This window comes from Schistocerca americana, chromosome 10 (genome assembly GCF_021461395.2).
Source record: "Schistocerca americana isolate TAMUIC-IGC-003095 chromosome 10, iqSchAmer2.1, whole genome shotgun sequence".
Taxonomy (NCBI): Eukaryota; Metazoa; Arthropoda; class Insecta; order Orthoptera; family Acrididae; genus Schistocerca; species Schistocerca americana.
Window position 1 is genome coordinate 53,867,838 of NC_060128.1, and position 121,896 is coordinate 53,989,733.

General features: G+C 42.0%; 1 protein-coding gene across 1 annotated transcript; it reads left to right on the top strand.

Moving 5' to 3' along the window:
- Positions 1–36,549: 36,549 nt before the first annotated feature.
- On the top strand, positions 36,550–103,072 carry LOC124552407. The gene is made up of 7 exons (XM_047126670.1): positions 36,550–36,726; positions 51,042–51,243; positions 63,957–64,276; positions 71,138–71,323; positions 77,879–78,058; positions 82,604–82,843; positions 102,163–103,072. Exons 2-7 carry the CDS (start codon positions 51,142–51,144, stop codon positions 102,398–102,400), a joined length of 1,266 nt encoding a protein of 421 aa, XP_046982626.1. The 5' UTR covers positions 36,550–36,726; positions 51,042–51,141; the 3' UTR covers positions 102,401–103,072.
- Positions 103,073–121,896: the final 18,824 nt, after the last annotated feature.

The following is a 121,896-nucleotide window of genomic DNA, read 5'->3' on the forward strand; positions in this document are numbered from 1 at the left end:
GGCATTTCACGAATGATTTCGCCATATTGTCTTGTGCTTTTGATTCGGTGAGTTTGTACGCCACTACTGACCATTCAAAAGTTCCGCCCGGAGTTTGGCAGGAAAATGGCCGCAGTATCGTCCGGTTGGCCACTCTCTCCCTGTACAGGCTCTCTAGCAACAGGTGGCAGCTAGCGCCATCTCGTAGCGATGACGTCACCCGATCACTCGCCGCATGCCGCGCGCCCTGCTGCCGGCCGGTGGAACTATATGGGCAGGCACATTCCGCGCACGTGATTCGAGTTGCATTGCATTGTTGCGCGGAAGCACGCAGTGCCAATCCACGCGAAGCTTCTTGCGCTCGTGAAATGCATAAAACGCGGCAGAAATAGTCCTTCATATGTCACTACACACTGTAGCGTCCTGGGAAAAAGGTTCGGATAAGCACGTGTTGTGTTGTGTGATAAGTATCCCTATAGCATGAATGTAAATTGTCACTGTTTATTCACTAGAGCGTTAACAGTTCACTCGACTGAAGCTTGTCATACTGTCTTAAAATCGTCCCCGGTTTGAATAACCACAACAAAAGTGTCTCAACAGTGTTTCTTATTTAGTGCGTTTATACGCTTATTTTTAAGCATGCATTTATTAATCGTCTCTGCTAACACATTTTATTCATCGCACCGTAAAGTCTCATCGTGTGTGATTGCCCTGTATATGTGTTGTCGACAACACATCGTCCCAGCACTGTGTCTTTAGCGAAATTAGTGACAGTTTGTGCCCGAAAAGTACCATGTCACTATGGTGCACTTCACAATATTGCTTTCTGTGCGTGTGTGAATGTTTTATCACTCATTGGATTAGGCCACAAGAAGAGGCTTCCTCTCCCGTCGGCTGCTACACATCGTCAACAAACGGTGAGTTGGACCTAGCCATTGTTTATAATCTTTCTCCTAATTATATGTAAACACTTCGAAGTCCACATTTCGCATTGAGTGTCCCATGTTCTGTTGATAGTCCACTTATCCTTGTGGCACTATTTGCGACACATGTAAACAGTCGCTTTTGCAAATTTACATCTTATTTACAAGTGAGTCCCTGCTACCTGAATACCAGAAAGCGACGTACTAAATACCTAACTATTTACATAATACGTAAATATTAAACTTGTTTACATTTAAACCATGCCTGCATAGAAATATGATGCTGCTATATACTACAGCAGTCTGGTTTAACATTCCTACTGAGTGGCTCATATGTGCAAGATTACTGTCAACACATATGAGACCACGACCGTTCCATGTTGCACAGTACATGTGAAATTCCTAGTCGCAACAAAGGGAAAACGACCGCAGAGAACAAAGCACGAGAGATCCCCCCCCCCCTCCAAAAAAAAAAAAAGAGAAAGCCAAAACCCCGAAATTCGTGGTCGCGAAATTAAACCTTCCTCAAAAACCATGTGTGTCAAGCCTGTGTCTCGCCAAGCATAATCGGTTCATCTCATGGTCTTATAAAACTGTGCTTACAACCAGGCATATAAATGAGTCTTAATACTACTTTACTACAGTGTTATCTGTGTCATAAATTGTGTTCACATAAAAATGCATATAGATATATACAATAAACAAACATCAGTAAAAATGTAAATGCATAGATGCTTACTAACTATGAGTCAAAACCTTACAGATATTATTTACATAGATCTGTGGATGTTATTATTTCTGTAGCACATTTCTGGTGGGAAATATGAGAACATGGTATTGATCGACGAAAATTGTCAATAAGAAGTTTCCTAATCAAACATTCTTTAAATGACTCAGTCAGAGGTTCTTCAGAATCAGAATGTTTACTATCCCGTAACATACAAAGTCAAATCACAGACTGATGTACTGGGGACTCGTCAACATTACATTTACATTACAATTACAATTTGTATATACAGTATTACAAAAACAATATATCAACTCTCCAGTTTACATGAATTACAAAGTAATATATAACAACAGTGTTTGCATAGTGGACATATTTTTACAATCATTTATTTGACACAAAACTGCTAAGCTTAATTTACAGGTGATGTTTCCTTGCTCAGACTTCCACATCATCGTTCATAAATTCTTCTACAGAGTAATAAAATTTTTTCCGCTAATAACTTGCGCAGCTTTGATTTAAATTGCTCTAGCTCCATGCTATTTATTTGTTTCTTTTTTAGCATGTTGTAGATTTTCATGTCTATTATTCTGGGGTTTGTGCATATGACTTTAACCTGTGAGTAGGAAGCATGAAGTTTGTCTTATCCTAGTGCTGTATTGATGCTTAACATTGTTGTCTACAGATAACATACGGTTACTGTATACAAAAATAATCAGTTCAGAGATGTACAAACAGAGGGCACTTAATATCTCTAGATTTCTTAACAGTGGGCGACAAGATTTTTTTGGTCTTGCATTACACATATTTCTAACAATTGATTTTTGTAATTTTAATATTATAATGATTTTGCTTGTATTACCCCAAAAGATAATGCCACACCTTATAACAGCTTCAAAATAGCTGTGATAAACTACTTTTCTTATCTCCATGCTAGTTGAATATGGCAAAATCTTCATAGCAAAGGTCAGGCTGTTTATCTTATTTGCTTTCTATGTATGAAGACCAGGATAAATTTTGATTCCTAAAAATTTAACACAATCTGATTCTTTCAGTACTTGGTTACTGCAGGTAATATGAATTTCATTTATCTTAGAGTTTATACGAGGGTCGGTCAAAAAGTAATGCCTCCCATTTTTTTTCTACTTAAAGAAATTAAGTTAAGTGAAAAATTTGAATATGGCGCCATTCCTCAAACCTTCTTCTGCAATCCACTGCAGTAGTAACTTTCTGTGTCAACAGGTGGCAGCACAGCAGAAGTTTGTAAGATGGCCGACATCGATGTTCGTTTGAGACAGCGTTGTGTGATTGAATTCTTGAATGCAGAAGGTGAAACGCCTATACGCATTCATGAAAGACTGAAGAAGGTGTATGGTGTTGTGACAGTGGATGTCAGCACTGTTAGACGATGGGTTCGTCGTTGTAAGGAAGCTGAAGGGCAAACACCGTTGACTGACGAAAAGCGGAGCGGCAGGCCGGTGAGTGCAGTGACTCCACACAACATTCAGCAAGTTGATGACATCATTCGTGGTGACCGTCGGGTGACTGCAGATGAAGTGTGTCGCATTATTTCTCTTAGTAAAGGCAGTGTGATCACGATTATTAAACAATTGGGGTACTCAAAAGTTTGTGCACGGTGGGTTCCAAGAATGTTAACCGATCAGAATAAAGACGCAAGGAAAACAATAGCCTCCCAACACTTGCAGCGCTTCCGTTTGGAGGGAGATGAGTTTCTGAAAAAAATTGTGACCGGGGACGAAACATGGGTGCATTTTTTTGAACCCGAATCAAAGAGGCAGTCAATGGAGTGGCGTCACACAAGCTCGCCGAGGAAGAAAAAATTCAAAACTGTGCGATCGGCAGGGAAAGTTATGGCAACAGTTTTCTGGGATACAGAGGGTTTGATTCTGGTTGATTTTTTGGAGCAGGGATGCACAATAAATTCTGTTCAATACGTCACAACCCTCAACAAACTTAAAGCATGTCTTCAGCGAGTTCGCCCAACAAAATCAATGGCAGATGTTCTTCTTTTGCATGACAATGCAAGACCACACACCAGTCTTCACACCTCTGACGAGATTGTCAAAATTGGATGGGAAGTTCTGCCTCATCCCCCATACAGCCCTGACCTGGCATCATCAGACTTCCATCTGTTCTGGCCAGTAAAAGAAGCTCATCGTGGGATTCATTTTGAAGATGAGGAGGCCGTCAAAACATCCGTGCGTCAATGGCTTACGAAGCAGAGCTGTGATTTTTACCGTGCTGGGATACATGCCCTTGTTCAAAGATGGACCAAAACTGTAGAGATGGGCGGAGATTACATTGAAAAATGACAAAATGATCCTCAATGTTGTGGTTTTCAACCTATGTAATTGCATTTAAATTTCCTGACAATTAAACGTAGAAAAAAAAATAGGAGGCATTACTTTTTGACTGACCCTCGTAGTTTTGAACTGTAGTAAATGTTTTTTTCCAATATGCAATTTTAACACATTTAGTCGGAACCAGTTTTCTAAACTGTCTAATAGATTTGTGGCTGTTGAGGGAATTTGTTGTGAGTGATTGATTTTGATGAGGGCAGCCGTATCATCAGTGAATAAAACTGAGTGTGAATTTATGTTTAGTGGCAAGTCATTTATGTACAGTAAGAATAAAATTGGAACCAAAAGTCAGCCTTGTGGAACACCTTGTGAAATAATCATCCATTCAGAGAAGAAATTTCCCTTGCTTGATGATATAACTACTCTTTGTTTCCTCTTTGTGAGGTATAACCTGAACCACTCAAAACATGACCTCCAGTTCCGTATTTTTCCATTTTATACAGGAGCAATTGATGGTTTACACAATCAAATGCTTTTATGAGGTCACAGAACAATCCTGCAACTTTGCTAGACTTGTCTAAGGCAGAACAAATTTTTTTCACAAACTCATAATAATAATAATAGTATTTATTCAACATCGAATAATCAGATACAATCCGTAGAAATCATACAGTGTCAGGACATCATACAGATTATTTTCTGAATACGTCAGTTTATAAATTACAAACTAAAGATTTGTTTGTATTAATAAATTTTACGTTTTAATGCATTTTGTATTTGGTAGTATACAATCACAATATTACAAATATTGTTGTTATCAACATTATATTAGTTGTAGGTTAGTTAGAACTATGAGCTTGACATACTTATGAAGCAATTTTCATACAGGTATAATACTTGTCTAGGGAATGAAAAGGGTTTTCAATTAGAATTCTTTTTAGCTGATCTTTTGTTAGTGGTAAGGGTTGTGAGACTTTCTGGTTGGGCATTGGATAGCTTCAGCCCAGCATGAAGTTCATTTTTTCCATATAAAGCTGTTCTGTGGCTATTTACATGGTATCTGAACTTTAGCCTTGAATCGTACTGGTGCAGGTCACAGTTGAAATTTGGATTTATTGTTTCCACAAGCAGTATAACTTTCAATATGTATACACCTATAATGGTAAGCACACCTAATTTTGGGAACAGATTCCGACACGATTCTCGAGGTTTGGCACCACAAATAATTCTGATAGCTTTATTCTGTAGTATTAATAATGTGCTTAGGTTGGCTTGAGTTGTTGCACCCCGTATTTCTACAGCATGGTTTAAATTTGATGAGAATAGGGCATGATAAGCAGTTTTTAGTACACACATGCCGTTACAATATTTGCTAATCATATTTATAGGAAACACATTCTTCGACAGCTTACATGCTAAGGAATCGATATGCATGTCCCGTTTGAGGCTGTCCTGGATTGTAATTCCGAAGAACTTTGTCCATTTTTCCTTATTTACAATGTCATTTTCTATGGATAATTTCATGTCAAATTCTATTTGTTTCCGTATGTTAAATTCCATCATTGCAGTCTTTGAAGCACTTACACCTGCCTAATATCGTGTGGGGCCCCCGCGAGGACGCAGAAGTGCCGCGGCACGACGTGGGATGCACTCGACTAACTGGAGGGAGTGGACACCACGAACCCTGCACGGCTGTCCATGAATCCGTAGGAGTGCGACGAGATGGATTCTCTTCTGACAGCACGTTGCCAGACATCCCGGATATGCTCAATAATGTTCACGTCTGGGGAGTTTGGTGGGCAGCGGTAGTGTTTAAACTCAGAAGAGTGTTCCTGGAGCCACTCTGTAGCAATTCTGGACGTGTGGGGTGTCGCATGGACCCGCTGGAATTGCCCACGTCCATGGATGCAGGTGATCAGACAGGATGCTTACGTACTTGTCACCTGCGAGAACCGTATCTAGACGTATCAGGGGTCCCATATCACTCCAAGAGCTACACGCCCCTCACCACTACAGAGTCTCCACCAGCTTGAACAGTGCCCTGCTGGCGTGCAGGGTCGTTGGATTCATGAGGTTGTCTCCACACCCGTACACATCTGTCCGATCGATACAGTTTGAAACGAGACTCGTCCGACCAGGCAACACGTTTCCGGTCATCAACAGTCCAATGTCGGCGTTGAGGGGCCCAGGCGACGCATAAAGCTTTGTGTCGTGCAGTCATCGAGGGTACACGAGTGGCACTTCTGCTCCGGAAGCGCATATCGATGATGTTTCGTCGAACGGTTCGCACGCTGCCACTTGTTCGTGGCCCAGCACTGAAACCTGCAGCAATTTTCGGAAGGGTCGCACTTATGTCAGGTTGGGCGATTCTCTTCAGTCGTCGTTGGTCCCGTTCTTGTAGGATCTTTTTCTGGCCACAGCGATGTCGGGAGACCTGATGTTTTACCAGATACCTGATATTCACTGTATACTCGTGAAATGGTCGTAAGGGAAGATCCCCACTTCATCGCTACCTCGGAGATCGTGTGTCCCATCTCTCGTGCGGGGACTATAATGCCACGTTCAAACTCACGTAAATCTTGATAACCTGCCATTGTAGCAGCAGTAAACGATCTAACAACTGCGCCAGACACTCGTTGTCTTCCATAGGCGTTGCCGACCGCAGCGCCGTATTCTGGTTGTCTGTGTGTCTCTTTGAATGCGCACGCCTGTGTCAGTTTGTTTGCCGCTTCGGTGTATGTCAGGCCCGTAGTATGGGATCGGTACCACGACGCCTCTGTCCTCGGAGACGACCGCTGCACTGCCGTTTGCTATTAAAAAGACGCCGCATGCATGTCACGAAAAAGGACTTTGGCGGGTAACGTAACTTTGTCTTCAGTTATTAAAATTACCAATCAAAATTTGCGAGTATGAGATGAAGGAAAGGACGTCATGCCAGAAAAGTTAAAAACGCTGTAACTTTGTGGCACCACTTTACTTCTCTCACAACCAATTAGCGTCAGAAGCAACCACCACCTTATACGCATGTATTACGAAAATTTGCACGGCATGTGTCACGAGAGACGCCCGGGAGGCGCGGCCGTCGTAACCCCCTTCACGGACACCACCCCGTAGTTTAAGTTGCACGAACAACGTGGCCATCTGATCAACCAACCCGGATCAGGAGAGCCACCGCAGCACATTTCAGTTACCACTGTCTATACTTTTACAAATAAATTCGTAATACTTTGTCAGCATGAACAGGAAGGAATCGCGATTCACACTCGTAGCAGTGCAAGTTCAAAAACATAACAAAGTAACTTCTTTTTACATGTAAACTAAGAAAAAAATATTGAATTTCATTGATGAAAGGAGAAAATATAAAAATGCAGTAAATGAAGCAGGCAAAAGGGAATACAAACGTCTCAGAAAAGAGATCCAAAGGAAGTGCAAAATGGTTAAGCAGGGATGGCGAGCACAAATGTAAGGATGTAGAGGCTTATTTCACTAGCGGTAAGATAGATACTGCCGACAGGAAAATTAAAGAGACCTTTGGAGAAAAGAGAACCACTTGTACGAATATCAAGAGCTCATATGGAAACTCAGTTCTAAACAAAGAAGGGAAAGCAGAAAGGTGGAAGGGGTATATAGAGGGTCTACACAAGGTTGATGTACTTGAGGATAATATTATGGAAATAGAAGAGGATGTAGATGAAATAGGAGATACGATACTGCATGAAGAGTTTGACAGAGCACTGAAAGACCCGAGTCGAAACAAGGCCCCGGGAGTAGACAGCATTCCATTAGAACTACTAGCGGCCTTGGGAGAGCCAGTCCTGACAAAACTCTACTATCTGGTGAGCAACATGTATGAGACCAGCGAAATACCCTCAGGCTTCAAGAAGAATATAATAATTCCAATCCCAAAGAAAGCAGGTGTTGACAGATGTGAAAATTACCGAACTATCACTTTAATAAATTACGGCTGCAAAATACTCACGCGAATTCTATACAGACGAATGAAAAAACTAGTGGAAGCTCACCTCGGTTTCTAGCATTTGTAGACTTAGAGAAAGCTTTTGACAATCAAACTAGAATACTCTCTTTCAAATTCTAAAGATGGCAGGGGTAAAATACAGGGAGCGAAAGGCTATTTACAATTTGTACAGAAACCAAATGGCAGTTATAAGAGTCGAGGGGCATGAAAGGGAAGCAGTGGTTGGGAAGGGAGTGAGACAGGGTTGTAGCCTCTCCCCGATGTTATTCAATCTGTATATTGAGCAAGCAGTAAAGGAAACAAAATAAAAATTTGGAGTAGGTATTAAAATCCATGGAGAAGAAATAAAAACCTCGAGGTTCGCCGATGACATTGTAATTCTGTCAGAGACAGCAAAGGACTTGGAAGAGCAGTTGAACGGAATGGACAGTGTCTTGAAAGGAGAGTATAAGATGAACATCAACAAAAGCAAAACGAGGATAATGGAATGTAGTCGAATTAAGTCGAGTGATGCTGAGGGAATTAGATTAGGAAATGAGACACTTAAAGTAGTAAAGGAGTTTTGCTATTTGGGGAGCAAAATAACTGATGATGGTCGAAGTAGAGAGAATATAGAATGTAGACTGGCAATGGCAAGGAAAGCGTTTCTGAAGAAGAGAAATTTGTTAATATCGAGTATAGATTTAAGTGTCGGGAAGTTGTTTCTGAAAGTATTTGTATAGAGTGTAGCCATGTATGGAAGTGAAACGTGGACGATAAATAGTTTAGACACTAAGAGAATAGAAGCTTTCGAAATGTGGGGTTACAGAAGAATGCTGAAGATTAGATGGGTAGATCACATAACTAATGAGGAGGTATTGAATAGAATTGGAGAGAAGAGGAGTTTGTGGTACAACTTGACTAGAAGAAGGGATCGGTTGGTAGGACATGTTCTGAGGCATCAAGGGATCACCAATTTAGCATTGGAGGGCAGCGTGGAGGGTGAAAATCGTAGAGGGAGACCAAGAGATGAATACACTAAGCAGATTCAGGAGGATGTAGGCTGCAGTAGGTACTGGGATATGAAGCAGCTTGCACAGGATAGAGTAGCATGGAGAGCTGCATCAAACCAGTCTCAGGACTGAAGAGAACAACAACAGCATGTAAAATTTCATAATTTTTTCACTTACTACATTTGTTCTTACGGGTAAGAGAGATTTTGCGATGAATTCTGCACAGCATACAAATCATACTTACAGGTGTATGAAACTCTAGAATTCATCTAATTTATAAAGAATGAATGAGCTGTTACATTTTAAACTTCGTCTTTAGTCAAAACTCAAAATTTGTAGTCAACTGTCTCAGTTTTTATCAGTTTTTAATAGATTTGGAAAATTCTAGTGTTTTGCATTAAGGAATTTGTGTTTAAGAAGCAGTGCAAAATTCATCTAAGAATCTTTCTTGTGAAGAAATGTGTACCCGTAGCACAATTGCAGCCAACAGTAAGTGAAATATGATGAAATTTCGGATGAAAAAAGAAATTTTTTTGTTATGTATCTGAACTTCCACTGCTGTGGGTGTGAATCCTGAATGCTTCCTGCTCATGCTGACAAAGTTTTACGAATTTATTTGTAAAAGTATAGCCAGTGGAAATTAAAATGTCCTTTGGTGCCTCTCCTGCTCCAAGTCCGCCCGTTTGACGCCTTACGCCGACCCCCCTAAGCTTCCCTTTATTTACAGTAGGTGCTCAGAATGATGTCCGTCTGTGGTAAGAGCAGCCTGAACACATTAACAAACACTCCAGGAATTTCGGTTGCCGAAGTCTGGAAAGTACTAGCCGAAACCTGTCTTCCAACTCTTAGAGCGTGTGGGGATTGGTTGCATACATATTGTCTTTTGAAATTGTCGAAAGATAAAAGATCACGCAGATTTAGATCTGGAGGACGGGGACGCCAGTCAACTACCCCTTCATCAAAAACACTTCGTATTGCTGTCATCGAACCTTTAGCGACGTGTGTTCTCGCATTGTCCTGTATAAAGTAACCGAAAAAAAATGTAATATATTGTTTACATGCCTTTCAGAACGTATTGCCTCGTGGAAAAATATTGCACTAACTGCACACCGCACTCCACTTTTCACATCATGCAGAGATTATTTATGTAATTCACGAGGATTTTCGGAGCTCCAATGTCGACTGCTCTGAGAATTTATGTACCCCAATAAATGCAGCCAGGCTTAATCAGAAAATAAAGCACCTCAGGATGAGCTCCCCCACCGCGCACACACTGCAGCAGCCAGTCGCAGTAACGACGTCGAGTTGATGCACTGCCGTTATTTTCTACGGTTTCAATTTCGGCTCGTGTGAGCTCTGTGAGCAGATGTTCTTGACAACCAGTCTGCAGTGCCAAACGGCGCCGAGATTTTCTCGGACATCTTCCCAAGCACTCCCCGATCTCGTCTAATTTATTTTCGCTTAAAACACCAGATTGTCTAGCCCTTCGTTTGTGTAATTCGAATCCAGTGCCCTGACATTTCTTCACTAATCTGCGTGTCGTCGCATCATTGGGAACGGTGCAACACTGGGAAATTTTCGTATGAATTCGAGCCGATATTGCACATACGTTTCTGTTTTTGCATAGTTCAACACAAGAAACACTCTTTTATCCTTCGTGTATACCGTACCAAATGGAAACTGTACAGGAGAGCTGTAAACAGAACACCATTACACTCAGGCGCATAGTGTAAGGGAGTATGCGCAAAGTACTGGTGTCAGAGAACTACGAATCCGGACGTCTTTCGTGAGACACCCTGTAGCTTCTTCTTCTTCTTCTTCCGAATGGGCCAGCCAAGGACCACGACATTCAATTTTTCAGCCTGGGGAGGGACTTGATGTTTGCCCAGTAATCTGGCAGTGACACGCTGCAGCAGTTCGTCGAACATTTGAATGGTGTACATCCAAACATAAAATTTACAATGGAGGTAGAGAAGGAAGGGAAGTTACCTTTTTTAGATGTGTTGGTGGAGCGAAAAGCGGATGGACGACTGGGCCATTGTGTGTACAGGAAGCCAACCCATACAGACTTATATCTGCATAGCCACAGCTTCCATCATGCGTTTCAGAAGAGAGCTATGCTGAATACTTTAGTACACAGAGCCAGGACTATTTCCGACGAGGACCACCTTGGTCCCGAGATTAACCATTTGACGACCAAGAGGAATGGTTATTCTGCCGGTGAAATTAAATCTGTATTGCCCAAAAAAGTAAGACATGATGCCAGCCATATACAAGAAGAGGACCAACACATATCACGGCTTCCATTTTGCGGTGCTACAACAAGCAGGATAGGCAAAGTCCTAAAGAGGCAAGGAATAAAACCAGTTTTCCGACCACGAAAATTAAGGAAATGTTGAGACCAGTCAAAGATAGTCTCGGCTTAAGGGTACCGGGAATTTATAGTATTCCTTGCGAATGCGGCGAGAATTACGTGGGCGAGTCGGTAAGAACCGTTGCCGACCACTGCATCGAGCACCAGCGCCACCTGAAAACAGGTATTTGGAAAAATCAGCGGTGGCTGAGCATAGCCAGCTTAACAAGCATAAGATTTTATTTGAAGAAACCAGGGTAATAGCCCACACATCGAATTACTGGGACTCTGTGATCCGGGAAGCAGTCGAAATTAGACTTAGCGATAACAACTTTAACAGAGACAACGGTTATGCACTTAGCAACAGCCGGAAGAGTGCAGTGGATAAAGAAAAATCGCAGAGGAAAACTTCCCGCACTTTACCTCCTGATTCAAGGGATGGCGCTGCAAGCGATGCGGGATAGAAACTACAGCTATGGAAGTAGAGGGCACCACTACGCGCCATATCGCTGTTACTATGACGTATTCCAGCCAATCAGAAGCCGTCCTTTGCATATAAAAGTGGGAGCCTCGCCAGTTCACGTTTCGTAGGTCGTACCACTCGCTCCTTCCGGCTCCTCGATATCTGCCTTACCGTCTGTGCCCATCCCATCCACCTCTCCCCCACCCTCACCTACCTCGGCCTCACCATTGACCGTCACCTCACCTCGATCCCTCATCTCCGCTCCATCCAATCCAAAGCCCACAACCGCCTCCGACTCCTCAAACACCTCTCTGGCCGTCCCATCCTCTATTATGACAGTCCTGCCTGGATATCTGCTCCCCCCCCCCAAATTCTATAAGTTCCTCCAGATCCTCGAGCATCATGCACTCCGCCTCGCCTTCCGTATCTGCCTCCCATCCCCCATGTGGATTCTCTACGACATCATTCCTTTCCCCCACCTGCTCCTGTTCCTCGAACATATCCACCTCCTCTACACCTCCCGCCGCCTTGATCCCCCTCACCCCCTGGTTGCTCCTCTCCTCTCCTCTCCCATCCCCGCCCCCTGCCGCGTCCACTGTTGTGTCCCCCCTACCCTCCACCTCAACACCCTTCATCTCCTTTCCCAACGCGGCTTCCATCAACTCCCCCTCCCGGATGATGCCCTCTCTCCCTCCATCTATCCCTCCTATCAACTCTGATCCTCACCCCCCTCCTTTCCTCCGTCCTTTCCCTGGGCTCCCTCTTTCCCCCTTCCATCCCGTTTTCTCCCCACCAATCCTCTCCCTACCTCCCTTCTCCCCCCCCCCCTCGAGTACTTTTGTATTCCCATCCTCTGCCTTCCCCAGTCCCTGTCGCGTCTGTCCAGCACCTCGCACCCCTTTTATGGGTCGTCATCCTCCATTGGCTCCTTTCCCCCCTCCCCCCTTCTCTTTTCCTTTCCTTCCCCCCTTTTTTATTTTCCCATCATCTGTCCAGTCCCCCCCCCCCCCCACCTGCTCTCGGCTGTGGTATGTCACATGTGCCAAGTTTTTAGTGCAGTGTTCCAGTGAATCTTCAGTGTTGTTCGTCTTTCTAGTGTTGCGAACAGAATCCATGCTGTCGCTGTGTGTGAATTTAATGTCTTCGGTGAACAGAAACCAGACTCGCCGTGGTTTTTTTAAAATTGTCTATTATTTTACCTGTCTACTTCGTATGTATTTTATCCGCATCATCATCCCTTTGTTCTATGTTTTAAGTTCCACGATTTTTATTCTCTTCATCTTTTTAACAAAGTCTGCAGGCTGAAGAGCGGCATACTACGCTGTTGCCAGCCCGCCCCCTTCGGGAGGGATCGAAATTCAATAAAGAAAAAAAAAAAGAAAAATAAGACCGTTCACGACAGTCAGTTTTAGCCCTGAGTACGACCATGGAGGTAGTGGACGAAATCTTGGAGTTTTATCCTGAACTGACGTGGCGTGTACACCGAGAGACTTTTATTCAAGAAATACGTCGCGAAAGACTTCGTAGCCATATCCCGCATTCTGTGGCGATTTTTCTTTCTCTCCTTTGTCCATTGCGGGCTGATTGCCCTGAAACCTTTTGTTTAGTGTCCTTCTGAGAAGCGCTCGGTTTCTAATGTCACTATTCGTGGATGTCTATCAGCCACAGTGCCACGATGTTTCTGCTCTTCCAGTAGTTGAGAAGTCGGCTGGTCACTCTCGTTCGGTCCGTCCTTGCGATATGTCCGTAGAAATAGAGGCGCCTCTTCCTGGCTACATCTGTGATTTTCTCGGTATGATTGTACAGCTCCTCGTTCGATTGCCTTCTATACTCACCATCTGTTCTGATCGGTCCCAGAATTTTTCTCGGGGTCTTCCTCTCCCGAGTCTCTAGTTTATCTGCAAAGCGTTTCCTGTTCAGATTCTAGCCTTCTGAGGCGTATAGGGCTTCAGGGTGGATAACTGTTTGGTAGTGTTTTAGTTTGGAATTGGGAGATAGGCATTTATTATTATAAATGTTCTTGGTTGATCGATGTGCTAATTGTAGTTTCAATGATACACCGCACTCAGGATCTCTCCAAAACGCGTTCAGAGTATAGTTTTATTATTCTACAGTGAGAGGATGTGCGACTTTGGTGTGTAAAAGTTTACCAGTGAGGTTATGAGCACATATGGATAATTTACGTGGTGAAAGTAGATGTTTCTGTTATATGGCGCATGGATCAAAATTCGAGTGTGAATCAACAAAAATTATTTAATTAATGAAAGGTAGATTAGCGGTTTCACAGCAGCTCACTTTATGGTGAAAATAAATGCAGTACTGTCAGTATATTCAGATAAGAATCTAGTTACCTTCAATGCTCTTTTAACACTTGCCCAGTGAATATGAGGAAGAAGTACCAAAATATCTGGTGAGAGTATTATATAGATTGAGTATGTCTTTTAATAAAGAAAATCAAGAATATTACAGCATCTTTTGATGCATTTGTACGAAGCACAACTCCAAAATTCGTCGTAGAATAAATTAAAAATTTCGTAGTACCGGAATGTGTGGTGCAAGAGTGAAAATATTAGATTTTAAATTAGTGTTTAGGGCATCGTAAATAGCATCCAACATATCACACACAAACTTTGAAACTGTACTTTTCAAAACGCAGTATAAGCCTGATGAGTGGAAAGATGTAATCGCCAGATATCAAACATCAATGTGTCACGTCTAGTTTTACTAGAGCCACGACTGCATTTTAATGTGATTATCGTTTTAATTCACCTCGAATCACACCTCTCCGGGAAGGGGCCTATTCGAAATCTGTTCTGTTAAATTAATTTGAAGTTGTACAGACATACTTCACTTAACCGTAAATGACAGTCATTCAATATACATTTGGAAGACACGCATAAAGCTCAGAATATAAAATACTCTGAACACCTAAATCACCGAGGAGTCAGGGAGTATATGCTCCGAGAAATCCGGGAGAAACCCTGGAATTTATTCATCCGGGCGAAAACCGACAAAAACCGGGGAAATTTTTAGAATTCCGGGAAATTTTCATTGTTTTGGTCTTCAGTTTTAAATTTTTGTAATTTTAACTGGTAAGAACTGATAAACAGCAAATTGGTCAGAGGGTTTAGGACGAAGACTGTGGAATACTTCGTACGAATAAAATGCTGCCGATGAGCGTGACGTCACAATTGTTTACGTTTAAGTTCGTTTGAGCAGTTGCCAGCGGGCACGACGCATGCGCGGTTGAGTTGCCTATGGGCAGTACCTTTTCCTGCTTGAAGCGTGGCTGTTGGCTGTATCAGCAACAGTAACAAAATAGTTCAAAGGGGTCTAAGCACTGTGGAACTTAACATCTGAGGTCATCAGTCCCCTAGACTTAGAACTACTTAAACCTAACTAACCTTAGGACATCACACCCATCGATGCCCGAGGCAGGATTCGAACCTGCGACCGTAGCAGCAGCGCGGTTCCAGACTGAAGCGCCTAGAACCGCTCGGTCACAACGGCCAGCAACAGTAACAAGCAGCCAGATATTACCCGGAAAATTTTTTTCTGGCGCGCCCAAGCTGCCACATTCGCGCGTGGGGACGGGGTTAGTCTCCACGTGAGCCGTGTTTACGGTTAGTGATTTTGCTGTTTTCTTCTCGTTTACAGTTCTAAAGTCAAATGAAAACAAAACGGTTTTCTGTGGCTGGGACCTGCTAAGTGAATTAAAGTACACTCACATAATCACGGAGGGCTAAGATATGTTGTTTGTTTCAGTTTTCTGATTTTACTGTATTTCCACGTTTTTGGAAGTCCGGCATTGATTGCCTTGCAGAACAGTGAAGTTATTTTTGTCGGTTTGCTAAATAAATGCTGCTTTTATTAATCTTTTTCGCAGAAGCAGTCAATTTATTGGAAACGAAGTGTTTCGTTCCACACTATTGGCTTTTATCAACTGTTCACTGGTTTTAAAGTGCACATTTTCATCATCTGGCACGTATGACATTAAGCCACAACAAAGAACCAAACATAAGATAATACAGTACTGGTACTTCAAGCAAATTGCATTATGCCATAATAAAGAACCAAACATGATACTGGTATGCTAAGAAAATTTGCATCCCGAAAACCTGAATATCAGGTTCGTTCTACTTCATTGTGAATCTGGACATACGAATGTGCACTTTAAGCTGAATTGTGCATTTTAGTATGGTTTACGAAATTCCGATGCTCCAGTAACCTCCGATGTTCTATTTCTTTTATGTCGTCGTGTGATATCTCTTAAATACACGAACATACGTGCTTCCTGCGTCCCCATAGCTGCCCCAGAGCAGTAACGCCTGTTCTCCGGCGCTCTCTGGTAACTGCTGAAACGAATCTGTTTTTCACAGCTCGCAGGAAAACATTGTGGTTCAAATGGCTCTGAGCACTATGGGACTTAACATCTGAGGTCATCAGTCCCCTAGAACTTACAACTAGTTAAGCCTAACTAACCTAAGGACATCACACACCTCCATGCCCGAGGCAGGATTCGAACCTGCGACCGTAGCTGTCGCACAGTTCCAGACTGAAGCGCTTAGAACCGCTCGGCCACACAGGCCGGCGAAAATATTGTGAATGAATATTGTGAATGGTGCTTCGAAAAGCCTTACTTCAAAAATAAATTTGCTTTTACGCAAGATGAATTATGTTACGCGTGAAAATGTGCAATGAAATGCTTAAATCAGCGAGCGTTTAACTCTTATTTAAAACTTAACGCATTGGGAACCAGCCACTTAGAAGAACTTCGAGTCCAGAAGACCAGAAATTGTCATTATTTAAAATTTTACTGGTACATTTGTGTGATGTATCTTAAAGTGTAACACACGCAAAAAGACCAGTATCGTATGTGAAACCTTAGCTTTTCTTGTAGCTACAGTATGTACATTAATTTAAACCATTAACTTTTCCTATTTGTGCGATCGCGCCAGTTAACAGTGATGTTGCTATTGGCTGTCTACATCACGTGTCCTATGCTCTGAATGTCTACTGTCGTTGGCTGGCGAGATCACGTGACATGAGCTACGATTGGCTAACAAACGCGCATTTCAAACTCGATTTCAATACTTCCAAAACTAACGTACTGTATTTGGTGGAATTCGAATCTATACTTCCGTAATTCGAATAAGAAAATATGGAGCGTAAATGTTGATGCACATCAGAGAGCTTTCCAAAATTTATTTTGCCGAGTATTTTCCTTCTCTGTAGGCCCGGGGAGTTCAACGCTGGTGTATAAAACCTTTACCATTCAAAGGACTGATAGTTTTCAGCTCCGAGGTAAAACCTTTACCATTCAAAGGACTGATATTTTTACAGCACCGACGTAAAGTATACTTTCACTTATCGTGGAACAAGCGTAATTTTCACGTGGGAAAATGTGCTTTAACTGGGAAATCCAGGGAAAAATCGGGAAATTTTTTTCTTATCTCTGTACACATCCTGAAAGTGGAAATACACAGGTACACACATTTGCAAAGCACGTTATTTACCAGTGATAATAATTTGTACACAGCTAATATCCACCTACCATAGCCCAAAAAGCAGTAATAATAATTTGTAAACAGCTAATATCCATTCAAAGGACTGATATTTTTACAGCACCGACGTAAAGTATACTTTCACTTATCGTGGAACAAGCGTAATTTTCACGTGGGAAAATGTGCTTTAACTGGGAAATCCAGGGAAAAATCGGGAAATTTTTTTCTTATCTCTGTACACATCCTGAAAGTGGAAATACACAGGTACACACATTTGCAAAGCACGTTATTTACCAGTGATAATAATTTGTACACAGCTAATATCCACCTACCATAGCCCAAAAAGCAGTAATAATAATTTGTAAACAGCTAATATCCACCTACCATAAACAAAACAGATCCACCACAATAACTTAAAGCATGAGGCACACCACCCTTGTCACTGGAACGAATTATATTTTGCCTACTTTTGGTTTCCAATAAACCAGTGATTTCACTCCATAGGTTACGGTCGGCTATATCCCGATGTAACAAAACTCAGCCTTTGACTAAACACCAGTTACCTACAGTCCATGTTTCGTGTCGTGACGGCCATTACGACCGAAAAAAAAAACACGTGAATTTCACCGACGTCATCCGAAGTCTGTGCGCTCGGGCAATGACACCGTGACCGCACACGTATTGGCGTACTGATTAGGAAAGATCGGCCGTTTCCGGCTGATGTCGGTCGTCGGCGGAATGCACCGATATCGGGGCGACTGTGACCACGGCGTAAGTGAAGCCACGCAGGCCCTGAGAGTGAGTGAAAAAACCGGAAAGCTGACGTAAGGGCCCACGTAAACGACCATTTTGTTAAACATCACTGTGTTCGCATCACCTCCGTTCCCAAAACTACTGAAGGTAGAAGTTGACTGTGGATATTGTATCACAGACACAGTCCCTATGACTGAACAGAAGCCGGCCACTGTGGCCGAACGGTTCTAGGCGCTTCACTCTGGAACTGCGCGACAGCTACAGTCGCAGGTTCGAATCCTGCCTCGGGTGTGGATGTGTGTGACGTCCTTAGGTTGGTTAGGTTCAAGTAGTTCAAGGGGACTGATGAGCTGAGATGTTAAGTCTCATAGTGCTCAGAGCCGTTTGAACCATTTTTGACTGAACAGAGATGTCACTAAACCCGCCTAAAGGTGTAAACAGCCATGCATGAGCAGCGCCTATTAGACGGAGGGAGTCCGACAGCCAATTAGTTCCAGTTATTCCACCAGGAAGTAGGTACGCGGCTCGTGTTGTCTGTAGTTCAACCGTGCGTAGACGGTCAATACCGCGGTTCGATCGCTCCCGCATTGTTACTATGTCCCAGCAAGGGCTCTCAACAAGGGAAGTGTTCAGGCGTGTCGGAGTGAACCAAAGCGACGTTGTTCGGACATGGAGAAAATACAGAGAGACAGGAACTGTCGATGACATGGCTCGATCAGGCCGCCCAAGGGCTACTACTGCAGTGGATGACCGCTACCTACGGATTATGACTCTGAGGAACCCTGACAGCAACGCCACCATGTTGAATAATGCTTTTCGTGCAGCCACAGGACCTTGTCTTATGACTCAAACTGCGCGCAGTAGGCTGCACGATGCGCAATTTCACTCCCGACGTCCATGGCGAGATCCATCTTTGCAACCACGACACCGTGCAGCGTGGTACAGATGGGGCCCAACAACATGCCGAATGGACCGCTCAGGATTGGCATCACGTTCTCTCCACCGGTGAGTGTCCCATACGCCTTCAACCAGACCATCGTCGGAGACGTGTTTGGATGCAACCCCGTCAGGCTGAACGCCTTAGACACACTGTCCAGCGAGTGCAGCAAGGTGGAGGTTCCCTGCTGTTTTTGAGGTGCCATTATGTGGGGCCGACGTACGCCGCTGGTGGTCATGGAAGGCACCGGTAACGGCTGTACGATACGTGAACGCCATCCTCCGACTGATTGTGGAACCATGTCGAAGGCATATTGGCGAGGCATTTGTCTTCATGGAGGACAATTCGCGCCCTCATCTGAATGACTTTCTTCAGGATAACGACATCGCTTGACTAGAGTGGCCAGCATGTTCTCCAGACATGAATATCGAACATGCCTGGGATAGACTGAAAAGGGCTGTTTATGGACGATGTGACACGCCAACCACTCTGAGGGATCTACGGCGAATCGCCGTTGAGGACTGGGACAATCTGGATCAACAGTGCCTTGATGAACTTGTGGGTTGTATGCCACGTATAATACAGGCATGTATCAGTGCAAGAGGACATGCTAATGGGTATTAGAGATACCGGTGTGTACAGCAATGTAGACGACCACCTCTCCAAGGTCTCACTGTTTGGTGGTACAACATGCAATGTGTGGCTTTCATGAGCAATAAAATGGCGGAAATGATGATTGTGTCAATCTCCGTTCCAATTTTCTGTACAGGTCCGGAACTCTCGGTACCGAGGTGATGCAAAACTGTTTTTGATGCGTGTATTTCGCCGTGTTCCGTGATGCTTGGCATGTTTGTCAAGCTTAGATCGTGCTTAACGTGTGTGCGAGAAATTCTGATTGGCGGAAAATTTGACAAGATGGCGGACGTTGGTTGTGTCGATGATACGCAGCGCATGTTTATTGAAAATTGTTTTATTACAATTTATCTCACTGTATTGTGAGTTTCCACAACTGTGGAATATACGATCAAGGACGAAAACAAAATAGCACTGACAATGATCAAAATGGTAGAGGTATCACATCTTTCCCAGCCATATACTAGGTAGGAAAGGTTTATGAACAAAATCGATGTTTTACGTATAACATGCAAGAGTGCAATGACATAAATAAATCGAAGTCCTTCGGTTCTTCCGCGTCAGAGGACCAAGTAGAAGAGAATAATTTTGCGCGTACAATACTTGGCGCTTTCTTTTTTGTCTTTTTTTCATTTTTTTTTTTTTCGGTGTGAGGACGAAGTTACTAACGGGTCACTGTCGTTTACGGGTTTTCGTGCGTGTATTCCTCTCTCATTTTTAACCATTCCCTGTACCAGCGTATTGTTCTTTTAACATTGTTCCAGATTCCTGTTACAATTACTGTATCTGCACTTCTAGCCATTCCCGCAAGTGCCAAAATGCAGAATACACAAAAAGCGTCTGCTTCAAAAGTAAGGTTAAATTGACAATCTTTCTTGGCACGTGTATAGGCTTGTTTGGCATGTGTGTGGCTAGATAAGAGCGAATGTGACACACGAATTTCCTCTTTTACGCGGCCCGCAACGAGTTTTTGAGAGTTTTGTTGCCCATTCGAAGAAAGTTGATTATATCATCGGGTTCTGATAATAATAGGCCCGTTTAGCAGATTTTGATGTGTAAATCTCTCATTTTAAGCCATTTCCTGAACCAGTGACCTTTTTGTTCTTTCTTTCTTCTTCTTATTCTTCTTCTCCTTCTTCAAACATAGCACCAACTTCAATACCAGGGCGGCTTTGTCTGCATTTGTCGCTATTCTCATTACTGTCAAAATGGTAGAATTTTATGCGAGGGCTGTTCAAAAAGTAAGGTGACTTTTAAAATTGCGCGGACAACGTACATCCGGTTATCGATCTTTTTGTTTTGTTATGTTGGTACACATGTCCCGAACATATGTTCAGTTTCAAGTTTGTTTTTGACAGATAGAAAAGGTTAAACGTGTTTTAGTGTGCTCGACGATTTTCGATTATTATAAAAAATTGAGCAAAGAATTTGCATCATAAAATTTTTTATGGAAAATGGAATCAAGTGCTCTAAAAAACTTCAGATGTTGACAGTGGCATACGGTGAGTTTGCTCTAAGTGAAAAAAAAGTTTACAAGTGGTACAAGCTTTTCCAAGATAGCCGAGATGCCACTGACGAACGTCGCTCTGGACGCCTCAGCACATCAACAACAGCTGACAACGTCGAAGCTGTAAAGAAAATTGGTTTGGATGATAGTCGAATTACCGTAAGACAAGCTGCTGAGGATGTTGGCATATCGGTCGGCTCGTGTCATGCAGTTGTTTTTTGGCATGAGACAAGTTTTAACGAAGTTTGTTTCGAAACTTCTCAATTTTGATCAGAAGAACTGTGGCATCGTTCAGGAGCTCTTGACTTAACGACAGTGATGATCCTGCTTTGCTGAAATGGGTCGTACCTGGCGACGAAACATGCGTTTACGGTTGTGAAGTCAAAAACCAAAGCCCAGTCCTCCCAGTGGAAGCGTCCCGGAGAGCCAAGACCGAAAAAAGCATGGCAAGTACCCGATCAAATGTCAAAGTTCTGCTGCTCACTTTTTTTTTTTTCAATCACAGTGGCGTAGTGCATCGTGAATTTTGGCCTCAAGGTCGTACGGTCAATGAGTATTACCTTGACGTTATGTGCGGTTTGCGAGAAGCGATAGGCAGAAGACGTCCGGAATTGAAGAAAATCGACTCACCACTTTTGCATCACGATAATGCACCTGCTCACTGACCGTTGCTTGTGGGAGATTTTTTGGCCGAAAACAACACGACAATCATTCCTCAGCCACAATATTCACCGGATTCGTTTCCCTGCGACCTTTTTCCTGTTCCCAAAAGTGAAGAGACCTATAAAAGGACAAAGATTTTCAACGATAGAGTAAATAAAAACTGCATTGCTGGAAGTACTCAAAGCTGTACCAAAAAGTGCTTATGAGAAGTGCTTCGAGGATTGGAAGAAACGTTGGCACAAGTGTATTGTATCTGAGGGGATTACTCTGAAGGGGACAGCATCAATATTGATGGATAAATAAATGTTTTTTCATAAAAATATAAAGTCGACTTACTTTTTGAACATATCTCGTCTGTCGATATCGTACCTTCAGGCAGTGTAGCTCAACAAACCTAGAAAAACAGGACTATCTTGGATAGAACTATAACGCACTGTAGCACCGAAACTGCGTATTTGCGTGATAAGCATGTATAAATACGAAATCCACCAAATACAGCACTACATATCTGGTCTATGTGGGACAATAACTTCGGAAAATGTGAAAGCGAGATTGCGCTGCACGGTGTGCCTTTGTTCTACAGTCGGCAGAGGAACGTGATAGCTTCAGCCAATCAGAACACAGAATGAGAGTACATTACACGTTACGTAATCAGCCAGTCATATCATCGCATTTTCAACGCGCGTACTCACAATCGACGAAAAAATTGTTAAGACTGAAACACAAATAAAGTGGATATTCCAATGTACTGTACAAAACGTACAGTACCTAGCAAAATGCAGCCGTAACATACCTGTAATGTCGAGAAAATTGAAGGCGTCGGTTACCCCAAAAAGGGACCTGAATTGTAGTCGCGACTTGTGCTACAACATTCTTCAAAAGACTTCCTATAACTTAATTCCGCTGGAAGGGTAAACTTCACCCGCTTCAACGAAAAATGGATGTAATATTTATTTTTGGTTATGTACTCGACAGAACATACACTCTGCTAGGTAACCTTGGAAATATTTGGTCTTTCTGCCGTTTTGTGGAATGGCACCTCTGGAGTCCCACTTCATTCTCTCCACGTTCTGTGTGTGGACGGAACGCTCTTTCGTATCTATAAAGTTCAGACTATGGTTCACTCTGACCTGCTGAAAACCTACAGTGCCGACTAGAGTGTTGTATCAACTGAAGCAGTCACTAACGATCGTCGTTCCAGAGAGGATCTTTCCTTTTATTATTCTGAACCACACTTCCTTCATCAGAAATTCAGTGGGCTCAAGGAAGCGTTTTTTAGCTCGGCCCTCCCTGAATTCCACCGACAGTTTCCTGAGATTTCACGGCCATTGTTGAGTTTCCTTTTTCGAAATTTCGATTCGCCAATTCACAACCAGACTGTTGTATTCCAACCGTACGTAGACCTCTGGCTATACGCTACAAATCAGTTTGTCACCAAAGTTAGATTTTTGCTGCCGATTCAGGTTGTGATCATATGCCCCGGCTTAACAATAGTACAGGAAATCGCGAGAAATTCGGAAAATACAGCCAAAAAGAGCTTAATCGCGCTCCTGCAAACCGCGACCTATTCGTAGAACAGCCAAGTACGTGTAACAACAAAAAATATAAAAGTCACAGCTTCACTGCCAGTAATGTAACCCAAGGTCACTGAACCCTCCTAGAACTGACGACTGCAGTTGGCACCAACGTGGTTCCCGTCAACACTCTTAGCAGTACGATCGTCAGTATACGGTGTAAAACAGGACATTTTGTACTTACTTTGTATGTAACAATCCGTTGGAGACCTTATAATTGTTATTAATTAGTGCATAAACTATAAATTATGAGTTCCTTCGAATAAAATAAGGATGGTAAAATTTAAGATGGTTAGTAGTAATGTCAGTCGAGCGGTCAAAGGCGCTACAGTCAAGGACTGTACGGCTGGTCCCGGCGGAGGTTCGAGTCCTCCCTCGGGCATGGGTGTGTGTGTTTGTGTGTGTGTGTGTGTGTGTGTGTGTGTGTGTGTGTGTGTGTGTGTGTGTGTGTTTGTCCTTAGGATAATTTAGGTTAAGTAGTGTGTATCCCACCCCCCCCCCCCCCTCGTCACCGTCCCCCTTTAATGTTCTAGGATTAAGTTCTGTTATTATCTCCAAGCCGTGACACACCCTCGGGAATCGTGAAATCGAAATCATTATACAGGGTGCGTCAAAAAACTGTATACAGACTTTGAAGCGTCATATAAAATTTATTTCCCGTCCTACAATGTTAAATTTCTGGAAATGTACTTTTCAAATGTGATTAATGTTCAAACTAGTGGCCTTCAGCATCAATTCATTTCTGAGTACGAGTCACCACTGATTCCGTACATCGTACCAAAGTGTCCAATGAGATTTCTGCGCACGTGGCCTGAATCTCATTCCAAAGTGTGTCCAGGTTACGTGGTGTACGTTTGTACACCTCATCTTTTACCGTGCCCCATAAGAAGAAATCCAGCGGCGTGAGGTCTGGAGAGCGTGCAGGAAACTCGATTGGTCCCTTGCGTCCTATCCACTGGCCTGGCACATTGTGATCCAGGTATGCTCGTACGTCCCTATGACAGTGCGGCGGGGCGCCATCTTGTTGGAAATAAAACTCATCATTACCGTATAATTCACGAATGGCAGGGAATATGGAGTCAGCAAGCATTGTTAGGTACGTTTCTCCAGCAACAGTACCTTCAAAGTGGAAAGGCCCAATGAGTCCCCTTGCAAACAGAGCACACCACACATTTACACCAGGCAAATTCACAGCCTTTTCAACTGTAATGTGACGATTATCTTCAGCCCAGTACACACAACTGTCGCTATTGACAGTTCCATTGAGTTTGTATTGGACTTCATCCGACCACATTATGCTACCCATAAATCCCGGTTCACGTCTCACCATCTCCTGAACCCATTCACAAAATTCTAACCTTCTATCTGGATCGTCGTCACTTAGCTGTTGCAGCAGCCTCGGAATGTACACGCGAAACTTGCCTTTCTTCAGAATGCGTAGCACACTACCAGCACTTACACTACTCTCACGTGCCGCTTGCCTCGAAGATTTTTGAGGTGAACGCTGAAACAGTTGCGAGACCGCAGTTGTGGGGAATCATCACTTGTAGCTGTACGAGGTCGCCCTGGTCGACCTTTATGCACATCACACACTGTTCCACGAATTTCGAATTTGTCTCGTAGACGCGTAATTGTTAACCTTGAAGGTGATTCTGTACCATACTCACTTCTCCACTGTCTTCGAACCGCAGCTACATTCTCAAACTTCCAGCACCACTTAATTATCTGCTTCCGCGCTTCGAAGCTCAAACGTACGTCCGCCATGTTGCAGGTACTTCCTTGCCACTGCTGCCACTTGTTGAAGAAACATAACATTACTTTCTCACATATATTAAACCTTGTAGAACGGGAAATAAATTGTCTATGACAGTTCAAAGTGTGTATACATTTTGTTGACGCACCCTGTATATTCGGGATGAAAAAGATTTCTACATACAAGAGTAGCAATGTGATTGCTTCGTTGGTGACCGTTTAACATGTCGTCTTACGTCCCAGGCTAAACACATATCTGACGGAAAAAACCGGAACCAAAATTATATAAGAAGCCATAGCTGTAGTTATTTCTGTAGCTGCTGTATGTGTATTAATTTGTGTGTGCCATTGCCTGATCGGTTTACGTCTTCTGTGCTCGCTGTAATTGGCCAACTGGATCACATGTCCTGTGCTCACGGGTTCCCGGGTTCGATTCCCGGCGGGGTCAGGGATTTTCTCTGCCTCGTGATGGCTGGGTGTTGTGTGCTGTCCTTAGGTTAGTTAGGTTTAAGTAGTTCTAAGTTCTAGGGGACTGATGACCATAGATGTTAAGTCCCATAGTGCTCAGAGCCATTTGGACCATTTTTGGACCTGTGCTCAGATTGCGTCAGTAAAGCCACATCGTCCAGGCAATCTAGACGCCACGCTTTGCGATGCTGTTGTGCCGTACTGATGGATTTACTTGCTCATCGCGCAAATGTGCGGTTTCAGCGCTGCAGCGCATTGAAGGTCTATCCGAGAGACGTCATTGTCTTTTCGGCGTGTTGTGCTACAATGCCTCAAAATCCGATACGGGCTCGCTTGGCAAATCCGTAGTCAGATAACGATTTTGTCAAACACATTTGATCGTTTGCGGGGGCCTTAGCCGCGACATTCTGGTCTTGCACTCGACTGAAAAAACCGACCGAAAGAAAAAATCGACTGGTAAAATATTCAAATGTGTGTGAAATCTTGTGGGACTTTACTGCTAAGGTCATCAGTCCCCAAGCTTACACACTACTTAAGCTAAATTATCCTAAGGACAAACACACACACACACACACACACACACCCATGCCCGAGGGAGGACCCGAATCTCCGCCGGGACCAGCTGCACAGTCCATGACTGCAGCGCCTTCGACCGCTCGGCTAATCCCGCGCGGCCGACTGGCAAAGTGGTGGTTAAAACCAGTAGATTGTCCCATCACGAATTGCATAATGTTTGAAGTGAAGTGCGGTGTCATACCTTACGTAAATGGTGCCTAGGGTGTTTTGTTTGTATGTTTCAATTCTAGTTGTTGTTTATAATATGTTGTCACCGATATTTCGTGGCAGATCTAAACTGTGGATCAAGTCGTGACTGCAACCTGGGACCTCCACTTTCTTCGAGCAGGTGTTGTGCTTGCTGAGCTATCCGAGCGTGACTCGCGACTTGCCTTCACAGCTTCAGTTCCGATAGTAGCTCTTTACCTGTGTACCTCGTGTTGTTCATTTCGTGTGGGTGGTGGCTCAGATTAGTACGTTTACTGTGGTAGAGTCACCAAAGTATCCCCAATAGCTGACAGCACTGTTGGCAGCTTTCAGTTGTAGAGTGCCAACAGGTGCAGGTGAGACAATAATCGACTACAGAGGTGTGGCGTCGTTGGCGGGGAGAGGTAGCCTATAGGGAACGCGTTAAGTGACTGCTCGAAGTACCAGGTGATCAAAAAGTCGGTATAAATTTGAAACTTAATAAACCACGGAATAATGTAGATAGGGAGGTACAAATTGACACACATGCTTGGAATGACATGGGGTTTTATTAGAACAAAAAAAACGAAGTCCACAAAATGTCCGACAGATGGCGCTGGGCAGCGAAACGTCAGTGACTGCGCATGACAATCGTGTATAAAAGGAGCTGTAATTAGAGAGAGAATCAGATGCGCCAGCAGTCGCAGCATGTTGACGTTACCTGAAAAGGCGCTTTTAGTGAAGCTGTATTATCAGAATGGAGAATGTGCTAGTTCAGCGTTACGATCCTATCGCCATAGGAAGGGGATTCGAACGGGCACCTGTTACCTGGCGATTTAGTGAAGCGGAGGGCATTTGCGGTGTGGGCGTTTCAAAAGATGGCGGAAGATGACGATTGGTTGAGTTACTAAAATGTAGACTTTCACGGCCGGAAATATCATGTCCAGTATAATTATTCGTTTCGAGGAGACGCAAGTACTAGCGGCCACAAGCGGATATTACGAAAGGCTCTACAGGGAGGCAATCGAAATCGCTAAACACCCAAATAATTTCAACCGAAAGGAGGAGGGCGTGAAATTAAACGGTATACGGATGCCGGTGTTGAGGAAGATGTGTACCACCCGTCCACTACTGGGTGATGGCAACGGCGACGGACAGCGGCCAATTGCACTGACGTTTCCAAAACACGTGACGTCACGCCGCGGCGCTGGAGCGCGCGGACACGGAATTTAGCGGCAGTCAGTAGCGAGCCAGCGGGTGTGTTGGACCTTCCATCGAGCTACGGACCAAAAATGGTTCAGATGGCTCTGAGCACTGTGGGACTTAACATCTGTGGTCATCAGTCCCCTAGAACTTAGAACTACTTAAACCTAACAAACCTAAGGACATCACACACATCCAAGCCCGAGGCAGGATTCGAACCTGCGACCGTAGCGGTCACGGGGTTCCAGACTGAAGCACCTAGAACCGCACGGCCACACCGGCCGGCCAGCTACGGACCCCCTTGAAGATGTCTCCCGCAGTCGGAGGCGAAACGTTGGGAATCGACACAGAATTCATCAACCGACCACGGCATAACATCCCGGATAATTATAATGGACATGATTGGTTGAGTAACGTGTTGTGGACCGACGAAGCTCATTTCACGCTCCGAGGGTCTGTCAATGCCCACAACTGCAGAATTTGGGCTACCGAAAATCCTAGAACTGTCGTGGAAACTCCATTGCACGACGAGAAAGTCACGGTATGGGTTGGATTTACCACATCTACCGTTATCAGGCTTTTTTTCTTCGAGGATATGCGTGATTCTGGTTTCGTAACTGCTACCGTGACGGGTGAGAGGTACGCCGATATGTTACAGAATCGCATCATCCCTAGCCTGGCTGAGAAACACCTGATAGAACGTACGATGTTTATACAGGATGGCGCTCCACCCCATATTGCTAGACGCGTGAAAGATCTCTTGCGCGCGTCGTTTGGTGATGATCGTGTGATCAGCCGCCACTTTCGTCACGCTTGACCTCCCAGGTCCCCAGACCTCAATCCGTGCGATTATTGGCTTTGGGGTTACCTGAAGTCGCAAGTGTATCGTGATCGACCGACATCCCTAGGGATGCTGAAAGACAACATCCGACGCCGATGCCTCACCATAACTCCGGACATGCTTTACAGTGCTGTTCACAACTTTATTCCTCGACTACAGCTATTGTTGAGGAATGATGGTGGACATATTGAGCATTTCCTGTAAAGAACATCATCTTTGCTTTGTCTTATTTTGTTATGCTAATTATTGCTATTCTGATCAGATGAAGCGCCATCTGTCGGAAATTTTTTGAACTTTTGTATTTTTTTGGTTCTAATAAAACCCCATGTCATTCCAAGCATGTGTGTCAATTTGTTCCTCCCTATCTACATTATTCCGTGATTTATTCAGTTTCAAATTTATACTGACATTTTGATGACCCGGTAGATGCGCGAAGCAGCTGAGGCGAGCTGTTAGCAGCTGTAGAGCCAAAACATTATGACCACCTGCTTAGTAGCGTGTTTGTCTCTCTGTGGAATGCAGCACATCACTGATTCTGCGTGCCAGGGTCCGACAGCTTATTGGTAGGTTTGTGGCTGTAGATGTTCATGCACAGGTCACGTGATTCGCACAAATAATGGGCTGCAGATGTGTGTGCGCGGTGGTGGTGCCTAATAGTGACAAAACACGTAGGATTTCCATCACGCGAATTTGGTCAACGAGACATTAATGTGAGCTATAATGCTCCTCAAATTACTGTTCCACGGTTCTGGCTCCGAGATGCGGACAACTATACTGCAGAAAGATAACACCGCCATTGGGGAAGACATCTAGCGTGAAAGGTGGTTTGCATTTGTCAGTGTGCCTTTGATTACTGCCACAGGTGCTGAGCAAATGCGGGAGAATGTCTCCCAGAGCATAACGCTGGTCCTACCAGCCCGCATCCGTGGTGCGCTGCACATTCTGAGCCGCCGTTCACCTCGATGGCGGCATTTGTGGACATGACCGTTGTTTACCAAAAATGTGATTCACCCGAAGAGCTGACACGTTTCATCGATCGTCAGTCGAACCCCGACGGTCCCGCGGCCACTGCACATGTGCGCTACTGGCCATTCACATTGCTACACCACGAAGATGACGTGCTACAGACGCGAAATTTAACCGACAGGAAGAAGACGCTGTGATGTGCAAATGATGAGCTTTGCAGGGCATTCACACAAGGTTGGCGCCGGTGGCGACACCTACAACGAGCTGGCATGAAGAAAGTTTCCAACCAATTTCTCATACACAAACAGCAGTTGACCGGCGTTGCCTGGTGAAACGGTGTTGTGATGCCTCGAGTAAGGAGGAGAAATGCGTACCATCACGTTTCCGCCTTTGATAAAGGTCGGATTGTAGCCTATCGCGATTGTGGTTTATCGTATCGCGACATTGCTGCTCGCATTGGTCGAGATCCAATCACTGTTAGCAGAATAAGGAATCGGTGGGTTCAGGAGGGTAATAGAGAACGCCGTGCTGGATCCCAACGGCCTCGTATCACTAGCAGTCGAGATGACAGGCATCTTATCCGCACGGCTGTAACGGATCGTGCAGCCACGTCTCGATCCCTGAGTCAACAGTTGGGGAAGTTTGGAAGACAACAACCATCTGCACGAACAGTTCCATGACGTTTGCAGCAGGATGGACTATCAGCTCGGAGACCGTGGCTGCAGTTACCCTTGACGTTGCATCACAGACAGGAGCGCCTGCGATGGTGTACTCGACGACGAACCTGGGTGCACGAATGGCAAAACGTCATTTTTTCGGATGGATCCAGGTTCTGTTTACAGCATCTTGATGGTCGCATCCGTGTTTGGCGACATTGCGGTGAACGCACATTGGAAGCGTGTATTCGTCATCGCCATACTGGCGTATCACCCGGCGTGATGGTATTGGGTGCCATTGGTTACACGTCTCGGTCACCTCTTGTTCGGATTGACGGCACTTTGAACAGTGGACGTTACATTTCAGATGTGTTACGACCCGTGGCTCTACCCTCCATTCGATCCCTGCGAAACCCTACATTTCAGCAGGATAATGCACGACCGCATGTAGCAGGTCCTGTACGGGCCTTTCTGGATACAAAAAATGTTCAACTGCTGCCCTGGCCAGCACATTCTCCAGATCTCTCACCTATTGAAAACGTCTGGTCAATGGTGGCCGAGCAAGTGGCTCGTCACAATATGCCAGTCACTACTCATAATGAACTGAACTGTATCGTGTTGAAGCTGCATGGGCACCTGTACCTGTACAACCCATCCAAGCTGTGACTCAATGCCCAGTCGTATCAAGGCCGTTATTACAGGCAGAAGTGGTTCTTCTGGGTATTGATTTCTCAGGACCTATGCACCGAAATTGCGTGAAAATGTAATCACATCTCAGTTCTAGTATAATATATTTGTCCAATGAATACCAGTTTATCATATGTATTTCTTCTTGGTGTAGCAATTTTAATGGCCAGTAGTGTAATTGACAATGTTGTCGGGTTAAAGTGCGAACACGTTTGGATGGTCTGCTGCGTAACATCGTGATCGATAATGTACGATGAAACACTTGTGTGTGCACCGACATTGTGCTCGTTTGGCCGAGACGCCACGGCTCACCACCTATCCTGCCCACGTCCTCTGATGAGTAGTGGATGTCCACCCGTTTAGTGCCTAGTGCTAGTTTCACTGTCCTTCTACCTCTTTCTGTAGATGCTCGAGACAGTGGCGTGTAAACATTTGATCAGCTTATCCATTTTCGAGATACTCTTTCACAGGCACTGCGTAGTAGTAATCTACCCTTTGTCAGAGTCACTTATCTGAATGGCTTTCCCCATTTGCAACCCGTATCTTCTCTACGTGTCTGCCCCACTTGTATACTTTTGTTACCACATCGTATGCCCACAACGCCACCAGGAAGCAACGGATGTCACGGTGGTCAGTGGTCGTAATCGTTTGACTCGTAAGTGTTGTAGGAATAGTGGAGGTGACAATCCGTTGGCAGCAATGATCTCATGGACGGGGTTGCCGTGACGAACTGTGCTGTAATGTAGCAGAGGTCTGGGTTATGTCGGAAGCCGATTGTTCGTCCAAGTTAGCGAACCTGTCGAATGTCTCGCCAGAAAATTCTGTTTCTGTTAAATAATATAATAATAATAATATCACATCACAGCCAATGCAGATTAAGCGTGGAATATACCAAGCAAACGCATTAAGTCCTTTCTGGTTCTGCCTTGCTCTGAACCCACTATCCAACATGCTAAATAATACAAATTATGGACAAAATCATACATTTGCTATACATGGATGATATAAAACTACTGGCAGCAACAAATCAACAACTCAACCAATTACTAAAGATAACAGAAGTATTCAGCAATGATATAAATATGGCTTTCGGAACAGATAAATGTAAGAAAAATAGCATAGTCAAGGGAAAACACACTAAACAAGAAGATTACTTATTGGATAACCACAGAGACTGCATAGAAGTGATGGAAAAAACAGATGCCTATAAATATCTAAGATACAGGCAAAAAATAGGAATAGATAATACAAATATTAAAGAAGAACTAAAAGAAAAATATAGACAAAGACTAACAAAAATACTGAAAACAGAATTGACAGCAAGAAACAAGACAAAAGCTATAAATACTTATGCTATACCAATATCTACCTACTCGTTTGGAGTAGTGAAATGGAGTAACACAGACCTAGAAGCACTCAATACACTTACACCATCACAATGCCACAAATATAGAATACATCACATACATTCAGCAACAGAAAGATTCACATTAAGCAGAACGAAAGGAGGAAGGGGATTTTTCGACATAATAAACCTACATTATGGACAGGTAGACAATTTAAGAAAATTCTTTATAGAACAAGCAGAAACTAGCAAAATACACAAAGCAATCACTCATATAAATACATGAGCTACACCTTTACAATTTCATAATCACTTCTACAACCCTTTAGATCACATAACATCAACAGATACGAAGAAAGTAAATTGGAAAAAGAAAACACTACATGGCAAGCACCTGTATCATCTAACACAGCCACACATCGATCAAGACGCATCAGACACTTGACTAAGAAAAGGCAATATATACAGTGAGACGGAAGGATTCATGATTGCAATACAGGGTCAAACAATAAACACCAGATATTACAGCAAGCATATATTAAAGATCCCAATACCACAACAGATAAATGCAGACTTTGCAAACAACAAATAGAAACAGTAGATCACATCACAAGTGGATGTACAATACTAGCAAATATAGAATACACCAGAAGACATGACAATGTAGCAAAAATAATACATCAACAACTTGCCATACAACATAAACTAATAAAACAACACGTTCCCACATACAAGTATGCACCACAAAATGCACTGGTGAATGATGAATACAAATTATACTGGAACAGAACCATTATAACAGATAAAACAACACCACATAACAAACCTGACATCATACTCACCAATAAAAACAAGAAATTAACACAACTAATCGAAATATCCATACCCAATACAACAAATATACAGAAGAAAACAGGAGAAAAAATTGAAAAATACATCCAACTGGCTGAGGAAGTCAAGGACATGTGGCATCAGGATAAAGTTGACATTATACCAATTATACTTTCAACTACAGGAGTCATACCATGCAATATCCACCAGTACATCAATGCAATACAGCTACATCCAAACTTATATATAGAACTACAGAAATCTGTAATTATTGATAGATGTTCAATTACCCGAACGTTCCTAAATGCAATGTAACATATACCGTACAGTTCAAAGGAAGTCACGCTTGATCGAGGTCCGTGTCACTTTCCATTTTTAACCAGATATAACATCTGAGAAATGAAAGAAATAATAATAGCTTTATTCAACATTGAATGGTACACTGCGCACGTACAAAGAAACAGTAATGATTAAAGTTATTTGTACAATACACAAGACACATTCTTCTGAATATGTCATTAATTTACAACAAAATTACAATAAGATGTTTACTGATTTCTATTCACATAATTTCGCGAAGCATTTGTTGTTCTTCATGTAAGTAAGTATGGTACTTTTCTAATGTGTAGAAAGGGTGTTTTACTAAAAGTTTCTTAAGCTGGTGTTTCAATTTAACTGTAGGAAGAGCCACGACTGCACTAGGCAGTGCATTAGCCAATTTCATACCTGCGTACTGAGGCCCCTTTTCGTAAAGTGCTGTTCTGTGGGTGCCAATGTAAAAACTTTCTTTATTTCTAGTATTGTACTGGTCGAAATCTGAATAAGTGTTCGGGTGCAGCCTTTTCAGAAGCAATATGGCTTTTAGAATGTATGTGTTTACAACACTTAACACCTCGTTTTTGGAAACAAGTTGCGACAAGATTTCCTATATTTTGCTCCACAGATTATTCTCACACTCCTTTTTTGAAGAATGAGTTTGGTTGTTGCCCCCCAAATTTCAATACTGTAGTTCAAGTGAGAGGAGAAAAGAGCACGGTATGCAGTCCATAGGACTACAGTGTCTCTACAGAACTTGCTAATAGTACTGATTGCAAATATATTTTTTGACAACTTAGTTGTTAGGGAGTCAATATGTGTGTCCCATTTCAGGTTGCTTTGGATTGTTACGCCAAGGAATTTTGCACTAGACTCTTTCTTTACCAATTCGTTGACAATGTATAATTTAATTTCATTATTCAAACTACTTTTGTTAAACTCCATCAAACATGTTTTACTGGTGCTTACATTTAAGTGGCTTTCATTAAAAAACTGAACAATTTCTTTTGTCACATTATTACACTTGGCCTCTAGTTCATTACACAACTCCTTTTTACACACAATGGACGTGTCATCGGCATACAAAACAATTTTTGAATTTATAGTACAGTATTTAATATCATTTACATAGATAAAGAACAGAAGGGGGCCCAACACTGAGCCCTGGGGCACGCCATATTTTATGCAAGCGATCTCTGACTTGTAGACACCACTTTCCGTTTTAAGCAGAACAAACTGTTTTCTAATGCTCACATAACACTTTATTAGGTCATAAGCAGGGCCCATGTTCCGTAGCTTGTCTAATAGGATGTCAACATTCACACAATCAAAGGCTTTTTCCTGGTCTAGGTATAAAATTTGTAGTGACAGACTGACCAGTAGTGTAACCTGAGCCCTAAGTTAGATTGGAAGATGATAGTCTGATTGTGCGTTGGCAAAGCCAATGAATGTGATGGCTTTCTTTTTGTATAGGCTACTGTATTGTGCATTCCAGAGTTAAATTTATGTCGCTGGTGAAGACACTATTTTCTTACAGTGGCTATATTTTCAGATTTTCAGTACATCTACATCTACACCCATACTCCGCAAGCCGCCTGACGGTGTGTGGCGGAGGGTACCTTGAGCACCTCTATCGGTTCTCCCTTCTATTCCAGTCCCGTATTCGCAGAAAGAAAGATTGTCGGTATGCCTCTGTGTGGGCTCTAATCTCTCTGATTTTCTCCTCACGGTCTCTTCGCGAGATATACGTAGGGGGGAGCAATGTACTGCTTGACTCCTCGATGAAGGTATGTTCTCGAAACTTCAACAAAAGCCCGTACCGAGCTACTGAGCGTCTCTCTCTTGCAGAGTCTTCCACTGGAGTTTATCCATCATCTCCGTAACGTTTCCGCAATCACTAAATGATCCTGTAACGAGGTGTGCTGCTTTCCGTTGGATCTTCTCTCTCTCTTCTATCAACCCTATCTGGTTCGGATCCCACAATGTTGAGCAGTATTCAAGCAGTGGACAAACAAGTTTACTGTAACCTACTTCCTTTGTTTTCGGACTGCATTTCCTTAGAATTCTTCATGTGAATGTCAGTCTGGCATCTGCTTTACCAACGATCAATTTTATATGATCATTCCATTTTAGATCACTGCTAATGCCTATTCCCAGAAAATTTATGGAATTAACTGCTTCCATTTGCCGACCTGCTATATTGTATCTAAATGATAAAGGATATTTCTTCCTATGTATTCGCAGCACATTACACTTGTCTACATTGAGATTCAGTTGCCATTCCCTGCACCACGTGTCAATTCATTGCAGATCCTCCTGCATTTCAGTACAATTTTCCATTGTTACAACCTCTCGATGTACCACAGAATCATCCGCAAAAAGCCTCGGTGAACTTCCGATGTTATCCACAAGGTCATTTATATATATTGTGAATAGCAACGGTCCTATGACACTCCATTGCGGCACACCTGAAATCACTTTTACTTTGGAAGACTTCTCTCCATTGAGAATGATATGCTGCGCTCTGCTATCTAGGAACTCTTCAATCCAATCAGACAATTGGTCTGATAGTCCATATGCCCTTACTTTGTTCATTAACCGACTGTGGGGAACTGTATCGAATGCCTTGCGGAAGTCAAGAAACGCGGCATCTACCTGTGAACCCGTGTCTATGGCCCTCAGAGTCTCGTGGAGAAAAGCGCGAGCTGGGTTTCACACAATCGTCTTTTTTGAAACGCGTGCTGATTCCTACAGAGTAGATTTCTAGTCTCCAGAAAAGTCATTATACTCGAACATAATACATGTTCCAAAATCCTGCAACTGATGGATGTTAGAGATATAGGTCTATAGTTCTGCACATCTGTTCGACGTCCCTTCTTGAAAACGGGGATGACCTGTGCCCTTTTCCAATCTTTTGGAACGCTACGCTTTTCTACAGACCTACGGTACACCTACATCGGATGGCATTAAAAAGAACAGCACTCCTGACTCTCAGTGCCAATGGAGATCCTGTGACATCATCGGAATTTATATTGCAGTGTTTCTGTTTTTTATTATGTCAGCTGTCAGTTATTCCTTAAGGCACATATCTCTATCACATCAATGACATGAGCGGCCTGTTGGCTCAATATCACACTATTAACTTGTCCTGAAATAGTTTCAGCCATAAGAAATAATTTCAGAGACAGTTGTCAAATAATGTTGGCATGTCGTTGCTGTTATTTGTTCCATTAACTCAGTGGGAAGTAGCTGAAATCCGTGTGAGTGCGGGTTTGTAATGCTGTTTATGTTTTTTTGCAGTGTCTGCAAGCATATCCGACAGACGTCCACTCGACAGCTCGTCACCTCCCCTGGCGCCTTCCACCTCACCGTAGTCCGACTGCAGGCTCGACAGTGAAATGGCTTCAGTGTCTGAGCACAGTGGACTATGCCACGCGGGAGAAGGCGCTGCAGTGTGGCGTACGAGCATTGACGACTTGCCTGAGGAGATACTGATAAAGATCTTCTCTCACTTGTCTTTCACTGAGCTAGTGGACGTGGTACGGAAAGTGTGCCGTCGTTGGAGAAAGCTGTCGCGAGATTTGAGGTTGTGGGCTGACAAGGAATACCATGTCGGGTAAGTAACCTGCTGGCTGTAACATTGTAAAACTGACGTGGGAACTTTGGATGTGAGCACACTGTCGGCACAACTTAGATCATTCTGCTTTTGTATTCAAAATGAGTTCCACTTTTAGAATCCTGTAAAGGAGCTAAGACCTATTTGATTTTGGTATATTTGTTAGATTGAGTGTGTTAGCTAAATTGGATAGTGTCATTTGGTGCACAGGTGCTAGTAATAAACTGTCTTCTTTTACTTCTTCGTTAGTCTTGTACCCTGTTCTGTTTGTGAACCAGGGTATACGCCATATTTTTACCGTTCTTTTCTACCCCTTTACTTCTCTTTGTGAGAATGTACCCATTCATTTTTTTCTTGCCCTCATTTTTCCCTGACGGAGTTTCAAAACATTCCAAAGATCAGTGACTGTCTCTGCCGATTAAATATCTTTCTGCCCACCACCAGTTCCTATTGTGCTCTGGCGTAAAAGTCTACGATAGGGCCAGTGGTGTACTTACGTGTTTAATGCAAGAAACGTTTCTGTATGTTTTCCCCACATTACATTTTCATCTATCCATACTCCTAAAAATTTAGTGACACGGGTTTTCTTTATCTTACACTGCCCAAGTTCTGTTGTTATGTGGCTCCTAGTTTATTTTATGTCTGAAGTCTACCGAAACTCTTTCTTTGTCATTCACAATTAAAATGTTATCCATAAACAATACATTTCATCTTTCTGCGCTACTGTGACTGTCTTCTGAAGGCCAGCATCATTCATAGCTTTAACTGACAGATTGGTGTCATCAGCAAACAATATTGTACCTGCTGCTGATACATGGCTTGGCATGCCATTTATAAATATTAAGAACAGCAGTGGTGCCAGCAGGGAGTCTTGTGGCACCCCGTATCCGACTCTTTGGTATTCTGATGAGTAAACTTTCCCTGTATCTTTACCATTTGCTGCCTGTTACAAAGATAAAATTTGAACCATTCATATGAATCCCACAACATAGCAATATAGCTCTCTCTCTCTCTCTCTCTCTCTCTCTCTCTCTCTCTCTCTCTCCCCCCCCCCCCCTCTCTCTCTCTCTCTCTCTCTTTCTTTCTTTTTAAAAAAATACATAAGACATGTTGAAGACACCTCCCTATCCCCCCCCCCCCCCGGTCATGATTGATTATATAATGAACTTTTCTCTGATCAGGAACTCTTTCAGGCTCTTGACGCATCAAACAGTGTGGCCTGAGGCCCTGGTTCAGTTCATCATCCAACATGTGAATGTTACTCAAACCTGGCCAGAAAGTATTTTTGCTTTTCAGGGTCGAGATAGTATCCCTATCCTTAAACCAGGCAAAATCCAGACATCCGTTGACAGCTACTGACCGATTAGCCTCATCAGTGTGCTCTGAAAACTGCTCAAAAAGATGGTAGCCCGACGGTTGTTCTGGTTTCTCGAATTGCTGGGCCTTTTGTCCCCCAGTTTCCAGGAGGAACAATCCTCAATTAACCGTGTGGTTAGGTTGGAAACGGCAATCTGATGGGGTGTTTCTAAACGGTGAAATCTCATTGAAGCCTTTTTTATCTCCATGAGGCATACAACACTGCCCAGCATGATCACATTTTACTTAACCTAAATGACAGGGGCTTTCAAGACGCCCTACTGATTTTTATTTGTCGGCTTTTACTCCACTGATTTTTTCGTGTTACAGTCAGTACACCACTCAGAGCGCACGGGTCCAAAAAAAATGGCAGGGCTCCATGCATTTCACAACCTGTCGTACCTCTCGTCACACTCACATTGTTTCAACTTTTGCATTTGTAACAGCTCCCAGTCTGTAGCCTTCACCAAACAACAATTTCAAGGTGTATCCACGGAGCCTCCACTTGGACCCTTTCCCGCGACCTCCAATTCTCTTCGACAAAAATGTGAGACACGCATTTGTGTCGTCCTACCGCAGTCCGTCTGGACCCAGAACTCGACTTGTGTACTTAGTGCCGGGATGTTGTTGCACAGTCTCAATTTTTGGGATTCCTCTTTGATAAAAGGCTGACACAGCTGTCCCATATTTGTTAACTAAAGAGTAGCTCGCACACGTAAGCTTAAACCTCTCCACTTCCTCGCCCACACCTCTCGGGGAGCGAATCGTCCTATTCGGCCTAACTCCGTACGTACCGGGCCACAGTTTCGACCTAACTGGATGGTGGTCACCAGGTTTATGCTTCAGGGGTACCTTCAAATTTGAAATGACTGCACCCAGTCTGTCATCGTGGAATAAGTCGAGTCACTGGCACCAGTCCACAGCTCGTCGTATAGTGGCTGCCTCTGGGCTCCAGTGTCCCGGGTTCGATGCCCGGACCGGTTGGGGATTTTCTCTGCCCGGCATTGGGTGTTTGTGTTGTCCTTATCATTTCTTCATCATCATCATCATTTGTCATTGTGGCTAGATTGGGTTGTGTAAAAATTGGGACTTCATGCGGGTGCTGATGACCACGCAGTTGAGTGCCCCACAAACCAATCATCATCATCATCATCAGACTACTTCATTGAGACTACTTCCTTTGACACTCTGTGATATAGCATGGTTCTCCTCTCCCATCTGCTAAGTTTTGAATATCTGCTGATAGCAAATTTTTTTTCTTTCCTATAATTTTCTACCATGTTTCCAGTACTGTTTTGTAAGTCATATATGGCACCTGTATTGCTTTTGCAGAGGTGTAACTGGGCTTTCTCCATTTAGCTTTGTCGTTTAGTTTATTCTTCTCACTACGCTGATTGCATTGGTGGCATCAGTTTGGCTGTGGAAGGTGTTGGTTAAGTATTACAATCGATTGGGGTTAACACCATAGTTCAATACGTGTGAAACTTGGTGAGCTAATCGGCACAATTTAATTTAATGACCCATACCAACAGAATGCTGAGCATTCTGACTTTTATGGAAAGTACTTTAAATTACCAGTGACAAGACAGTTGACATTCAAATACATCAGCAGCCCCGTCTTCCATTACAAATTTCATCATAGCTACTGTTAGATTATGACTTTTGACTACTTATTTTTGTGTATAAAATGATATGCAGTATTGATTAATTGATTTAATAATTAATAATTTCATATAATTTACCCTAATTTGCAGTAGGGCACTGATGCATGTAAATAAGGGATCTACATTGTGTGAAAGTAATAGCACCCAAGTATTTTTCTGAATTTCTGACCAGCAACATTTTCTGTGAGCCAAAATCATATTAGTTCTTGTAATATAAGAAAATCAGAAAAACCCAACCTAGCCATTTTTAAACCACAATGTAGCCTCCAAAATAGCAGTTTGTTCTTGTGCCAGTCTACAAAGAGTCAGACATCACCCAGAATTGGCAGTCGGTCGTTTGAAAGCTCACGAGTAAGACCTATGTCGGGAGCACCCCCAGTGTCAATTTGTGCCACTACTACGTGTGTTCGGCGAGCAAAAACATGTCCACTGACAACAGCAAAGCTCGAGACTTGGATGCTTAATAATTTTTGAGTGATTTCTGTAGCCTAAATTAATGAACATCTTTACTAAACTGTGTTGTGATTGAAAAATGGTAGGAAATGTTACGGTCATCAAAACTACCGATTGTTGAATACTGAAGCTCGTTATGGACTGGATTGAACTACCGAAGTGTAATCATTTCTGTAATAAATTACTACAGGGTAGTGTTAAAAAGGAACTGTGACTTTTTTGTGTAAATACTGACTGTATTTTGTACCACAGTCAAACAATTAACTTCACCACTGTTATTGTAGATGTCGATCTGGTTTTGTGGGCTAGTAAGATTTTGTAATTGATAAACGGGTCACTATTCTTAACAGCTGAACTTAGTGAAGAATGCATGTATGTGTGTTAATGCAATCTAGATTATATGTACATTTTTGAGTAAACACCATCCCTCACTCATTTGGACTTTCAACTTCAGTGATAAAAGAGTGATGATGCTACTGAGGAAAGAACTACAATAAGCAGGTCAGTTCTGCTTAAAGTCTTTGCTGAAGCAGAGAACTTACCTCTCCGTTTCTCACAGTACCAACTCCAGCTCACTTATGCAATCGCACTCGAATGTTTTGCTAATTGTCCAACTTATCGGATTCTTCTCGGATAAGGGGCACCGATCCACCCACCCTCGGGGGTGATTAACAGTCGGAATGCACCTGGAGGTCCCCCACGTAACTTGCTCAGAATGTGCACACCGTGTTCTGCCCCCTCCGTTAGCACCCAGACCACAAATTGAGACCAACCTGCATCATCCCTGTTATCTTTCAATGTCTGTTTTTGTCAGTTCATCAGGAGTATCAGGATGGTAGTAGCTCTGAAACCCCGAGTAAGGCAGGATATGCTTTACGCCTCCTGCTAACCCTTTTTTTTAAAAAAGAAAATTGCTACCAGGAACATCTAGTGTTTTTACTGCAGAGCTGATAGTCATTAACAGTGCTTTAAGTTTTATAAAACAGACTTCTGTTGATGAGATCTTAATTTGTAGTGACCCAGTGAGCAGTCTCCGGGCTATTGACCGATGTTACTTTCGTCACCTACTGTTTACGATCTTTCCCGTGACCTCGGTTGCAGTGCCTGCTCAGTTGTCTGTCTCCGGGTCCCGAGTCCAGGGAATGAACCGGCTGCCTGTTTGGCTGGAGAAGCGATTACCCACCCGACATTCACGTAGACAGTAGTGTGTGGAGATCTGCAGACCTCTGTTCACTCAGAAACAGAACATCTGGTGAGCTACTGTCCCTTCTAACAAACTCTACACTATCGAGGAGACTGCTGCTGTACTGCTGTAATGAATCTCCTATCCTACATAGCACAGTCTTCCGGATTGTTCACCTCTAATGTTGGTGGACAGCGTACGGTGGTTTAGAACTTCTTTGGGGATGGTGCGGGATGGTTTGGCTGGTTCTGTGGGATTGTCAACTCCACCATCTCTATCAGCTGCCACGGTCATACCTCTCCTACTCTGTTTTAATCACTTTCAGGTGTGGTTTGCCCTTTTTTCTGCCATACCCTATTTTGTGTTTTAGGGGTAACACTCCATTGTAGCCGAGACCTTCATTATTTCTTACCCTTCACACTAGCTGTTGACAGAGTATCTGCTTAATAGGTTTTCACGCTTCCCCCAAGATAGTGGGTGCTGTTCCCCTCTTTAAGACTTCGACTCTCCGGAGAGGGGCGGCTGAGAGAGGGGAGACTCTCGCCACACGCGGAGCCCCGAGCGACACTCGCCTGCGCCCACCCACCTCCTGACGTCACTGCTACTCTCACCTTATTTTCTTGTCGGCAGCCCATCTGATGTTCATTACGTTTATAGATTTATGACTTTTGCTATTTCGAATGTCCTGGCTAGGTCATCTTCTTCCTCTGTAACTTGGTGAGCCCATTATGTAGTCGGTGGGGATCGGATAGGAGTGAAGTTTCTGCCTCCACAAATGGGTGTGGGGAGAGTCCTTGTATGCTGTTATAATTTTGTATCTGCCCAACCCGTAGACATTTACCTCTCTTTAAATTAATTCTCAGCTAAGTGACAGAATGTCTGCAAGGTCGCCACAGGCTCTGGAAATTTGGGAATATCGGGGAATTTTAAACACGTCAGGGAAATTGGGGAAATTTGAAAAAAACACTAGAAATACTCATTTTTGTCTCGGTATGTGAAATGGTTTGTTTACTGATGTGTCGCTGGCTGGGTGCAGCTGAGCACGTGCGCCTCTTCCCTACTTCCTCATTGCTGCTGCTTCTCTTCTCCCCTTCCTACCGCTCCCATCAGTTGGCAGTCGGTGCTGCCGACACTTCTTGCCGCCGGCCTAGCAGCTGCCGACGAGAGGCGTGGAGGTGTGGGGAGTGGTTTGTTCGGATCTCATTCTGAGAGACTGCAGACGCAGTGGCCAGAGCTGGCAGCCCTGCGTACGTGAGTTGCGTCTTAGTGATTGTGTGAATGCGTGTGTGCTCTTGTTTGGCTGTGGCTGAAAATTTAGTTGTGAGAGTGCGATTGTCTTTTCTACGTGCCCGTCTCTGGTTCAGCAATCGTCCTTTACCGTGACTCGCTACCTATCCTCATTATTATCGATTCTCGGAGTATTCGTACGGATGGAGCACCGTGGCCTCGTTTCGTCGACGCGCTGTCTGTGACTCTGAATAGCTGGCCACACGAGTGGATTTCCGTGACGACCTAAAACTGCAGGCCGTTTCTGCGAGTATCTGTAATGTGTCTGGCCTGCCGTTCAGTTTCCACTAATGTGCAGGCCCTGCCTGTCTGATCTAGTCCCACTGATCTGCCTGCAGGCCGGATCTGCTTGTGTGTGGTGCGATGCAGCAGATTTTCACGGTTTATCCTCGGACCCAGGTCTGCGGTACTCCTCAGCAGACCGGAGGCCGTGGGCAATGGATTTCAGGAATTGTGACTGTCTCACCACAAGTACGTTGCACAGTGCGGCATTTTATAGACATTTTATTTGTTCTAGTACATTTTGGCACTTCAAAAGTAGTTTATATATCAGAAAAATTGTGTTGGTTGCTGGCAGCTTGTGCACTATGTACTCATGTATTTGTCAAAAGAAAAGTCACATAATACTCACTAGACACGGCCTGCACCTCAACAGGTATGGGAAGGGGAGGTTGGCAAAGCTTATACGTGACAGCATAGGTGGGGTTGGTGGGATCACTCGTGGGAAAATTCCTGCAGTAGTGGGTGTTAGAGCTGCACCTTTTTTAGATTGAAGTCAGCTGATAGGTATTCCTGCTTAAGGGGAGTTTCTCTAACAAGGGAATCACTTTTGACAAAGCTTAGGTATCCGATTAATGAGGGAATTAGTATATTTCATCAAAATATACAAGGTATTAGAGATAAAGTTAGTGAACTGCTTATAGATGTTGACTCTGAAATTATTGGTATATCTGAACACTTCTTAAATAAGGAGATAATTCAGAGGCTTCCTTTACCAGGATACAGGTTGGCTGGCAGCTTTTCGAGGAGCTCTTTGCGGTGTGGGGGAGTAGCCATATATGTGAAAAACGGCGTCCCATTTGAGTCAATTGATGTTTCAAAGTACTGCACTGAAAATGTGTTTGAATGTTGTGCAGGTGTGGTTAAATTTAACGGAGCTAAACTTGTAACTGTTGTTATTTATAGATCCCCAGACTCCGATTTCACAACATTTTTGCTAAAGCTAGAAGAGGTTCTTGGTTCACTTTATAGGAAATACAAAAAGTTAGTTATATGTGGTGACTTCAATATTAATTGTATAAGTGATTGTGCAAGGAAGAGGATGCTGGTAGACCTCTTTAATTCATATAATCTTATGCAAACCGTATTCTTTCCAACGAGAGTCCAAGGGAACAGTAGAACAACCATAGACAACATTTTTGTTCATTCCTCATTACTAGAAGGGCATTCTGTTAGCAAAAAGGTGAATGGCGTTTCAGATCATGATGCGCAAATTTTAACTTTAAAAGATTTTTATGCTGCAACACGTGTTAAATATAGTCATCAGCTGTTCAGGAAAGCTGATCCAGTTGCTGTAGAGACCTTTGTAAACCTTATAAAGGAACAAGAGTGGCAAGATGTTGTAGTGCTGATACAGTAGACGATAAATATAATGCTTTTCTCAAGACTTTTCTCATGCTCTTTGAAAGTTGCTTTCTGTTAGAACGTTTAAAACAGGGTACTAGCACAAACAGGCAGCCTGGGTGGCTGACTAGAGAGATAAGAATATCTTGTAGAACAAAGTGGCAATTACATCAAAACGTTAGAAACAGTCAAAATCTAAATGCAGCAGCCCATTACAAACAGTATTGTAAGGTGCTTAAAAATGTTATTAGGAAGGCAAAAAGTATGTGGTATGCAGATAGAATAGCTAAGTCTCAGGATAAAATTAAAACCATATGGTCAGTCGTAAAGGAAGTTGCTGGTCTGCAGAGACAGGTCGAGGATATAGAATCAGTGCATAGTGGGAATGTCCGTGTTACTGATAAGTCGCATATATGTACAGTATTTAATAATCACTTTCTGAATATAGCAGGTGAACTAAATAGAAACCTAGTCCCAACAGGGAATCATATAGTGCTCTTAGAAAGTGTTCCGAGACTGTTACCTGAAATGCTCCTCCATGATACTGACAAGAGGGAGATTGAGTTAATAATTAAATCACTAAAGACCAAGAACTCTCATGGATATGATGGGGTATCTATCAGAATATTGAAGTATTGTTCTATGTATGTTAGCCCAGTTCTCAGCCATATCTGTAACTTTTCCTTTAGGAGTGGTCGGTTTCCTGACCGATGAAAGTACTCGGTAGTGAAGCCACTTTATAAAAAGGGAGACATTGATAATGTTGACAATTTTAGACCTATTTCTATGCCATCAGTGTTTGCTAAAGTTATCGAGAAGGTTGTATATACAAGGTTACTGGAGCATTTAAATTCACATAATTTGCTGTCAAATGTTCAGTTTGGTTTTAGAAATGGTTTAACAACAGAAAATGCTATATTCTCTTTTCTCTGTGAGGTTTTGGACAGATTAAATAAAAGGTTGCGAACGATAGGTGTTCTCTTTGATTTAATGAAGGCTTTTGACTGTGTTGACCACAAAATATTACTGCAGAAGTTGGACCATTATGGAGTAAGGGGAGTAGCTTACAATTGGTTCGCCTCTTACTTTAAGAACAGAAAGCAGAGGGTAATTCTCCATAATATTGAAAGTGGTAGTGATGTTCAGTCCCAATGGGGCACTGTTAAGTGGGGCGTTCCCCAAGGGTCGGTGCTGGGGCCACTGCTGTTTCTTATTTATATAAATGATATCCCTTCTAGTATTACAGGTGATTCAAAAATATTTCTGTTTGCTGATGACACAAGCTTGATAGTGAAGGATCTTGTGTGTAATATTGAAACAGTAACAAATAATGTAGTTCATGAAATAAGTTCGTGGCTTGTGGAAAATAATTTGATGCTAAATCACAGTAAGACTCAGTTTTTACAGTTTCTAACTCACAATTCAACAAGAACCGATATTTTGATCAGACAGAATGGGCATATTATAAGCGAGACGGAACAGTTCAAATTCCTAGGCGTTCGGATAGATAGTAAGCTGTTGTGGAAAGCCCATGTCCAGGATCTTGTTCAGAAGCTAAATGCTGCTTTATTTACCATTAGAACAGTATCTGAAATAAGTGACAGTTCAACACGAAAAGTAGTCTACTTCGCATATTTTCATATGCTTATGTCGTATGGTATTATTTTTTGGGGTAATTCTTCTGATTCAAAAAGGGTATTTTTGGCTCAAAAACAGGCTGTTCGAGCTATGTGTGGTGTAAGTTCGAGAACCTCTTGTCGACCCCTATTCAGAAATCTGGGAATTCTGACATTGCCCTCACAGTATATATTTTCTTTAATGTCATTTGTTGTTAGCAATATTAGCCTATTCCCAAGAGTTAGCAGCTTTCACTCAGTTAATACTAGGCAGAAATCAAATCTGCATGTAGAATGCACTTCCTTGACTCTTGTGCAGAAAGGAGTGCAGTATTCTGCTGCATCCATTTTCAATAAGCTACCACAAGAACTGAAAAATCTTAGCAGTAGCCCAGACTCTTTTAAGTCTAAACTGAAGAGTTTCCTCATGGCTCATCTTTCTATTCTGTCGAGGAGCTCCTGGAAGAGCTAAAAAATTAAGCAAATTCCAGTGTTACATTGTTGATTTTCTTCATTTAAACTTACGACTTGTCACCCGAATGTTTTTTTTTTTTTTTATATTTCATTTTATCTGTTTCTAATATCGTGTTATAATTTTATGTATTGACTCGTTCAATGACCATGGAGACTTCTCCTTAATTTGGTCCCACAGAACAATAAATAAATAAATAAATAAAATAATAGATGTAACACGATATCAAACATAGTAGAACCAACCTTTTATTGGCAGCCACCGACAGAGCTGGTTTACACAGTTCATCCCCATCTTACACACTTCTTTCAAGAGGCCTACTTTTTTCTGAGGTTATTTATGAAATTGGTGAAGGTATTTTAAATCTCTTTTAACTCCAAGGAAATGCGTATTTTTGTCACCAAAAATGTTTCATTTATTTGAAATAAATTAATAGCAGTGGTTTTAATGAAACACACATACCGTTTGGCTTGCTTTCTCCATCTAAAAACAGTTCATTACAAAAGATGTTGAGGTTAGTACTAAAGATTTTTGCTCACATCAGGAAATGCCATCTGCTTGCAAGGTTTTTTTAAAGATATTTCCTAGTTTACACTATTGTTTCTTGTACCGTAGCTACAAAGACTCAACTTACGTCTTAATTTTCACCCTTGAAATCTCAAAATTTGTCAGGGAAAATGCTAAAACTTGTCTCGAAATCAGGGAATTTCACTCAGGGAAACTTGTGGTAACCCCAGTCCGATACATCGCCATGAGTCCCTCGATCCTTACCGACCAACCGACACATTTCTTTGCGTTGTCCTGCTTCTGTAATTGTAACCTCTTCACATTTTCAACTGTGCGAATCCGAGCAAAGGAGATTGCAAAAAAGGTGACAGTTGCCAGGATATTAGGTATAAAACCTAACATCCGAGAAGAAATACGTAGTCTTAGAATCTATAAATTTCGGTACCACTTTGCGCAGTGGACAGTGACACCGTGTAGCATTAATTGTCAATTCACGAGCCTAAGTTCGAATATTCGTGCGAGTTGCTCTTTCCGTGTAGCAGAATTAGTGTAACTCCGTTTTTCTGCGCAAATCTGTTTCCAATCAGTTGCACGTCGAACAGCACCCACTTGGCAGCAGTAGTACCTGAAAAACAGCATTCGGTGAAATCAAAAAGGTGTATGAGCACTTTGCAAAGTGTCAGTGGCACCCAAATAGTACTACTTTTACTGCAACAACAAAAGTAAAGAACATTAACAGTTTGTGTTACAATCGCCCGGTAATGACGACAGTCCTGTACTGTGATCTTGACAGACCTCTTAGCCACTTGTATGCATCGTGACTAAAATGCTTGTAATGTAGTTGAGAATTCAGTTTTTTATACAGATAACCTCCTCAATTCTCATATTTACTATTGTAACTCAAAGCATTAAACTTACTAAGTATATTGTTCACTCTCAAAATTATATACAAATCAACTCAAATCAGTCTGTAGTTTGCAGTTGTAGTGTACAGAATGTAATTATAATACTACTGCGACTCCCTGTTAAGTTACAGCTGTGTGCCGGAGTGGTGCATTACCTTTCACGGGCAAGTGTTCTGCCTACTGAGCAATCCGAGCACGACTCACGACCTGTGCTCACAGCTTTACTTCTACCAGTTCCTCATCTCCTACCTTCGAAACTTTACACAAGTTCTGTCACATTCCTCGCAGTCTCGACACTCCCTAAAGAAATGATCGTACCCAGAAATGGCTCAGCTGTTGCCTAAAACGTAGTTTCTGCAATAAATTTTGACTCTACTGTGGAGTGTACACTGATAAGCAACTTCCTGGCAGGTTCGAGTCTTGGTCAGCCACACACTTTTAATCTGCCATTAGATTTCAGATTGGTGCACACTGTGCTTGAGGTTGAAAATTCATTCAGAGCAACAAAACCACACAAACTGAAAAAAGAAAAAATAACAAATGACAATAAATTAAAAGCACATTTTGGTCTCGCTGAAACTTTCTCAGCAGCAACAGTACTTAAATATCAAATTACATAAAACTGCAATAACAGTCCAACACGTTTTCATTAAACAGTCTCAGAATAATTAATTATGTTGAAAGGCTCATCTCTACTTACTTTTTAAAGAAAAATTCATTTATGTATTGTTAATAAGAAACAGTGATACACGTTAACTCTAAGAACAATAATGCGAAAGAGAGATCGTGTTTTATTATAGTTTATTTGACCTGTCTCATATATGAAATTTTTCAACATAAGAAAAAGCAGATACATATGGCTAAATTGACAGTGAAATTAGTCTATTCTTAGTACACATATACAGAAACAATTATTGCTACACATGATCTTTGTCTTGTCATGACAACTGTATCACCACTGGAATTAGTTCAGTGGACAACTGGCAGATTCTGCATCTGATATACCCATGATGCGCATAATCACAGGTGATTGTCAATAAAAACAAATAAGATAAAGTTAGAATTTTGTTTAAAAATAAAAGTATAAAATTTGTAGCTGATGTTGTTGTTTGTGCCTGTTACGTATAATTGACTTTGTAGAAGGTTCTTGTAAAATAAGTACAAAAATGAAAGAAAAAACTTTATTAGACAGTCTCCAAAAATTTGTGCTATGCACAAAGGAAAATAAAAACTGTATTTGAATTTCAGCTCCATCTCTAGTGACCTCATTGTCGACAGTAGGTTAAATGCTAATCTCCCTTGCTTCTTTTGTTTGACTACTACTACTACTACTACTACTAGTAGTAGTAGGTAGTAGTGTTCCAGCAGTAACTGTTCCTATTCATTAAAATGCTTATCATTATACAGTCTAATTTTGGAAGTCTAAGTATCTCAAGTGCTATCAACATTTAATATGGTTTAGCGTTCCTTTACCTTTTATTCTTGACAGTTGTGCCTTTATGTGCTTGTTGGACTTCGGATCCATCTGTTTTAGCATTGCTATTAAGAACTGTTACACCACATTTTTAATCTGTACCAGGTAACTTGTGAGATATCAATTGCATTAATGTGTATTTTCTTCACAAAACTTACGTAGACTTGTTAAGTCAAACCTACTCCGTTCAATAAGCCGTGTCCAAAATGGCTCGGAAAGAATGATGGAGATTATAATGTCTCCTTGTCTAACAACCTTCAGTTGTTTCAACCTACGCTTTGGTTTTCAGCACTTTTATTCTCACATCGCAGCCCCCCCCCCCCCCCCCATACACACACACACACACAGGCACAGGAGTTGTGTCGCGTCACTGGCTGCCTCCACAGGCACAACAGTTGCCGATGCACGTGGTTCTGATGCAGAATCGTGTCTTTCTCAACTCACAATGAAGTATTAACAAATCTATATTTGTTCATGATAGGAGGTCACATGTTATGACAGGTCGGTGCAGCAAGCACGTTATTATAAATGTTTTCATAGAAATAAAGTGGTGATGGCTAATAACTTGTAGTTCGCATATTTCTGTACTTCGTGGACCCGATGCCCACAATAATCCTGACAAATACCCAGGGAGACCCTCAGCCAAGATACAGACCTCATAAATGCCTTGTTGTTGTTGTTGTGGTCTTCAGTCCTGAGACTGGTTTCATGCAGCTCCCCATGCTACTCTATCCTGTGCAAGCTGCTTCATCTCCCAGTACCTACTGCAGCCTACATCCTTCTGAATCTGCTTAGTGTATTCATCTCTTGGTCTCCCTCTACGATTTTACCCTCCACACTGCCCTCCAATACTAAATTGGTGATCCCTCGATGTCTCAGAACATGTCCTACCAACCGATCCCTTCTTCTAGTCAAGTTGTGCCATAAGCTCCTCTTGTCCCCAATCCTATTCAATACCTCCTCATTAGTTATGTGATCTACCCATCTAGTCTTCAACATTCTTCTGTAGCACCACATTTCGAAAGCTTCTATTCTCTTCTTGTCCAAACTATTTATTGTCCATGTTTCACTTCTATACATGGCTACACTCCATACAAATACTTTCAGAAACGACTTCCTAACACTTAAATCTACACTCGATGTAAACAAATTTTTCTTCTTCAGAAACGCTTTCGTTGCCATTGCCAGTCTACATTTTATATCCTCTCTACTTCGACCATCATCAGTTATTTTGCTCCCCAAATAGCAAAACTCCTTTACTACTTTAAGTGTCTCATTTCCTAATCTAATCCCCTCAGCATCACCCGATTTAATTTGACTACATTCCATTATCCTCGTTTTGCTTTTGTTGATGTTCATCTTATACCATCCTTTCAAGACACTGTCCATTCTGTTCAACTGCTCTTCCAAGTCCTTTGCTGTCTCTGACAGAATTACAATGTCATCAGGAACCTCAAAGTTTTTATTTCTTCTCCATAGATGCCTTATAAAGGTGAAATTACTACTTTTAATGATCCTTCCTTCCCATCAACATCAGAACCACTGGTTTTGAAAGTTAACATTTGTGCTGATATGCCCCCCCCCCCCCCCCCCTGTTTTTGTGCTTGTGTTTGTTATTGTTTGGTTTTCCTATCTGTTCACTTCTGGTTTCGCACGGGACAGCACTTCGATTGTGGGTGCTAAAATAGACTGCCACAGTGTGTTGACAAATTCTCTGTCCTGCCAGTCGGAGATACTATTCAGGAGTGAACTGTCGACATATTGCTATTCCGCAGGGTCTCGAGGCACTGCAACTCGGAGAACTGTAAGAGCGGCAGGACCGAGCGGGAGGCGATACGTATCTTCCGCAGTGCCCGAAACCTGTGTAAAGTACACATGTGGTGCGCCGTCAGCCCCCACGTCATCGACGTGCTCTGCGACAAATGCCGGAGACTCACAGATCTCCGCCTGCACGCTGCCCAGAAGCTCGGCTATTCGGTAAGTGTTACATTCTTTTTATTAAACGATGGGAAATCCGGGATTGAGTAATGACAAGATTGCTATTGATAGATTGTTATTCACCGTATAACGGAGATGCTGAGTCTCAGATAAAACAAAAAGAGTGCTGAACAAGTAAACTTACGGCTGAAAGGCCTCCTTCTGGATTACACATACACACACACACACACACACACACACACACACACACACACCGCACATGCACGCACGCAAATGGAACTCACATACATGCCCACTGTCTCAGGCTGCCGAGGCCAGATTGTGAGCAACTGCATGTAATGGGAGAAACAATCTGGGTAGAGGAGGTGAGGATGAGACTGGATGGGAGGGATAGCACGTAGAGGTGGGGGACACTAAAGTGCTGCTTGTGGGAACATACAGGAATGAGGAGGGGAGATGGTAGGGCAGCTAGGTGCAGCCGGGGTGTTAGACAGAGAGCGGGGAGTTGGGGAGAGGGGGGTGCGGGAAAGGAGAGAAGTAAAAGGACTGTGGGTGCATTGGTGGAATAGAAGGCTGTGTAGTGCTGGAGTGGGGACAGAGAATAGGATAGGTGGGTTAAAGACAATTATCGACAGAGGTTGTGGCGAGGAGAGTTACGAGAACATAGGATATATTGCGAGAGTTCCCAGCTGTGCAGTTCAGAAAAAGCTGGTGGTGGTAGGAAGGAACCAAGTGGCACAGGCTGTGAAGCAGTCATTAAAATGAAGAATGTCATGTCGGACAGCACGCTCGGCAACTCTGTACCACCTCTACAAAAGCCTCCGAACCTCCCACACATCGCCTCATAGCTGATAAACCCTGCCTTGCTAATGTTGTACTTTTACCCCACCCTCAAAAACTCCCTTCCACCACCCTCCGGAATTCAGAACCTAAATAGACCCGAAACACAGTCGTGATCTTTCCTCCGAAAGACTTAGCCCCAGAAAGTCCTTTCTGAAGGACTTACCTCTTGCCTGGTTCCAAAGTTCAGTCCTGCTGGACTTTTTAAGGAACTTCTCTCCTTCTCCTGGTCTCTGCAGTGGAAAAAATTGTTTGCTACCGACCCTACCCACCAGACTCAACCAAAGACTAATGTCGGACCTAGCCGACTCAGTTCACTCCCATTGCCCCCAACTCACCCCCTGTTAACTTCCCAGAATTTCTTAAGCTCGGACCTCGCCTCACCGTCATTCCCCAAATCCCTCGACGTGTAAACTAACTTTCCATCTGGAGAAAGAATTCAATCCACCATGTAAAAACTGATCCTGACCTTGCAAGCCTACCTGCTGACAAAGGCTCCACCACTGTGGCTTTGAACTGCAAGGATTACGTGGCAGAAGGGCTCCACCAGCTGTCTGATTTGTCCATCCACAAACCGTGCCACATTGACCCTGTTCTAGAAATCCAGCAGGGTCTCCAGACTCTCCTAAAATCTTGCACAACCTCTCCCCATTGTCTCAGTCCCTCTCTCTCTCTCTCTCTTTCTCTCTCTCCCTCCCTCCTCCTCCTCCTCCTCCTCCTCCTCCTCCTCCGACCCCCCCCCACCACTCCCCCACTCACTGCACTCCTACTTTCTATATGCTCCACGAACTGAACCACCCACCGTTACTGTGCCTCCACTGAGAGAATCTCTGCTGTTGTAGACCAACACCCTCAGCCTATTACTTACAACCTACACTCCTATCTTAAAGACACCGACCATTTTCTCCTCAGACTCTCCACAGTTCCTTTACTGCACGGTGCCTGCTCTTCACTATTGGTGCCCCCTCCCATTACACTAACATTCCCGATGCCCACAGCGTAGCCAATACTGAATGCTACACCTGAAAAATTCCAGATCTACAACCTCCTTCCTGTCACCCTGACCGACTTTCATCTGGTACTCCTCAACCCGACAAGCCACCTTCCTCGATATTGTCCTCCACCTCGAGCGCTGCTACTTCGGCACCTCTGTCCACACGGAACTTACCGGCCACGAGCAGTACCTCCACTTAGGCACAGCTGACACCCGTTCCGTACAGAGAAACCCCTGTCCCCTTTGAACAGCCCAGCCACTCCCGGCCGTCGCATCTGTAGTGACGAGCAGTGCCTCCCGCTGACGCCTTCACGGACCGACCTCGTGCAGAAATAGATATCCCGTGCCTTATTTCTCCGGTCAGCCGCCACCTTCCAGAGTCCCATTGTCCGACCGCAGAGGACCGTTCCTCTCGTGACTCGGTGCTGCCCACGACCGGAGCAACTGAATCGCATTCTCTGCCGGGGTTTCGGCTACCTCTCGCCATGCCCCGAGCTGAGGAACATCTTGCCCACTATCCCTCCCAAGCTGGTATTCCGCTGTCCACTGAACGTACGCGATATCCTCGTCCGTCCCTAGACGGCCTCTGCTCCCTACCCTACGCCTCTAGCTCGTATCTGTGTAAAAAAAAAACGAGATGTGAGACCTGTTCCGTACGTTCTTCCATCACCATCTACGTACTGAGATGGTGGCGCCGCGTATAGACGTACTACTCGACAGATCCGCGGAAAATTAGAGTTTTTAAATCCTGTGTGTGTAAAATGTAGTAAGAAGGTGAGAAATGGTGTTAAATTATGCCCACGGTCCCAAAAATGGATCCGTCGACAATGTTTAAATACTTTAGAAGAAAGAAACGCGACTTGCGACTGTGGGAATGTGCACTGTAGTTATCTTGATTTATTGTGTTTGCGAAAGGAATATCGAGAAGGCTGTGTGACTGCTTTGTTAAAATACGATCTTGTGTCAGCCAAACTGTACGTACAAAGCTTGAAAAAGTGATAGGAGTCAATTCAGAGTGTAGTGACACTTTTGTGAATGGGCCAAATGATAACTTCATATGGCCTAAAAAGTTCCCTCGTGTTAACCATAACGAGAATAACTTCAGCCTCCCAGTGGCAAAAAACCTGTGACGAGTCTAAAAGATGTGAAAATAGCGAAAGAAACAAAGTACTTTCACCAAATGCAGAGTTTAAAAACCAGTCGAGTACGAAGTCTTGTAATAACGAGCGAGGAAGTACCGGTACTATAATTTTCAGTGAACATACGTATTGTGAGAACGTGACGAACACAAGTAAGAAGAACAAAGAAGATATTTACATGCTCTCAGACAGTCACGGAGAGGGCTTAGCTGGTATCACGTGTAACACGCAAACTGTGTTTAAAGTTAGTGGAATGACAAAACCAGGGGCTCCCTTGAGTGAAATTCTAAAACACTGTGAGCATTTTTTGGAGCCCGGAAGAAACTGTTTAATAATTGGAGGTGCTAATGACATTTATAGGAATGAGGGTAAACTTCCCACAAGAGCACTAAGAAGCACTCTACAGAAAATTACAAATGTGAACTTCTATACTGCAAGTATACCACAAAGACACAATCTGATGTAAAAATCTTGTGTCAACAAAGAAATCGCTGTTACTAATAGAAAATTTGAAAAAATATGCCGAAGCTTCCCGAATGCTACACATGTGAATGTACCGTCTTCAGAAAGAAGTCATTTTACCAGCTACACAGAAATAAACTTGGAAAAGCATTCGTTAGTCGAGAAATACTTAATGCAGTGTTAGCAGTTGAAGGCAAGAATATCCGTACCGTACCACTACCACCACCCATCACAGCAACTGAAATTCTCTAACATAAAAATGAAACTAATTCACCGGCAACAGATCCAGCACTAGAATCTTCCCTTGCCACAAAAGTAGCTGAGGCAAATAAAGCCTCCACAACAGCTCCAACAGTATCAGAAACAGCTACAGACTATACAGCAGCATCACTAGCAAGAAATGTGCTTACGGCCAGCGAGTCGTATCAAAGTTGCGACACATACAGAAGAAAGAAAGACGAGATGCATGAAACCTGTGTCCCTAAAGGATTTTTGGTACCCAGCCTCAATATGAAGAAACCGTTGACACTGGACAATACAAGGAAGAGGTCCTCTCAACCAAGTTGCAACATCTTAAAATTACTTAGCCTTAATATACAGTGTCTCAAAAATAAAATTCTAGACCTCGAGATTGAGGCCAGTGAATATTGTGTTGATTGCATTTGTAATCAAGAGCACTGGTGCAAAAATTATGAATTAGAATACATTAATATTTCCCCATATACTTTGGTTGATCATTTTTATAGGAAGGAAGCCAAGAATGGGGGTGTCTGCATTTATGTAAAATCAGATATTAAAGTGAAAAACAGACCCGAAGCTGACCTCCTGAGCAAAGAAAAACATTTTGAGGCAACAGCAGTGCAAATGAGTGTAAAAAATAGGAAAATACCAGTCATGTCAGTGTATAGATCACCATGTGATGACCCAGAATTTTTTTAAGTAGACTGAAGAACTGCTGAGCATCTTACATGATGAGAAGACATCAGTAATTGTATGTGGGGACTTTAATGTCAATATGTTGGTAGGTAGTTAATTTAAAATTAAATTCCTCAATATTTCACATAGTTTCAACCTATATTCTAACATAAACAGTCCTACAAGGGTAACAAACATTTCAAAAAAGTTTCATAGATAATATAATTTCAAATATAGAAAGCCCAGATACAGAAGTTTTGAATATTGACCTAGGAATATCTGATCATAATGCACTTATTATTAAAGTGCTCACAGTTCCAATACATACAAAAACAGTACATCACATGTATAAGAGAATTTTCTCTCCCGAAAACTGCAACCAGTTTGGTATGACACTGACTAACCAATCTAGGGCAGAAGTATTGTCACAAACTGATACAGATGCTCTCTCTCTTTTCATGACAGATTTTGAGATGTGCTTTTCAAAAAGATTAGTTAAAATCAACTCATGTAGCCATACACACACAAATTCTTGGTTCACGTCTGGCATTAAAAACTCTTCCAAGACTATGAAAAGACTAAACACTGAAATGAAAACCAATACCGACACTACTTTTAAAAAAATATGTTAGTAACTACAAAAAGGCATATAGAAGGATAATTAATCTAGCAAAAGTATTAAGTAATGATAGACTAATAAGGAAGTCAGACAATAAATCAAGGACCACATGGGAAATTGTTAAAAGAGAAATAGGAAAAAGCTCTACAGACCAGGATATTGTACTTAAATCTAGTGATAACATTGAAATAAAGAAGGAAGTCTTGCCCAATTACATTAACAACTACTTTCTAAGTGTACCTGACAAATTAAGCAATAGCCTTACCAAACAGCACCAAAAGTAGTCAGTAGCATGATAAGAAGTCCCACTAATACATATGAAATATTGAAAGTAATTAACAGTATGAAATCTAAAATGTCTGCAGGACTGGATGAAGTGTCAGTGACAATAATAGAAAAAGTCGGCTCACAAATCTTGGAACCACTGGTATATATTGTCAATTTATCATTCAGTGAAGGTGAGTTCCCCCAAAGGCTGAAAATTTCTAAGGTTAAACCATTATTCAAAAATGAGGATACGCTTAAGATAGTGGCCCCCGATTATTCCTAATCTATATAAATGACATTGAAAGGCCGAACAGATCATCAAAAATTATGTTATTTGCAGATGACACAAGCATAATTATAAGTGATGACAGCAAATCCTTATTCAGTACAGCTGAAAAAGTTGTGAAGAGAGTGCAACAGTGGTTTTATGTAATAAGTTTACACTCAATTTAAATAAAACAAATTACATATATCATTGAGTGACCGTGAAATAGAGAAAGTCTGCTGTACAAAATTTTTGGGCATGTACATTGATCAACACTTGAGCTGGAAAGCCCGTGTCACATACATATCCAAACAAATTCAGTTCAGCATGCTTTGCACTGAGAATAATTTCCAGAGTTTGCAGTGCAGAGTGTACAAGATTAGTGTATATGGCGTATTTCGATTCTATTATATCCTATGGAATAACATTGTGGGTGCAACTAAATGTCGCTTGAGAGAGGTTTTTAAATTACAGAAAAGGGCCGTTAGAATTATTACACACAGCTCTCCACAAACGCACTGCAATCCCTTGTTCATGCCGCTAAACATACTTACAGTACCATCTTTGCACATATTAAAAAGCATACTGCATACAAGAACACACTCGAGTAGTTTACGTGTAAATTCAGATCTTCATGACTACAATACACATATCTGTAAGAATCTGCATGTAAAAAGAACAAGGAAAACAAAAACTCAAAAACATGTGAGCCACTGTGGATTAAATTACGGTGAGGCAAGGTTCGAGCTTAAGAAATTCTGGGAAGTTAACAGGGGGTGCTCTATAATGCTCTGCCACACTGCATCAGGGGAACAGAAGATGAAGGAAAATTTAAGTTGGAATTAAAAAAGTATCTGCTAAATAAATGTTTTTATAGCATAGAGGAATATTTTGAATCCTTAAGTCACTAACTGATAGTTGTATTGTCAATATCATGTTGTTCTCATTGTCAATTCCATGTCTCCTTTATACTCTTTTAACTCTAAATTATGTGCAGTATGTTTTCGAAAATGTACTAAATATATATAAATTCATCACATACGGTACACGTTAAAGGAGCATGTTTTAATTTTCAACATATTATACAATGTTAATTTTATGTGTTTGATAGAAATTTGTAATATTCTGCTGTGCATATCCTGGACAGTATTATGACATTTCCTACATCATGTAAATGATGCAAAGGATGATAATAAATGAAGTGAAAATGAAATTCCGGTCACAAGCATTACCTAATCCCATCGAAGGCAGGGCTACCTGTGAAACCGATCGTGTGATTTACGAGCTAAGTCGCAACCACTGTGCTGCTTTCTAAGTAGGCACGACAACTGTCAGGCTGTCTGTGTGCACGAACCACTAGCGGCAAACTGTGGCCGAGAAACGGCTGGACCCCACAGTTGCTGAGCAGGCTGCTCTTCAGGACATTCTCCATTTTAATTACTGCTTCACTGCTTGTGCCATCTGGATCTTTCCTAACATGTGTCCTTCCTAACAGTACCAGTTTCTCTGAATTTTGCAGGTGGTAACTCTCCCTGCAATACATCCCGAGTACCAATAACCCTCCCAAGCTGAAGCTTCATTAGTTATTGTCCATTGTCCTTCACCCGCCTGTCCCCTTCCTCATTACCCCTCAGCACTGCACTTCTTCCTTTTCCACTCTCCTTTCCCACCCCCTGCCCCTTCTCTAATCTGCCGACTGCACCTAGTTGCCCTACCCTCTCCCCACTCTAGTACCTCCTGCTGCGGAAGTCGAACACGCACCAGAACAAATGGACGTGGTCAGCCCGTAGAGGGCTCCGTGTCCGCGGCGGCTATTCCGAGCAGCGGCTCTCGCGCAGCGAGGGTACCACCGCAGACAGCGGCCGATAGCCGCTCCCTCCGGTTTCGTATACAGATACCCGCTCTACCCTAGTCCGGCCAGTCTGGTACTCGCTCTGGATTTCGTTTCTCTCTCGGCGGTACTGCGTTCTGGTCATTGCTCGTTGTTGACATTTGCCTGGCTCTGAGTGGATTTACTGTCGGTGTTTGGTGTTGTGGTTTCTACGAGCCCCCATTGTTTATCTCTTCCTCGTTGTGTCGGTCATAGTCGGTCGTGGTCGGTTGTTGTCGGTTGTCGTTGGTCTGTCGTCCGACTCGTCCTCGTGTTTACCCGGTGTTGCGTGCTCCGCCGCCGCCGGCTTCCCCACCTGGCGGCTCCGATCTGCAGCCGAAGGCGTTCCCGCAGTTGGTTTTGGTTACTACACCCAGCCTGTCCCTTATGCTCTCACAAGCAGGACTCTACCGTCCCCCACTTCTATCCTGCCATCCCTTCCCATTCCTGCCCCCAGCTTACTCCCACCACCCAGATTTTCTCCCATCTTGCACAGCAGTAGCTTGCACCCTGGCCCGAGCAGCTCGAGACGGCGGTCGCGTGCGAGTGAGTTGTGTGCGGGTGCGTGGGATGGATGAGTGTGGGAGTTGTGGGTGTACTTCAGAAGGGGTCAGTGAACTGGCAGCCACCAAGTCTTGTTTGCTCAGACTGTTAGCTTTCTCTTCACCTTTCCATCACTTTTCCTGTGCTTGCAAATACTCACATTGGGTATTAGGAGCCGAAATAACCAGCTTGGCATTGCTTCTGTATAAATAGGTTGCAGTGTTGTTTTGTGGATGAAACAGTTTCTGGTTGGCTTATTAGAGATATCTGTGGCATTGTTTTTTGCTTGCTTTAATTGAAACTGCTGAAATCCGTATCACTAAATGGCTGACACGATAATGGTCCCCATTGCAGATTGGCTGCGTAATAGCCTACAGGGGCAACAAACAATTGATTTTCGGTACTTCATATAATTACTGTCTGACCTTAAAAGAAAATGCTGTCATAATATACCCATTGAGAGGTATAATCCTAAGTCAAAGATTTAATGTAATAAAACAAGTATTACAGCTCAAAATTGTGCACATCTTGAGGCTGCATAACACACAGCACACAAATTACCCAGACTGTATACTTACACACACACACACACACACACACACACACACACACACACACACACACACACAAAATAATGAAAGGAAAAAATTTCATCACTTATCACATTTTCACTGTTCATGCAGTGAAACATCCACATCTGGCATTACTTTATTACTTCTTCACTACTAACTCTATTTTCAACATGTTTTGCAGACAGTATCCACACATAGCACAGATAGATTAGGAGATATGGTTGTTGATGTCTTCAGTCTGAAGATTGGTTTGATGCAGCTCTTCACACTACAGTTATTCTGTCCTGTGCAGGCTCCGTCATTTCGAAATAACTGCAATATACAGGGTGTACATAAAGCCCAAAAACACTTCAAATAATTTATTGCACGAGAACTAAACATTGTACAGGTATCATACATATGTAATTTTGAAGAGAAAACCTGAAAGTTTTTTTCACATATACCGCCACAGCATAGTTGGGTAATTTGCCGATAGTTGGCACTAGTCGCAAATGTGGTGAGTTCAGGTGCAGAGCGAGCTTTCTTTGTGTCGGAGTTCGACAAAATCGAGTGTGCTACAGCTGTTCGACAGATGTTTAGAACCGAGTACGGTAAGAAGCCACCGACAAGGAAGGCTATTTACCGCTGGCACAGCAAATTCGTTACGACGGATTTCTTGTGCCCGGCAAGACGAGCGGATGTCCCAGTGTGGGTGAAGTGAATGTGGAGCACATACGAGGGACATTCGTAAGCAGTCCAAAGAAATTGGTAGGTCATGCATCCCATGAACTCGAAATGGCTCCGATGACAGTGCGGAAAGTCCTGCGACAGAAGCTGTCTGTGAAACCGTTCAAATTGGAGTTAGTGCAGAAGCTCAATGGCGACAACAAAGATGAGCATTTTGAGTTTTGTTCACAGTTGCAACAACTGAATGAGAATGCGGATGGCATTGTTGATCGCTAAATTTTTTGCGGTGAAGCTACTTTTCACACTGATGGGAAAGTGAACTGGCGTAACTGTTGAATCTGGGCTACAAAGCATCCACACAAATGCATTGAATTTGAGCGTGATTCCCCAAAGGTAAGTGTTTTTTTGTGCCTCGTCATGTCGAAAACTGTACAGGTGATTCTTCTGGCCGAGAGCACTGTCACTGGACATTCCAACCCGGACATGTTGCAGCAATGGCTGATGCCTCGAATGCAATCGGACTTTCCGTTCATCTTTCAGCAGGACGGGGCTCCACCCCATTTTCGTCGTGAAGTTCGTGGGTACCCGAACACGGAGCTGCCGCATCGATGGATCGGCCATGCTACAGAAGGGGACAGCTGTTTCATGAAATGTCCTCCCCGATCACCAGATCTCACTCCATGTGACTTCTTTCTGTGGGGACACATTAAGGATCTGGTGTATGTACCGCCTCCACCGCGTGATGTAGCAGAGCTCTGGGAGAGAATACGGTAAGCGACTGCCACAGTCGACTATGCCGTGCTGGGACGGGTACGGCAAGAATTTGATTACCACTCGTGGTTTGCACATCGAATTTTTGTACAAAAAACTTTCATAGTTTCTCTTCAAACTGCAATATGTATGACATCTGTACAATGTTTAGTTCTTGCGCAATAAATAATTGAAAGTATTCCTGGACTTTATGTACACTCTGTATGTCCCTTTGACATCTACATGATTACTCTGCAATTCACAATTAAGTGCCTGGCAGAGAGTTCATAGATCCACACTTAGGCTACCACTCTACCATTCCACTCTTGAAGAGCGTGCAGGAATAACAAACCTAAATCTTTCTGTGTGAACTCTGCTTTCTCTTATTTTATTATGATTTTACCCCCAGTAGTTCCCTCCAGTAATAAACTGGTAATTGCTTGATTTTTCAGAATGTGTCCTGTCAACCATTGAGCTCTTTTAGTCAAGTTATGCCACAGATTTCTTTTTTCCCCAGTTCTGTTCAGTACCTTTTCATTAATTATATGATCTATCCATCTAATCTTCGGCAATCTTCTGTAGCACCACATTTCAACTTCCTGACACTTATATCCATGTTTCATGTCAACAAATTTCTCTTCTTAAAAAACTCTGTTCCTGCTATTACCAGTCTACAGTTTATATCCTCTCTACTTAAGCCCTCATCAGCAAAACTCATCTATTACTTTTAGTGTCTCGTTTCTGAATCTAATTCCCTCGGCATCCCCTGATTTAATTTGACTACATTCCATTACCTTTGTTTTACTTTGTATCCTATCTTCTCTTTATAAGACACTATCCACTCGGTTCAACTGCTCTTCCAAGTTCTTTGTTGCCTGACAGAATTACAATGTCGGCAAGCCTCAAAGTTTTTATTTCTTCTCTCTGAACTTTAATTCCTACTCCAATTTTTTCTGTAGTTTTGTTTACTGATCATTCAGTGTAGAGACTGAATAACATCGGGGATAGGCTAAAACCCTGTCTCACTCCCTTCCTTTTCGTGCCCCTCAACTCGTAACTGCCACCTGGTGTCTGTACAACTTGTATATAACCTTTTGGTGCTGACACGTTACATGTGCTACCTTCGGAACTAAAGAATGTATCCCGCTTAACATTGTCAAAAGCTGTCTGCAACCCTACAAAATCTATAAGAGTAAGCTTGCCTTTCCTTAATCTATCTTCTAAGGTAAGTCATAGGGTCAGTATTGCCTCGGGTGTCCCTACATTTCTCTGAAATCCAAAAATATGTTCCCCGAGGTTGAGTGCTGCCAGTTTTTTGATTCCCCTGAAAAGAATTTGTGCTATTATTTTGGAACCAGAACTTATGAAACTGTTAGTTTGGTAATATTCAGACCTGTCAGCATTTGATTTCTTTGGAATAGGAATTATGATATTCGTCTTCAAGTCTGAGGGTACTTTACCTGTCTCATATATCTTATATACCAGGATATCATTAGTTCAGAGGGAATGTTGTCTATTCTAGGGGCCTCGTTTCGACTCTCGCAGTATTGTATCGTATCGTATCTCCCATCTCGTCTTCATCTGTATCCTCTTGCTTTACCATAATATTGCCTTCAGGTTCATTTCCCTTGTGTACACCTTTTGCATACTCCCTCCACCAGTCACCTTTCCCTTCTTGCTTAGGACTGGTTTTCCATCTGGCCTCTTGTTATTTGTACAGATGCTTTCCTTTTCTGAAAATGTCTCTCTAACTTTCCTTCAGGTGGTATCTATCTTTCACTGGGTTATATATACTTCTGCATCCTATGTCTTCAAACCACTCCTGCTTAGCCATTTTGGATTTTTTGTTAATCTCATTTTTTAGATGTGTGTACTCCCCTTCAACTGCTTCATTTGCTGGATTTTTATATTTTCACCTTTCGTCAACTGAATTAAACATATCTTGTGATATCCAGGGAGATATTTAATCGTAAGCACTGAGACGTTTGAAAGACTGCATTTTGCTTAAAACGGAAAAAAGTTATCCGAATAATACTCCTCCAGTGTTTGATGAATAGGATGGCCATTGACTTTCAGCACACTTCAAACATAATTTCAAACCTTTACTAAACCTTTTCTTGTTCACATGCTGAACATTAACACATTAACTCATATGTAATCACACATTTAATGCCGTTTTTGTATGTGATAGTTTGTTTCTTAAAATAATGTTGGTCAAGTGTTCCATTGGTATCGTATTACAGCTTAAAACAACTAAAAAAAACATTAAATAAACCATAATGGACCTAAATGAACCTTTTGGGTAGTAAGCATTTTTTACTGAAAAACTCCTTCTGAACTGAGGAAATTCCACTAATGTATTTCCATTCTGATCCATTGAGGTTTTGCCCAGTAACTACTTTGTCTCAATGTATATATGATTACTGGGGTGGCACATAGTCAATTAACAAGAAGGAAGAAGAGTAGAGTTCAGTTGTTCTGAAATGTAGGCCATTCAGAGTGTTTCCTGGGATCAAAAAAGACACACGGTGGTGCGAGCAGCTGTGACATCGACAATACGAACTGACTCGGGAGTCATCAGAAGGGAGGACACCTGTTAGCTGAGAGGAAGTCAGTTTGGTGAGCGTGGACGGTGCGGATGCTTTCCTCTCGTTCACCGCAGTTACTGACTTCCTCTGTGGCCATCTGTTTAGCTGCTGTGCAACTTCTGTTGCTGGAAATTGGTCAGGTGCTTCAGAAGAGGCAGAAAGCATCTGTTTGAACGATCATTAATAGTGCTTCTTTTGTTTCAGTGTATCCCACTCCTTAGCTCAGAAGTGTTACTGTACTACAGGAAGTGTGCGGTTGCAGACGGTGAAGAACTTGGTCGAGCAGTGCTCCGGGATACATGTGCTGACGGCACCCGACGAGCTGCTGAAGACCGAGAAATTTTCAGAGGCGGTGTCACATCTGCAGCACCTCCATGTGCTGTGTCTGCAAGAGAGATACGTGGGAACGACTTGCGTGCTGCGTCCTTGTGTGCTGAGACCTTTGGGTGACGGGTGCCCCCGACTGGTCGAGATTGACTTCGGACGTATGTCTGTCGATACGGATGATCTGAAGTACTTTCTGAATGCCAAGAAGAACACCCTAAAGTGCTTACGAATAAAGTGGTCGGTGGGTGGAACGAGGTGAGTACTATTACCTCTCCTCGTACGAATGTCTAACTTTTACTCGAGCCAACTTTTGCTCGACGAATACTGTTCTCGTATGTTCGGTATTTTTCACACTACGTAAAAGACATTTGGCATATTTCACCATTATGTATACATAGGGACACGAGATACAAAATGTTAAGAAGACATCTAATTATTGTTACAGTGCTTTTAAGCTAGGTCTAGTTCAGTAAACATATCTATGTCTTCAAACATCTTCTGTCACGTTTATCACGTAATTATATATAAAAAAGATGAGGTGACTTACCGAACGAAAGCGCTGGCAGGTCGATAGACACACAAACAAACACAAACATACACACAAAATTCAAGCTTTCGCAACAAACTGTTGCCTCATCGGGAAAGAGGGGAAGACGAAAGGATATTGATATCATTAATTTGAATCCAATTATTACGTAATTACTTTCACTCGTAGCTAATAGTGCCGCTGTATTTAACAGTTGTGCCCAGTTCAGTTCTGTGTGATTTGGTAGTACCCGGCAGACCTGTCTCACTCGCACATTTTGGGTTTCTCAGTTTTTTTCACATTAGTCTGTAGATGGGGCTTCGTAGTGAAATTAATGGGTAGAATGTGTCATTTCAGAATGGGGACTTATAATTTAACATATGCCACTGTCGATTAATTGCGTATGCACAGCCTGTGGGAGAGGAAGTTTTTGAAATGTTTATCCCTCAGGGCACAATTCTGGGCCCATTACTTTCCCATTTACATCAGCAATATTCTGTCATCTTTTACTTCTCTTCTACTTTTTGCTGCGCAGTAGCAACAGTATGAGAAACTTGGCAACTCGTATGTGAGGGAACTGTGCATGCTACTGTGCAAGCTTGTTCTTTTAATGTGGTTTAACAAAAGAATACAACAAATTGCTGTTAGAAAGAAGCAAAAACAATTATTTCAGTTCTTTTTAAATAGGCAAAATTTAGATTGTTATAATTTCTGATTTTGAACAATATAAAGAGAATGACAGTAAGATAAATGTATTCATTTTTTACTTGGTTTGTTTCCAATGCTTTCCTGTATTTAGCACTTTCCTGCAACTTACTCTTTGTGTGTGTGTGTGTGTGTGTGTGTGTGTGTGTGTGTGTGTGTGTCATTCCACTGAAAAGTGTAAGCAGGGGTTTAACTGTATGTCAAGAGCTGGTCCCAGCACTTGGATGTAAAAATTCAGTATACTGCAGTTCAGTTACGCACTTCAGAGTCCCTTTGCCTGTGATACATTAACTGTTGTCCACAATTAACCATTATCAGGAACCACTGTGGCCTGGACTGTCATTGTTTCATTGTTATGCACACACAAAAATAACTCCCTGTGGAATACGCACTCAAAATTAAAAAAAAAATACAGTATAGAATTTTCTGTAGATAGTGTTCAGTGAGCACATGTATTTGCAGTGATGGTTGATAACGCTGACACATGGGGCAACAGTATCTGAACAAAATAAACCTCACACTTAGGCGAGAGAGAGAGGGAGGGGGGGGGGGGGGGGGGGGGAGAGAAGAAAACCATAAACACCTTTTGTTCATGCATTCATGTCAGCACAAGTGCATATTTCATATCTTGTAATGATACAGTGAACTCACAAAAATGTAATTAAATTATGTAGATAAATACCGATACACGATGATGGTTGTGATATAACTGTATAATAATAGCGGTAGTAGTAGTAGTAATAGTAGTAGTAGCAACAGCAGCAATGACGCATGGTATTGGTTATTATCCTGTAGTGAGGAACAGATTTGAGGCAGAGATACGAGCTTCACACTGAAACACAAAGTTCACTGCAAATGCTGCATTCTCAGATTAAGATTTGTAAAGTTGCATAATGGTGAACTCACAAACTGATCAGGGCCTAACTGAACTACAAAAATCAGTTGGGTTGGCGCTTTACGTGCCTAGGTTATCCTCTCGGTATCGCCTGTCCGCGAGTGCCCGGCATTCGATCGCGCACCTACTCGTATTCGGAGCTAGTGCGGCGCATCTCTTCCACTGTGGCTTGTCAGTCTGTGCCTCATGCACGACAGTCATTCTAAAGGACTACACTTGCCAAAATACAGGGTTATTCAAAGAGGAGTGGCATATTTCTGGGATTAATCTTTTACATACTATAAAGGATAGAAATGCAACTCCAGACAGAGAAAAGTAGAAACTTTTGAGCAGTTGACATAGAAGTTCAATTAAAGGTGCAGTGCTGCTGTTGCTCGTTCATAGGAAAACGGAGACACCACGGGGGCATTTGTTTTCTGTGCTGCAATTAGCAAAATCGGAGTCCACTGTTAGTGTGAAATGTGTATTTTGATAACAATTTGACAGAGAGCTGCCTGCCAGTAAACAAATGTACGAGTGCCACTGAAAATCACAGAAAATTGGTGCATCTGCAAATGGAAAAGTGAGGGTCATCCTTGCACATAGAGTGAAGATGTCAAAGGTATCTGTGCAACTTACAAAAGGCGCCCTAGGAAATCCGTGACACGAGTGAACAATAAACTTAAAACTCTTCAACTCGAGATATGGTGAGTTAGGAAACTGACTGCATCAGAAATCATACACACTGGAATTGTTGCAAGCATTGCATCTGATGGCCACACCAAAAGGTAAGAATTTTGCACTGGAATTCTAGAAGAAATGGAGGTGCACATTTTTTCTGAGCTATTATATTTTTTGTATGAACCCACTTTTCATCTTTCTGGTACAGTTAATTGGCATAGAGCTAGATTTAGATTTTGGGAGAGCAAAACTCCTATGGTATTAGTTCAGCACAAATGAGACATCCTTTCGTCTTTCCCTCTCCTTCTCTCTTTCCTGACGAAGCAACCGTTGGTTGCGAAAGCTAGAATTTTGTGTGTATGTTTGTGTGTGTTTATGTGTCATTTTCATTTCAGCCTCATGTTACACTTTCCACCTTCTATTACCATGTCACCCTCACAACACCTCCGCAACGACCCCATTAAGTTTTATTTACATTCCCTCCGCAAACATACCTTCGCCCTAGCCAGATTACACTCCCATATTTTATTTTCTCAGGCTTGTCTGACATTTGGCATCACCCCTAAAGGCCTCACACTTAAAGTTCCCATCTCTGGCTGCAACCCTTCTTTCCATCAGTCCCTATACCAGTTCCAAACTGAACAATCCATTGCCCTCACCCATCTAATCGTTCCCCTACACATCCACTCAGCCAATCAACACACCCGTCAACTCCTATCCTTAATAAAAGTCCTCAATCTTTCCTCTCCCACATCCACACCGGCTGTTCAGAGCATCCTCCTACAGGCCAACCTCAAATTGGAACAGCATGCCCCCCTCCACCTTAAAAAACTATCCAATCTCCTGGTTTCCCACCTCCTGAAAGGCAACTCACTCACCCTTCACAACCTTTCCAGCAAACCTCAACCTCCTCTCATTGCACACAAACCCAGTCTCTCCCATCTACTCAATCTCCCACTTCCAGCTCCACTCCCTCCAAAACCTCAAAATTCCAATCAACACAATCTGGAACCACAACACCCCAATTCAGTAGTTAACCTTTCCTCCAAACCTCTCTCCCAATCTGAAACCTCTGTCCTATCCAAAGGCCTCACCTTCAGCCCCACTCCCAGATTCAACCAAACAGCCTCGTCAAAGATTTACTGTCCTACACCCGTACTCTCTGCTGGAAATATCACTTTGCCACGAAGAAAAATGATCCTAATCCTACTCCTAATGATCCAACTCCCCAAGACACTATCCAAATTGAACCCTGCCTGGAACAGTTCCGTCCTCCGTCACAGCGGGACCCACCTCCTCTTCCTCAAAATCACCCTCTCCAAACCTTCCAGGAATTTATGACTTCCAGCCTTACCTCTCAATCCTTCTTAAAAAACCTTAATCCTACACCCAACATCACCACTGCTGAAGCCCAGGCTATCTGTGATCTGAAGGCTGACCGATCCATCGCCATTCTTCCGGCAGACAAGGGTTCCACGACTGTGGTACTTGATCGTCGGGAGTATGTGGCTGAGGGACTACGTCAGCTTTCAGACAACACTACTTACAAAGTTTGCCAACGTAATCCCATTCCTGATGTCCAGGCGGAGCTTCAACGAATCCTCAGAACCTTAGGCCCCCTACAAAACCTTTCACCTGACTCCATCAACCACCTGACTCCACCAACACCCCGCACCCCTACCTTCTACCTTCTTCCTAAAATTCACAAACCCAATCATCCCGGCCATCCCATTGTAGCTGGTTACCAAGCCCCCACAGAACGCATCTCTGTCTACGTAGATCAACACCTTCAATCCATTACATGCAGTCTCCCATCCTTCATCAAAGACACCAACCACTTTCTCGAATGCCTGGAATCCCTACCCAGTCTGTTACCCCCGGAAACCATCCTTGTAACCATTGATGCCACTTCCTTATACACAAATATTCCGCATGTCCAGGGCCTCGCTGTGATGGAGCACTTCCTTTCACGCCGATTACCTGCCACCCTACCTAAAACCTCTTTCCTCATTACCTTAGCCAGCTTCATCCTGACCCACAACTTCTTCACTTTCGAAGGCCCGACATACCAACAATTAAAGGGAACAGCCATGGGTACCAGGATGGCCCCCTCGTACGCCAACCTATTCATGGGTCGCTTAGAGGAAGCCTTCTTGGTTACCCAGGCCTGCCAACCCAAAGTTTGGTACAGATTTATTGATGACATTTTCATGATCTGGACTCACAGTGAAGAAGAACTCCAGAATTTCCTCTCCAACCTCAACTCCTTTGGTTCCATCAGATTCACCTGGTCCTACTCTAAATCCCATGCCACTTTCCTTGATGTTGACCTCCACCTGTCCAATGGCCAGCTTCACACGTCCGTCCACGTCAAACCCACCAACAAGTAACAGTACCTCCAATATGACAGCTGCCACCCATTCCACATCAAGCGGTCCCTTCCTTACAGCCTAGGTCTTCATGGCAAACAAATCTGCTCCAGTCCAGAATCGTTGAGCCATTACACCAACAACCTGTAAACAGCTTTCGCATCCCGTAACTACCCTCCCAACCTGGTACAGAAGCAAATAACCAGAGCCACTTCCTCATCTCCTCAAACCCAGAACCTCCCACAGAAGAACCCCAAAAGTGCCCCACTTGTGACAGGATACTTTCCGGGACTGGATCAGACTCTGAATGTGGCTCTCCAGCAGGGATACGACTTCCTCAAATCCTGCCCTGAAATGAGATCCATCCTTCATGAAATCCTCCCCACTCCACCAAGAGTGTCTTTCTGCCTTCCACCTAACCTTCGTAACCTCTTAGTTCATCCCTATGAAATCCCCAAACCACCTTCCCTACCGTCTGGCTCCTACCCTTGTAACCGCCCCCGGTGTAAAACCTGTCCCATGCACCCTCCCACCACCACCTACTCCAGTCCTGTAACCCGGAAGGTGTACACGATCAAAGGCAGCGCCACGTGTGAAAGCACCCACGTGATTTACCAACTGACCTGCCTACACTGTGAAGCCTTCTATGTGGGAATGACCAGCAACAAACTGTCCATTCGCATGAATGGACACAGGCAGACAGTGTTTGTTGGTAATGAGGATCACCCTGTGGCTAAACATGCCTTGGTGCACGGCCAGCACATCTTGGCACAGTGTCACACCGTCCGGGTTATCTGGATACTTCCCACTAACACCAACCTGTCAGAACTCCGGAGATGGAAACTTGCCCTTCAGCATATCCTCTCTTCTCACTATCTGCCAGTCCTCAATCTCCGCTAATTTCTAATTTCAATTTGCCGCTGCTCATACCTGACCTGTCTTTCAACAACATCTTTGCCCCTGTACTTCCGCCTCGACTGACATCTGTGCCCAAACTCTTTGCCTTTACAAATGTCTGCTTGTGTCTGTGTATATGCGGATGGATATGTGTGTGTGTGTGTGTGTGTGTGCGAGTGCATACCAGTCCTTTTTTCCCCCTAAGGTAAGTCTTTCCGCTCCTGGGATTATAATGACTCCTTACCCTCTCCCTTAAAACCCACATCCTTTCGTCTTTCCCTCTCCTTCCCTCTTTCCTGACGAAGCAACCGTTTGTTGCAAAAGCTTGAATTTTGTGTGTATGTTTGTGTTTGTTTGTGTGTCTATCGACCTGCCAGCGCTTTTGTTTGGTGAGTCACATCTTCTTTGTTTTTTTATATATATATATATATATATATATATATATATATATATATATATATATGGAAAGAGGGATGGAGAGGGAAAGAAAAATATATCTAAAAACAAAGATGTGTGACTTACCGAACGAAAGCGCTGGCAGGTCGATAGGCACCTATATATATAAAAACAAAGATGATGTGACTTACCAAACAAAAGCGCTGGCATGTCGATAGACACACAAACATAAATACAAAATTCTAGCTTTCGCAACCAACGGTTGCCTCGTCAGGAAAGAGGGAAGGAGAGGGAAAGACGAAAGGATTTGGGTTTTAAGGGAGAGGGTAAGGAGTCATTCCAATCCCCGGAGCGGAAAGACTATTTTGTACCCAACAGAAGGCCTAGTACCCAGTGCCCTGACACTCACCACGATGCCTGATGTATACCCACGCAATCTGTCCCTCACAGGTATACATTCGATGCAAATTAATGTGGTGGTAATAGTAATGATGTCGTATTTCAGTGGCAAGTGATGTAAAGGTGACAGTCGAACACAGAAATGTTACAAATGCAGAATAAGAACCCTTAATTTGGAATTGGAATATAGTGTATGCCGTTTGTGTGGTCTCCTCAAATGTGACAGAAGACGAATAATTTTCACGAGACCCATTTCTGTTGTTACACAGGTGCGTCATACCGTTGCTGCCGGTATACCCCGACAGCTTGGAATGTCTGGAACTTTACGAGTACGACATAGTCCACGACTCGGCCAGAGAGGCGTTCACTACCGTCGGAAGCTTGAAGAACTTGCGGGAACTCAGGATGTCCGTCCCCGATCGAATACCGCCCGGAACAGCTGCTCTGGCTTTTACGTAAGTGACCCATCAAGTAGGTAACTGCTGTATTTACCTGATTATAAGATGAGGTTTTTTTTCCAAATTTGCCATTCAGAAAATATGAGATCGAGTTATATTGGCAGATTAAACTATTGCTGCTGAGATTAACATTTTAACATTGTTTAATAGAGTATATAGAGGGTATCCTACATTTACAGATGAAGCTTTGCTAGCTGAGGTCACGTGCAGGTCTATTTTGAAGAATTCAGAAGGGCAGGGCCGGGCAAACGATATTTGCATCGAAAGAGTCTCGAGGTTTCCCGATAGAAACATTAATACTAATTTTTAAGTAAACGTAACATTCAAAAGCGGAAATGTTGTCCTTCAAAAAACATTACTCGATTCTGACCCCAGATCAATATTTTATTTGATTATGAGAGACTGGAAGGATTTATCAAGTGCATTGCAAGTGAGAAATTCAGTTGCTGTTCGTGTATTAGAACAATGGGTGAAACATTACCAACTTTTAATCAGCTTTAGAACATGGTGACATTCAGATGAGAAGAGAGGAAAATTAATCCAGAATTAGATTTCTAATTAACAAAATAAATCGTATTAGGTTGACTGTAAATTACAGTGGCGAGACTCGTCAGGAGATAGTACTGACAGACGTCAGTAGATCGTGGGGTGAGCAATAGTTAATGAATTGGACCGAATCATGATTGTGAACTTTATTTATGTATCGGTTGTGGTTGTCATTGTTGTTACATCTGACTTGCACTCTGAAGATATTGTAGTGCACGTTCCACAGTCTCGAGCAGCACTATATGAGGCTCGGTGGGGGAACAGCTTGGCAGGGAACTAGGATGAGTGTGGGGAGGGGAATAGAACAGAAGAGAATCTTTTGTGGTGTCACCGCCAGACACCACACTTGCTAGGTGGTAGCCTTTAAATCGGCTGCGGTCCGTTAGTATATGTCGGACCTGCTTCAGCTACGTCATTTGTTATGACCTAGCAAGGTTCAGTTACTATAATCTGAACAGATAATATTGTGAATCATGTACCGTCAAGAGCGATGTTCATCATTAATGGATTAAAGTTAAGTATCAAACCAATTATGTCCGCTTTCTGAATTCTAATTCCTTGTCATGTTCCAGACCTCACGTCAATATAGTTCCTCCCTCCTTACGCCAGCCTGCGTGAGCTAAAATGCGTGCCTTTTGGCCTCCTCTCGTAACATGGTGTTGACTCTTCAGCCAACACAACATCTTTATTGTCACATGACCTAAGGATACCTAAAACAAGATACATTAAAATAACGCATATGGAAGTATTTTTCATGTTTGTTTCTGTAGTTTATAAATATGGACATACCTCAAGGACCACATACTTCCATAAATGTAATATATGTGTTTACATCTACATATTTAGATACATAGTTCTCATGATAGTTTACAAGTATCGACACATTTAATAAGAACATATACCTCCAGTAAAAGGGAACATAAGCATACACATAGAACATAATGTAGAAAAAACAGGAAAACAAAACAGATATATTATCTCCTACTTGTCTCTGTTTATAAAATCATCCACACTGTAGTAGCAGTTGGCTTTTTAAATATTTTCAATGTTTGCACAGGTAGATTCTAGCTTACAGTCCTTCATCTTTGAATGGATTTTATTTGCTAAGCTTCAAAGCCATGTAATATGCAGTATTTTCAGATAATGTTAGTCTATGGCAATGTAACATGTAATCTTGTTTGTGTTTTGTTGGATAAGTATGTGTAAATGAATTTCCCTCAAAAAGATGTGGGTTTCTTAACTCAGAGAAGTGTTTCATATATAAACATGGAAGGAATTGTCAGAAAGTCAAGGCTTGCAAATAAAGGTTTGTTCCAGTCATAGCTCTGATAATTTTTTTTCTGTAGCATGAACACTCTTAGGTGGCTTCCTTTTCAACTCCCCAAAAAATTATGCCATACCTTACAACTGATATAAAATATGTATGATACACAATTTTCCTAACAGCTAAGTCAGTTACTTTATTCAGAACCCTCATTGCATAAACAAAACTATTTAACTGCTTCAGTAAGCAATCCACATGATCAGTCTGTTTTGTTTTCTGTGCTAATTCTTCAGTGTTTTTACAGCAGACTACTGCTGTTGAGTCATCTACATACAGAATCTTATCTGAAGTTACCTTACCTGGTGTGTCATTTATATAGTAATGGGCCTTGTATGGACCCCTGGGGTACACCCGCATGTATTTCCTTCCAACTAGAGCAAGCTTTCCTGCCCTTATGTTGTATAACTACCCTCTGTTTCCTATTTTTGAGATATGACTTGAACGAATTTAAAGATTTTTCATGGACACCATAAGAAGCTAATTTGAGGGGCAGCTGCGTATGGTTCACCATATCAAATGCCTTACTGAGGTCACATAAGATACCGGATATGCCAACCGTGGTAATCTGTACCACATACTCTGTCTCTTTTTGTACATCTTCCATGTTTAAACTGCAGTTTGCCTGAATGCATATGTATTCAGAACTGAATTGACTTTAAAACTGGACAAAAACACAATAGTAGTATTAACTTCTGCAGCAGACAGTGATACATAGGGGCCAGTGGCGTAGTTGTGTGTTTCCCGCTGTAGTGTTATCGATGTTCACTGTGATGTATGACGGGCGTGAAAGGATATGTGTCAGCTGTCAGTTCTATGTAGCTAATGAGAGAGCAGTGAGCAGATTATGTGTTTGGAAGTGAGAGACACCGCAAAATTGTCACACCTGTACAAAAGCAAAATCCTACACGTATTTGGATGAAAACAGCCATATTCTGAGGTCATCACATCAGAACAACTCACAGTTAATTCAATTAAAATGGCATAAATTTAGAACAGGTATAATGTTAACTCTTTAGGCAAATACTTTGTCAATAAAACAGTTTGTAATTTTGATTGGTCAAGAATATGTTAAAAATTAATTTTTCTTAAGAAGCCAGTCAAATAAAAGGGGGCTCGTCTTAAAATTGGGGTCATCTTACCCTTGCATATGTACAATATGGTGTGCTGTTTGTTACTGAAAACATGTACTGAGCCAGCAGGGGTTAGGTCTCTCAGCTGTCAGGGTTACTCACAAATTTGGTGGCTTCAAATCAACCAGCCAAAGATCTGGCAGTTCTAATGTAAATATTATGAAGTAAAGGAAGCCTCTCACTGCACTAGATAGCAGAAGTGTAGAGTTTTTCAGAAGAAACCCTTTGGCAAGTTAGAGGACACACACACACACACACACACACACACACACACACACACACACACACACACAGAGAGAGAGAGAGAGAGAGAGAGAGAGAGAGAGAGAGAGAGAGATATGTGCCTACATGTTGTAGGCTGGACTTTACAACTTATCTTAGAAGCTAGATTAAGGAAAGGCAAACCTACGTTTCTAGCATTTGTGGACTTAGAGAAAGCTTTTGACAATGTTGAGTGGAATACTCTGTTTCAAATTCTGAAGGTGGCAGGGGTAAAATACAAGGACCGAAAGGCTATTTGCAATTTGTACAGAAACCAAATGGCAATTATAACAGTCGAGGGGCATGAGACGGAAGCAGTGGTTGGGAAGGGAGTGAGACAGGGTTGTAGCCTCTTCCCGATGTTATTCAATCTGTATATTGAGCAAGCAGTAAAGGAAACAAAAGAAAAATTTGGAGTAGGAATTAAAATCCATGAAGAAGAAATAAAAACTTTTAAGGTTTGCCGATGACATTGTAATTCTGTCAGAGACGGGAAAGGACCTGGAAGAGCAGCTGAACGGAATGGACAGTGTCTTGAAAGAAGGATATAAGATGAACATCAACAAAAGCAAAACAAGGATAATGGAATGTAGTCGAATTAAATTGTGTGATGCTGGGGGAATTAGATTAGGAAATGAGACACTTGAAGTAGTAAATGAGTTTTGCTATTTTAGGATCAAATTAACTGATGATGGTCAAAGTAGAGAGGATATAAAATGTAGACTGGCAATGGCAAGGAAAGTATTTCTGAAGAAGGGAAATTTGTTAACATCAAGTATAGATTTAAGTGTTAGGAAGTCGTTCCTGAAAGTATTTGTATGGATTGTAGCCATGTATGGGAGTGAAACGTGGTCGATAAATAGTTTGGACAAGAAATGAATAGAAGCTTTTGAAATATGGTGATACAGAAGAATGCTGAAGATTAGATGGGTAGAAAATGTGGAGGTATTGAATAGAATTGGAGAGAAGGGAAATTTGTGGCACAAATTGACTAGAATAAGGGATCTGTTGGTAGGGCATATTCTGAGGCATCAAGGGTTCACCAATTTAGTATTGGAGGGCAGTGTGGAGGGTAAAAATCGTAGAGGGAGACCAAGAGATGAATACACTAAGCAGATTCAGAAGGATGTAGGTTGCAGGAGATACTGGGAGATGAAGAAGCTTGCACAGTATAGAGTAGCCCGGAGAGCTGCATCAGACCAGTCTCTGGACTGAAGACCACAACAGAGCGAGAGAGAGAGAGAGAGAGAGAGAGAGAGAGAGAGAGAGAGTGAGTGAGTGTGTGTGTGTGTGTGTGTGTGTGTAACAATTTTTGTTTTTCATATTCATGTTTCCAAAAAACGCTTAAAGAAAAATTTTCACAATTCCTGTTGCAGGTTCCTAAGGGTTGTGCAGGTGACTTGGCAGAACAAATCTGATAAGGAACCCATGTCTGCAAATTTACCATTTGGATGTAAAATAAGTTTGAAGGTTGGATCACTTTCATATCTTCCACTTCACTGTGGAGGTAATGAGCTCCGACTCGCAAGCTGTAGGAGCACACGATACAGTCAGTGTTTAGAATATTCGTCTTAGTGTTCCATTCTACGTGGTGAAGGACATTCTCTTCAAAGTAGAGAGTTTGGCCGGTCTGTGAAACACCGCAGATCGCTGTAGTTGTGAACGTACTGACCAGTGAACGTACTTGCAGCCATTGTTGGAGTCAGAGGAAAATAGTACGTGATGTCATAATTACAACAGCATGTGAGAACGGCACATTCTTCTCAATAGGTGCGCGCACTGGGAAGTGGTAGATTCAAAAGTGTTCTAATCTTCAAACTTATTTTACATCTCAAGAGGTGCGGGTTCATTATTAAAAACGTGTATACTAAGTCCCCTCTCCAAGTCCTAGAAGACAGCAATAGGAATTGTAAAACACTTTGTTGCCAATAAAAAACAGAAAGCGTACAGAAAGCAGAATCTGGACTGAGGATCAAAGTAAACAAATAATATGAACACAGGTCTCGTACCAGTCGGCCACAGTCAGTGAGGCCTTTATCTCGAGGCACATCTGTGGTAACGGGTGAAACTTTGGCGTGACACATACCACAGCTGTATACATTTTAAGAAACTTTTATTTTCACAGACTCAGTTGTATGACATAAATGACTGAGTTGTTTGGTCATATGAAAGACAGAGAACAACAACCTGACTGATCGATTCAGACCACAGAAGAGGACACAGAATTGACAAACATTTTCTGAATAACTGTAGGTCATAACTGCACCGTTGTGGAACTACAGCTGATCGGTGACGAGAGCACGGAAAAGTGTGTGCTCTTGAACTAACTTTCTGCAGCGTAATTGCCTGTTACACTAAAGAGCACAGTTACTACTTAAATTAGCTGCAGATGATAGTATCAGCTGGTCTGTCAAGCTTGGTAAAACTTTAAATACATATCCACGGCTAGTTACCTGACACACAGATTTTCTGTTATGTTTACTGTTTAATGGTAGACTGTTAAATCCAATTATGCTAATAGTACTGTAATGTCAATAATAAGATACTAATTGGTACTGGAGAAACAGGACTGCATGTAGATAGTTGACATGAGGTACTGTAAGATCCAGTGTTGTTAATACTGAAATGTATAGGCTACATGTTTGTTTTTTTGTCATGTAGAGATAACCTGAATTAACTTTTATTCTAACAACTTCAGTAACACCGATTCTGACAAAATTACACAAGTAGACACATCCTCGCAGCTGACCGGCTGCTGTTCTACAGCGGGAGCTTCCCGACGGTGCATTTCTGACCCGTGGTTCTCTATTGCTCAAATCGAGGTTGCCAATGTTGCTCTACTCTCATGTTATGGCCAGTTTTATTTTCCCATACTATATAATGATCACCTCGATATCCGCGTGTCCCCACTGTCCGTGATCAGTCGAACATATATGAAACAAATTTAAATTAGAATTTTGATACCTGGAAAATTAATATAGTTACAATTTCCCTATTTTTTAGTGTTCTAAAATTGTACTTGGTGCAAATCAGATAGCGCCTCGGTTCATTTGACGTGGATGTTTCCAAAAAATGTAGTGTTGTGACCCTATCCTTTCGTGAGAGTTACTTTGCTGTTGCAACTGATCAGCGTCCTGAAGTTATCAAAATTGGTGAGCAGGGTGTGCTCTGTCATTGTAAGCAGAATGTGTCAGGTTGCTGTTTCTTATTTCCCCCCCCCCCCCCCCCCCCCATTATAAAGACAAAATAATGTGACACAACATAAACTATGTACTCGATTGTATTTTTAAGGAATGGAGGACTGCCACAACTGAAAGTGCTGGATCTACCACACGGATACGGTGTGGAAGATAACACAGTAATTGCCATCAGCCACGGATGTCCCGGTTTGCGGCAGCTCTCCGTCACTCACGCTACGAAGCTGTCGCCTGCTGCCTTCTCGGAGATCAACTGTCTAGAACATCTTGAAATGTAAGTGATGTTGCTGGCTTTGCAGTGTAGTGCAGACAGAGTATTTTGCTGAATAATGAAAACGTAACTGGTGAAGTAGTACAGAATCGTGTGAGTTACTCATAAATGTTGTGACTGAAATTGTGTTGAAAAAGAATTGTAAGTCAAGACATTAAATAAAATATGCAGCTGGCCATTAAAACTGCAATATGACTGAGGTAGAGTGCAACAATTGTCAAACACGCATGAAGTTTACTACTGTTTTTACCCAAGTATAAGACGATCCGAAAGGCTTCTTTAGAAACATTTATTTTAACATACCCTGACTAATCAGAGTAACAAACTGTTTTATTGACATTATGTATCTGCCTAAAATTCCAGTTTTGACTGTCTACATTTTGATAATACAAGGAGAATTAACCCCTTAATATATATATATATATGTATATATATATATATATATATATATATATATATATATATGTCTAAAAAGAAAGATGATGAAACTCACCAAACAAAAGCGCTGGCAGGTCGATAGACACACAAACAAACACAAACATACACACAAAATTCTAGCTTTCGCAACCAATGGTTGCCTCGTCAGGAAAGAGGGAAGGAGAAGGAAAGACAAAAGGATATGGGCTTCAAGGGAGAGGGCAAGGAGTCACTCCAATCCCGGGAGCGGAAAGACCCACCCTAGGGGGAAAAAAGGACAGGTATACACTCGCACACACACACATATCCATCCACACATACACAGACACAAGCAGACATTGGAATGTTTCCCTCTATTTTTTATATATATATATATATATATATATATATATATATATATATATATATATATATATTTTCAAATTATGTTCCAAAAATGATATTTTTTATTAATGAAAAACATTATATACTGAAAGACATTACATACTGAAATATAAAGATGGGTTTTAGAGCTCAAAATTATAAGTTACAAAATTTTGAAAATCACCAATAGTAAAATCATGAGCATACTCGTGCACTAGACTTCGATTGATATATCTGAAACTTGGAGTCATTTTTAGGTTTCTGTGCAGCTGTCAATTCTAAGTGTGGATTTCACAACGGTTTCCTGTGAACAGAAATCTCGTAGAAGCTGACCAGAGCACAGTGGACGTATTTATCTCGTACCACCGGCAAGTACTTGTCGCTCGACTTGCAAACTGTCGTCACTTTTGGTCTCGAATGAAATAACGCCGCATTCTTCTTCACTTTCTAAGGTGCAGTAAATGAAGCAGGGTAAAATGAATACAAACGTCTCAAAAATGAGATTGACAGGAAGTGCAAAATGGCTAAGCAGGGATGGCTAGAGAACAAATGTAAGGATGTAGAGGCTTATCTCAAGAGGAGTAAGATAGATACTGATTACAGGAAAATTAAAGATCTTTGGAGAAAAGAGAACCACTTGTATGAATATCAAGAGCTCAGATGGAAACCCAGTTCTAAGCAAAGAAGGGAAATCAGAAAGGTGGAAGGAGTATATAGAGGGTTTATACAAGGGCGATGTTCTTGAGGACAATATTATAGAAATAGAAGAGAATGTAGATGAAGATGAAATGGGAGATATGATACTGCATGAAGAGTTTGACAGAGCACTGAAAGACCGGAGTCGAAACAAGGCCCTGTGAGTAGACAACATTCCATTAGAACTACCGACAGCCTTGGGAGAGCCAGTCCTGACAAAACTCTACCATCTGGTGAGCAAGATGTATGAGACAGGCGAAATACCCTCAGACTTCAAGAAGAATATAATAATTCCAATCCCAAAGAAAGCAGGTGTTGACATATGTGAAAATTACTGAACTATCACGTTAATAAGTCATGGCTGCAAAATACTAACGTGAATTCTTTACAGACGAATGGAAAAACTGGTAGAAGCGGACCTTGGGGAAGATCAGTTTGGATTCCGTAGAAATGTTGGAACACATGAGGCAATACTGACCCTACGACTTATCTTAGAAGAAATATTAAGGTAAGGCAAACCTATGTTTCTAGCATTTGTAGACTTAGAGAAAGCTTTTGACGATGTTGACTGGAATACTGTCTTTCAAATTCAGCAGGTGGCAGGGGTAAAATACAGGGAGCGAAAGGCTAATTACAATTTGTACAGAAAGCTGATGGCTGTTATAAGAGTCGAGGGGTATGAAAGGGAAGCAGTGGTTGGGAAGGGAGTGAGACAGGGTTGTAGCCTCCTCCGATGTTATTCAATCTGTATATTGAGCAAGCAGTAAAGGAAACAAAAGAAAAGTTTGGAGTAGGTATTAAAATCCATGGAGAAGAAATAAAAACTTTGAGGTTCACCGATGGCATTGTAATTCTGTCAGAGACAGCAAAGGACTTGGAGGAGCAGTTGAACGGAATGGACAGTGTCTTGAAAGGAGGATCTAAGATGAACATCAACAAGAGCAAAATGAGGCTAATAGAATGTAGTCGAATTAAGTCTGGTGATGCTGAGGGAATTAGATTAGGAAATGAGACACTTAAAGTAGTAAAGGAGTTTTGCTGTTTGGGGAGCAAAATAACTGAAGATGGTCGAAGTAGAGAGGATGTAAAATGTAGACTGGCAATGGCATGGAAAGTGTTTCTGAAGAAGAGAAATTTGTTAACGTCGAGTATTGATTTAAGTGTTAGCCATGTATGGAAGTGAAACATGGACGATAAATAGTTTAGACAAGAAGAGAATAGAAGCTTTTGAAATGTGGTGCTACAGAAGAATGCTGAAGATTGGATGGGTAGATCACATAACCAATGAGGTGGTACTGAATAGGATTGGGGAGAAGAGGAGTTTGTGGCACAACTTGACTAGAAGAAGGGACCGGTTGGTAGGACATGTTCTGAGGCGTCAAAGGATCACCAATTTAGTGTTGGAGGGCAGCGTGGAGGGTAAAAATCGTAGAGGGAGACCAAGAGATGAATACACTAACCAGATTCAGAAGGATGTAGGCTGCAGTAGGTACTGGGAGATGAAGAAGCTTGCACAGGATAGAGTAGCATGGAGAGCTGCATCAAACCAGTCTCAGGGCTGAAGACCACAACAACAACAACAACAACAACAACAACGTGCTTAAATTCAATGTCAGACTTAGGATCACTGTAGTAAACCTAAACAACAATACAGGAGAAAGGCTGGAATGCACGTGTTTAATTGTCGAGCATCTAAAGCTGCACACAGTAAAGATGGTACCGAGTGGCAACCACCTCAAACAAACCACGGCAGCCAGGTGCAAACGCAGTACCAGATGCTCTATAGTGGCTGAATACTTAACTATCAGTGCTGAAACAGGTATAAATGGAGTTCTACTTTTTCACAGGTCTATTTATAAGCTGCCCAAGTACACTATGGATTTTTAGTATCTGTCAGAATAATAAAACCGAGGTAACTCAGGGTTTTATGATAAGGAGTTAAAATAAAGGAAAAGATATGGTTTTCATTAATATTTGGACTGTTTTCTTTTCTACCTATTTTGCTTCTAACCCAGTTTTTTTGTGGTACCACTGTTTTTAATCATTATCCTGAGAGTACAGCTGTGAAATTTATATCTTTGCTGTCACAATTATTTGCCTGTTTATTCAGAATACATTGCAATTTCAAGGGTTTTGGTGGGACCTGAGAAGGCATCTGTCATCCCTCCCTCCACCCTTTCCCTGCCCTTCCAAATTCTTCAGAATTGACCTGCATGTGACCTCAGAGTCAAAGCTTCATCTCTAAATGTATTATGACCTCTATATGCTCTACAAAACAATGTGAAAATGTTGACTGTGAATACGAGATGAAATGATCCTGCAGTTTAGGAATGATGAGTTTGGGAAAACCTGATCTTATAATCGGGTAAATGCGGTAAACATTTGTATATGCAAAGAATCGGCATTTCAGTGCAATCGTGCAAAATTCTTAGCGAAACCTCTACGTACATTCTTTACGTAAGGAAATATTACAATGTTGGTTTCTCTGCACTGGAGCATAAAAGCCTTTACAGTTCCCAGGACTGATAAATTTTATAGCTCAATGGAAAAGTATATTGTCACTTAACATGGAAAAAATGTACTTTCACCCAAGCGATAGTGTATTTTCTCTAGGCAAAAAGTGTGTTTTTGTTAAAGAAATAAAGGAAATTTTTTCTTCTCAATGCATAACCCTGAAGTTTCTCATTGTGAGATAGTGGCTAATGTAGCATTTTGCTCTTTTCCATTGTGTTAACAATGGCTTACTGATTATAAAGCCTGATGTTCAGGCTATCTCAAGGAGTAGGGTATCGTCATCAATGTTGCAAATCTTTGCTTCAGATCTTGTGTAAGGTGTTGTTTTTGTGACTTTTCCTTTATGACAGTCATGCCACTTTGTAGGTGTATTTGTCATCACCCTCACCTTAGACTTAAGTTTAATTTTGGAACAATTTTACTTGAAGATGTACAATAATTTTGATTTACATGAAAAATGCTCTGTCTCAAAGGTGACAGCTAGGAGTAAAATTCATCATATTTATTTCTGCCAACTTGTTCCCGTGTAAGCGATAGTGCACTTGTGGTTTGTTCCAGACTAGATGTGACAGGTTGTAGCAGACTCGGCGGAGGCCTATTCCCCTGCCTCGTCGGGCTACCGCGACTTCACACGTTGCGAATGGGTACCATGTATTTCGGTACCACGTATTTTACAGAGTTGCAGCCAGGTGTGAGCAGCATCCTCAAATTGTCAGGATTGCGCTGTCTGACATTCGATTATTCGGATGTTACTGGAGTGCCTTTTGATAAGTTTCCGGATAATCTCGTCAGTCTCAGGTAAGGAAAGATCTGTGTCTACATAATTACTTTGCAGGTTCAAGCTTTGGAAACTGCAGGTTGGAATAAGAATAATATAAGGAAAAGGATAGATTCTTACTCACAACAAAGGTGACCTGTCGAGAAGCAGAAACGCACGACAGAAAGACTGTTACACAGTATAGCTTTCGACGAGAGAGAGAGAGAGAAAGAGAGAGAGAGAGAGAGAGAGAGAGAGAGAGAGAGAGAGAGAGAGAGAAGCACACCTCATGCACACATGTCCACTCCCACCAGCAGGTCTGACTGGACGCAACTGTCACATTAATAGCAATCTGAACCATGGACCTTGCCGTTGGTGGGGAGGCTTGCATGCCTCAGCGATACAGATAGCCGTACCATAGGTGCAACTACAACAGAGGGGTATCTGTTGAGAGGCCAGACAAATGTGTGGTTCCTGAAGAGGGGCAGCAGCCTTTACAGTAGTTGCAGGGGCCACAGTCTGGATGATTGACTGATCTGGCCTTGTAACACTAACCAAAACGGCCTTGTTGTGCTGGTACTGCGAATGGCTGAAAGCAAGGGCAAACTACAGCCGTAATTTTTCCCGAGGGCATGCAGCTTTACTGTATGGTTAAATGATGATGGCGTCCTCTTGGGTAAAATATTCCGGAGGTAAAATAGTCCCCCATTCGGATCTCCGGGCGGGGACTACTCAAGAGGATGTCATTATCAGGACAAAGAAAACTGGCATTCTACGGATCGGAGCGTGGAATGTCAGATCCCTTAATCGGGCAGGTATGTTAGAAAATTTAAAAAGGGAAATGGATAGGTTAAAGTTAGATATAGTGGGAATTAGTGAAGTTCGGTGGCAAGAGGGACAAGAGTTTTGATCAAGTGAATACAGGGTTATAAATACAAAATCAAATAGGGGTAACGCAGGAGTAGGTTTAATAATGAATAGGAAAATAGGAGTGCAGGTAAGCTACTACAAACAGCATAGTGAACGCATTATTGTGGCCAAGATAGACACGAAGCCCACGCCTACTACAGTAGTACAAGTTTATATGCCAACTAGCTCTGCAGATGATGAAGAATTTGATTAAATGTATGATGAGATAAAAGAAATTATTCAGGTAGTGAAGGGAGATGAAAATTTAATAGTCATGGGTGACTGGAATTCGAGAGTAGGAAAAGGGAGAGAAGGAAACATAGTAGGTGAATATGGATTGGGGGTAAGGAATGAAAGAGAAAGCCGTCTGGTAGAATTTTGCACAGAGCATAACTTAATCAAAATTAACACTTGGTTCAAGAATCATGAAAGAAGGTTGTATACATGGAAGAATCCTGGAGATACTAGAAGGTATCGGATAGATTATATAATGGTAAGACAGAGATTTGGGAACCAGGTTTTAAATTACAAGACATTTCCAGGGGCAGATGTGGACTCTGACCACAATCTGTTGGTTATGAACTATAGATTAAAACTGAAGAAACTGCAAGAAGGTGGGAATTTAAGGAAATGGGACCTGGATAAACTGACTAAACCAGAGGTTGTACAGAGTTTCAGGGAGAGCGTAAGGGAACAATTGACAGGAATTTGGGAAAGAAATACAGTAGAAGAAGAATGGGTAGCTCTGAGGGATGAAGTAGTGAAGGCAGCAGAGTACCAAGTAGGTAAAAAGACAACGGCTAGTAGAAATCCTTGGGTAACAGAAGAAATATTGAATTTAATTGATGAAAGGAGAAAATATAAAAATGCAGAAAATGAAGCAGGCAAAAAGGAATACAAACGTCTCAAAAATGAGATCGACAGGAAGTGCAAAATGGCTAAGCAGGGATGGCTACAGGACAAATGTAAGGATGTAGAGGCTTATCTTGCTAGGGGTAAGATAGATACTGCCTACAGGAAAATTAAAGAGACCTTTGGAGAAAAGAGAACCACTTGTATGAATATCAAGAGCTCAGATGGAAACCCAGCTCTAAGGAAAGAAGGGAAAGCAGAAAGGTGGAAGGAGTATATAGAGGGTCTATACAAGGGTGATGCACTTGAGGACAATATTATGGAAATAGAAGAGGATGTAGATGAAGATGAAATGGGAGGTACGATACTGCGTGAAGAGTTTGACAGAGCACTGAAAGACCCGAGTCGAAACAAGGCCCCAGGAGTAGACAGCATTCCATTAGAACTACTGATGGCATTGGCAGAGCCAGTCCTGACAAAACTCTACCATCTGGTGAGCAAAGCGTATGAGACAGGCGAAATACCCTCAGACTTCAAGAAGAATATAATAATTACAATCCCAAAGAAAGCAGGTGTTGGCAGATGTGAAAATTACCGATCTATCCTGTGAATTTTAACTTATTTTATGTTTAATCAAGAATATTTTGAACAGACTGACGGTGTCGCCATGGGTAGCCCCCTGTCTCCTTTGGTGGCCAACCTTTTTATGAAGGATTTTGAAGAGAGAGCGCTTGAATCAGCTGCCCTGAAGCCAACTGTTTTTTGGCGGTATGTGGATGACACTTTCATAGTGTGGCCTCATGTAGAAGATAAATTAATGGAGTTTCTACATCACCTCAACTCCATTCATAGCAACATCCTGTTCACCATGGAAATAGAGAAAGATGGTTGTTTGCCTTTCTCGGATGTCCTGGTCGAAGGAAGAATGATGGTTCTCTAGGGCATTCAGTTTACCGGAAACCCACTTGTACTGATTTGTACCTGCAAGCATCGAGTTGCCATCACCCATCACAAACCATGAATTTGCTTAAAACACTTGTTCATAGAGCTCATACTGTCTCAGATCTAGATAGCTTACCTCAAGAATTCGCCCATCTAAAGACAGTACTCAGCGAAAATGGGTATGCCATCCGGCAGATTAACAGGGCACTAACAATTAAAACTAAGAAGCAGGAAGAGAATAAAGAGGAGAACATGCCAGAACCATCTTTAGCTTTTCTTCCTTTTGTTGGTAACACTTCCTTTAAAATAGCAAGAATCCTCTGCTGAACATTGTATTTCTACTGGACATTCAATGGAGTATGAGAAAACAATGATTTTGTCTACAGCAACGTCTTTCTGGGACTCCGTTATTGAAGAATCCGTAGAAATACGACTGGCGAAAAATCTGTTAAACTGTGACAGCGGCTACCAGCTGGACAGTGCATGGAATCCTGTCATCTCCACGATTTGCTCAAATCGAAGACAACCGAGTGCGTCGGCGGCCGTGGCAAACAGCAACGCAGAGGGCGACTGAGTTCCGCTATTCACCAGCGAGGGCGCGGCCGGCGGGCAGTGTGGTTCAACTATCAAGTTTTCGATGCATGCGCAGAATAGTTACAGTACGCTATATATTGTGGAATGAAGGACGTTTTCGACAGTCTACGATGGCTCAGCTGAAGGTGACTGGCAGGTGCCCAGTTGACATATCGTGCGAAGTATTGAACGACGACCGGCTGCAAGCCTGAAATTTGTTTGAACTACTGACCTATCCATTTAATATGCCACAGCTGCAAACTACTAACACGAATTCTTTACAGACAAATGGAAAAACTGGTAGAAGCCGACCTCGGGGAAGATCAGTTTGGATTCCGTAGGAATGTTGGAACACGTGAGGCCATACTGACCCTACGACTTATTTAGAAGAAAGATTAAGGAAAGGCAAACCTACGTTTCTAGCATTTGTAGACTTAGAGAAAGCTTTTGACAATGTTGACTGGAATACTCTCTTTCAAATTCTAAAGGTGGCAGGGGTAAAATACAGGGAGCAAAAGGCTATTTACAATTTGTACAGGAACCAGATGGTAGTTATAAGAGTCGAGGGACATGAAAGGGAAGCAGTGATTGGGAAGGGAGTAAGACAGGGTTGTAGCCTCTCCCCGATGTTATTCAGTCTGTATATTAAGCAAGCAGTAAAGGAAACAAAAGAAAAGTTCGGAGTAGGTATTAAAATCCATGGAGAAGAAATAAAAACTTTGAGGTTCACCGATGGCATTGTAATTCTGTCAGAGACAGCAAAGGACTTGGAGGAGCAGTTGAACGGAATGGACAGTGTCTTGAAAGGAGGATATAAGATGAACATCAACAAAAGCAAAACGAGGATAATGGAATGTAGTCGAATTAAGTCTGGTGATGCTGAGGGAATTAGATTAGGAAATGAGACACTTAAAGTAGTAAATGAGTTTTGCTATTTGGGAAGCGAAATAACTGATGATGGTCGAAGTAGAGAGGATATAAAATGTAGACTGGCAGTGGCAAGGAAAGCTTTTCTGAAGAAGAGAAATTTGTTAAAATCGAGTATAGATTTGTGAGGAAGTTGTTTCTGAAAGTATTTGTATCGAGTGTGGCCATGTATGGAAGTGAAACATGGACGATAAATAGTTTGGACAAGAAGAGAATAGAAGCTTTCGAAAAATGGTGCTACAGAAGAATGCTGAAGATTAGATGGGTAGATCACATAACTAATGAGGAGTTACTGAATAGAATTGGGGAGAAGAGGAGTTTGTGGCACAACTTGACTAGAAGAAGGGATCAGTTGGTAGGACATGTTCTGAGGCATCAAGGGATCACCAATTTAGTATTGGAGGGCAGCGTGGAGGGTAAAAATCGTAGAGGGAGACCAAGAGATGAATACACTAACCAGATTCAGAGGGATGTAGGTTGCAGTAGGTACTGGGAGATGAAGAAGCTTGCACAGGATAGAGTCGCATGGAGAGCTGCATCAAACAAGTCTCAGGACTGAAGACCACAACAACAGGTGGGGGGAGAGAAGAAGACGGGCGGGGCATGTAGGGACTAGGTGGAGGTACAGCAATACTGGCAGGTGCAGTGTTGGGAGGTGGAGGGAGGGGAAAGATTGAAAAAGAGGAGAAGAGGAGGGGAAAGGATGGTCAGGTGCATTGGCAGAGGGAGGCACACAGCGAGGGTGAGAGGACACGAAAATGGAGGAGGTGGAAGGACAGAGGGGATGGAAACAGTAGCGACAGTAGGTTACTGTATGTTCAGGCAGCTATAATTTCGGGAGGGAGTGGAGAATGTCTTGTAAGGATAATGCTCATTTTTGCAGTTCGGAAAAGCTGGTGTTGGAGGGTAGGATCCACACGGCTCGAGTAGTGAAGCAGCCGTCAAAATCCAGCACATTATGTGCACCTGCAAGTTGTACCACGTGGTGCTACTTCACTCTCGCCCCCCAGATTGGCGGTGCCCGTTTGTCTCATACCGATATAGAAAGCTGTGCAGTGATTGCAGAGCTAGTAGATGACGTGGCTGCTTTCTCGGACGGCCTGGCCTCTGGTGGGCTAGGATGAGGCTGTGACGGAACTGGAATTGAAAATGCTGGGAGGTGGATTGGGCTGGTCCTGCACCAGGGTCTCCACAGTGATACGATCCCTGTAGCTGTGGCCCAGGACGGGGAGTGGCATAGGGATGGACTGAGATGTTAACGTGTCATACTTATGGTGAATAGTAATCTATCCTTTTCCTGCAGTTTACGTTTGTGTGGCAAAGGGTTCAAAAATATAGAAGCACTCGGGCTTTCTCTGTGTTCTGTCTCAGATAGCATGTGGGGAAAATAAATAACTTCTCTTGCAGTTCTGTATCAGTGTTAAATAAGGATAAATGTAAAATAATGACTCTGTGTGTGTGTGTGTGTGTGTGTGTGTGTGTGTGTGTGTGTGTGTGAGAGAGAGAGAGAGAGAGAGAGAGAGAGAGAGAGAGAGCTGTGTAGTATCTGCTTATAAGATTAGTAGCAAACGTCTTGAGTGTATGACATTGTATATGCATTAATGGGTAATAGTAAGAAGTTATATGAAATATGGTGATCAGGCAAAACATTACTAGGAAAGATGCACAGAAAGCTTAGATTTGTTGAAAGGGTGCTGTGATTTATGTCTGAATAGGAAATTGCACATGACGCACTAGTGCAACCATTTATGTCACTGTAGATCTTTGTAGATACGGTACCGTCCCAAAGTGTGGCAAGTGTTGATGATGTACTCCTCCAGTCCGTGCACACACAGTGATCATTTGAAGAAATGTCAGTCAGAATCACTGCTACTTCTCTGAATTACAACAGCTGCTGTTCTCCTATTTGGTATCACAGTTGCGTGGCAGTCTGTATTCTGTGGAGTTATGTGCTCGTTCTCACGGCCAGGAAATCTAGAAAAAATGGCGGAACTTTTTCATCTGGGAAAAGTCCAGCAATTTGTTAGAATTTTGGGAATTTTTCATTGTTTTAATTTTCAGATCAATTTTTGTAGTTTTGACTGATAAAAACTGATATTCTAACAAATAATTTTACTGTAGCCCACTCCTGCAGAATAATACTGCAGCAGTAAAACATAAACCAGAGAATAACACCAAAGCAAAAGTTAAGACTGTGAAAACTTTGTAAGAACAAATTGCTTTTGATGAGAGTGACATCACAGGTGTTTATATTTCTAACAAGCTGTGGGAAAATATTGTGAATGGTTATTTGAGAAGCACTGCTTTCAAAGTAAATTTCCTTTTACACAAGACATGTGAGAATATGCGATGAATTAATTAAATTGTGAAGTGTTTCACTGTCATTCGAAACTTAAACATTTTGAGAGCCAGCCACTTTAAAAAAGACCAGCCATTTATGCCATTATTTAAAATTTTAATGGTGTGTTTGTGTTTAACACATGCTAAAAAGAGACCAAGCTTCAAGGTTAGTTTTTCATATTTATTTCAGTTCTTTCGTAGATTACAGATTATGCAAAAACAATGGCAGAAGTATGATTATCCTTTAGAAAACGAAAAAAAAAAATGAAGGATGAGTTCAGCAATTTCACACGTAATTGGATTTCCAAAGTTTTCTCACACGTAGGGGGATATGTCGCAGTCGTAGCAATACTTGTTTGCTTTTTTCCAGCTCATTTTACAAGTAAATTGTCTCATCTTCTCCGTACCGTGCTCCGAATATCTGCTGTCGTCGGCTGTCTAGGTTGTGTGACACAAGCTATAATTGGTTAACGGAAGTGCATTGTGCAGCACAGTCTAAATTTCACTGCTCCAAAAGCTACTGTGCTGTATGTGCTGGAATTCGTATTTATACTTTTGTAATACCAGTATATACAATGTTTATGTTGCCCCACGGCAAAGAGCTTTCCAGAACGCATTGTTTTCTTGCTGGATTTTGTTTCCTAAAATGCTGGAAGTTCTGTGCTGGTGTATAAAACGTTTACCAGTCAAAGAATTGAAAAGTTTTACAGCTTCGAAGGAAAATATACTGGCACTTAACAAGGAAAAATGTACTTTCTCTCAGGGTATAGTACATTTTCACCCAGAAAAAGTGTATTTTTAACAGGGGAAAATCTACGTGGTTTTTTCTTATTTATTTATTTATTTATCTCCCCCCCCCCCCCCTCCCCCTAAATTGTCCGCATGTACACCCTGTCGTAAAGAATTTAAATCCAGAAGCTCATTGAAATAATGGTCCTGATGCATCTCCATAGTGCTTTGAGTCATGAAGCAAGTGATGTTCAGTGTGTGTGCGCTGCATCCTGTCACTGCAGTTATAGTATTGAATAACATTACACAACTGCTCTGCACGTGTCGCCCACAACGTAGCTGATGTTAATCAGTTCCTGTCCTCAATGTAGATAATAAAGTCCGTGTTAAAGTACAGTCTGTCTGTAAAGGAATGTCCCGTTTCAGTGGTATATTATAACAGTTTTTTATACAAATATTCCCACACTTTGGGTAATAAGTCCAGAGTAATGGAAGCAACAACAGCCCCTTCAGTTCTGTGTCTCAACTCTGGCAGATCATTAGATAGTGGCACAAAGCAGACAAGATCTTTTACAAAGCCCAAAGGAAAAAAATCACAGGGGTCGAGGCCAGCAGAACAGTGTCCTCGTCATATCAGTTATTAGCACCAGTCCAGCGGTCAAAGGCTTCGATGTTCGACTGTGCTCGTACAAAAACGTGCCGACAGATAGGGGCCCGTTGTTGTTGCCGAGTAAAGTTTTCAGGGTCACCTTTTAACTGATGAAAGAGCCGTTCTGGTAATATATCCAGATAAGCTACCCCTGCTATGGTAGCTTCAGCAGAACAAAATAGTCTGAACACTTGACATTGGGACACAGCACAGAAAAAGTTTAATTTTGGGATTTCGCATGTACTTCCATTGCGTAGTTCTGTACGTCTTAATTGTCACATCGGATAGGTCATCTGCAATCACTTTGTACGGTCCACGGAATTGTGCAGCTAGCTTCTTAGAATGACACCTTCTTACGGTCTCATCAAACAAAAGAAGCATCCTAAATATTCTTCGATTCTCCAACTCTTCGTGTGAGCCTTACTGGTTTCCTTCATTTCTTTTATCCTTTCTCGTGCTACTGGATGTGCTTCTTGCAGCATTCTAGTTGGCTGATATGCATAACAGTTCATTCCTCTGTCTTTATGACTCCTGGAATGTGTACTTGTCTCCCATAAATTTATGCCAACAATGTATAGCCATTGCTACTGTGAAAATATAAGTAATTGGATAGATTAGTTTTCCACATCTTTCATTTTCTAACCTTCTATTTTTTGCAATCCCCATCCCACCTGTACCACATACAGTGCACTTAGCTTTCCGCATTTATTAGCTCGTGCACGATGTTACAGCAGTATTCTCTGTTTCTCGTATTACTGTATCTACCGTGTTTAAGCTCTCAGATTTTTGAATCTTGTCCACTGCAGTCTATAACGGTCAGTCTTTCCGTCTCCTCCTGTCCGGTAAGTCTTCCTCCGACCAGACGTTCTGCGTGACTCCTCCAAACTCTACTCCTTTTCCTAAACCTTACCAGTCCTCCTCCTTCACCGCTCTCCCTTCCCCTTCGACCCTTCTGCCAGGAGAAGGATCCTTCACTGCTCTCCCTCCCCCTTCGACCCTTCTGTTAGGAGAAGGAGCAAGTGGCTCCAAAAGCTTGCAAACTGTAATACCTTTTTCACGTGTGTTCTCCTGCCACCACATGATGAATAAATTTTTTTTCTATCCAGTTACTTGTTTGTTTCAAAAACTGATTATTTTCGTTGATACTTTGCTACTGTGAGGCATATTAAATACAGAAACAGTATACTGTTCCAATATGTTCCAAGTACAGTGGTCCTCTCTAACGAAGTGTCATATATATTCCACCAGTGTCCTACGAGTTCTCTAGAGCACCCCGTTTGTCAGTGAAATGCTGTCGTCACAGTTTTCTGGCTCCTTAATAACTTATGTACCCTCTTCTCTGTGTGAACTTATTTCTTTGACATTTGTAATAGTTCCTAATGTGTTCCTCTTTTCATGCCTTTCCATTAATTATAGTTTTCTATTTGGCCTAAGTTTCTGTGCATCCTCTGATGACTGCCTAACACTAGTTCAACCTTTTCCTCTGTGTCTAGTTCATTTTCTTCACACGTTCTTAATTTTCCCTAACCACTCTGTGTCTCGTTCTTTCGTGCCCTCTACATTGTCTGACCACATTCGGCTCAATGCATCACAATGAGGACGCATGTTATTGTTGCAATGTTGCCCAGCTCCCAGTAATTTTACACGTCATATGTCCACTTTTCTTGTAATTATTTGGTTTAGGAAGCCTAATATGTGCTGTAATAGATGTTACAATATACAGTCTTCGGTTACCTGACATCTTGTCACCTCGATAACAGACGTGAAAATGCTGCAAGGCTCGAAGCAAACTCGGAGTTTTCTCTCTTACTCCAACTCTGTGCAGACAGTGCACACCACCGTACTCGGAGCGGGTACGAGTCGAGTCGACGCCCGTCCATGGCAACAGGTGGCTCATGTGCCAGTGACGTCGGAGAGTAACGCAGTCGGCACGCAAATTCCCTGACTCGAGACAGTTCCTAATGTCCCGTCAGAAGGCACCACTCTATGGACGACGTGTCTGCCAGCTTTCTCTCATTCATTTGTCATCGAGGCCACTAGAGTGTGCCATTCCACCATCCACAAAGTTAAGAATACCGATCTTTTAACATCGGTTGTGATAGTTTTGTTTTTTGACAAATTAGTTTTGAAGGTAGAAATTCGGAGAAATTTTTTTCTCATCAGCATAACTGGAGTTTATAGTTTTTCAGTTGTAAATTGAGCGCAGATTTAATGTAGTGGCATTTGGAAAAATGACTGGAATATTGCAATTGTAGCTGTTACTGAAGTCCTAATGTTTTTACTTATCACATTTAGAAATATTATCTCCGAGAACCTCGTGTGTATACGTTGTGGTGGCGTTTCGAGGTGATCGAGTGTATCGGTTCTCGATACTGCATTTTTCTGTGCACTGTTGCATATAATATGTTCTGTACAGTGAGAACTAGCTCGTCACACAGTTCCTAGTTTGCAAAGTGTAACCAATTTTAAACACCGTGCAAAATATTAATACTGGAAATTGACAGTTTAGGACAGCGTTTAAAATGAATATTTGTAAAAATAGTGATTGGTTGTGTGGCTGTGAATTTAAAAATGCATTATTTTGCTTCCCATGCCTGTATGATGTTGAACCCTTGTGGACAAAAGTGAGGGTTACAGACGTAAACCATCTGAGTACCAAAGTACAAAAGCACGAATCTTCAGCTGCTCAAATACAAAATAGCTGAACAACCGAGTAGTGCATCGAGAAGGAAAATTGCCGAGAATGACGTGTCCGAAAGAACAGACGTCACACATTTGTATAACCGATCTGCCACGATGGGCACTGAAATCACAACCTTCAGTGCAGATGCACATTTACGTTCAATCTCCAGCAGGAATCTAAATGTAGTGAGTGTGGACGACACGGGTGGGGGCTGTGGATAGGCGGCACTAGGTGGGAGTGCAGGTCAGCTGAGATAGTCTGTGCATTTGTGATAAACGGTCTGTCCGGGTCACACAGTGGTTAATGCGACTACCTAGTAAGCGGGAGATCCCAGGTTTGAGTCCCAGTTGCGTGCACATTATCCCTCGTCACAACTTATTTTGCACAAAGTCCTGATACGACTGATATCTTAGTACCATCCCCGTATGTTTATTTCTCCTCCCTCCACCGTCAGTTTGCGTAGTAGAAGAAGTTGGGTGTAATAGGTCTGGGCTAAATATATTTCTGTGGTTCCTTCGAATTGGCCTTAAGGGATCATGATAAAACTGAATTGTTATCAAACCCTGACTAATTTTACTTCTGGATTGAATGCAGCACTGAAAGATAATTTGGGTAAGGCAACTGTTTTCAAAGGAACCTTCAAAACTATTCAAAGTGAACTTTTCCAAATTATGTTGGATGTATACCAAGAAGAAATTTCAAAGCAAATAAGGAATCATAATTTTTAGCTGTTATAGCAGATGAAACAAACAGATCAAACGTATTTCAGATGGCTGTTGTATACTGTTACGTATTGAGACCCAGAGGTTCTAGAGTTTCCTATCTCCTTGTGAACACAGTGCACAGATGTTCGCTGTGACTTTGCTAGAAGAATTGAATAGGGAAAAAGTAAATCAGACTCACCAAAAATACTTGCACAGACAGGCATCTGTTATGGCTGTTTCCTCGGGTGGGGTACAAACTGTTGTGTAAAAATTGTCCTAATGCAGAATGTGTACATTGCTGTGCTGATGAAGTTAATCTTATAATGAGCAAAGTGGCATCAATCAATTGCAGTATGATTTATTTATTTATTTATTTTGAGTTTTCAGAGAATATGTCCATTCTTTTCGTAGAGTGCACAGTGGACCACTATCCTCGGTGACTTAGTGAGAAAGCATTTCCCTCGATCTTGTCCAGTGGATTTTTCGATCTCAATTTGTAAACGCAGTTCATTACTCCAACAATGTATAAATCACATACTGGAAGGTGATTCTATAAGAAGTGAAACTACAATTTGCCAGGCTCTTCGTCATAAAAATGTTCGTTTCAATCATATCTTAAATTATCAGTGAGCACAGACATTTGCCTGCAGGGGAACAGCAACTGTTATAAATTAAAATTGTAGAGCCGGTACAAGTTGCATGTAATTTTTTATTTATTTTACATGTTTCATTTGTCCAATGCGAGCACCCTCAGAACTTATGTAGCGGGGGCCACACGGTACCCGTTTCAGTTATTGGTTGGAATTTTCTAGTTAAGTTATGCCATTTGCCAGAGTTCTGTTTGGTCAGTTACGGTACGGAGAATCAATGCGTGCTGGCCCATAAGATCATTTCGACATTTTAAATAAATGTTATCGAGATTTGAGAAGTAATTGGTATCACCAATGGCATTGAATCTGTTGATTACTAATGAATCTACTGATTTATCAGTGAAGAGAATGAATTTGGAATAGCCTGATGTGAGTAGAAAAGAAAGGCAAAGGTGGTGTGCAACGTGATTGATGTTATAGATCATTGTATTTTTTCACATCATCTTGTAGCTGCTTCATTGTTTTTTCGTGTTAAGTTCCCCTTGTATCTTTTTAAGATATCCTGAAGATACCTTAAAGGAAATGTGTTCATTGTCATCATTTTTGGATAAGCTGAAACTATATTGTTAACTATCTTTTATCTACCTAGCACAAGAATGTAGATCATTATCTGGTGCAGTTAGTCTAGTTGAGTCTGACAACTAACAACCCAGGGAAGATGTTCACTAAGTAGTCTAAACTGTTGAAGGTAATTCTCACAATTCCCTTGACATCGGTCGAACCGAAAGGCTGCTTTTCAACTTTGAAAATAATAAATTTATTCTTACATAACTCCGAGTGAGGAAAGGTTGACGGCCTCAGCGATGCTTTCCGCCGAAAGAGGTCTCCCGATGCAGATTACAGACTGCAATTGGTGTGTGACTGAAGAGTTTGTCAGTGAAAAATGGAATGGCAAAGTTTCAATACAAGTAAGACAAGTTCGTTAAATGATGAGTGTGTTTCAGTTCTACTAGGAATGTAGCTCATTCAATAGTTTTTCTAGATAGTTGATAAATCATAGCATGCTCTTTGCTACAGATATTTTTCTGTCAGATGTATTTCTCACTTTTTTCAGGATCATAACTTGGATTTAAAAAATTGAAGTTTCTGGCATTCATACAGCACGAATTGTCAGGATGTTTAAATTGTAACAAATGTCGGGAAGCGAGGCACCGATAAAAGAATTTTCTTCCTTGTAACCATCTCGTATAAAAATGTAACATTGAAACTTTGGTGCAACACCCAGCTTCAGATACCACTGGCCACCACTGATGTATCAGCATTTGCATTAAGATTTCTGGGTTTATACACAGTGTAAAAAAAATATTCCTCTAGTTCCAACCACCATTTCAGTAATCTCAGCAACAGACCTTCGACATCAAAAGTCCGTGTCAGTGGCTCGTGATCTGTTACTATGGTAAAATCTTCCTAAATGTGTGGTCTGCACTGTTTTGTGGCCATACAATTGCTAAGCACTCTACCTTAGTTTCAGCCTTATCCAACAACCGTGGGGCACAGTTGACTGGCAAATCTGAATCTATCTCCCTTCGTGACAGAACTGCTCCGAATAGTTCTGTGCTGGTATCTGCAGCACCAGTGTTATGGTTTCTTGAAATCAGGGTAGCTCAGTATGGGAGGATTTACTAATCTCTCAGTTCCTCAAATGCTGCTTGTGGCAGATCTCCCAGTTCAGCGATTATACAATGGATTCACAGTTTTAATATTCAGCCACCCCTAAATATCCTTTAAATCCTGTCATGGATTTCAGAACTGTTCTCCACCTCTTCACATAATGATCACCTGGCTCCACATCTTTCTTTGTTATTTTGTGTCCTAAGAATATTACCTCTCTCTCAGAAATTCACACAATCTGGTGTAACTTTAACCTAGGTGCCCTTAAACCATCCAATATTTTCCCGCAACTTCTCATCACATTCCTTTACTGAACTACCTTAGCAAGTTACGTCATCTGAGTGCATTGAAACACTTTGTCCCATGCAATCTTGCCAAAGCAACATTCACTAGTCTTTGAAATATACTTGATGCATTCTTTGCCCCATTGGCATCCTTTTGGACTCTTAGTGCTGATAATTTGCAGTGAATGCTGTGTTTTCCTCTATCTGCTGAATCTATTAAAATAGTGGAGAAATACTTGGCTTTCCCCAGTTTGTCCAGTATCTCACTTATGTTGGGGATGGGGAAGGCTTCCCCCACTGAGATTTCATTCTATATTTCCCTATCCCACAGGTGTCTGTGGGTACTTTTCAGGTTCTCTGAACAATTATATCCCCATTAACCATTTTCTCAATTTGCTCCTGTAATACCACCTTTTGTGCTTCCAGTATTCTGTAGGGCTGTACCTTTCCTTTGTTTTTTTGGCAATATAGGGAATGCATGCCTTACCATTTATGTGAATGCCAAATTGTCACCTTTTAGATAAAATACCTCACCATATGCCATACAATTCATATCAGTCTTCTTTATCCAACTGACCATTCAGATCATTTCTCTAACTTGTGCAGTGAGATTTCCTTTTGTGCTCATGCCGTTAATTGCTCCCTGTGTGGCTCATGTTGGTGTCACTTTGTCTTATCAGTTCACCTAAAACTTTCACTGTACTCAGATTCCACTTGGCCTCACTTGTAATTAGTACACTGAAAATATATTTCCCTTGCTCTAATAGTACCATAAATTTGGCTGTATGCACACTTGGCATTTCTTCTTGTTTGGGAATAATCTTTTTTTTTTCATTACTGGGATTCAACCCTGTTTCTACACACGTTCTTATGTTTTTCTTTGCTATGAGCTACTTTCACATCACTTTCTGATGCCCCACTAGTTTGCCTTATAGGTAACTCATAACGTGTCGTCTCACAACTTGCCTTTGATTTGCATTTTTAACTTTTTCCTTCACCATTCTGTGATTTACACTTTTTCACCTTATGTCTGTCATGTGGAGCTTACCGTCATATTCATAGATCCTTTTTGCCATCCACTTTTCCTGATTTGCGATTATTGATGAAAGCTGGATCCATCATTACACACCAGAGTCGAAATGGCAGACAAAACAGTTGACAAAAGGCTGGTAACAGTCCACTGAAGAATGCAAAGACCATTTTGTCAGATGGTGAGGTGATGGTCACTGTTTCTTGGGATTCCCAAGGATTACTTGGAAAAAGGCACAGCCGTAGCTGGACCTGTTTATGCTTCATTGTTGCATCATCTGAAACTTGTGTTGGTGGAGAAAAGACCCAAGTTTAACCACAAAAAATGGTCCTTTCACCAGGATAATGCACCATCCCACCCATCAGCGATAACAATGGTGAAAATGCATGAATTGGACTTTGAATTGGTTCCTCATCCACCCTATTCACCATACTTAGTCCCAAGTGACTTCACCTTGTTCCCTTGCTTGACACTTTGGCTTGCTGGTAAGAAATTTTCATCAAATGAGGAAGTGATAGTTGCAATCAACAAGTATTTTGCAGTGGGATGAAAAAGTTGGTGGATCCCTGGACCAAGTTTATATCCTTCCAAGCAGAATATGTTGAGAAATAAGTTGAGTTATTTACGAAACAAACATTTTTCTCACTTATTTTACCTGACTTATCAAACCGACTTCATATGTGCCCTGATATCTATTGATAACTGTAACTGACTTCCTAATTTGTAGCGATATTCCACTGCAATTTTGTTTCTTGCTCCAAAATCTGTGACTCTTAACATTTGGGCATTTTGTCACAGTAAGATGTGTATTCCTCGTGTAACACACTATTAGTTTTCCATTTCACTTGTGGGCACAGCCCCTAATTTCTCATTGAATTGGGGTCTAGCCTTTTACATTTTTCACAAATGGTTATCTTTTTAAGCCTGCATTTGTGTGACCTGGTTTGTCACAGTGGTAACAATATTTCTGAGAGCCTTTTGCTTCTTCTGCCTTCACCGTCTACCCTCGTGTTCCTCTTTGACTTTCCACAGTCTCTAGCCGTGTGACCCATCTGCACTCAGTGTCATCATCTTCCCTCTGTTACTTAGAGTTTAGACTTCCTTCACTCTCAGGAATAGATCCTTTTTCTTTCACGGAGAGTAGGGCACTTTCCTCTCACAACACCTCTTCTGCTGTGGTGCCTAACCTAATTTAATCGGCGTGTCTTCGTACAGCTGCCTGAATCCTATCACTCGCTAGGCCCTGCACGGAGCGATCCTGTCCCAGTATCCGCACCAGTCTCGATGCACCTCACGGTTGTGCTGCCCGTGTCACTGGTGACGGCCTCTCCGAATGATTTCTAAACTTCATCTATCCGATTAACCGATGATGCAATTGCTTTCCCTGTGTGTTGTCTGGCCTGACAGGCCTACAAGCATAATAGCCTATGCTGCACTTATCTGTATAATTTTCTTCCCCGATTATATTCACTCGATTCTAGTTATAATTATCCCGGACAGTTAATTTTGCTGTAGCTTTTGCCATAATTTTAGACTTATATTGTGAAGTAGCAATGGTTTGTCATCTGATTGGACTACTTGAAATCCTGCATTCACATTGTCTGTGAAATCCCTAAGTTTGGAGCTCCACTAAATGACTTATTTACTAATACAAGAATATCCTTCGCACTGATGCCTTTAACATCTGAATTAGTAGCTGAAGCCATCTTACATTGATACGGTGTTATACGTACAGTCTCAAAACTCTTGTGTCATTGCTTCCCTGAAGTGTGCCGATGCTGTAGTTCTGCTGATTTCTTTTGCAGTTCCTTCAAGTATTTCTTCCTCTGATGGTCCCTCCTGCGACTTGCCTGGCCCGAACAAAACCACCGAGAAGTCAGTGTTGGGCTCTGGGGATGGCATCTGCTTCGTTTTACCTGTTCCACATTCCCCATCACCAATCTTCTTACCGTACACAGTGTGAAGGACCAACTCCGATAGTCTTTTGGAGGTGTGGCCCGTGTGGTGCGATCGGGCTGTCGATGACAGTGTGGACTGAAGCCTACTGAGTTATCTGTAATGGAGGAGAGGAAGAAAGTCTTGAGGATGCTTACAACAGGTGATTCTGGAGTGGAGAGGAGAAGTTGTTGGCTTTGTAGGAAGTGAATAAGGGTGCAAACACTAAAGAGGTCGTACGGATAAAAAAGAGAACATTCTTTGGAGAAGATTTTCTGAGTGAACGTGCTCTGAGGAAGTTCTTTATATTGTATGAACAAAATGTTCAGAGCATATTTTCTGATGAGGGAGTTCATTCTCACTATCTCACCACCTGCTCGAATCTGTTCTCCGCGTTGTGTTGTCTGCACCGGGCACAGAACGTACTCTTTATCTTGCATTTCGTTCAGCTTGCTGAAATATGCAAACTATTCAGTGTACAAATATGGAACTGTAGCATCACTGTGTTTGGGAAGAGTTGCATAAAATTTCATTGTGTTTTCACTTTTTTGTGCGGCAACAGATTATTAAGAAGATTACGGATGGTTTATGAAAATACATTTTCTGATAATCTTGACAAATTTTCGACATGCAGGGAACTTTTTTTTATTGATGTTAGGTGAACGCATTATGCGAATGAAATTTTAACAATACGTCACATTATCGTCTACTCCGGATTGTAAAACGAGTGTGTTCTGACACGTGGTAATCTCGATTAAATGGCACATAATATTCTGTTGGCACGTCAAGTACTTAAGTGGTCATCTTGTGGTTTTGTTATGAGAAACAGTTCACTAGGTTTGTAATAAACCTGTTTTTAATTTTTATGATTTGCCTACTTATTTCTAGCATAGTAAAATGGAACATCTGTGCTGTGCGAAAATATGATGAACATCTGAAAAGGTCAGTGACATATTTGTCTGGTTTGTACCTGGTCTTCCCATACACCAGTCAGGAAAACTTGGGTCTCGTAAATAGCACAAAAATGTTTTCATTTTTTCTTCATGATATTTGGGAAATAAGTTCACCACCCTAATAATGTTTTTACTGTTAAACCCATATAAACTTACACAGTTACTCTACTCAATATGTCTTCGGGCTACGTATATCTTTCTTTTTCCTTCTGAGCAACATAGATTTATTAAATTTACTAAAAAAACTTGGTAAGACTTAATGTCTGCAGAATTTAATCAGCCTGATTTATGTTACAGAGCTCATATCAATAACGGGAGAATTTTCTCTGCTCGTGAGAAACTTCGCTGTGTTTATTCGTATGAAATCGGAGAATGTTCTTCATGTTGAGCAAGGTTACCCACTCATTTACTCAAGCTGAGAACGCACTCAGGTGAAGTACATACTCACTTTGTTTTATTTGTGTGAACTTGAGAACGTTCTCCAAAATTCATAGAATTGAGTACTTTCCCCATGTTATTTATACAATCCAAGGATTGTGAAATTAAGAACAACAAATTCCAGTAGCTTTATATCTTTGCAAATCATTGCTGCCGCACCTCTCTACCCCTCCCCCCCCCCCCCCCCCCCCCACCATGCCATCAATTTCCCCAATTTCTCTCCTACGCCACCACTATCCCTACCCATCCCACCATGCTGGCACCCCCCCCCCCCTCCCCCTCTCCGTGCACGGTCGCTCCTACCACACCTCCTTTTTCACTTACCTAAAGATTTTTTTTTCTCTGAGTAAATATGAATTTTCATGTACGTTATTAGAATTTTGTAACAATATCTCTCTCTCTCTCTCTCTCTCTCTCTCTCTCTCTCTCTCTCTCTCTCTCTCTCTTTCTATTTCTATTTGTCTAGACAGTTCCAATTCTCTGTGATCACATGAACCAAAGCATGCCAATTTCTTTTGTCCTGCACTTTCACCTGTAGGCTTTCCAGGTTGGTGCAGATTACTTCTGTGATGCGATTGATTCATTTCACCTTCTGACGTCCTTTTCTTCTAGTGCCTTTCCTCACCATTAGAGTTTTTTGCAGTGAAACATATCTTCTCATGATGTCTCCAAAGTAGGTCAGGTTTTGTTTTAGCATCAGACCTTCCAGGGAGTGCTCTGGTTTTATTTGCTGTAATGTTAACCTATTCATTCTCTTTGAAGTCCACGGGGCTCTAAGGAGTTTCCTCCAACACCACAACTCAAAGCAGTTTATTCTTCGCCATTCGTTCCACATTTGTAATGGTCCAGGTCTCACATCTGTATATAACAACTGGAAAGACTGTAGCCCTTACAATATGGATCTTTGTTGCTAAAATTATATCTCTACACCTTAAAACCTCGTCAAGGTCTTACTTTTTATCAAGCAGCGAGCATCTCTCGATATTGTGGAGATGCTTGCTGCTTGGTAAAAAGGCAGTGTCAAAACTTGATGAAGTTTTAAGAAGTGGAGATATACTTAATACTGTTGTACAAACATTCACAGTACAGAAGGATCTCAGGTTGTCGGTCACATTGTCACAGTAACAGCAGTGCTCCCGTTCCTGTCACAGGGAGCTGAGTGTCGAAGGGTGCCAAGGTGACCCCAGAGCCACAGACGGGCTGACCGAGCAGATGCCCAATCTCGTAATCCGCGGCACGATCCACGCTGAGCTACAGCCTTTCTACTTCGAGGCACTCGAGGATGTAGGGCCCGGCGAAGCAGACGAAGCGGTGGACGACCGTTCGGAGAGTGACGAAGACGGCGACAGTGATAGTAGCGTCGGCGGCAGTGACAGTGAGAGAGGTTGAGAGCACTATATCTGTATGTATAAAAATGATGTGAAATTTATAGGAAAGTACAATTCTCGGTACTTGTCAACATAAGCGGAAACTGTTTTGAAGGAATATAACAAATAATTTTAGAAATGTGTAGAAGAAACAGTAATGTTGTTTGAGTACCTGCTGTAATAATCTGCAATAATGTTTGATTCTTGTTGTAACAACAATGGATTCACAATGAAACAAATTTTTTAAATGATAAAATGGCTACACAGATCAGGTAGCAATTCATAAATAGCACTGACAATGTTTTTTTGCAGTAAGTCGAATTTAAAAACTTCTTTGTTTTTATAAACCTGTGAAACAATAATAAATGAGGACTGCTACCTTGTTATTTTAAGTGTTAATTATATTTATCAGGATACTGCTAGATACCATTTTTAAATATTAAATTTCATTTGGAGGAACCACTTTGTGATTAAAATACATGACAGACTCTTTTACGAATGAACCACACATCACTAGTGTAATACTGTACAGCATTTATTATTTGTTACACAAACCAGTTTTTGGCTGATAAGTCACTGTCGGGTATGAAGATAAGTAAGTGGTAAAGTGAAATTGGTTGGATCAAAGATTTTGAAGTAGTGCATCTAAAGAGTATTTCTGTTTCCAGAGGTGAAAAATATTAATGTTACAAGAAGGAACAAATAAAGGATTATTTCACTGTAAATGTGGTGTAAGATTATTTAACTTAAATAAAATATGTGAAGCATTATCTGGTGAACTATAGACCATTAAAGTAAAATTTACTTTGTATAACCACAGCTGCATAATATGAGTATTATATCTTGTCTGTTTGTAATTTAGGATGGATTAAAGACAAGATTATTTTCTTCAGCTGCGTGTTTGGACTATGTCACTAAAGAGTAATGTTAAATTATTTTCTTCTATGTACAACCGTTGTAATTTGTGTAACGGCATCCCGTGCACGGGAGAGCAGTTCCCCAGTGTCCCAGGCGGCAGACGCAGCTGAGGAGGGGTCACGAGTGCTCGTGCTCGGTGCACAGGGTGATCCTAACTTGTGGCAGTCAGATGTCAGATTTGCCACAGGTTCTGGAAATCGGGGAAATTCCAAACACGTCAGGGGAATCTGAACAAACAAAACACTGGAAAAATCTCGTTTTCGTCTCAGTAGATGAAATGGTTTGTTTGCTGAGGTGTCACGCATAGTCGATGGCCGGATGTGGCTGAGTATGTGTGTGCACTTCTTCTCCACTCCCCCCCTCCCCTTCCTACCACTCCCCTCAGCTCGCAGTCAGTGCTGCCACTACTTTTTGTCGCCAGCCTAGGAGCTCCCGACAGGAGGCGTGAGGAGTGGTTTGTTCGGATCTGATTCTCAGAGACTGTAGACGCAGTGGCCTTAGACAGTGGTCATGTGTCGAAACAAGGCCCCGGGAGTAGGCAACATTCCATTAGAACCAATGACAGCCTTGGGAGAGCCAGTCCTGACAAAACTCTACCATCTGGTGAGCAAGATGTATGAGACAGGCGAAATTCCCTCAGACTTCAAGAAGAACATAATAATTCCAATCCCAAAGAAAGCAGGTGTTGACAGATGTGAAAATTACCGAATTAATAAGTCACAGCTGCAAAATACTAACACGAATTCTTTACAGACGAATGCAAAAACTGGTAGAAGCCGACCTCGTAAAAGATCAGTTTGGATATTGGAACACATGAGGCAATACTGACCCTACGGCTTATCTTAGAAGAAAGATTAAGAAAAGGCAAACCTACGTTTCTAGCATTTGTAGACTTAGAGAAAGGTTTTAACAATGTTGACTGGAATACTCTCTTTTAAATTCTGAAGGTGGCAGGGGTAAAATACAAGGAGCGAAAGACTATTTACAATTTGTACAGAAACCAGATGGCAGTTATAAGAGTCGAGGGGCATGAAAGAGAAGCAGTGGTTGGGAAGGGAGCAGTAAAGGAAACAAAAGAAAAGTTCAGAGTAGGTATTAAAATCCATGGAGAAGAAATAAAAACTTTGAGGTTCCCTGATGACATTGTAATTCTGTCAGAGACAGCAAAGGACTTGGAAGAGCAGTTGAACGGAATGGACAGTGTCTTGAAAGGAGGGTATAAGATGAACATCAACAAAAGCAAAACGAGGATAATGGAATGTAGTCGAATTAAGTCGGGTGATGCTGAGGGAATTAGATTAGAAAATGAGACGCTTAAAGTAGTAAATGAGTTTTGCTATTTGGGGAGCAGAATAACTAATGATAGTCGAAGTAGAGAGGATATAAAATGTAGACTGACAATGGCAATGTAAGCGTTTCTGAAGCAGAGAAATTTGTTAACATCGAGTATAGATTTGTCAGGAAGTCATTTCTGAAAGTATTCGTATGTATTGTAGCCATGTATGGAAGTGAAACGTGGACGATAAGTAGTTTAGACAAAAAGAGAATTGAAGCTTTTCAAATGTGGTGCTACAGAAGAATGCTGAAGATTAGATGGGTAGATCACATAACCAATGAGGAGGTATTGAATAGGATTGGGGAGAAGAGGAGCATGTGGCACAACTTGACAAGAAGAAGGGACCGGTTGGTAGGACATGTTCTGAGGCATCAAGGGATCACAAATTTAGCATTGGGGGGCAGCATGGAGGGTAAAAATCGTAGAGGGAGACCAAGAGATGAATACACTAAGCAGATTCAGAAGGATGTAGGCTGCAGTAAGTACTGGGAGATGAAGAAGCTTGCACAGGATAGAGTAGCATGGAGAGCTGCATCAAACCAGTTTCATGACTGAAGACTACAACAACAACATGTGTGCACTTGTTGTGTCTGTGTGATTGTTTGAATGCGCGCGTGTGTGTGTGTGTGTGTGTGTGTGTGTGTGTGTGTGTGTGTGTGTGTGTGTGTGTGTGTGTGTGTGTGTGTGTGCGCTCTTGTTTTCTGACAAAAGCTACGGCCGAAAATTTAGTTGTGAGAGGACAATTGTCTTTTATACGTCCTGTCGGTGCCTCGGCAATCATCTTTACAGTGAGTTGCTACCTATCCTCATCATTATCGATTCTCAGAGTATTCGAACAAATTACCTGTCGTGCGGACCGATCGCCACAGTCTCATTTCGTCGACACGCTGTCTGCGGCTCGTGAATAGCTGGATTTGTGTGGGTACCTGTAACGGGTGAGGCTCGCCGACCTGAAGCCGCTCGGTCCCCCCTGGCGTGCGAGCTCTGCTCGTCAGATCTACTCCCACCGACCCGCCCGCAGGCCAGTCAACTCCTGTGCGTGGTTTAAACGCAGCGAATTTTCACGGTTTATCCGTGGACCGGGACTGCGGTGCTCCTCGGCAGGCCAGAGGCCACGGGCGACGGATTTCAGGAACTGCAACTGTCTCACCGCAAGCACGTTGTACAGTGTCGCGTTTTATAGACGTTTTATTTATTCTAGTACATTTTGGCACTTCAAAAGTAGGTAATATATTAGAAAGTACGGACAATGAGAAGAAGAAAATTGTGTCAGTCGCTGGTAGTTTGTATGCCACTTACTTGTGTTTCTCGAAATACCTGTAAAATAATAGATATAACGCAGTGCCTAATAATTGACAATAACGAACGTAGTAGAACCGACATTGTATTGGTGGTCACCTACAGTGCAGATTTACACAATTCTTCCCCTTCTTATACACTTCTTTTGAGAGGCCTACTTTTTTCTGAGGTTATTTCCAAAGTCAGTGAACCTATTTTAAATCTGGCTTGTGACTCTGAGGAATTGCGTACTTTTGTCACCGAATGTGTTTCATTTCATTGAAATGAAATAATATTGTGGTCTTAATGAGACACACGTACCGTGTGGCTTGCTTTCTCCATCTAAAAACAGTTCATTACAAAATATATTAATGTTAGTACTTAAGATTTTTGCTCACATTGGGAAACGCCATCTGCTTGCAAGCTTTTTTAGATATTTCCTCGTTTATACTATTATTTCTTGTACCACTGCGGCAATGACGGGTTGTCGACTTATGTTTTAACTTACCCTCGATACCTCAAAATTTGTCAGGGAAAAATGCTAAAACTTGTGTGGAAATCGGGGAAATATCAGGGAATTTCACTTGGGGAAACTTGTGGCAACCCTGGTTGTGGTTGGCCAGAAACTAGTCTAGTATGTCTGCCCTCACGTTCCCACGCACTCGGACATCGGGCCACTGTCACACGTGACTGACCGGCAAATCTCTGTACTGCACGACTCGACTAGCCGGCCGGCAGTTTCTTTCAAACTTTGTCACGTGCTGATAGCGCTGTCTCACAGGATCTGTGTCCTCCTCAGAGATTACTCGACTTCTGACACTGTTTATGCCCCTTATATATCCTTCCGGGCCAATAACAACGTGAAGCACGAACCAGATTAACGCTCTCTGGTGGCCATTCTGTGTGTCACAAAGAATCGCGACTCTAACACACACGCACCACTGGCCGTCACGTAAATAATTAGTGTTACACTGTCATCCGGCCACGTCTTCTGGACACTTCACTTCAGTCATCGGGCAGCGTATTTCAGGTCGAGATGCAGCATACAATTTAGAGGTGGTGTCTGACTATAGTTCAATTTACAACAGATTTGGTGATGGAAAAACTGTTAATGAAGGTGAATTTGTTAGTAATTGAATTTAGTTTGTGTTCTGAAACTGGTTCTGAGATGTGCAGAAATCATCTGACACCCTCTTCATTGATTGTAGCAATATTATGAAGAAGATAGTCACTCTTCACCATGTAGCACAGATACTGAGTTGCAGGTGGGCACAGCCAAAAGGCTTTCAGAAAATGAGCTTTCAGTTAACAAGGACTTTGTTGGAGGTAGAAAACACACACACACACACACACACACACACACACACACACACAAATGCAGCTCACTTGCACCTGAGGCCACAGCCAGAGACTGCAGTCACGTTCATATGTTTATCAGTTGTGTGTTTTCTATCTCTGACAAAGGCCTTGTTGGCCCATAGCTCACTTTCTAATATTCTTTTTGCTGTGGCTATCTGCTCCTCAGCATCTTTGCTATGTGGTGAGTAGCAACTATCATTGTCATAATATTGATACATCCCATTCTGGATTCTGTTTATTGATTGATCTCTTGAAATCTGCCAGTAAGATAGTTTAATGTTAGATGGAAAGACATAAGACAGTTTCATGTGAGATGGAAAGTCATAATGTTGTCAATGTACTGGGAAGTTTATCTAGGAAGAGGTCCAAGATATTACTTGTTAGTATTATACTTGATGTACGAGGGGGGACCCAAAAGAAACCGGACTCCGAGTTCGCTGTCACTCGTAGACGTAAAGGTTCTCACACTAGATGGCGTTAGTACAGACCTCCATGAAACAGCTGTGCAGATGGCGCCAGTGTAGAGCTGAACGTGCAAGTGTGGTATTGTGTTTCTCTCACTGTTGGCGGGTTACCTCTGCAAAGTCATTATGGCAACTTTAAAAGAACAAAGAGTGTGTGTGAAATTTTGTTTCCTGCTTAAAAAAGCTGCAATGGAGACACACCAAATGCTTCAGGAAGCTTTCCAGGACGACGCTATGAGCCGCACACAGGTTTACGGGTGGTTTGGGCGCTTTAAACATGGTGAGATGTGTGTTGAAGACTGAGTTCATTGTGGACGCCCTTCAACATCGCGAAATGAGGAGAACATTGAAAAGGTCCGCCAAAAGATCGAGGATCGTCGCCAAACGATCGACCAAATTTCAGCTGAGACAGGAATCAGTTGGAGCTCGTGCCAGCGGATTTTGAGTGAGGATTTGCACATGAGACGCATTGCTGCTAAATTTATTCCGTGCCTTATCACACAGGAGCAAAAAACCATCTGCATGAATGTGTGTCAGGACTTGAAAACAGAGACTGCACGTGGTCCAGACTTCTTGAACATAGTCATTACAGGGGATGAGAGTTGGTGTTACAGGTATGACCCAGAAACCGAGCAAGCATCAAGCCAGTGGAGGACTCCCAACTCTCCCAGACCAAAAAAAGCGAGGCGAGTGAGATCAAATGTGAAGACGATGATCACTGTCTTTTATGGTGTTCGTGGAATTGTGCGCCGGGAATTCGTACCCCCTGGCCAGACTGTTAACCAGCACTTTTACTTCGATGTTTTAAGGCGTCTGCAAGAGGATGTGCAGAGGAAATGCCCAGAACTTTGGCGATCAGGTGACTGGTTTCTGCATCACGACAATGCTCCAGCACACACGGCCTTACGAATGACCCACTATTTGGCATCTCAGAGGTGGTCTGTCATTCCTCACACTCTGTATTCGCCGGACCTAGCCCCGTGCGACTTTTTCCTATTTCCACGAAGTAAAAACAGCTTCGCAAAGGGCACTGGACAATATCACAGTTGAAGAGTTCCAAACATGCTTCCAACAGCGGGAAAAGAGACTTGACAAGTGCATCGCATGTAATGGAGAGTATTTTGAAGGTGACTGAAGTAATTTTGTGAAAAGGTTCATCAATAAATTTTTTATGACAACAATCCGGTTTCTTCTGGGACCCCCCTTGTACACTGATAACTGCTCTGTGGAAATCAAAGTATCTTATTTACTGATTATATATATACTTTTTGTTTGTTTTCATCATTTGACTAGGTGACAAGCTTGGTGTTGCCCACATACATATTTTTTACTAATCAGACTTTTTTTTATACAGTGTTTGAAGCAGTGTGATTGGGGACATGTACAAAGAGACTGTTTGCTTCACTAACATGGGAGAGAGCCATATAAAGCTGCCCGTGCAAAAAGCGACTGACGCCAAGGTCCACACCCGCATCACGCACCATCTGGTGTTGTGTTTTGTTTGCGGTCTGGCATAACCGTGAATTGCACACATTTAAAGGGAAGTGATAAACTGATAAGAATAAGTGGGATTTTTGGTGTAAGAAGTCCCTCGTTTGTGCCGATTCCCGTCAAATTTTCTGTTTGTACGATGTTACATTGGGGACGAGTAACTTAAAGCCTGTGTGAGTGAAGAGGTCAGAGGTGCGAGATAATGCACAACACTCCCGATCGGAGTTATGTTTCTTGAAAGGAGCTTCCAAAGAGCGAGTCAAAGCCTGATGTTCTCGACCCGAAGTGAGTCTCGCGTCATGATCTTTATTGGGTTCTTCAGATGGCATAGACCTGTCTATTAGCCATTCTGGTGTAATCAGAAAGACTTGACTGTTTCCTAGGCATTTTTATTTGTAAACAAAATGAAATTGAAATGTAGTGAGTAGGAATCCAAATAAAAATGCAGATTTAACAAACTCATTTTTTCCTAGCAAAGAATATAAATAAAACCTATCCAATGAAGTGCACCAATGTTGTTTTACAATACACAAAGCAAAATCTGTAAATCTGGATATCCTAGCCAAGCAATTTCGCAGTTAGTCTGTATTCCTAAAGACGAGATTGCTGTGCTTAATTCTGTCACTGAGGTAAACTTCCTCTCGCACATCTGTAGTGGAGTTAACAAAAACTAAATCGGTTCTCTGGCGTACTACACTGTAATGATTAACACCTGGACTACTAAGCTGCACTGACAATTTTAGATAAAAGTTTGTTACAAAATATATATAGCGTGTTTAAAAAAGTTTCAGATACTTCGACACGTGGTAGTAATCATAAAAAAAAGAAACAATAAACACTGGTCTGCAAACGATATTTTCTGAGATAGACGTGTTTATAGGAATGGCTGCGCGATGCTCGGTTGTGGTTATTAGCACTGTCATCGCATTGGTGCCCTGTCAAATGTGTCGGCATGGTATTATGTTGTCTTACCGTTAAGTGATCCGCAGCCAGTTGTGTGGTTAGAGTTGTGTTGTAGGCTGCATTAGTTTTCATAATGTTCGAGTGCTTATTGTCATTACAGTCAACCCTGGGTATGTATCACGGTGTTTTATCTTCTTCCAAATGCGGATTCACTTATGTATTTACTGTTATTGCACTGTTTGTATGTGCAAATGGTATAGTACATTTACATTTTCTCACTTCCACCACTTGTTAGCGACGGTAGTCTGCTACTTGACAAGTCAACTGGCCGATACAATATTCTGCTACTGTGTAGCAAATGGAGATAGCCTGTCGGCTCCTGCCCTCTATGCTGAAATGCATCTAAAGTGCAAAATGGCTTCCGATAAGCTGTTAGACTTTTCCGGCGCCTGAGGGACACAGGTATCCTTGCGCCTCAGAAGACTGACAGTGGAAGGCCCCACAGAGTCTGAATACCTGACAAGGAGGAGCTTGTACTATGTTTGGTGGAAGAAACCCCTGGGACTAGTTGCCATGATTAGCTGCAGCAGAAGGCATGTCTCATTCTCTTATCTGGGGAGTACTTCATGAACAGTTGCTTTACCCATATCGTCTACAGCACATTCAGGCCCTAAGGCCACAGGATCATCACGACAGATGGTGGCTCTGTCAGTGGCTGTTGCAGAAGTGCGCCGCAGATCTACTGTTCACATCAGAGATTTTATTTACCGATGAGGCATGGTTCACTTGAGATGGTGTTGTGAATTCCCATAACCAGCATGTATAGGCAGGTGTGAATCCTCAAGTGCCAGCCGGAGTGGTCGAGCGGTTCTAGGTGCTACAGTCTGGAGCCGTGTGACTGCTACGGTTGCGGGTTCGAATCCTGCCTCGGGCATGGATGTGTGTGATGTCCTTCAGTTAGTTAGGTTTAAGTAGTTCTAGGGGACTGATGACCTCAGAAGTTAGGTCCCATAGTGCTCAAAGCCATTTGAACCATTTTTTTGAATCCTCAAGCAATTCAGGAAAGAGGGCATCAGCACCAATTCTCAATCAAGTTATGGGCAGGTGTGCTTGGCATTAGATTAATAGGGTCATAAGTGCTACCACAAAGGTTAACTGGAGCGTATTATCTGGACTTTCTCATTAATGTATCGCCTACCTTGCTGGAGCCTGTGCCATTGCATCAACGAATACAAATGTGATTTATGCATGATCTCCACCCCCCCCCCCCCCCCCCGCCCCCCACTACACACCCACACGCGCACGCATGGGGCTTGCTGCTCTTTGGTGAGTTCATGCTTGGCTACCATGTGGCCCCAGCCTTTGCAACATCTTCTCCCTTCCGTGCTGGATGTCTACCCTCTTGCTGTGCGTTTTCCCCTCCCTTAGGGAACATGCCTGGATTTTCTTTGGTAGTTCTTTTAACAGTTCTACTCCCTCTTTGGTTGTGTGGGCCAACCTCCAATGGCTCTCTGGGACCAAGGGTTTGCAAGGTGACAGAATGTAAGATTCCTGCCCAGCTGGTACGGTGGCTCGAGTCTCGCAATTTACTAACCACTGCACTGTGTGGCTTTCGAGCGCACCATTCTGCAGTTGACCATCTCGTCACTTTGTCCACCTGTGTCGTGAATAGTTTTCCGTGGAAATCCCAGACTGTGGCCGTGTTTTTCGATTTGGAGAAAGCCTACCACACCTGCTGGAGGACTGATATTCTCCACACTTTCTACATGTGGGGCTTCCATAATTGCATGCCCCACTTGCTTCAGGAATTTTTAAAAGCTTGAGTTTTCAAAGTAAGTGTGGGTTCTGCCTTGTCGGACGACTTTATCGAGGAAAACGGTGTGCTTCAGGGTTCCGTCTGGAGCGTCGTCCTCTTTGCTATCACCATATACCCTACAATGGCCTGTCTACTGCCCTGCACCTCTGGCTCCCTACTTGTTGACGATTTTGCCATCTATTGCAGTTCTCCACGGACTCGCCTCCTCGAGCGGCACCTTCTGTGATATCTCGATTGTTTTTACTCGTGGAGCATCAACAGTGGCTTTCGTTTCTCACTGACACAACAGTTTGTATGAATTTCTGCCGGTGCAATTGATTTCTTCTATCGTCTTCACACCTCAAACCTGTTTCTCTTCATTTTGTCGAAACTACGAAATTCCTGGCACTCGTGCTCAATAGGAAACTTTCTTGTTCATTTCACATGTCTTTCCTGGCTGCCCACTGCAGTCTCTCAATGTCCTACGTGTCCTCTGTGGTACTTCCCGGGGAGAAGATCGGAACACCTCCGTGTGTACCGGTACCTCGTCCATTAGAAACTAGACTGTGGGTGTCTCGTTTATGCATACCCTTCACCACTTTGGTTTCGTGCGGCAGTCGATGTTCACCTCGGCCTTCGTTTGCCTCGTAAGGACACTACTCTGGCCTCGCCCTATTGCATTCGGTATCGTGACCTTTGCACAGAACTTCGAATTAGTACCTCAGTGTACACTGACTGCTCTTAGAGTGACCGTGGTGTCAGGTGTGCCTTCCTCATTAGCACCAACACTTTTCGGTTTCAGCTTCTGGAACACAGCTCAGTATTTACAGCACAGCTCTCCGCCCCGTATGAGACAACGCAGTACATCTGGCGACAGAGGCTTTCCGATTGCGTCATCTGCTCAGAGTCTCTCAGTGCCCTTCATAGCCTCTGTGTGCTGCAGACTGTCCATCCTTTAGTGCGACGGGTCCACGAAAGCTGTCACTCGCTCACTCCTGACGGAGCCACCGTCACGTATACGTGGGTTCCCGGTCTCGTCGGTCTGACAGGAAACGAGGCCGCTGACGCTGCTGCTGAGGCTGCAGTCCTCGTACCTCGGCCCGCCAGTTCTTCTGTTCCCCTCGTCTCCGCATTGCCGTCTCTGCGCAGGTGGTTTCACTACGGCATCACCACCGGCCCTCCCTTCACAGCAATAAGCTGCGGGTTATTAAGCCCGGTTGTCCGAACATCGTCGTCTTCCTTGTTGTGTTTCTTTGTACGGTCTCCTAATTTTTTACTTTTTTTGTACTGTACTGGTGACAAAGGGGATAATTCTAGTCAGCCGTAAGTATACACGTCGTACCCCACGTAAGCACAAAACAGAGGAGAGAACCCTATTATTGGCAATGTTTTAAGTGAATGAAATGAAAACTTCTATTGTAATGGAAAAAATGCATGTAAGTAATAACATACACAACAGATACAGATATTGTGCACACACGAATGCAGAATTGGCCAGTATTATTTTGGAAGTACCAGCACACATGAGAGGTGAGACAGTTACACATATTTCCCACTGACACCTGAACAGTTCAGTCACAGTTCTAGTGGTGACGTAATGGCATTCGCGAAAATGTGTTTAGAATAGTGCACATTGTTACGCTGTAGACTGCGTCACACTGCAACACGTATGACCTGAGCAAATTCTTGTCACCAGTGTTCAATACTTGATGATGGTTCGGTGTCGTCAAATAAGAGTGCATCATACTAAGACTGTAAACTGAAGATGGTAACCCAGAATTACACTGAATTTTTCTGGATATCCAAACTCGTACAGCCATTGCTCGTGACTTTTTTGTATTTTGGTTGGTATTCTGCTCGGTGAATATATAACACATTTTTGGAAATATGGCACCAGTTTTACTGTTACAGTCCTGTCAGTTAAAAGAAAAGAGAAAAGCCATTATAGTGAGCCCCATGTATTTTGTTGCCACAGTGGTTTTTCTTTCTTTTGTGCAGTGATTTATTTGTAATACTGATTTTTCTCCTTACTTTGATTTTATACTGCATGTGCTTCTGTCCATTCCAGTATCATTTGGTGCACTGGAAGAACAATTGTTTAAACGCCTGTGTGCACGCACTGTAATTAGTCTCTCGTACCTACAAGTCCAATGACACAGCGATACATAGGGGGTTGTGGTTTATTCCTAGAGCTGTCACTTAAAGCTCAATTTTGAAACTTTGTTAGTTGGCTTTCTCGGGGAACTTTATGTCTATCTACATGCACCTGCCAGTACAGTTCTTTCGACGTCCCACGGGTCAAACTGACTCACCTCGGTCAGAGTAACAGTCAGACATCGTCTGTACAATCACCCACTGGAAACACACGGTTACGGGTTGTTGAGCCACAACTTGCCACACGCAGTGACCGATAACCTCTGGCACAGAGATGCAGCAGCAGGGAGCTGTCATCCAGTCATCCGAGCTCACGAAGGACTGCGCCTACTCGACACCACTGATTTCGTCCAGATTTATGGCACGTGCTCCTCGGTTTTGCCAAAAATGAGAGTGATCCAAGCGGGAGATCCAGGTGGCCAACCATTTAGGGAAAAATATCTGGATGGCTGGATTTTGTGTGAGTAGGACTTGGGCACTGAGAGCTCTGTAAAAAAATTGACAGTTTTTGCCCGTTATCAATACTGATACTGACATATACTGTTCCTGAGAATTCCAACACTTTTAAGAATGATTTTGTGTTATATTTTAAAATTTTTTGTAATTTTGCATTTGCTATTTTAATGTCTCATTTATTTTATTAATTTTCGAGTTATTTTAATATGCCGTGCCAACGCAACTGCACGTGCACTGACTTCATCTGCTGTTGTTCCTATTGTGATTAGTGGTAAGATCTGATGGAAGTCCCTGAAGAAGAAAATGGTACAGCTGGCTATAGGACTATATTTTTTACACAAACATTGAATTGTTCTCTGAATATTATATGAGGTACTGGAACTCGTCTGAAACAACTGAAGTGCATTCCTGCATCAATTACCAGTAGTACTTTACTTTGAAATGTTACGGAGACTGTACGTGTCGTAGGCGTAGACTGTCAGCGCAGTAGTCGGGTGGCCCTACGCCTGTTGTGGCGATGGTATTAATTTCACAGTGGCGAGGGAATTCGTTTCGTCTTAGCTCAGGCAATTACACAAAATATTTGTGAGTGATACACGCAAACTTTTCTTGTCAGTCATTTTACCTATTGCTGGAAACGAGATCAAAATGCCTTCAGTACTTCCCTGAGATGTTTTACAGATTATGACTTATATGTAAGTTTGTAATGGCAGAAAGAAAATATTTTAGGTGATATATACTGATGGAAAAAAAATTGCAACACCAAAAAGTAATCGATGTAGAGTAATATAATTTCGGGAATACATTTGTGTAGGTAACATATTTAAGTGATTAACACTGGTAGATCACAGGTTAATGTAAGCCTGAGATAAGCCATTGAAAATGTGAAGCACTGGTACATTAATAACCTCTGTAACCGCCATAATGGAAACCTGCATGCATTATGTTGTAAGGGCACCAGATACAAATACAAAATACATGTGTTTTATTCCACCTCTGAAAATGTTTACGTGCTATTGGTGCCTTCAGTGTTAACATAATAACAATAGTAATAATAATAATAATAATAATAATAATAATAATAATAATATAAATTTGGACAAATGTCATCAACTACAATATAATAATCCAAGATGGATACAACACATATTTATGCAAATGTCAATAACAACAAAAAGTTTCGTAACAGATCAGTTACAAGATAAATGAACTACAGGGGTCACTCCAAAAGAAATGCACACTATTTCTGTAAAAATACAGTTTTCATTCTGCATGTGTGAAAGTTTTGCAGTGTGTAGATACAAACCTTCCCACTTGTTTTCAAACTTAGTTCAATCTGTTCCTGTGAGTGGCGCTGTCACAGCATGTCTTCAAGATGGCTGCTACACTTGACGTTCGTCAGAAGCAATGTGCTGTCATAGAATTCCTGTGCTGTGGAAACGAGGCAGTGGGAAACATCCACAAGAGGTTGAAAAAGGTGTACGGAGATGCTGCTGTCAATCGCAGTACAGTTAGTCGATGGCGAAGCAGGTTACGTGACGAAAGCGGGCACGGCAATATTGAGGACTGTCCTCGCAGCGGCAGGCCTCGTACTGCACACACTCCAGACAATGTGCATAGAGTTAACGAATTGGTGACTGCTGACAGACGCATCAGAGTGAACGAATTGTTGCGCTACATTGGGATAGGGAAGGAAGTGTTTGCAGAATACTGAAGTTGTTGGCGTTAAAAAAGGTTTGTGCCAGGTGGGTTCCCGGCACCTGGCGGGCCTCACGCCCAAAAATTTTAACTGCTAACACAGCCAATACAAGGAGCTGCAAATCAAAATGATGGATATTTCGTCGCCCAGCCAGGCATTCCCCAGCAAGCTCTACAGCAAATACAGGAACACTTTAATGAAGCTTCAGAAGACAACTCTCAATATACAGTTTAATAAAAATTGCCTAGCTAATAATGTAATTCCATATTATATCAAAAACTCTGTGAATAGCATGTCATCTGCACCAAAGAAAGTGTAACAGAAAGTGGAGATTTTGTGGCTAAAGCATGAAATTAGGGAATTATATGCTAAAAAGTAGTTGCTTAACACTAAACTTTACCAAACACATTTAGATTTGGCCAACAAATTTACAATACCAGCTCACTTTGAGGAAATAACAGAGAGAGAAAAGGCATATATTCAGAAAGTAATGCAAGAAAAACGAGAGAAACAAAACAGAAAACTCAACAGAATAATCAACAGCACAAACACACCCACTAAAAACGATCTCAACCAACAATATAAGTTCCATGACGGAATTGTTAACCTACCTGACATAAATCTTACCGAACAAGAAAAGAACCTACTAGAAAAAGGGCCAAAACACAACATTAACACTAACATATCACACAAAACAATAGAAAACCTAATAACGGAATCAGGAGACATTTTACAGGAACAAGAAAGACTCAGCACCCCAGAGTTTAATGCAAACTAGACAAGAGAATTAGTAGCTGCAGAAATATCACAGATAATCAGAACACACAAATCCACAATTATTTGTAATCATAAAACATCAGAGGAAATCACTGCCAGCAAACTTAAAATAAATTAAAACAGAACAATGCCATAGTAACAAGAGCAGACAAAGGGAATATTACTGTAATTATGGATGAAAAGGAAAACACAGAGAAAACACTAGATTTTCTCAAAGACAACAACATCACAAAACTGATCAGAAAAAACATTCAACAGACACTGTAAAACATCAATAATACATTCTCAAAAAGCCAGGTAAAGAGGATGACACAGGAAAATACAAAAGCACCCACCCTAAATGCCCTACCAAAGGTTCACAAGGATAATATCCCATTAAGACCCGTAATTAACTTCCAAAACGCTCCATCCTACTACATAGCCCATCAAACACACGCACTACTTAAAAAACTGTACACGTTTGATAACAACAGGAATCTGGAAAACTCAAAGGAGTTAATAGACAGAATCAAGAACATACACATACCGGACACAGCAACCCTCATATCATTCGACGTCACATCAATGTACTCTTGCCTTCCAATAAATGAAACAATCATCGTCATCACACAAATATTAAAACAACAAGGAAACATACCACACACACAAATCAATGAAATAACCAACATACTCAAGACCATTACATCACAAAATAATTTTGTATTCAATAAATAATTTTATTCTCAACACGAAGGACTGCCAATGGGATCACAACCTGGGCAATCTTCAGACCCATAATAAAACCAAAGAACTACAGGTTATATACTGGTACCGTTATGTCGATGCCTGATTGATGAACCACATACACACATAGAACAGCTACACAATGAAATAAGCAACTTACACCAAAAATTAACTTCACATTAGATACAGAAACTAACAACACACTACACTTTCTAGATCTCACCATACAAAAAACAAACAACACACACAACTTCACAATATTCAGGAAACTGACAACCACAAGCACCACCATTCACAACCTATCAAACCACCCATTGACACATAAGCATGCAAACTTTTGTTTCTTCATGGGTGTTCTGTTTTGGAGCATGAATCTGAACCACACACAAGAACTAAACAAAATAAAACAAATAGCAGCAGAAAATGGTTGTACCCTCATATGGTAGACAAGTTAAATCAAACAATATGCAAATAGTACAAAAATGAACACACCACACACACACACAAATCCTCACCCAGCACAGAACAACACAAAACACAACAGAGCAACAACACACACATGAAACGAAATGGCACATACTCACCTGCAATAAGAGCAAAAGCATGTGGCAACTTATTAATACGAATACTAATAGAGGAAAACAACTACAAAGTGGTATTACCTTAAAAATAGAAGGAAAATTAGTCTCCAGTGGGAAAGAAACAGCAGAGGAATTCAATAACTACTTTACAGAAACAATAGAAAACCTGGCTAACCATCTTAAAAATAGCTGTCCCTTCCCTTGCAACTAGAACCAAACTTATGCTCTGAGACACTATTTTTAAGGCCTACATCTGAAATTGAAATAGAAAAGACACTTCATAGCAAAATTTAAAAAAAATCATCTGCTGGACAAGATCAAATTCCATGCTTCCTCCTCCATAACTGCAGTAACTATCAGTAAACCCATAGCCCACATAATAAACTTCTCATTCCTGAATGGTGCATTTCCTGGTATGCTCAAAATTGCAAAAATTATACCTGTCCACAAAAAAGGAAGCAAAGAGGATCCCAGTAATTATCGACCCATTGCAGTGCTTTCAACTTTTAGTAAAGTATTTGAATATATAATGGCCACCAGAATCATGTCCTTTCTAGACAAAGAAAATATCCTGTCACCTGCTCAGTTCGGCTTCCAAAGTAAGAAAGCTACAACTGATGCAATACAAGAATTTCTAGATCATGCACTGGAGCTTGTGGACAAAAAACTCCCAGCCATAGGTATCTTCCTAGATCTAACAAAGGCCTTCGACATGGTTAATCATAGTATACTTTTGCAAAAGATGCATTCCTATGGAATAAGAGGAAATGCCTATGACTGGTTTAAAAGCTATCTGGAAGATCAACAGCAGTATGTCGAATTAAATGAACCTAAGCTCTCGGGTACAGCTAGCACTGTACACTCCTCCATACATACCATAAAGCAAGGCGTTCCCCAAGGCTCCGTCCTGGGCCCCTTGCTGTTCTTACTTTACATAAATGACCTTCCTCACAGCCTACCAGACACAAAAACCCTTTGTTTGCTGATGACACCTCTGTACTCATATCTGCGCCCGAACAAATTCTCCAGTCTAATATAGATAGGACCACAGATCAAATAAGTTGATGGCTTCAAAGTAACAGCCTGCTTCTTAATGCAAAAAAGACAATTGGAATAACCTTCCACACGGGCCAAAACAGAAATCCATTATTACCAACTATATCACTGGACAAAATAATGTTAAACTTGAAAATGAAATAAAATTTTTGGGGGTCACTATTACTGATACGCTCACATGGAAAAGGCGCATTGACATTACCAGCACAAAACTTAATAAAGTATGCTTCATGATTAAATCAATAAGGAACGTCACTAACACAAGTACCCAAACCACTATGTACCGTGCACTCTTTCACTCTGTACTTAACTACGGAATCTTCTTCTTCTGGGGCCAAAATTCTGAATCAATTAAGATATTCAAACTGCAAAAGAAGATAGTCAGAACAATTATGTTCAAAAACTAAAGAGACACTTGTAAACCATTATTTAAGAAACTAAATATTTTGCCCCTCCCATGCCAATACATACTATAATTATTATTCTTTACCAAAAAAAGTATCAACAAAATTAGCAAAAATATGGATTACATCGATTATGACACAAGATCAAAAACCTCTCTAAGAATACTTCCCCACTCAACAAAACTATACAGTGATGGTGTCAATTGCATGGGGAATAAAATTATATAACCATCTTCCAACTTTTATACAAGAAATAAATAAATTCAAACAGATGGTGAAATCTCTTTTAATAAAAGACTGCTTTTATACCATCCAGGAATATTTTGAATCAAAATTGTCTTAGTGCATGATAATGTATCAAAGCTGAATGTTATTAAGTCAATTTTGTCACATCATGTAAAAATTCTCCGTGAAGCTGTAACTTTAAGTAACATAATTTGTAGGTAATGTAATATAATCATTCTTCTGTGTTCTTGTTTACTGTTTTAGACTACTGTAAACTGTATATTTGTATTGACTTATCCCATATCAGTTGTACAAGCCATTGTACTGATTTGACCTATGGGACAAATAAATAATAAATAAACAATAACAAGATCGTTCACAGAATAGGCAACATATTAAAGAAACAGGGACTCCAAATAGGATACAGGACAGAGAACACAACACAGAAAAAGATAAGAACACAAGAAACACCCATGGATAAATTTAACAGATCAGGAATATATGAACTCACATGCAACACTTGCCAGTCAGTATACGTAGGACAAACATGCAGAAACTTCAAAACAAGATATTCGGAACATCTCAGAGCTTTTAAAAGCAACAGCTCCCATAGCACATTTGCTGACCACCTTATAGTCAACAATCACCACCCAACCATAATAGAAACAGACTTAAAGAATACTAAAAACCCAGCCACAGCCTATACAGCAAACTGACTATTGAGGAAAACTTAAATACACAGAAGGCAATAGCAGAAGGAAATCAGGTCTTAAACGGATACACTACACTCTCCAATGGCACACTATTCAACACATTAAAGGAACTTTGCATTTTGTGTGTGTGTAGACTTTTATCTGTTGTGCAGTTTTTATTTGTAAACAAAATTCAAATTTGGCGCCGAACTCTCTGGTAAACAAATGAACACGCTCTGGGCTGAGACACACAACAAACCACAATCACACTGTGTTCTGGTGTACTGAAAAAGTGTTTTACTACGTTATTTGTGGAAAATACTTGTAATAGGTACGTATGCATGACAACATCTCAGCATGATGCGGAGAATGCAAGTGCTTGCCACATGAAAACGTAAGTAAATACGAAAATAGGCGCGAAAAACTAAATTACATTCTAAAAGATAGGTTAACTCCCAGCAAAAAACTTTCCCATTAACATCGTTTGGTTGCAGATGACAAGCAACCTGTAGCAATTAACACAAAAGTGGTACATAAAATTCATACACACCAAATGTAAAGGTATTTACAAAAAAAGAAACGATCTGTTGTTTGAACTAGAAATACACATAATTTTATAATCATTTACCAAAAATGTTCACATGTAGTAGTAGTAGTAGTAGTAGTAGTAGTAGTTTATTCATCCAGAGACAATTTACATTGCATGGATTTCGTCAAAAAATACATATGTACGTATTATTTATTTAGATCATAGCAACAGTCAGATAAAAATTACTATTGGCACAGAGTACATCAATATAATTGTTTAGGATGAAGCTATTCCAGGTATTCTTTTACACTATAATAGCAGTTGGTCATTAAAAATATGAATACTGCTTCTTTAAATGAAGACAATTTTTTTATTTCTTTTATCTTTACCGGTAGTTTGTTATACAATCTGCTTCCTTGTATGTTTGTTTGTTTCTGCGCCAAAGCCTTGTTAACTCTTTTTATATGAATGTCATTGCACTTTCTTGTATTGTAAGTATGTAGATCCGAGTTGGATTGGAAATTGTTAATATTTCGTTTTACATTAATTACGCTTTTTTGTATATAGAGGAACGGTAGGGGTAGAATATTCAGCTGTTTAAATAATTGCTTTGAAGGAGTTAGCCTTGAACTGTTGGTAATTATTCTAACAGCTCGTTTTTGTAGAGTGAAGATGGTT

What these genes read in the sequence shown, in the direction of transcription:
- LOC124552407 (XM_047126670.1), top strand. Translation starts at nt 51,142, where the DNA reads ATGTGGTGCGCCGTCAGCCCCCACGTCATCGACGTGCTCTGCGACAAA. An exon ending in CCCAGAAGCTCGGCTATTCG is followed by an intron (nt 51,244 to 63,956) that starts GTAAGTGTTACA and finishes GTGCGGTTGCAG; the next exon opens with ACGGTGAAGAACTTGGTCGA. An exon ending in GATAATCTCGTCAGTCTCAG is followed by an intron (nt 82,844 to 102,162) that starts GTAAGGAAAGAT and finishes TTCCTGTCACAG; the next exon opens with GGAGCTGAGTGTCGAAGGGT.